The 143496-nt window shown below is 41.2% G+C and overlaps 10 protein-coding genes and 2 long non-coding RNA genes across 27 annotated transcripts; 5 read left to right on the top strand and 7 right to left on the bottom strand.

Annotated features, from left to right (window-relative positions):
- Window positions 1–34172: 34172 nt before the first annotated feature.
- On the top strand, window positions 34173–75749 carry Myo10A (unconventional myosin 10A). 4 transcript variants are annotated; one of them, XM_025302667.1, is made up of 30 exons: window positions 34173–34487; window positions 38954–39038; window positions 45484–45594; window positions 48355–48443; window positions 48528–48591; window positions 48676–48785; window positions 49419–49703; window positions 49801–49978; window positions 50075–50353; window positions 50529–52026; window positions 52264–52732; window positions 52804–53006; window positions 53086–53357; window positions 53481–53657; window positions 53814–54270; window positions 54498–55294; window positions 55786–55890; window positions 56165–56643; window positions 56781–57053; window positions 57143–57354; window positions 57431–57626; window positions 57717–58713; window positions 59141–59383; window positions 69702–70078; window positions 72535–72838; window positions 73061–73641; window positions 74297–74429; window positions 74516–74720; window positions 74928–75064; window positions 75308–75749. In XM_025302667.1, the coding sequence occupies exons 2-30, from the start codon at window positions 39018–39020 to the stop codon at window positions 75536–75538; spliced, it is 9483 nt and encodes a 3160-aa protein (XP_025158452.1). In that variant the 5' UTR covers window positions 34173–34487; window positions 38954–39017; the 3' UTR covers window positions 75539–75749. The 4 variants fall into 4 exon arrangements, with proteins under 4 accessions (XP_025158452.1, XP_011137688.1, XP_011137687.1 ...); XM_011139386.3 differs by lacking the exon at window positions 55786–55890 and having other exon boundaries at window positions 57732–58713; XM_011139385.3 differs by lacking the exon at window positions 55786–55890.
- A 198-nt stretch (window positions 75750–75947) lies between these two features.
- On the bottom strand, window positions 75948–84934 carry LOC105182162 (uncharacterized). 5 transcript variants are annotated; one of them, XM_011139381.3, is made up of 7 exons: window positions 84620–84934; window positions 83900–84167; window positions 82250–82376; window positions 82073–82170; window positions 79949–80168; window positions 77736–78234; window positions 75948–77198 (listed from the first exon to the last, which is right to left on the bottom strand). In XM_011139381.3, the coding sequence occupies exons 2-7, from the start codon at window positions 83936–83938 to the stop codon at window positions 76889–76891; spliced, it is 1293 nt and encodes a 430-aa protein (XP_011137683.1). In that variant the 5' UTR covers window positions 83939–84167; window positions 84620–84934; the 3' UTR covers window positions 75948–76888. The 5 variants fall into 5 exon arrangements, with proteins under 5 accessions (XP_011137683.1, XP_011137682.1, XP_011137684.1 ...); XM_011139380.3 differs by having other exon boundaries at window positions 84806–84934; XM_011139382.3 differs by having other exon boundaries at window positions 84820–84934.
- A 2750-nt stretch (window positions 84935–87684) lies between these two features.
- LOC105182168 (probable RNA-binding protein 46) lies at window positions 87685–95903 on the top strand. 3 transcript variants are annotated; one of them, XM_019840929.2, is made up of 5 exons: window positions 87685–87910; window positions 88211–88438; window positions 89586–90061; window positions 90267–90467; window positions 93796–95903. In XM_019840929.2, exons 2-5 carry the CDS (start codon window positions 88243–88245, stop codon window positions 94915–94917), a joined length of 1995 nt encoding a protein of 664 aa, XP_019696488.1. In that variant the 5' UTR covers window positions 87685–87910; window positions 88211–88242; the 3' UTR covers window positions 94918–95903. The 3 variants fall into 3 exon arrangements, with proteins under 3 accessions (XP_019696488.1, XP_019696487.1, XP_019696489.1); XM_019840928.2 differs by having other exon boundaries at window positions 87685–88055; XM_019840930.2 differs by having other exon boundaries at window positions 87690–88055; window positions 88211–88312.
- On the top strand, window positions 91669–122049 carry Adsl (adenylosuccinate lyase). Of its 2 annotated transcripts, none has more exons than XM_011139375.3 (6): window positions 91669–91925; window positions 119395–119598; window positions 119917–120199; window positions 120304–120455; window positions 120740–121138; window positions 121372–121788. In XM_011139375.3, the coding sequence occupies exons 1-6, from the start codon at window positions 91773–91775 to the stop codon at window positions 121633–121635; spliced, it is 1455 nt and encodes a 484-aa protein (XP_011137677.1). In that variant the 5' UTR covers window positions 91669–91772; the 3' UTR covers window positions 121636–121788. The 2 variants fall into 2 exon arrangements, with proteins under 2 accessions (XP_011137677.1, XP_011137678.1); XM_011139376.3 differs by lacking the exon at window positions 91669–91925 and adding an exon at window positions 119266–119334 and having other exon boundaries at window positions 121372–122049.
- Window positions 96550–98767, bottom strand: LOC112589449 (uncharacterized). Of its 3 annotated transcripts, none has more exons than XR_003113558.1 (4): window positions 98334–98767; window positions 97711–97809; window positions 97097–97571; window positions 96550–96884 (listed from the first exon to the last, which is right to left on the bottom strand). XR_003113558.1 is itself a non-coding variant. In XM_025302746.1 (3 exons), exons 1-3 carry the CDS (start codon window positions 98762–98764, stop codon window positions 97478–97480), a joined length of 624 nt encoding a protein of 207 aa, XP_025158531.1. In that variant the 5' UTR covers window positions 98765–98767; the 3' UTR covers window positions 96550–97477. The 3 variants fall into 3 exon arrangements, 1 of the variants encoding a protein (XP_025158531.1); XR_003113557.1 differs by having other exon boundaries at window positions 96550–97195; window positions 97326–97571; XM_025302746.1 differs by having other exon boundaries at window positions 96550–97571.
- LOC105182157 (uncharacterized) lies at window positions 99408–101453 on the bottom strand. The gene is made up of 3 exons (XM_025302747.1): window positions 100989–101453; window positions 99961–100182; window positions 99408–99681 (listed from the first exon to the last, which is right to left on the bottom strand). The coding sequence occupies exons 2-3, from the start codon at window positions 100108–100110 to the stop codon at window positions 99493–99495; spliced, it is 339 nt and encodes a 112-aa protein (XP_025158532.1). The 5' UTR covers window positions 100111–100182; window positions 100989–101453; the 3' UTR covers window positions 99408–99492.
- On the bottom strand, window positions 105915–110769 carry LOC105182158 (uncharacterized). Of its 4 annotated transcripts, none has more exons than XM_011139371.3 (4): window positions 110346–110769; window positions 109184–109394; window positions 107649–107834; window positions 105915–106339 (listed from the first exon to the last, which is right to left on the bottom strand). In XM_011139371.3, exons 2-4 carry the CDS (start codon window positions 109274–109276, stop codon window positions 106118–106120), a joined length of 501 nt encoding a protein of 166 aa, XP_011137673.1. In that variant the 5' UTR covers window positions 109277–109394; window positions 110346–110769; the 3' UTR covers window positions 105915–106117. The 4 variants fall into 4 exon arrangements, with proteins under 4 accessions (XP_011137673.1, XP_011137672.1, XP_011137675.1 ...); XM_011139370.3 differs by having other exon boundaries at window positions 110506–110767; XM_011139373.3 differs by lacking the exon at window positions 110346–110769 and adding an exon at window positions 110080–110313.
- Window positions 116813–119201, bottom strand: Ssk (smooth septate junction protein snakeskin). The gene is made up of 4 exons (XM_011139374.3): window positions 119043–119201; window positions 117783–117989; window positions 117177–117296; window positions 116813–117073 (listed from the first exon to the last, which is right to left on the bottom strand). Exons 1-4 carry the CDS (start codon window positions 119091–119093, stop codon window positions 116972–116974), a joined length of 480 nt encoding a protein of 159 aa, XP_011137676.1. The 5' UTR covers window positions 119094–119201; the 3' UTR covers window positions 116813–116971.
- Window positions 121921–126518, bottom strand: C1q-VP (C1q-like venom protein). Its single transcript, XM_011139377.3, has 3 exons — window positions 126365–126518; window positions 124325–124490; window positions 121921–124037 (listed from the first exon to the last, which is right to left on the bottom strand). Coding segments are annotated over exons 1-3 (489 nt in total). The 5' UTR covers window positions 126367–126518; the 3' UTR covers window positions 121921–123716.
- On the top strand, window positions 124328–128748 carry LOC112589450 (uncharacterized). Its single transcript, XR_003113559.1, has 3 exons — window positions 124328–124508; window positions 128285–128438; window positions 128603–128748. It is a non-coding gene; the product is annotated as an uncharacterized LOC112589450 (long non-coding RNA).
- On the bottom strand, window positions 127521–138338 carry LOC105182155 (mucin-19). Its single transcript, XM_011139366.3, has 10 exons — window positions 137226–138338; window positions 135544–135687; window positions 134651–134796; window positions 134363–134535; window positions 133924–134194; window positions 133681–133803; window positions 133305–133475; window positions 133057–133217; window positions 132706–132959; window positions 127521–132530 (listed from the first exon to the last, which is right to left on the bottom strand). Exons 1-10 carry the CDS (start codon window positions 137284–137286, stop codon window positions 128125–128127), a joined length of 5910 nt encoding a protein of 1969 aa, XP_011137668.1. The 5' UTR covers window positions 137287–138338; the 3' UTR covers window positions 127521–128124.
- Window positions 133799–134535, top strand: LOC112589451 (uncharacterized). Its single transcript, XR_003113560.1, has 3 exons — window positions 133799–133896; window positions 133986–134140; window positions 134470–134535. It is a non-coding gene; the product is annotated as an uncharacterized LOC112589451 (long non-coding RNA).
- Window positions 138339–143496: the final 5158 nt, after the last annotated feature.

Here is a 143496-nt window from a genome sequence, read left to right as displayed (position 1 = left end):
CTTAGCGCGCCGTCGTGAAAACCCGTCTCGTCATTTAGTATAATAATAACGTTTACCGTGAGAAGATTATAAATATAATGGGGTAATAAATTCGTGGAAAAACTTCCTTCCGACATGTAAAAGAGAAAAATCGCCGCGTGAGTCAAGATAAATTCAGCCAACGCGGTAACAGCGAAACGTAGACATACGCAAATAATGAAACATAACGCAAGAAACACGAGTGCGAACATCTAACGTCAAGGAAAGGCAAGTGAACTCATTCTCGAAACGTCGTAGTCTTCGGCTGAAACGATCGTTTGCAGCTGTTACTCGCGATTTTCGAGTATTCGAATTGTCGCGTTAAATCCTTAAACGCCGCCATGAGCGAAATTTCACACACCTCGTAATCTTGTTCTCGTCTTATTAAAAAACGTTTGTAACCGCAGCAAACAACAAGTTTTCTACCTTTTATCTAACATTCAGCAATAATAAAATATTTAATTGCGTTTGTTTGATTCCTACTTTTTGATTTCTGATATAAAAAAAAGAAATATATACTAGAGTGAAATTTGCTCGTGACAGCATTAACGTGGTTTTCTTCGACGATAACTTTCAAGTGTTAAACGCCATTAAAGCGACCGTGGTCGCGAATGTAGCGCATTGAAGTGGCTGAGAAACGATCAACATGGGATGGAGGCTGGACGGATTCGGAGTGACATTGCAGTAACGGATCTGGATGTAACGATGAATTTCATCAGTGGACCTAGACGGCTGACCGCCGCTGGATACCAACCGCGAAATGGCGTTGGATTTTGCAATTTGATTCATAGAACAAAGCGTCATATTATTTAGCGCACGTCTATGCGCGTGAACCGCATTGACTTTCGACGAGAAGAGATCATCGCGCGAAGATCGAATTCTCGACCCCTTCGACAATTTGAGATGAAAAGAAGATTTACAGATTTTAAAATGTATCCCCGGGACAAATCTACACTCAAAAAAAGTATTCTATTTGTAAAGTGATTTTTTCCATAGTTTCGTATTCTAAGGGAAATCTTTTATAGGAAAAGGATTCTTCTTTCGATAAAGCGGTTAAAGTGAGTCATTTATCTAAAATTTATTAGATATTATTCTGTTTTCCTCTTATTTCAAGAGGATTTCCTCTCATATCAATTAATTTTCTTCTTACATGAAGAGGAATATGTTGATTTGAATGTCCACTTCTTTTGTTCAGTTATGCTCCAGACATGAACGAAAAAATAATCAATATGCTCATGGCTCAGAATATTTGGAACGCTTTTTAAAAAAGATATGTGTGTTACTGTAACATATAACGAAGATAATTTATCCATATTTGATCAAATACAATTTATAATCTATTGCAAGAAGTTGAATAATATATTCTTTCTTTCAACTACACACAATTGTTTCACACAATTGATTATGATAAACATCTTTATAGCTATAAAGTCCATAACAAAACTGATTAGAAATTTATTTGTTATGATAATCTTATTTCATTCGTACTTATTGTAGAATACTCGCTTACTTATTGTAGAATTGAAGCCAGAAGTACATCTATATATATATATATTACTTTTCGCTATACATTATAATAATTTTTTCAAATTTATCTAATGTTATATATGTTTTGTAATATGTAAAGTAATATAAAATATAGAATTTTTCCGGATAGTTTCATAATAATTTTCTCTCCTTTCCCTATAAAGGAACTCATAACCAGTAAGAATAAAGTACAGTAAGAATAAATAATAATTCTCTTAAAAAAAGATGAAATCTGTATATAAGAGGAAATTTATATTGAAATCAATAAGATTTGTATTATACATGTAATATATAATTCCTCTAACTTTAAGAATAACGTGTTTACAATATTTTCCTCTTGATTTTAGAGGAATCCTCTTGAGACCATATATAAGAATAAAATCCTCTAAAATTTAGATGATTCGTTTGTTCTGAAATCACTTTTTTTGGATGTATCTCTTTGAGAATACACGCTGTAGACGAAAGGAAAATGTGTAATAAATGAAAGGAGCGCGTAGTTGATGGTTGATGGCCTTTCGACACTCGGCGATTCTATATTTCGCATAGAGCTGTAGCGATGATCGTCTTAATGGCGACCGACGGAATCCCCCCATCGTTTTCTTTTGTCTGCGTAACAGGCGTCGTAAAGCGGGTAATAAAAAAAAAAAACCACGGAATTTCACTGTGCGCGAGTTCCGCTGGAGGGTGCCGCTCGTCGAAGCATCGCATCGCATCGCATCGCGCAGCGTGGCGGCGCGAGCCCGTCAATTTAAAGTTACAAATTCGGCCGTAAAAGGAGCACCGTGAAAGCCGCCCGTCGATTTTAAGTAACAGAGCGGAGCGAGAGAGGAAGTAGAAGAGAGCAACGAGAAAGAGAGAAAGAACAAAAGAAGCGCGGACAGAAGGTGAAAGAAATGTCCGTCGAGAGAGATTTCTCAGGACAACGAGGTAACAATGTGCACAAATCGGAAACAAAATATATTCAATACGCGTGAGAGTGAACACACATGAGATTGGTCAACATTAAGAATGTGTACAGAACCCAATGGTGTGGAACGAATAACATACAAGTTCAACGTGTCGCGCAGAGATAAGCTCTGCGAAATGGAAACGGCATGCGATAATTACATTTATCATTAGCAGCATTAGCTGCTTAGTTAGCCATTATCACTAACAAGCAGCTGGCGATGACTGTTGCTGAATAAACATTAGTAACAATCGCTGCCTGTGCCGCCGCGGTAACCGATAGCGTATCGGTATACCGAAACATCTTATCAACCCCTTCGCGATAACCGTATCACCGTTTCTTCAAATATCATCTCCTACCTTGGCAAAATTTCGAGCCTGCTGGGCGATACAATTCTGGCGCTCTCGAGCGCGCTCCGCTCATAAAGTAATAATTACAAACTCGGAATTTCACGCGACGAGCAGGCTATTACACCTCGCGAGACCGCCCTCGAACGAACGAACGAACGAACATGTGGCGTCGCTCGGGGTTGTTTCGCGTCCGTGCGCACTCGGGGTGGCGCCGGTCCATTCGGACAGAAGCAACCTCCTGGCGGCGGTGGCGGAGGCGGCGGTGGCGGTGGCGGTGGCGGTGGCGGCGGCGGCGGCGGCGGCGGCGGCGGCGGCGGCGGCGACCAGTGAATCAGTACCCAAGGTAGCCGTAAATCTGTCCCCCCGGAGGCAGCCCGGCAGAGGAAAAGTCAGCTACCACCGCCTGTCGTCTCCCCCGCGACATCCCCCGAGCGTAACCTGCGAGGGTTCGTAACGCGCCGCGGACAAGTGTTATGATATGGCTTATAAGTGAATGCCATCCTCTAATCGGAAAATACGAGCTCGATTGTCGCAGGGATGGAAATTCGGCCGAGCTCCCCTGCGTCGCAAGCGCCTCGCCGAGTTTGTTCGGTTCCTTTTGATTTTTTATGTGCTGCGTTGCTACTTTCCTTTTTTTAAGCCGCCCTGTGTCACCCCAATCTGTTTGTCTTGCTCCCCCCTCTCTCTAGTTCTTTTTTCTTTCCACGTCGCTTTATAAATTCAACTTGTTGTAAATATCGACGGACAGACGTATCTCTCACAGACGGATACAGCGGATGAAAACAGATTAACAAAAATTGACAGATCCCTTTTCATTAATAAAATAAATCTACCCGCTTGTGTTACTTAGATTCGCGCAAGGAGAATCGCGTGCTGAAGAGGCGACGCAAAAATTTGTAAATTGCCCTGAACAGTCCTCCGCGGAGCGGGATCGACTTATCGAGACGGCGGCTGCAATTTATCTGTGTAATGGCACACAGCGAAGTGCGTCGAATCGGAGCTCAAAGACCTGTGATCCGCGTGTAATTCGGCCAAGCGAGTCGGGGAGCGTAGTGCGGCCAGGCGACCAGGGGTTGGAACGCCGCCATCTATCGTTCTATTTGTTAGCGGGCTTAGCAAATCACCCCAACGAGCTTAGCGGGTACTTGGAACGGGGGTGCTAAGCCCTGCCTTTTGTGCGTCGCTCCGCGTGAAACGCCACCTTCATGACATCGACGCTAATTCGGGCTTAAGGCCTGAAGGAATGAGAGAAGTGGAGAGAGGCCGCGTTGCGTTTAATATATAAATACAATAATTTCGATCGTGTAGGTTTTGGCAAACGCGCGTGCGTGTAGCGGCCGAGCACGTTCGATCGTCGGCTCTCGATTTTGAGGTCTGTTCGCGGAACTTGTTGTTGGTTTCGGCTAGCCGCTCTCTGCTCTCTCCTCCCTCAGCCTCCCCTTCCAGCCGGCTTCCTTTTTGTTTCCGCTCGTTATAGATTTTTTTTCCCTCAAGTTTTCAGATGCTCGCGAGAACTTGACGAGAGCTCTCGCGCATGACTGTCCGGAGGCTCGCGTGCTCGTAATTGGCGCCTTGCCGAGCACTCCTCGGGGATGGAAACCGGTAACGAGGCGAGACTTTTTCAGGAAAACGATCCTCTCGACTCCGCTCGCACGACGGACGGATCGCCCGCGATCCGCTCTATTTGCGTTTCAGTACCCGATATTACGCGGGTTGCCGATTATTCACGTGTGTACGCCGGGATAATTTAATGCCGATCACTACCATCATCGCGCGTCACGTGATCCTGAAAACATGAAGATCATAACGTATCGCCCGTGAGAGACTTCTCGTTGCTTAAATAACGGAGCAACGTCGCGTCGGAGCAATTTTATCTTACCAGTCTACGCGGCTTGTTTGCCGTCCAAGAATTTCGCAACTCGCTCGATAGGAACAAAATCTATTTCAGGAGAACGATTTGCGGAATTTTGCTTGAAATTATACGTTGGGTGTAACGTGCAACATAATCAAGTATCAAGTGTAATTCAGACAGATTACTTTGCGACGATAAAGAAGCCCGAGACACCGTCATTATGATGATCGTAATAGCTAATATGCTATATAACTATAAAGTATAATTTATAACGTCAAAGATAAAATATATCGATGCGGACGATATATGGTATCGAAAGCAAATCTATAGAAACGTATCTACGAAGGAGAGAATAGCGGCTCGATTCTTTCTGATTTCCTTCGTCAGAGAGACACGAAAGCGATATCGCGTGTACGTATCCCTCGGGGGTGCGACGGTTATTTTTATTTATGAGGAAACCACCATGAAAAGGGACCAGCCGCAGCTCGACAAACCCCGTAGCAATCTGTTGGGATTTCCACAAGTTGAATTCGCTTGGTCGGCATGCCCAGGGCGTGTCGGGATTTAACGATAATCGCATTTCCTTTTTCATCGGTGACTTTTCTGCTCTATCAATTCTCGCAGCGCGAATTTTTAACAGCGCACACCGCGACGATGTTTGTTGCATCCTCCACGACTCCTCCTTCTCGATCGATGAATTCCTGACGACTCGGCAAGGCAGGAGCTAAATGAATCCTCGTGGAGTTGCAAGCTTCCTTCAGATCGCCTCCTTTCTCCTTCGAAGAATATGACGGAAGCTTCTCCGTCTCTCCCATCAAGCTCTCTCGCTCGAAATCGCCGCAAAAGTCGGAAATCAAAATCATGCGATTTTCCTCTCGCTGGCTCGTCCTGGCTGGAAGATAATTGTCACGGAGAGAGCATGAGTCGCGCGCTGCAGCAAACTCAACCCCGAAGAGCCAGTAATGCGTGTTTCTACGCAACCACGCTGGGGTCGAGCTAGTTGCGTAGCCTGCGGCCGAAGTCCCATGGGTCCCATAACGGAGTTGGGGGATACAAGACCGGGGGGGGGATCCTTTGCTGTTATCGCGTACGGTGCCTCGACGACGCCATATGCACGAGTGGTTACGCGTTAAAGACGTTGTATGTCGGAATGGTGAGGAGACGCGGGCAACCCGATGGCCAGGACGGGATGAACTCCATGGCTGAATAATTAACATGGTCCGAGTTTATGCTCGCGATGATACCTATTATTATAATTCAACAAACAAAAAGCACCGCCTCGAGTGTCAAAGGCGACGAATGTATCGAGCGATACTCTCAATCATGCTTCGAATTTCATAATGGAAGAGAGAGAGAGAAGAGAAAAGAGAGAAAGAAGCGAGAGAGTTATGATCTTATGAAGTATAATCTTGCGGATTGGGTTTCTCCTCGAGGATCCAATTACCGATTTCTCGTTCAACAACCACGAATACGGTTTTCGGCGACTGTATAATTTTCAATTTTTTTTCTAATCAGTCGGTCGCAATTCGGTATAGTCGCGACAAGCGGAAGAAAAACTCGAGGATGATTGCGCAGATAACGAATTACGGATTTACGATTACTCGATCATTCTGCCGAGCAAAAGTTTTGTCAATTGTGAGCCCCTTTCCAGAACTGCTAAAGAAGCTGAAGAACACGCTGGGAGATGAGCCGTTCTGTTGCTGTTTTACGATAATCGTAAAACGAATTCTGCCATTCCGAAAGGGACAGGATCGCGAATCCCAAACATATTTTCGCCAGGTTAGCAAATTCCCCGACTCCTCACAGTATCACCATTGGGGTCGTCGTCTGCGGTCAAAAACGTCCACGGAGATATTATCCTTGCGATTTTCTACGAACTTCAGTCACCAAAAAAAGATACGAAGAAATAAATACAACACAATTGCGGCATCCGAGATGTCCTTTTCACCATCAATTGCGCTGTATTAGCTGAGATGTCATAAAAATTCCTCGTACATCCATATTCCACTTAACAATTAGCAGACTCGATATTTTTTTTTATTTATTTTCAAATTGCCGATCATCTTGATGAGATTTGGTTTTTGACACAATTGAAAACAATAATAATAATAATAATAATTATTATTATTATTATATAATGTATATATAAGGATAATATATATTTTTATATGTATTTTATATATATATATTTTTTTATATATATTTTTTAACGACGCTGAAAATCACGTGCAACATATAACACTGCTTCTCAGCGACGGTCGTCGGTTTCTCACTGTTAAAGAGTTAACGACGCCTTCTAACGATTTCTATGTCCGTTAATTGCTTCCTTTGACTACTTAAAATGGTTTTGCGCAAAAAGAAAGAAGATTCTTCCGTCCGTTTCGGGAAAACTGCGACCACTCGGCGTGGTTGAGGTGAGGGTGTAGGTGTAGCCAATTTAAAAGGCTAATTCCTGGACGGAAGCCAACGGGACTACGAAGGAGGTAGGGGTGAAGGGTGTAACGGGGGTGTAGGAAGAGATGAGGTCTTGAGGGAAGTGTAGGAAATTATGCTGGCTGCTTTTTTGGCCGCCTTGCGAGGGTGGCGTGATTTGAGCGACACCGAGGGGTGGCGAGGAGTCGCGCCGAAAAGTAAACCAATTTCGTGGCTTGTTTAAAGCCGAAGGCAGAAACGCCGTGCGGTCCCCCGAGTTATTTCGCGTAGGTAACGCGCCGTGAAATTACGATGATACGCGAATCAATGGACTTCCACGGTGGCGGCGCGGCTACGCGTGAGAACCGCTCGGAATTTTCAAGATCGATCATACCGAGCCCGTCGTCAATTTGGCGGCTTCATCAATTTTTATCAGCGCCCGTAAAGCCGCATTCAAAGCTCCGGGATCTTTAACGGCATGTCTGCGAGCATGAAACCAGATCTATATACGGTCGTTTTTGCGACACTGCGTATTTCGAACATTTTCTATACCTAATGTCGGCCTTTTGAAGTTTCAGAAAGAAGCTCTCTCCCATTCTTTCCACGCAAAAAAATTCTTCTTAGAAGTAGAAGTATCAAGTATATAATACAAACATATTCAAGTATGTTAAAAATATTTTATATATGAAACATTTTATATGTGAATATAAAATATATTTAATATGGAATATAGTAAATATATATTAATTAACAACAAGTTGAAGTATACTTGTAGACGAATTAAATTCTAGACGATTAAACAGATACGTATATGTATAAGCGATCGTTCGTTGACGGAAACTTCGGGACGATAAGTGAATTTGTAATGCGACGAGCTCAGCCGTGTTTATTGTTTTCGTCCGACGCGAGGCGATCAGACGAGATGATAGGTTACACACCGGATATCAATATACAAGCATTGTCTCCTCGCCTCGGCGACGCTTTCTCGCCTTTGGCCGCGCTGTCGATTTTGCAATCGCTGTCATGACGAAGAGAAGTTGTAAGCGTAAAATTTAAACGAGACCGATCGCTTACAGATACTAAATCCATTTCCTTTCCATTTCGTCCATACAGAATTTCGGTCTAATAACGTTAAGAGTCCTATAACTTCCCCCTGAGGTTCCCGAAGGTGTCAACTGAACGAAGAGTAAGGAAGGCAAATGTAACTGCGATAAAGAGGAGAGCACACGTGAACAAGATTCGGATGAATATGAAACTTGTCCTGTCATCGCCGTGTCATCAACGAGCGATCCTCCCGGCAGGAAATATTCGTGGATCATCGCGCCCCCCGCCCCTTATTTTGCGGCAAGCCGCTCGACATAATGGAAGGTCGAGAGAGCCACTAGGCTTTCCCATTTCCTCGACAAACGAGCGACGTCGCGAAACGCGTAAGGCGACAATGGGTCGTCATCGAGTTCACCGACAATGGAGGCCACTCTGGCAGCCCCGTTCCACCGGAAGTCGAAGTTAATGTGTTTGATCAGAACGACCCGTCGGGACCGACGAGGGCCTCGTTAGCGTGTCGCAGTCGATATCCGCTTAGTTTTCTTCGTGGCGTGAGCGAAAATTCACAGTCGCGAGCGTACGTCGCGAAAACTCACTTTCCGCGACAATTAACGCGTCGATATGAAATAATCGATACGAATAATTTAATTAACGGAACTGATCAATCGTCTTTAAAAATCTTTAAAAGGTACCGTCACATATCAGCTCAAACTAACTTTTCTTGTTATTCTTTGTAGCAAAGTATATGCGAGAATTGATCTGTTTCATCTTAATGTTGTCGATACTGATAGTGTAAATAAATACTTGTAAAATTAATATTAGTATTGGTATAAAAAGTATGGTATAGTATAAAATTGATATAGTCAATGTGGTTACGTTTTTTAATGAAATCAAAAGTTCGCAAGGAATGCAATTTCGCTCATGGTAGCCTTCAAAGACGCTCCAATTTTCAATGGATAATTTGTGATAATGAGAGTTTCACACATTTATTGTTTACCTCCTCAGTTCTTCGGCAAGATATGACAAATCGATCGTTTCTCGCTAGTGCAAAATAAAGACGAACGCAGCTCCCTAAATTTCAGCTTTGAGCGTATTCTATTTCCCACTCGTATATTCGGTATTGGAAATTTATATCAAGCAAACAAGATCTCTCTCAGGAGGATCGTAGAGCCGCGGTGAAGTATGCGTCAAGAGTGCGGCTCGTTCGAGAGGCCGCGGTGAAACCGTATCTACTCGACCTAACGCTTCAACCGCACGGAGGCGTCGTGTAAAAAGTGTCCAGGTCGGATGTTGTGTACGCAAACGTCAGACAATAATACCAGAGCCATATCGTCCACGTGTCACTTATCTCCCATCGGCACCCTCGGCTTGCCGCAGCCCCCGAAGGCTGCAGCTTCGCCAGCGCGCCAGCGGTATTGCCTTGCCGGTAAGAGGCGAGGCAAAAGAGGGGCGGCGAAAGAAAGAGAGAACGGAACTCCATTAATGCTTAAGTCCCGTGCGAAGCGCGATGCGTCATTGAGATACATGAGTATCTGCGTAATAATAATTCGTCGCTTTCGATACGGAAGCCACCCTCGGATGGGGTTGGACCGGGGCGGAGGGAAGAAGGGGTCAACGGAGGCGTATATCTCTGCGGATTACGAAATATGTTCCCCAGTATATAATCCGCAGTCGCACGCCCACCGTGGTCCCACGGGGGCCGGGATTATCATGCGCGATAAGCTAATTTTTCGGCTACGTCGGGGAAAATTTGAAATTGGACGTTGCGCCGCGGCGCCGCGGTGTGGCGGTAGCGCGCCGGTAGCGCTCGCCGAGGCCAATAACGATGGTAATGAGAAGAAGGGCGCGCGGCGGCGTCGCGTGAATCGTCTTCATCCATCGCGAATTACGTCGATATAGCGTGTTCCGCTTAAGGACATACGCAACGCCGTCGTGCCGTTTAAAATGCAGCTACCGTGCGCGCTCACGCACGGGCCCCCGGCGCTCTCTGAGGCGCTTCGAGAGGAGTGTGACGTGTTTTTCTTCTCCAAATTAAATTTTTCGTCTCTGAGGAATCGCCCTTGAATCCCCCGAGAAGAGAATTGCCGTTACTGACAAGTCGGACGGGCGATCGATTCGAGCGTCGCTCTTGCTGGTGTTGCTTAATTTCTTCAGCTTTGCGAGAGAATTTGAGAACACTTTTCGATATCTTCTATTCAGCGCCATGTTGTTTGCAAGAGCGAGCCTATGCACGCTGACCAACACTGATGGCAAATCGAAGAAGCGACCTCCGCGGCCTCACCATTTCTCTTCGCGCCGCATAACTTCGCGTGCTGGCATCTTTATCGCACTCGTGGGAGCACCACACCGGGCATACATCACCGCCGCAATATTCCACAAAACGCACGCATACGTTTCGCCTGACGCTCGTTCTCCTTTCCGCTCGCGCGAGGGTGCTTTGTACGCGCGCTCTTTCGTCCTCCTTCTCTCTCTCTCGCTCCTGGGAGCAGCTACATTCAATGTGCCGGACATATCTCAGCTGCGGGAGACACTTTAATGAAAAATCATACCGCGAATGCACGTACCGCCGGGTATAGAGCTGATATTTCAGCCGGAATTAGATTTTAGACAGGAATAAATAAGGAGCGGCCGAAACGCTGTGCTTGGAATTCGCGGATTATTCGCCTTTTCGAAAATTCCCATCTCTAAAGGCACCCGCGAGCTCTCCTCTGACGCGATTGTAGCCGTAAATCGTGATAGTATTATTGTTCGTTAAATAGTTAAATAAAAAAGGGCGATCGAGTTTTGCGAGAAATAAACATTAAACTGCGATCGTAGGAATCCTCAAATCGTCACCAGATATACCAGTTTCTTTCCACACACAATTTTTTGTATTAATTGTACAGAGAGAGAATGGCAAAAAAGAAACTTTCGGACAATAAAAGTGCACGCATTGTTGTCCAATAGGGAAAAGTCCACTTTATGACAAAGTCGAGAAGGAGAAATTACATCTTGGTCGGCTTTTGACTCAATTTCACGCTATTAATAGCGATATTTGCCTCGTGATTCCTTATGGCCGACGGTATAAATGCGCTGGTAAACGTGTAATAAGAATACCTGCCTTAATTAGCGAGATTTCGTTAAAAATGTGATGGCAATTTCAATCCGGCTAACTTCAGCTCTGAGGGTAATTCTATTAGGCAGTGGCGCAGCGTCGTAAAGGGTTGAGCGAGATAGAAGGAACGCGGGTGGAGGACAAGGAAGGGGAGGGGGCAGAAAGAGACAGTGGAAGCTGTGGGGGGGGGTGTACTGCCCCCTGGGGCACCCTCACGCTAACTGGCTGCGACTGTGGTACGGGCCCCTTTACGATTCCGACTTAATTTATGTATCATCCGAGAGTTAAGTAATTTCTCCTCACGAATTACCTCGGTCCTGCTGACTGAACGAGTTTCCCTTTTCTAAGCCGACCCGACCCGAGATGAAGTTTCGGAAAGAAACGGTGAGATCATAAGAACGCTGCGAAATTGGGGCTTCTTGCGTTAATGTATTAATTATCCCACTGCTCACCATTGCCTTCGTGTTTCTCCGTCAGGGAGGTGGTTTGAAGACATGTGTGAACTCCTTCGGTATCCCAAACTTTACTTACTCGCTAGAAAATCTTTCGCACATACGAATAATAGAATTGATTCCGACTGGACTTGGACTCTGAATGAATGACTCCGCGAGAATAATAATAATTTTTCAATCAGATAAAACTATATCACTCTCTCTTTCTCTCTCTCTCTCTCTCTCTCTCTCTTCCGTAGAATTTTAGGGTTATTTAGGGGCAGAGTTGCATAGAGACGCCCGACATAGCAAGGGGTGTACTTTGCGTAAAACCTTCCGATACTTTTGCCAGCGTTCTGTACTTCGTTTGTGCGCCTTTCTTGTGTCTCTTCATGGTACCAGATTGTAAACTCGTGAGATATCGCTGGACGGCGACAAGATGATGGACTATTTTAAATTGAATCAAGGGAGATTCAGGCAGAATAGCGCGAAGGCTGTAGAAATATGAGCAGAGTGGCGCGGGGTTAAAGCGCGGTCAAAATCTCAGGCGTATTATGGGTCGGTGTGGGTGCGTGGTCGGCTAATTAAAACGCGAGAAACTTTCGTGCCGCATGCGGCAGCGCCGAGGAAACGAGTTTAAATCTGTTTCAGAGCAGCTTCCAACGAGAGCGGCGCCTTAGTGACTCCCTCGTGCACCGTTTCCGCCGTGACTACACCCCCAGCACTTTATTACGAGTCTAATCTGTCTCGGCGCGAGGGCAGGTATTTAACCCCGGAGCTAATTGCCTGCTCTCGAGTTCCTCGGGAAAGCGCGGACGGACCATCTTAAGGATGTTAACGGCAAGCGAACTTCAAAGGCACTCCAGCATCCGCGGATTCAGCTTCGCGCTTAATCGCGTTTCGCGAGTCAAATGCGAAAGAACCCTTCCTTGCGTTCGCCGTCTATGCGCGATCATTAACACATGATAATATCAAAACAAACTTGCATTTACGAAAACAATGTGGTCTGCGCATCTTCATCGCATATCCAGCCACAAAGGATGTAATGGGACATCGTGCGAACGAAGAAGAAGGAGCAGAAATGCGACAAATTATCGAATAAGAGTGCAGAAAACACGATATAATAATACAAAGTATTAATTAAATTATACAATAAGGAGAGAGAAAGAGAAGGTAAGGTAGGATCCAGACGAGAGCCGATCAGACCCAGAAACATTGGCAGCCTTATTTGGAGGCTTAGCCGTATACGGCGAATCTTTCAAATAACGAAACGCCGGCTCGGTTCCGAAACTGAATGCACTCCGTCGGAGGATATCGCTCACCTGCCGGATTAAGTTATTTAGGGCGTGACGCAACGTCCTTAAATGATTTAGGCATCGCGAGATCGGGATCAGAAATTGCTGATCCTGCGGATCCGCGGGACATATGGCGGACGTGGCGCGGCCCGCCGCCCGTTTACGCTCGTAATTGCATCTTGCACCAATGAGCAACGAATTACCAGGTAATATATTACCCCAAATTATAGGTGATAACCGACAGGACATTACGATCGCCACTTTGGCCAGATGGGTTGGTCGGTCGGTCGGTCGATCGGTCCGACGGTCGGTCGGTCGGACGGACGGACGGACGGTCCGTTTTCGGTGGCGATTCGCCGACGCCGTGTCGCGGCATATGGGACCGACTCCATAAATATTCCGCAGCTTTTCCTCCCGATTTCGCGCCGAACGCTGCCTCGGAAGGGCGTGGGACTTCTTATTAGTATTTATCGCACTTCACGCTGCACGCTGCTGAAAAGGCGTTTCCGCGCGTAGCAGCCGCTTAGGAAGGAGACATGAAATTTTTATGCGAGAATAAAGGGGGAAAACACGCGGAAGACGCGTGGGGAGAGTCTTGCGTCGTGAACCCGTCAACATTCCGTCCATTTCGGCGTGACTGTGGATAATTAGGGAAGAACGAGGCTGGATATAATAATTTCACGCGTCTTCGTCTCGAGAATGGAGCAAGCGTGTCGTGTGTCGCGGTGGTTAATGCACAAAAATATCACACATGAAATTTAAAGAGCCACGGAAGAAGAACGGATCGTCGGTCTGAACGCGAATTGCGTTGTTGGCGATTCGCAAAATTACGATCGCCGGCGCGGCTCGGCGAATTTCTCGATGGCGACCGTTCGCCCCCCCCCCTCCACCGCCCGTATCCCCTGCATTTCTTGAAATTTATTTACGCGAGGCGCGAAATAGCGCGTTTATTTCGCGACGATTATAGCGCGCGGCTAATTTCCATCGAGCTCAAACCACCACCACCACCACCACCACCACCACCACCACCAGCACCACAACCACCCCTACTCTGTTTCCCTCTCCACCGCCTGCGCATGGCTAACTTCGTTAATGTATAATCCCGCGCGACTCCCGGGGGCTGCGTCGGCGTGATATAAAATCAGTAAGCTTTAGTAAATTTCGTTTAAACAATCCGGTAAACAATTTTCCGGCGCCGTGCGCGGCTAAGTAACGGCACCCTGGTGGCACCTGCGCGCCTGTAACGCTTTCTACCTCCCGTCGTTTACCGACTATCGTCAACACCTCCTACCTTCTTGCATCCTCATCATCCGCCTCGAAGACGTTGCGGAATTGAGATTGTTGACGCTATCAAAAATATCGTCGCCGCTGTTCTCGGTACTGAGAAGAGATTGGAGAAGTTATTTCGCAAAAAAAATTGGGAATATTAGGTCTAGTAGTTAATTCTTTTCAATTTTTATTTAAAAATCAATGGAACAGAATTAATCAATGAAATATTCCCTGTTGTCATCGATGACCTCACACCATTTATTGGGCAGTTGCCGAGCCCCGAATCATGATAGAAACTTGATAACTTTGAGGTTATAAAGTCATCGATGAAATTTCGAACGTCGTCAACTGTCGAAAAATATGATACGTATGTATCAGATAGTGCGTGTTGCATTGATCGAAACAAGTGAAAATTTGATGGAGCCAAGCCTGGAGAATACGCCGCGTGTGGGAGAATTTCCAAGACCAAGTACAAGATGGTTTCCTTTGTGGCTTCTGCTGTATGCGGTTTAGCATTGTCGTGCAGCAGGATGACTTTACGGCTATCTTGTTCAATAATAATGGCCTTTTTTCTCAATTGCATCGCTTAAATCGATTGCTCTTGGTAAATCTCTGCTTTAATAATCTTACCCGATTTCAACAGCTCATAGTACAGCACACTCTTCTGGTTCCATCATATACAGAGAAGAACTTTTTTTGTCGACGAAATGTTTTGCTGTCGACGTTGTCGATTGGCCAGGGTTTATTCATGATTTTTTGCGTTTAGAATTTTCATGCATAATCCATTTTTCGTCACTAGTTACGATTTTGTGCAAAAAATCTTTTTTTTTTTGTTGTCTGGAGAGCAAGGCACCGCATGTGGATAATCGACAATTTTTGTTGTCAATGGTTAACTCGTATGGAATCCACTTCCCTTCTTTCTCCATCTTTCCCATACGATGTAAACGATCGCAAATAGTTTTCTGGCTTACTCCCAGCTTTTCCGCAAATTCTTGTTGTGTTTGTGCCGTATTTTCATTCAGTGGATTTTGCAACTCCTCGTCTTCAAATTTTTTTGGCTGACCGGGGCGTAGTTAGTCGTGAAGACCAAAATCACTACTTGAAAAACCAATTTCGGCACATGCGATCACACGAGCTACATATGATGAAAATACTTTTCACTATAAGCAGCACAAATCATTTTGGCTGCTTCAGAAGCGCTTTTGTTGATCAAATACGCTTTTTGTCGTGATAGCCATCGTGAAGACTGCTGATTATTTGAGGTTATATGTATCAAACGCTAAACCATACGACATTTCGAAAAGTTAAACGTCAACACTTTAAAACCGCAAACGAGCGGGAGAATATTTCAATTTCAAATTTCGCCCTGAGCTGTGTAAACTTCACCGGAAAGAATTAACTAGACCTAATAACATTTAAAATATCGCCGATGATGCGGCCGATGAGATTGCGCGCTTCAAACGAGACACTCGACCGACGCACAATCGGTAAAATCGAGATGCTCTTGCGCGCGACTGGAAATTTTAATCGTCTGATTAGTTCGATCTCTCGACGATTCGCCGCGATAAAGTATACTTAAAACGCGCGCATGCCGCGATCAGTCTTGGTATAACACGAGAGTTAGCACGCCGTCAAAATACTTCAATCCAACGTTGACAAAATCGACCGGCCGTGAGAGGTGCGGCACATTGCTTCTAATTTTCTTGCTGGCAGATTCGAAGGGAGTGGATTTGTGAGGGGGCGCCCGGGCGCGCGTTTTCAGACTTTTCGATGAAATATCGACGCGTCATCGATACACGTAATATACATCGGCCGCTCACCGATGCAGAGCGCCCGCTGATGCATTTTCGTCATAAATAACGGGCGCAACGGCGAATAAATAAACGCCGGCGTGATCACCGTAACTCACAATTATGGCGGCTCGGTTTTCGCGGTGTGCCGATACGCCGAGAGCGGGCGGTCGCCATGCCCGTCACTTTTAATTTCGCGGCCGGACCGTTTGACACGTTTTGATCTGCAATTTATGGCCGCGTTCGATATCTCCCGGGAGAGCCGCCCCGATGATTTGTGCTCTTTTCTACGGAATTTTAAGCCGCCGCGATGGAACAACGAGCCGCGCTTACGCCGCTTACGCCATAACGATCCCGTTTAGCGACATATGCGTTTAACCTGACCCGCGAGCGTCGCTCGAATAATACCGCCGGCTGAAAAAAAGCCACTCTTTGCCCCGCAATCGTAATCGTAACGGTGTAACGTCTTGCGGCGTGTATGCGCACCTCCGCGGAACAACACAAGTCGGATGATACAATATTGAGGGAAGGATTTCCAGAACGAGAATACGTGTCCATTTGTGCAAGTTTGTCGCGCGAGAGAAGCAGAGAGAGTGAAATATAAAGTTACATACTCGGCAACTTCCAGCGCACAGGCTGACGTTAATGCCGTGTTTCATCCCTCGGCTGCAGAGTCGCCGAAGGGCGGACTCATTGAATTGAACAAGTGTCGCGTCCTTCTTTTCGCGAAACGAACCGACCTCAATTCTAATTCATGCGCGGACCTTTGTACGAAGTAACGCGACTTCCTGTTCTTCTCTCTGTTATCCTCCGCGTCCGGGCTTGCCTTCGATGTCTCGCTCGGCCGAAACACCTGCTTCGAGATCTCCTCGGTCGAGACACTTCGATCGATGATCACGTACGTTCAGTACGTTTCGCGGGGTCCTCGGCTTGAAATTCGCGTTATCTCCCGCTCAGGATCATTGCGATCGCGCGCATGGTGGGCAGATGGTCCCCGGTCCCGGGAAGGACCAATGACAGGTTGGTCCTGGGCACTGGCAGCATTTCGTGGTTCATTTGCGGTACCCAGGGGTGCCATCTATTATCGAGGGTCGAGCCGGCGCGGCCAAAGTCGATTCCCCCGTCCCGAAAGAGGGTGGAAAGAGGAGGCAGGGGCAGAGGGGGAGGGGAGGGAGGTGTTACAGGCGTTGCTCGAAAATCTATACACGGAACGTGAGGGGGTTGTTTACACGGCGGAAGGGCGACTCGATTTAATTCGGTGATGATTTTTTAACGAGTCGAGCTGCGCGCGACACCTCGGAGACCGAGCGTGATTTACGGCGTCGATCCTGCGCCGAGCGGCGGCAGGACGAAGGACGATGGAGGAACGCGTAACGCGGTCGCGTAATAAATAAAGCGCGGATTGGGGGAGTTGAGGTTAATGCGATGGAAAATGATGCATACAGAATGCGCGGGATCTGCCGGAAGACGGTTTTTACGTCGCTGCGAGGAACTCCGTAACCTCATGGTGAGAATTCTCTTTGTTGTTATTTAGCGTCTCTCGTCTCGTCCCGAATGTTGACGTCTCAGCCCGATGTTGACAGTATAGTTTCTTGACACACTGAGCGACGACGTGTTAAATTCACTTATCGAGGCATCGGTTGTTACTGCAAACTGTATCCTCGTATATTTAGCATTGTAAGTACATATGCCATGCATTTATTAACAAGCATAAAGCAAATTGTTTCGTCCCGCAATAGAAATAGAAAATTATGTCGGTGATCAGTCGAAATTTCAGATAGCCTGAAAACGTCCACAACGAACAGCTGGACCGAGCGGGACGTTAGAATGGTCGTGCACTCGGGGACACCGCGATTCTAAACGCGTCAAATGGCGGCGTTGGATAATCGAGCGTGAAATTTGAAAATTTCCATTATTGCCGGACACATTAGCTTCCGCCTGGCTAGCTGCGAAATGGAATTTCGAATACTGCTCGCCGCGCGCAAACGGCCGCAACACGCTCCGTTTAATGAGTTAATGCTGATGATGATAAGTGGCTTGTCTACGTTAAATGATATTTTGTTGTCGGTCGATGTCACCGATATATTTATGCAGCCTCAAAAATTGATAATCTCTGTGCAACAACCGGATGCAATCCTGTCGCGTCGATTTCGTTTATTCGTTGCCTTGAGAAAATTTGTGTCTTTGAGATAACCGTCAACGGTTCGAAATCGATTATTAATATCGACCTCGGGAACGCGTAAATTCAAAGCGGAAAATTACACGAATGATAACGTAAGGATAACTCTCATATGAGAAAATGTAGGAAGTTCAGCCCTGTCTACGGAGCTCGTCGACATTTTGGTGTATAATGAGGATTTTATTTAATTACTTAAATTATCCCAAATATATTAACAAACGTATTAACATTTACAAATATTTTACGATGGAAGCAACGCGGCCAATTTGCGCACACGACACGCCGTCAGTCAAGTTGATAGAGAGTCTTTTTGCTTGTGTCGAACGCCGTCAATAGGTAGGCAGGGTGTGCTACATGGCGAGTCCGATCCCCTGCGCGTTACCTAGCGTTAAATTAGAACGGCCATACCGGCGAAGAGTAGAAAGAGAGAAAGAGGGGGGAGGGAAAAGGGGAACATAGTTTCAAATATTTAAAGCTACCCCCGAAAATTTCCAAGTGGCTCGTTCCGACGAAAGTTTCCTCGTTAAGGGGCTTCGAGATGCTCTCTCGCTTTAGATTTGCTAAGACGTTAAGGTTCATGGACTTCGGAGAGATGGGCACAGGCTAGTGACGATGTTTTGAGTGAAAAATTTATTCGTAGCAGTTTTAAGCGTTCTTTAATGTCCGCTCATAAGTTTATTAAGTCGAGTCTCCAGTGATTAGAACACGGACATGTTTAAGTAATCTTAACCTTCCTTGTCTTTAACCTTCCTTCGCTGACCGTTAGGGACGCTTGCAGCATGCAGAACAGTTGACTGAAAAAAGATTGCGACATGTTTCTCTTTTCTTCAACATGTTTTTCAGAACAGATGAAAACAATCATATGTTTTAAAACTTATTAAGATGAAGAGCGTTGCAACCTTCTTGCCTCTGATGATACAGACCTCAATAAAGCCCGCATCAGAATGCGGATTGGGATTGAGATTGGATTGAAATTTGACCAATTGGAAAAAAGAAAATAATTTCAAATATAGTAAACTTAGCCCTGATTGGTTAAATTTCAATCCAATACTCAATCCCAATCCGTAGTCCGATATGGGTTTAATGTAAACCACAATAATCGAAAGTGTTTTATATAGATACATGTATAGTCAGATAATTTTCAACTGTTACATAAGTGCAATTTGAATACATAACTGATTCGGACGTTTGCACGAGCAGATTAAGGATTAATAACTTTGCGATTATAGGAACGCGCTTGCTTTCTTTTCCGTTGAGCTGTTCAATTAAATTGATTAACGCTAAATAAATTAGACGGAACAGCTGTTCGGAAGCGTACGAAGCTCGCATTAGTAGACTCGCATTGGTCTCTCTCCGTCTGGTTATTGGATCCCTGATCTTTCCCCTCTCTTTCTTCTTCATCCGCTTCTTCCACGGGCCCTTTTTTACACTCCGCCCTTTCGTACTCGCCGCCGCCGGCGGGCGTTTCATTAATCTCGCGTCTCTCAATTTATTTTTGCGTCTTGTTAAGTGCCGGCTCTCCGTTCTCAGGTGGTTACATCTCACTCGAATGGAACGCGCGATCCTGGGCTTGGGCGATAATGGAAAAGGGAGGACGAGAGACTTCAAAGAGTGGAAGCCTTCAAAGAGGATCGCGCGAAGATTCCATTGAAAACCAACATGAATTTCCCCTTCGGACGTCGAGGTGCGAGCTCTGAAACTTTTGCTGAACCAGTTGTCGCTAAGAGCCGATTCGTTCAATCAGGAACAAAAACCGCCGCAATGACTTGACTCACGAGTGACATCATTCACGTGTGTGATCATCGCAGGCGTCGTCGTAACGCGACGCGGCGACTGATCAAAAACAGTCTCCTTATCATTTTCATCGATCTTTCGGCTCGACTGCTCGGAACACGTCCCACAGGATCGCAAAAGGGGATTCCCCACGTGAGCTGACGTGTCCTGAGCCGACAGAACCCCTGCGCACCCTGCGGCTGCCAACTTATTGTTCAACGGACCCTATTTAGGGTCTATTAACTAGTTTTCTTCTTTTTCTTTCAGGTGAGCTCTCCGTGCGTGTTTCTAACCAAGCAAACGTATAACGATACTTTTCAGTAAGCCGAAAAACATTTCCCTAGCTTTTCAGTCAATTCGATGCTGTGCTGCTTATGACACAAAAACCCGATCGTTTCAGCTGTTACGTCGCAGTAATTTTAACAGTAGTAATATAATTCACAATACATTCTGAATCTGTTGGAATGAAATTTTATTCTTGAAGTGAAAATACTTTTCATGAAAAGTAGACTGAACAGATTATTTTTGGCTCGCTCCATGTAATGTTCCAAGTTCTCGTAAGATCTTAGTGGGTCAACACGCAAATGATTCGCATGAACAAAGGATGCCTTTATCGACGTACCGACCAAGCGGAACCAGCCTCCCTCTTTTGTCGGCTGTAACCTCCCAGAAGGCTGACAGGCGCTTGGTGACACCAATCGGTCCTCGAATTCTCCGGGGATCTCGCGCTGACAAAGCGATGTTCTCGCGTCAGCCCTTTGTCGTTTCCGGTAGATCCGACAGAGTTCGTCGCATGGTGGTTTGCGCACTGCGTAATAATTCCAAAGTCCCTAGAGAGACACTCAAGTCTCGGAGTCTGGCCAATCCGTTATTCTCGCTCGGACGAGATCGACAGAAATCTGTTTTCTGCGAACGCGACAAATTAAATATCGCGACGCTGCTTGTTAACAAACGACTGCGCGGTAACCGGGCGCTTCGGCAAAGTAACAATGAAAAAGGGCAAATTCTCCCTCACCGTTGACTCACGAGACAAAAAGAGAGAAACCAATCACACAGCGATGGAACGTGTTACGTGTCACTTTGGACAAGCACTAACTTGAGCGTGTCTGGTCGTCCATCGCCTGAAGAACGAAACGGAGATTAGGTTAGGATAGATTAGTTTAGACACCGCTGAAGAAGTTAATTGAACGATATCGCAGCGATGATGATACCACACGCGGTGGACGCGGATGCAATTAAAGCGGCGTGCACGTCAAAGTTTGCGCGAAAAGTGGGACGTGTTCCTCTCGTGTTTCCTGTGAGTGCACGGATCAGCTGTCTCTCTGGCCGCGGCGAATCCCTTGGCAGGAGGAAAATTAGGTGTGGAATTCTCCAGCCTCGATCGGAGATGCCCGTCACGAATTAGCATTTATATCACCGCAGCACTGCGCAACCAGGTGGAAATGGAATATCCAGAACGCCATGATAGAAGTTCATCCTGTCTTCCCCCGCGGTGAATTAATACGTCCGTTTGCGCGCGCGCACACGCGAGTATCCCCTCGCATGCGATACAGGCGGCGCTTTGTTTTATTAATTCCATCGTTTTTATCTTGTATGTGTACCTGGCCGTTTCGTGCTCGATGCCGCAGATAATGATGTCGTAAACACGCGTGATCCGATTTTCGTAGAAGTACACATGCCCCTTCAAACGTCATTTATTCTTGCTTTCGCACACGCGAAACCCGATGTTTTACATTCGTCGGGCGCGCAATTTCTTTTTATCATTTTTGCAGATTGACATAAACAGCATCTTCTTCTTCTTCTTCTTGCCTCATCCCGATTCCGGCATAATTAAACTACTCCGCTCTTCTAAGAACCTAAAGGATTTTGTGTACTCGTGCTGGCATATGCTGCGGGATCGATTCGTGCTCGACGTGAGTGGTGGGGTTGTCTGTATATCAATATTATTCTCGGGACGATCTTAATATCGAGTGTATCAATGACACCTTGCGCAGGTACTTCAGGTATACCGTGCACGTACCTGCAGGCCTATTACTAAGGTATGGCGCGGTCCGGTTGTATCGCGTGGTATTAATTACAACCATTAGTCACGATGTCCGTGAATTACAGCGAAGCCTGCAATTTGGATCGGTCGATAATCATCATCCAGTCGTCTGACACTTCTTCGATTCACGGTGCAAAAGTTTCTCCCTCCCAGCGAGTCGATCGCTGGCGATAATGTTTACATTGTCGGATTGCAGTCTTGTCGCAGTCAACACGGGTTCAAAGCATCGCAATTCTATAAAATCCAGAAAACTTAACCTTCGAGCAGTCTGATACGATCAAGTTTCCAGACATAAATCATTGCATTAACTAGAAGGCTCAAGAGACCGCAGTTTGCGTGCGTGTCGATTAGAACCGCTGTTAATCTTGATGTTTAAAATTCTACAGCAGCGACGCATGAGGATATTTGTACATATCGAGATCTAAATTTAAAGAAGGTAAAATCTAAATTTAAACAGTGCAATGTTGTTCAACCCTCTCCGGCACAGCTCTCGTGTGGGTATCGCATTTTGTTCATGTTGTTGCCACTGGTTTCATCGCAAATTATATCACGGCAAAACGAACGCCGCTAATTACATCGCTGCCTACTTCCATAAATCACACGTCGGATGGTTTATAGTTCTTGTACCACATTCGCAGGAACGTTCCGGGCTGCTGGTGCGTTTAATTTAATCTAATCCTAATATACGAGATACGGCGAAAAAATGGCAGAATATACAGGATTGTCTTTAGAACTGGTATTGAAGTTGATCTATCGTTCGTCTTGTACAGTGTTACCCGATTAGCACTCGCATTAAAGCTCGCGATAATCACAGATGAATCTATCATGGATCACGTTGTACACAGTTATGCATTAACAATTTGTTTGCCCCACATGATTATATGTTGTAAAGTTTGAATTGCTTAAATTTCCTAATTTTACTCTTTGGCTGTACTATTGCTAAGTATCATTGAAGAGATTCAAAATGGTTTCCTCCAATAAAGAAACATCTGCAACTGGACTCCAATTAGATGGATCTAAAAATGCCGATAATTAAAATAAAGTTGTTTCCTTCTTTAGTTACAAAAATACCATTTTTCTATTTACCAATATGTGTACTTTTACTGTGTGAACGTCTTTTTTCTTAATTCCCTATGACCGATACGAAGTATAGTGTACAGAAAGCGGAAATGGAACTCGGTCGGAACAATTTAAATGACTCTCCAGCTTGCTATAAATTTAATTTTTAATAAACATAAGGCTTTTCCTATGGTAAAATTATAGTTTTTAAATTGGTTCTTGGTCTTGGTCTTATTTAGTCTTGGTTTTATTTATTTATTATAATACAAACAATAAGCCATTCATTACTAAAAATAGGAAAGATCTATTTAAGGGTGTAATAACTAAAGCCCTGTGTTGAAGAGTATACCACTATTGTCGTCGCATATTCAAGATATTGCGTGAGAAGCCTGTCAGTGGCTTGGTTGCATGCGCCAAACTCATTACCGGTTTTGTCCTTGCAAATTAATTACCTTCCATGACATGCTTCAATTTCTAGTGCTGCAGGTGCAATAAACGCTGATGAGTACGATGCTGATCAACTTAGGTTAGAGCCGTCAAAAGTCAACGGACGAGGCACGAGTCTCAAAAAATTTGCGGCGTAAACTCCCGGACCTTTGACGAAAACTCAGAATTTCGGAAGCGACATTATCGTTTTACGGACGCTACGACGTACGTGACCAGGTCCGGCCGAGTTGCTCGGAAGTGGGTCGAGAAGCGGAAGGATACGGAAACTGAAAAATCAGCCAGCCGTGTGGTGGGGGTAATAACGTGAAATTAGCAGCTAATGCGGATCGATGCGCCCCGCCAACGTCGCGCCTGTTTTAAGAGAGGTAATAAAAACGAAACGATTTTGGACAGGCCGGAGCGGCGCGGCGCGGCACGACGCCGCGAACATCCGTGCGAGCGAGCGGAAGAGGCGGATCCTGCGAACGCGAGAACTTCTTGAAGCGACTTTTGCCCCGCCTACACCTCTTCCCCTACCATAACCTCATCAGGTGAGGCGGAGTGAGGATAGAGGCCCCCTTGCCGCCGCTCGGCGGAGGACAGCTTCGATTGCCGGCCGACGAGGAGGCGAGCAGTGGCTCGCGTTGCCATGGGAACCGACGAAAAGCGTCGCCCGGGATTGTTCGAAACAATTATCCGGCGCTCAATTTCGCTCGTAGTCGCGCGCTGCGTATCTCACTCTCTCTCTCTCTCTCTCTCACTCTCTCTCTCTCTCTCTCTCTCTATCTCTCACTCTCTCTCTCTCTCTCTCTCTCTATCTCTCTCTCTCTCTTTCTCTCTCTCTCTCTCCTCTCTCGACGGTGCGGCAGCTCGCAAATCGTTTCCGCGGATAAAAATTCCCCGACGACGACGACGGTGGCGTCGTTGTCGATAGCAAATTGTTTCTAAGACGTTTCCCTCAGGCGATTTATATGCTACACGCTTCGCACATATTTCACTGTGGGATGTAATTAACGTTTCCAAGTTTAAATTGGTGTTAATGTCGAGTTTGGTAGATGAATCACCGAATACGTCAATTAAGCACACTTAAAGTACCTACTTGAAGACTTGAGGCAATTTTAGGATCTCTTGAAAAACCTAATTTTACTTTAGGATTAATTTAGAAATTCTTTTTTCTTGTGCTGCACTTCAAAATAGTCCGTTTGGAAACTGTAATTATCTCATCATTACGAATTCAGGAATTCGCAGTGGTAATCTTTGAATTGTGCATAAATATATGGGGATAAGGAATTCGTAAGGTAAGGGAAAACGTTCCCTGTGAGAGATAGGGAGCCGTCGGTATGCCACGTACATTTCGTTTCATCATTTTTTCGTAGACCAGACTATAGCATGGTATATTTCGTTCGAGCGAAAGGAGGCGGAAGGAAAAGCAGATCCAGGCCGTATGTAACAGCCGCATGGTTAAGGGCACCACGATTCGAGCAAATGTGTTTCACGCTCCGCTAAGCGACGGCTCGATTGGAGATCAGAAAGATGTACGACGCTGCGACTGCCTCTGCGGAATATAAAACCATGCATACAACCGAAATGAAAAATTCCGTACACTCGGGACAGAATTCCTTGGCAAGGATCTTAGTTTCAAAAATACCCCAGATTTCGACATAGTGAGACAATGATAGAAAATAAATACACCTCAAAAACGTCCAGAAAATCCCACATGACATATAACCGTCCTCACTCGTATTCTCAGACACCCGATTCTCGAGGAAATATTTTGATACTTTTGGTATATCCTCGCAAATGCTACATTGTCTTGATTATGTGCCACTTTGGGAATGAGCTTGCGAGAACGGCCGCCGCCTAGCGGCAGTCGTGAAAACTCCGCGTCTTGTCTAGCTAACATCTTCCCTATTTTAAATATTGTCACTTTAATACATAGATATTTTATCTGTACAATTGAACAGTATGTATAATATCGTTCTTTGACGCAAAATTAATTTGGTATTGCACGCAACGCTCGCAACATTCAAATCGAAAACTCTGAGCATCGAATTGTGTTTCAACCGAGGAAACAAGTAAAAATAGCATTCATTATGTAGTCTAGTCACGTATGTAAAATGTGCGTTGGAGTTTCAGGATATCAAATACGCGCATTTAGTCGTAAAATCCAAGGGAAGAAGTGAAGCAGTGGAGGTAACAAGCATACACGGTGTTGAAAACACAAAGCGGAGCTTAGTTTATTTTATTTGTGAAAAGAGCTGAGAGATGGTAATAGCGTGAAATAATTGCACATAAAGTAATGTTTAATAGCTATAAATAAATAAGGAATATATTGTCAAGAACAATATGAACATAAATAACATTTACGATAAAACAGAGTTATGTGCGTCATGGTTCTATTAGCCAGCGGGCGCTACTCTGTAATTATTAAAAATATGCAGACTACATCATGCGACTATATATTACATACCACGAAATATTATTTTCTCCCTTCTCTGAAACGCGGCTCTGGTGGGGGAAAATTTTGCGTACACGACACAGATTTTCTACCGAAGCTGTACGAGGCGAAGCCTCAGTTATTTTCGCGTACATCCAGATATCGTTTCCGCATCACGTCTCTGCTATTCGCTTCGGTTCACCTGGAAATAAATATGTACCCCTTATCGTTTCTGGCCAACCGATCAAAGAGCAACGATCCTGGAAGTATCGCATTGGGTTCGACGAAGGATGGGCGGCAAAAATGTTCGCAGGAGCTACGCCTCCGATTAACGATACGTGAGGAATAAAAGCGAGGCATTTCGAGATATAGGAACAATTTTGTGCACTAAATAGCTTGATATACTCGAGATTATTACGAACAGAATAATATACGTCGGAAATCTTAATAATTACAATATTTGCAAAACAATCGCTACAGTTTTTAGAGAACAAGGGAGCAAATTTAAAAACTGTAAAGACTTTTATTGTAGATTCATATGCCTTTTTGAGTCGTTAAATGTCGTTAAATGATGATTCTCTAAAATTTCGGGAAAGAAGCGAAAAGGAACATATTTTTCAAAATATTTTGAAAATATTTAAAATTTTCATGTGTCTCAACATTGATAACATTTTGTATAAAAGATGAACAACTCGTTTCGTATGTCTCTTTGTTTTTCGCTTTCTTTGAAACTAAATCCTTGGACGATCGATTAATCGGCCGTTTACCAATGTTAAACACTTACGCGAAGCGTTCGTAGCCGATAGCGGGTGGCGATTAATTATTGGTCGACTATAAGCCAACCGAGTTTAAATGTCGAATCGGGGCTTCCCAAATCGCGTGCAGCGCCAGCGCGTGATTTGTGGCGAACGCTTAGAGGACGAAATTGCACCGCGCGACGAAGCAGGATCGACTCCACGCTGAGGTGATTAGACGTTATTGATGCTGCGAGAGCTCGAACGACACGGCCAACATTCCGCCAATGAGGTAACTAAATCATCCCGAATAACACTCCACGCGGAATGGGAAATCCCCGCCGAATCTTTCTCTGCTCGCGAATTGATAACACAATAAAGATTCCGTTTATACTAACGACTGTTCTTTCGTGAAAAGTAATCTAATATGAAAGATAAAATCTTGAGATAACAATCGCATAAATTAATGTTATATTACTGAGTATTGTCAGAAATTATGAAAGGAAATAAAAGAAAGGGAAGTAATAATTTTTCTACGATTGTTGATTTCCTTAATTATCTCATTTTTACTTTCTCCTGATCTTGCATCCTAATGAATTTCTTATTTTCTGTCGTTAAATAATTATTACTTGTATGATTATATGTGTGAAAAAATTGTATATGTATATATAATATATTAATATATGTAATATGTTATTTAGAATTAATATATAATGATATGTTTATGTCAGAATAATAGTATAAAATAAAAGTTATTCAAGATATACAGGGTGTCCAGGATCTTTTGGAAAAGAAAAATTGTGGAGATTAATCAAGCTGAGAAGAAAAGTCATGTATCATTTTGCAAAAATCGTAATGGTTATTAATGATTGAAAATGACCACATTTAGAGGCTCTTTTAATTGACAACTTGAAAATTTGCGTACTTATTTGTAAAATGGCAAAGGACTTTTCTTCTCAGTTTGATCTCAGATCTGATTAATCTTTTCGTTTCCGAAAGATCCCGGACACCCTGTATATATATACACACGTTATAAATCTCTGATTTCCAGTTTATATTTACATGTTTAACGGATTTGCCGAAGATTCTTGAATCGTTAGACTCTCAGATCCACCACTTATTCCTGCATTAAACGGATATTTATCTCGCTGACGCGGTCGCCGATGCTTCCGTCGTTATTTCATCGTTATTTCGTCGTCGTTTCCGGCACATGCTTAAGCGAGAATTACGAGCGACGCGTCACGTTAGCGATCCTCATCCTTCTTTCGCGCTGTAAACCATCCGAATGAAGTTATGAACGGGAATTATAAGTACCTGCCGAGTAATGTATGTTGCTTCTTGAGGAGCGTGAAATATAAAGTAACGCGAACGCGCGTTGCTTTAAATTTCGCATTTGATGATTTACAAGCGACGAACGATATCAGGCAACGATTAAGAGCGCTCAATGCGACTGACAAAAAGTTTCCCTCGTATGCCCTCGTGACAACGAGCCGATTAAATATAGCTTTTTTCAATTTGCTATTCATTTATTTGGAGTTTTAACTCGACACTTATATATCAAACTAGATTACCCGGATCAAACCGGGACCGGTAGAAACGGGAACGTTGGCGTTATAAGAAGAAGGAATGTCAACGCACCTGAAGATACCGCGCTATAAATACGAATGCATTACGCGGGACGAAGGCACGCGAAGCGTGATCCCGATTCAGATTGATCTCGTCGATCTTCCGAATGCAATGATGCCGGAGGGCTCGGAAGGAGATCGAGAGAATCCGCCGTGGCGCGTCATGCCGCCATCGATCGAAATTAATCGAGCTTTCGCGCAGGGGTGCCGCGGGCCGAGATTTCTGACGATTTAATTCCAGGTCGAGTTTCCATCGTCACACCGCGAACAATCGTGGATTCTCTATCTCTCTCTCTCTCTCTCTCTCTCTCTCTCTCTCTCTCTCTCTCTCTCTCTCTCTCTCTCTCTCTCTCTCTCTCTCTCTCTCTCTCTCTCTCGCTCTCTCTCTCTCTCCTTCTCTGCCCTCCCTTCCTTCTCCTCCCTCTCTCTCTCTCTCTCTCTCTCTCGCTCTCTCTCTCTCTCCTTCTCTGCCCTCCCTTCCTTCTCCTCCCTCTCTCTCTCTCTCTCTCTCTCTCTCTCTCTCTCTCTCTCTCACTTTCTCTGATCCGATTCCGTCTGGTCGCTGCTGGGCACGTTCGATCCCGGCAAGTCGAGGACACGCCGCGGCGACCATTAGTAATCGAATTAATTAGGCGAATCGGTAGCGGCACGATGCGCAGTTACAATTAATCCGCGACACACTGTTCCGTGTGTTGTAATTAAGCACGCCTGCGACGCCCGCGGACACCGTTCATCCCTTCGGCCTTTAGTGCGAGAGCCTTTGGCTATTTTGTTTTCTTTTTTATTAATTTCGGACTCACTCTTCAATCGCACTCAATCGTCGAAGGCTGATACACACACGTCTACGCACACATACGCACACACACGCAGGCGGCAGCCTGAGATGAATAGGAATGGCGGAAACGCGGGCCGAGTAACTTGAGGCTGACAAAATTAAAATAACGACTTGATTTACGGACGAACTTTCCCACGGTCTTCGCCGAACGCGAACTTTGAATTTTTCCCCTCTCCTCTCGTCATCGTCGGCAGGACGACAAGGAGGTGGCTCGCCCGTTCGCCCCGGCACCCTCTCTCGGCCGCCGTTCTTTATTCAAAGTTGTAATAACGTTTGGCAGATGTTTCTGATATAGTGGCGCTTTATTCCGCGAACTTTTATCGAGTCAATTTAAGTTGCGGCGAGGGACTACAGTGTTTGCAGAAAGGCCAAGCCGCCCTCCCTCCCGCTTGTCGTCCTTCTCCAATTCCCTTTTCTCTTTCTGTCGGAAGCTCTTCTCCTTTCTCTCTTTCTCTCTCTCTCTCTCTCTCTCTCTCTCCCTCTCTCTCTTTCTCTGTTTTTTTTTTTCTATACCGAACTTGCCGCGCATATTCATTCTACAGGAATTTTGCGAGTCGTGGGACGAAATTGAGATAAAGTGAGAGCGGCCGCGTGGGAGCGCAACGAAAAATAGATAAAACAGACGAGGATGAGTAAATTGGTTAACTTCAAAAGTGGCGCGCTCTCATCGTCCAAGAATTTCGAAATTCTGCGGCTCCCCGCGTGTTTCGCTTAATTTTATTATTTTACTTCTCCGTGAGTTCCCGATAACACGACAAACACAATCCGTATGCGTGAATTTGCGGCCCTCATTAACAACCGATGGTGAACGGCAATGTCGCGAGAGAAGAGTTATACTCCAGAGTGAGGATAATAATTGATGACTAATAAAGCAACGCTTGTTGTAGCGCCGAAAATATCCTCCGATGGAAAGATCGCGACATAAATTCCGGCGTGTATATATGTATATGTTACACGACACGCATAGAAGATTAGCGGTGCGCGATGGTTGTAGCCCGACGATATAAGTTTATTTCAGCTCACGTGCGAATCCAATCCGAGCATGATTTTCCATTTGAAATCGAGCGTATATCAAAAGTCGAGCCGTCTCATCCATATCAATCGAAGGGGAGTATCGTGTCGCCTTGGAATTACAAGAACACTCCCGTAGAAAAATCCTTATTCGATGCCCTGAGCACACATTCAACACCTATCTCCTCGTTCAGCCCCTATAATTTTCGCATTGCCTTCAATGGCTGCGTTTGCGGCCTGATACGCGCCACTAAAGTAGCGTAAATAATTACTATCTCTCATATAATTGCGGGACGTTCCATAATCCTTGCAGCATCGCGCTCTGAAGTAACCGACTCCGCGCTCCGACTAATCTTCCAAAAGCATATCCAAGTGCATCCAATTCAAAAATATGTCAGGGATGGAATTATGTCAAAATTGACAATTTAAATCGATACGAGTTATCTACAAGAGAAGATTCTCTTCGAAGGATTTGAAAAGAAATATAGGAGAATGTCGATGTTCAATTTTGTTTACATAAAATTTTAATCATCTCTCTGCCGAAAGATATTTTTTTTCATAATTTAAGAACAGAATTACGTCAAGTGCAAATCACACGACAATTTTGGAGTCCATTGCGCTCTGGCTGAAATTAAAGTGTTTCATTCATCATGGTAGTTTAAAATATGCGTAAAATATGGTTAGTTTAAAATATGCGAAACATCTTCACCATGAAGATTAAAAGTATATTTCGTCTTTATGCTGAGACAGGATCAAGTTCATGTTGGTTGAGAAATAAAATATTATTAGGTATTTGTTGCCTATGTCGGTTAACTCAGCTCAACGTCTTTAAGTGTAAATCATTTTGTTTGCCGAGTTTATTCATATCATTTGTTGGCTGAGTGTAATTCGGTGTTGATTTTATCGCACACTCGAGTAACATATGCTCGTCCACCGCGACCACTTGGACGCAACACTTGGAAACCGCCGATAAAAAATCATATCTCACCCTTTATCGTGACCGATGATTCTGCCAAGAGTTCGATGACGTTTTACCCCGATTACGTTTACGTAAAATTTTTAATAAAATACGAAACTGTTGAAAAAAAATATTTTATGTTTAGTATTATGTCCAGAGTAACAATTCCAATTGGCAGAACAGAATTAAAAAATATGTCAAGGACGGAATTATGTCAAAATTGATAATTTAAATCGATACAAGTTATTTACAAGAGAAAATTCTCTTCAAAGAATTTGAAAAGAAATATAGGAGAATGTCGATATTCAATTTTGTTTACATAAAATTTCAACATCTCTTTGCCGAAAGAAACTTTTTTTCATAATTTAAGAATAGAATTATTATTATCAAGATTAAAAATTCAAATTGATAAAAGTTACCTCTGTATGAAAAAAATGTGTACATCAAAGCATTTGAAAAGAGATGTAGCAGAATGTCGACGTTTCTTCTTTCTTTCACGTAAAACTTTAACAGACAATTTAACAAAATACATTATATATCGTGGTATATTACATGCACGAAACTCACAGCAATAAGAAACTTAATCCGTTTAATTATAAATAAGGCATGTTCAATCACGCTAACTCGACACACGATGAATTCGATTGATGCAATTTTCAGAAAAGTACACTACCCACTGCACTCTGTGACATCTCGCGGATTCTCAATGATATCACGAAGAAAACCTACCTTCGGATATTATATGCTGTCGTATTATCAACAGTTACTATGAGTTTCCAACAACTCAAGAGGTGCATACCGTGACTGTAGATTACTTATCTTTCGCTGGTAAAGTAACAATATATTACCGCCACCGGAGTTATAGTAATTTCTAACCTCTTTCCTTCTCGTTATGTTCATCCGTACATCTGTTGTTCATCTGTACAATCTGCCTTATCTACTGTACATAACAGCCTTCGCGATATTGCCAATAATAATTTTCCAACATTTCAGAAATTGGGACTAGTATATTATCGCTCAACGTCGTACAGCGACTTTTCTTTCGACAGCAAACGTTACAAATCCCTGTACAAGTAAGTTAAAAGGCGTGCCAAGTCGTTTCTTGCCAAAGAGGGAAACGCATCGCTGATCGCTACCACAGAGGAATTGCTCCGGCTGCTGAAGGCTACCACGTATCCTTCGCTTGTGAAATCGAAGGATGGTGAATGGAAATCTATAGTGCATTGCTCGCATACTTGCGATATTATGGTACGGTCGCATTACTGAGTGGTGGATAAAATCCGCGGGGTCGATCAGTGATCGTCGACTAGATCTTGGAATTATTAATCGACTATCGACTTTAATTACTTTGTAAGCATTTATGTTAATATTTAAGAGGATTTAATATAGAAACAGAAAGGAAATTAATTCAACTAGAATTCATCGCGTCTCTGTTTTCACATATTTTGTTTTCCTCTGTACGTGTGAACAGCCATTACGTCCTATTTAATTTGGGATTTACGGATCCTGTATGTTTACAGTTTGCCTTCTTCATTCTCTTAGTGCTCACAGCGTATGACCCGGACTAAATAAACTTTCGATATTGAAGTAACTGACGTGTATCGTCCTGTGTTTGAAAGCATTAATTATCGTGTTATCAGTTCTCGATTCTGCTATCTAACATCGTAATTTAGCTTCGGATATATTGATCAAAAAATTAAAGTTCATTAAAGCTTGACGCTCTAAATATAAGTATGCAAATAACGCCATCATATTTTTATTATCCTGACGTGATAGAATTAATGGAACGCATGTCCCATTACCGATTTCCCACATTCCCATCACGTCCATGGTAAAGTGGACTCGATTTAATTTAGTCGCCACATGATCAGGAATGTCTCTGTAGAAATAACGGCGCCGCGACTTGCTCGTTACATTTGCCAGATCAGTTAATTAATCTCGGCGATAAATATCTCACGCGTCGAATAATTTCAAATAAGAACTGCGAAGCAAGGGACTCAAAAATTCTCTCCCCCCTTCTCCGCTCTTTTCGTCATCAGATATTTCGTCAGTTTCGCTGCCACGTGGTCGAAACTCGGTTACTCCGAGAGCGACATTGGAGCTTTTGCCAATTATAGAAAGAGGTTCTATATCGAACCCAGGCAACAATAGTCGTCGTCAATAGATGACCTCTTTGAGCGGTTCTGCTGACCGCCTTTCGTGAATTCTATATGCATCGTATTTGGAAAACGAAATGCGCGGGTAAGAAATACGCACCTGCACATACCTGCAACGTGGCGTACACTTGAAACGCGCAACGCGCGCCGACCCAAACGGAGCGTATTTTAAGGAATCCTCAGTGGGCCAAACGTAAGATTTCTCCGCGTCCACTTCTCGGTACTTCCCCCTTGAATACGTTTGTCGACGATTAAATTAACATGTTTCACGTTGATATTGTTATTCAGCGTGTATATCACGTAACCATTTCGTTATTATATTAATATACACAACTATGGCGTCAACATAAATACCGATTCTCGGAACCTTCTTTATATTTTTTATTTACTTGTTGTACGTATTTACACCGGAAAAGGGACGATAGCGATCTCGAATCATTTAATTATATTTATCCACGATATTGTATGTCCCATTTTATTATTACACACAATATATAACATTTAAAAGATACATATCCACAAGGTGCTTTCCCGAGTACATAATAAAATAGCTGCGAAATCTCAGCGGCGACGCGACGTGTCATGTTGCTTATTTATATTTGCAACTAACCTCATGCAATATTGTGTGCAGGATTCTCAGACGGTAGATACGCCGCTGTCTCTCTCCAGCTAATACAGGTTGTTTCACATCGCGAAACTTTCAGCGGCCACGATCGAATCACAAGCGGGCCCCAAGTAGTAGTGGGCTCTGATACCACCTGTACCTCAGCGCGTGTGTAACGGTACACACGCCGCGTACGGTGGCTCCTCATAGTGGCAGTAGGGACTATCTTCCTCTTAGGCGAGGTCGAGCAGCCGCATACCACGATCCGGAATCGCGTCGTGGAAGCAGTTGCTGCTCGATCGTCCGCAACGCTCGAATCGAGAAATTGAAATCGCGCGCACGGAACGGATCCGTAGGCGATTTCGAAGCGGCTCGCGGAACAGCGTGTGACCGCGAAGTGTGATTCCTCGTCTCGTGGACCGCCGCTGCACGATCTTGCTGCTGCTGCTGCTGCTGCTGCTGACCCGCAGCGACCTTGTACCGCGCGCCGAGAGATCTCGTGAACCCCACGTCCCCTGACTGAAGATCCGTCTCTTTCCCGGACGATCGGCTCCAACCGGTTCGTCTTAGGATTCCGGCCGCTCTCAGAATATCGGTGACACGTCCCCGACGTCAGAGGTAAGTCCTGAGCGTGAGAAGCCGCCTGAAAGAAAGTCGTGCCGTGGACGGCGTCGCGATCGATCTCTCCCGCACAAGCGATATCGGAGATTCCACGCGGAGACATCGATGTCCGCACGGGCGATATCGCGTTGCGTAAAGACGTTCTCTCTTCGTGTATTCACGCGTTATTCCGCTCATGACGGATGCGTCGATGCGTGTGACAGTGCAAGATCGGGATTGATTGTTGCGATCGCTCTCCGTCAAATCCGTCGCTTGTAAGAAGTCTTTGCGACAAAGAGAAAGAGAGGGGGAGGGGGAGTTTGAAAAATGCGAGAACTTTCAGTGTTCTTCTCGTACGCGTCGAGTCGGCTCTCGATTGAACGATCGGTGTGTTTGCTGATAAAAATGGCACTGTGCTTGTCTGTCATGCGTATCGCGTCGGGAGCGAGTCTCGTGTCTCGTGTTAAATGTGCAAGATTGAGAAAGTGCAAATCCATTAGACGCTTATAATGGACTCTGTAGCTTTTACCTTTTATTGAGCGAGGTTAATGATGTTATCGGGCGGCTGGTACGCTCTTACACGCCCGGCGGATTTTACATCTCGCTGAGCGGATGTAACATTCAAGTGCTTTTGATCCAAATAAATGCGTGAAACTTGAGCGCCTGGTACCTGTTTTGAGGAATGAACGAAGGTTAAGCCAACACTCTCGACCGGACACTTCTTAGACGTCAGTACCTTACCAAACCAGTCGAGAGTCGGGAAATTTAGCTTGAATTCTAGCCTTGCAGCTCGGAGCTCGTGTCACCGGTGAGCGCTGGTCGCAATGAGAAGCACGAGAAGTAACGAGAAACAGTTAGATTAATGTCATAACAGATACAAATCGAGCTCGCGCCAGAGGGGAAACAAGACAACTCGCGTTCTGAAAATTTCTGCGGAATGTCACGACGCAACGGGATATGAAACCCGATGGGGCTCAAACACCGTGAAGGATCCATCCATTTCGCAAATGTCGAGACAAAGTTCACGCGCGCTCATGCGCGGCCAGCTTTAAAATGGCGCGCAGTGTGTAACGCGCGACACTTGGCCGATGCACGATCGGGCGAAAGTATTCAAGGACAATGCATCCATCTGTGACTGTCACCGCTGGAAGACGACGTCCCCGTTAATCGGCCTCATTCGTGTTCCAGAAATTCCAGCTGAAAACAACGGGCGTAGCGTATCGAATTTGCGCGGCTATAAGAAACCTCGTACGAAAGGTCCCGTTTAGCGATTTTGCTACACTTTTTCCTTGTACAGTAATTTCCGCTAGGGGTTGGGGAGGGGCTGATGATTGCGCAGTAGAACCGTTAGAAATTTTCGACCGCCGTAAACTTCGCACTTTAGAGGCATTGTAGTGTTACTAATATGGAAAATGACGGGGCGGAAATGATTGATCCGGGGAAACGCGGCGCGCGGAATCGCGCACGCGAGCGACTGGCCCCACTCGTGTTGTTGCACGAAAGTCCGATTGTGAATGATACGGAACGGATAATAAAAACTCCTGGAGAAAGTTCTTCCTAAAAGCTGCTTTCCTATCGGAGGGGGCTGGTCGCGCGCTTGCTTTTCGCGCAAAGGCCGCGCCCCGTTCGAAACAGCTACGTCGCCGATCGGACAGTCTCAATCTGGATCGCGGTGACTTTGAAACGAAGCACAAGTGACAGGATGGCGCGTGATTAATCTCCCGGCTAACTCTTATTTCAAAAGGCACGAGAGAGGTGCGATTATGAATTACATAAGATCCTTGTATCACCGCAGTCGGGCTACTGCTTTCTCTGTCTGACCTGGATAACTTGCATCGTGGAGCCTCTATTCTCTCGCTGCCATTAACGCTCGCTGCGGGATTATTGAAGGAGAGAACAAGAGACCGAGAGAGAGAGAGAGAGAGAGAGAGAGAGAGAGAGAGAGAGAGAGAGAATGAGAGAACGAAAATATTTATTGTACCTTGCAATCTTACGTTCCATTCCCTCTATCTGCCTCTCTCTCTCTCTCTCTCTCTCTCTCTCTCTCTCTCTCTTTCTCCCGTCGCGAGTCGCGTAATGAAATAATCTACGTGCATATGTTAACCTTCAGACGTTCAGGAGCTCGTAGCGGACCGAGGGATGAGGCATTGCTAGTTGTATTTCAAAAGCTGCATAAATCACGCGTGATTTTGCCTGACATGCGACTAACTTCTAAAGCAACTCTCTTTCGCAGAATCTTCTATAATTCTATCCTGACACTGCAGTCGAACCGTTTGAAAATTTCTTTTCTTTTTACTAAAGGTCTTGTTCCGAGTAGCTGGTATTGATCGAGTAGTCTAGAGTGCGACGTTGCGATGTTTTCAATTTGAATGTTTTGATCTGACTTAATCCTCGGCATGAGGAACAAGTCAGTATCTCTTGTGCGTGATTCGTGTTTGGTGTTAAATACCTTTCGTTCTGTCAGAAGGCGAGGATGACGCACGGCACGCACAGATAATGCGTCGGCAAAACCGGTCAGCCATTTCTTCGCTTTCCGGTAAGTCGAATCGCCGAGGAAGCCGATGATAGGAGACATCGTTGAAACGGACAATGAACAATCGGTGATGTCGAAAGGCCAAATCGCCCGCCGTCGCCATTGTCTCCTCGTGTTCCTCGTTCTCTGTCAAACGTGGCCTACGCGTTCTCCTAGCTCGTGCTCACGAGCGCGACGCAGATCGAGGGTGACTAACCAAATTAGCATAAAATTGCGAAATGCATTCCGCGGTGAGTACGCGGAGAAGGACGCCGCTTGCTACTTTTACTGGAAGGTTTATCCGCGAGATTTATCCACGCCGAGCACAGCAGTGTTCGATGTGCGCGGGTACACGTCTACTCACACATTGCAATGTGCAGGGCCGGCTTTTAAGTAATGGCTTTATGGAGCTGCTTCTTCAGATTCTGCAGGCATGGAATATAATAATTCTAAAGTCTGGTTTAAATCTGACAATAAATTAAAAAAACGTTTTGGATACTTGAAAAAAATTACAGCGGTTATGATAGAAATATAAAAAGTAACCAACTAATAAAGTAACTGTGTGATACAAACTAATATAAAGTTTGGTTTAGGTCTGGTAATAAATATATTTTAGATGCAATATCTGAAAAAAATTACAGTGGTCATGATAGAAACATAAAAAAGTAACCAATTAATAAAGAAACTGTGTGATATCAACTGATAGAAAATTTGGTTTAGGTCTGGTAATAAATATATTTTAGATGCAATATCTGAAAAAAATTACAATAGTCATGATGGAAACATAAAAAAAGTAACCAATTAATAAAGAGACTATGTGGTACCAACTGATAGAAAATTTGATTTAGGTCTGATAATAAATATATTTTAGATGCAGTATCTGAAAAAAACTACAGTGGTTGTGATAGAAATACAAAAAGTAACCAATTAATAAAGAAATTATATGATACCAACTAATATAAAGTTTGGTTTAAGTCCGAAAATAAATAAATTTTAAACGCAATACCTGAGAAAGATTACAGCAATTAAAGAAATGATAGAATGATAGAAATGTAAAAAAGTAACCAATGAATAAAGAAACCGCGTGTGATGCTAACTGATATCAATAATAATGAAAAAATTATATATGTATATAAATGTGATATTTATAAATTAAGGCTATGCCACATTAATTATTAAGTAATACAAATAACATAAATAATAAGATTCGCGTGATATCCCACAGGGTAACGACGTGTCATTATTTAATCATTGCGCGGTTTATCTTTAGATATGCATTAGAACAAGTACATTTCTTTTCACGTAGTTTAGGACAATAGAATGGTGTCATGGAAAGTATATATCATGTATATAGATATCTCGTACATGTCATAGAAGTATAGATACACGCGTGGTTAAGTGTATATATCGCGATCTTGCGAAGTTAAATAGTTGTTGCGACACTTCCCATATTTCCGAACATGCAATTATGATCGATATCAAAGTACGCTCGCGCGCTAATGTTTCTTCAAATACAGGATAGAATAACAGTATCATATGTGCCAGACATAGTTAGCTGAATTATACTATTAATCTTTGTAATATTTAATATTTCCTCATCTTTGCAATGGAGCTTCGATGTGAGTTTCAATTCGAAGATTTTCTCACTTATGTCACGATTAGGCATAAATAAATAAATATATATGTACAGATATGTGTCGTTATAACGAGAACTTGAGAAGTGAATCATCGATATTCTTCCGACTGTACCGGAAGTCGCGGGACAATCGCGAAGAACAATTGGTTGCGGGTTCCGGTGCTTCCGTTATATGCGATCGGCATATATCTTTTCTTCAGAGACTTCGGCATGAAGAATTGATAAACAATTTATTTTCAATATTGCGCATAAAATAAACTGAAAGTGAAAAGTCGACAGTAATTTCGACGTTTGTCTTATTCGAATGATAGTCAGTCGAACTTCTTTCTGTTTCAGAACAAACCGATTGTACAAAATGCCGGATACTTTCACACGGAAGTCGATTTAACGTCGCTTCAAGATGTATACCGAGTGGCAAAAGGTGAGTTCATGTTACTTCTATCTAAGCTAAGCAGAGCATTCAAGTATATCTATTCAGTATTAAAATTCACGAATATTACTCAGCTACTCGAAGTAACTGGGTATTTTGCTATAAAAAAACTTGCTGGTAATATCCTGCTAATAACATTTATCATTTTTAATTGATTTTCTAGTAATTGAAATGTTCTTTGATGATACCACAAGTGAAAAGAAAATATTTCTGATTCAAAAAAGTTATAGCGAAGAAGTTGGCGTGAAAGAACGAAAATATCATCTCTTCTTAAGCTTCTTTATTGCTTGTTGTTGCTTAACGTTGCGATTTCTCAATACATGGACCACAGGACAATAATTTGTCGATTTTCACGGCGTTACGCAATGTTTACATAGTTATGATCGCGAAGGGATTGTTGCGTGGTCGGAGTCAATGATCTACGCACATGCAATTGCGTTGCTGCCCGTAGCGATCACTTTCGAACGCCTCGTCCGACGTCTTCCGTTGCTAGCCGAAGATCGATCAACGTGCCGATCGATCTTCGTCGACTTTGCGAAACGAGACTAGAAAACACACGGTCAGTTCAATAAACAATCATCACCGTTGAAAAATGCAAAAGAAGCTTTTTACTCTAGTAAAACAGTATTAAATTAAATCAATATTAGGTAGACAATACTGACCATCTAAGCATATAATCATGTACTTTCAACATAACTAAAAACTTAAATGAAAAAAACAAAACTGACTCTTTTACAAATTTAACAAATCCGTTTCCGAAATAATTGAGTCCAAGAACATGCAAATACAAAATCTTTGAAAATCTTTGAAATCTTTGATTTCTTTGAAAAATCAACTTGGCCGTTTTTAATACTTAACATAATATCGATTTTATAAATTAATGTCTCATGGCGGCTCTATGCGGAGTGTTTAAAAAAAGGGTTCAGAACTTTAAGGGCAGATGGTATCCATAAAATGGAGGAAAAGAAAGTTGTTTATAATTCCGGCAATATTAATTTTTCGACCCATGTTTATTAGGAATTTTTTTCTTTCATTTTATGAGCGCTATCTGCCCTTAAAGTCCTGAATCCTCTTTATAAACACCTGTATGTGTATACAGAGTGTCCGGGGTCTTTTGGAAACGAAAAATTGTGAAGATTAATCAGATCAAGCTGAGAGAGGAAAAGTACTATTTTATAAAAATCACTGAAAATGACCACATCTAGAAGTTCTTTTGATAACTTAAAAATTTGAGTACTTATTTGCAAAATGGTAAAGAAAATTTTTGTCAAGAATGACCTAATTATATAACGGCCTAACGACAAGTTCAAGATTTAGGGTTCAAGGTTCAATATACTCATATCTATCGCTAGACATACACATATATATAGGATGTTCGAGATTTTTAGCAAACGAAAAATTGTGAAGATTAATTAGATTAAACTGAAAAGAAACAGAAAAGAAAAGTCATGTACTATTTTGTAAAAATCGCAATAGTTAATAAGTTATTAATTGATTAAAAATGATCACATCTAGAGGATCTTTTAATTGACAACTTAAAAATTTGCGTACTTATTGCGACGAAATGGAAAGAATTTTTTTGCTCAGAATATATATATATATATATATATATGTAAGCAATAAAAGGCACATTGGAAAATTTAATTGAGTGAACGCGTTAGGAATGCAGATGCATTGCGAGCGCTAGACAAGTAGCGGCTTCTCACTTTTACTTTGCTTCCCGTGCATCCAACAGCATATAACGAGCAGCGCAATAATTGAGGAAACATTCGGTGCAAGCGTGGGGTATTAACAAAATGAATATTAAATAACTGATATTATCGAAAATAAAGGTATGAAGCTTACGAATTTAACGAGTGGATCCATTCTTCTCTTGTTGCTCGCGCTCGGGGCTGCCATTTATACTCAACAAAAGAAATATATATAATATATATAAGAAATAATTCATGCACTCTTTTCTGACGAAGAAAAATCACGTCTTCGTATTGGTCGAAGGATTAAGGATTCATTTGGTAAAGAAAATGAGCGATGAAGGGTCAATCTCGTAGGCGAAGAATGTGAAAAATGTGGCCGTCGCAAGCCGATCCAGCCGGGAAGGAATAAAAACGAGAGAGAGAGAGAGAGAGAGAGAGAGAGATAATCGCGCGTCCCATTTCGAGATTGCGCTCATCGCGCGCCACAATCGACAATTTCTATCTCTCTTCTGCAACTCGCCACGGCCGCTAGGCAGAATCGCTTCCCTTCGCTTCTAGCTACTGCTGCCCATATCCAACGTACGTTATGTGCATGTACGCGGGCGTGCGCGCGCGTATTTAGCGCGTAATTTATATAAGAAGAAAGGCACGCTTGGTTCCACCCCAAAGCGTTTCGATCCACTGGCGTCGGTAGTGTATGATTTCATCTTGTTCAGGACTCGCAGGCGAGTACACTGGCAAGTCCGCCTACAAAGTGTTGACAAAGAGGACGTGATGATGACCGGGCAAGGGGACAGCGGTGAAACGCGATCAGGTGATGATCCGTGTGGTACATTTGGTGAAAAATGTGGGCCGCTTTCGTGGCACGGCCTAATTAGTTCGTCTCAATTAAAAACGCATACGCCACTGCATACGCGAGGCAATTGTTGCGGAGAGGAAGGCCCGCAACTTCCAGTGCCGCGTCGAACATCCTAGAGTCCGCATCGCGCTATCATCTTCAGCCTCGAGAAGGAAGGTGCTTTCCCCGTGGAAGAAGCCACCTCGGCGAAAGCGTCGGTTCTTTTTTTTTCGGGAAGGTGGGGGGAGGTGTGAGTTCAAAGATGACGGAGAAAAGTATCGGCGGGACTAGGGACGACAACGTCGTGGTGACCGTTAGCGAATTCCGCATGTGCAGCACGGATTTTTGCCAACTGACCCAATGAGCCCGATGGAAGTTCGTGTGGCCTCCTAACTTCCTTTGGCCGAATTCAGCATGCACGACGACGCGGGTCCCATTCAGCGACTTAGGTCGCGGTCGCGATCGTGACGAAATTCTGCGATAAGACCCACAATCGCGAGCGGCTGCTGCAAATAGATCTGGAACTCGAAGGGAACGTCGAGCGACAAACGCAAGGATGCACATCGGGAGCCGATAGATGTAGAGCAACTGGCAGCTTGGATGAACGAGCGAGAGTCGAGACCGGGATATGCGATGACTCCATCGCGGTACTCAATTACAAACGGAGGAAGAACATGGATTCATCGGCCGCGAATTACGACTTCGTGAGCGGTTACGGAGCCTCGCTGTGTCCGTTTACTTAGTTCAGTCTGGTGCAACAAACGGTGTTGAAGCCGTGTGTATGTGTGTGTGTGTGTGTGTGTGTTGCACGTACAAGAAACTAAGTTTAATTTAATAAACAACACAAATACTCCATGAGACTCGTAAGAGTAAAAATAATCAGTGCAACATCGATATTAATGCAGGGCTGGCTGTATTAATTACTCTCGTGTGTGTTGTGTTGAAAAATTCCGTATAATCATGAGGAACTGTAGGGAGCCCTCATAAAGGGGCACTTAATACTTTTTTCTGTACAGAAAAATCGATGAGCTGGAATTTTCCGCACTTTCCGAGTGGTTAATCGCAGCCTTACGTGAGCGATCGCATCTCGCGACGAGTGAAAGATATGTGTCGCGTGTGTTCAATACTCGGGTGCATCCGAGAGAGTTGTACGGCGGGCATTGACCTGAAACGTTGCATGCATTCGTCTCCCACGAAGAGGCTATTATGTAAATCGAGCGAGCTTGAAAAATGCAATCGAAACACACTCAACATCGCCGTAAACGGAGGAAAGCGCAGTCGCGTTGCGGCCGATATTTATAAAAGGAAAACGGAGAAATATACCTGTGTCACGTGCCGCAGGAGTGATTGCAAGACTGAGGATAAACACACACTCATCCTCGCGTAAAGACCCACACACGAGCGTGCCCCTCTCTCGCATTTCCACGATTATAACCCATAGAAATCGAGATTGTGTGTTCGGGCGCACTCATACACACACACACATACACACACACATCGCCGCGTCGTGTAACGCGCTGCTAATGCCGCGTCATTGATGTACGTATGACGGATGTACGCGAAGATAAACACGTAGGTACTTGTCGCGCCCGTATGGGACACGCTCAAGAGAAACCGATCGTGCTTTTAACCGTAGTCCTCGCCATTGACCCGCGGATCAATCCGATTTTCATCGGCGCCCGGTGACGATCCGAGCTGGCCGAGTGCTGTGCGGCTAACGGAAAGCGAGGACCTCGCTCAGATCGGCACACGATGCGTTAGAGTGTGTGCAGTAAGGCGCGGACATTAACGGCAAGGAGATTCGCCAAGAGAGAAATCACGACGGCCAGGTAAGCGGCGAGCGGCATGCCTTGCAGATGAAGCGCTCGGCCGGTCGCCGATACTCTCGCCAGCGATGGCTCACACGGATCCGGCAGGATCGGCCACGAGGCAGCAGCAACGGCGCTGGTCCGTGGGTCGATCGTCGACCTCGCGGAGTCACTTTTCGCCACGCTCCTCGGAAGCTTTCTACGCGAGCGCGGAACCGTTATCCGGCCGCGGCGGACGAGCGTTGCATAATGCGAGTGGCAGCGGCCCAGACCCAGATTCGAATTCCGCCCCGGATTCCTGCGGCGCGCCGGAAGCAGCCAGGAGCAGCAGGCAATACCGGATTTCCGCCCGACCGCCGCAGGAGCCGAAGGACCGGCGGGCTGCAGCGACCGGCGATCGGGAGCTTTTTCACACGGTGCCGCGCGGCCTGGCGGTCTCCAGGAAAGAGATCCTGCGACGCAGGTGCGTGAAGGACGAGGCTGAGCTCCCGCTCGGACCCGCGAACAGGGAGAGACCGAGGACTCTGCCGTCGGTAAGCAGGAGGAGACCTCGCCAAGACGCCGAGCACACTTCTTCGTTCCTGAAGAGAGTCTCCAGGCAGGATATCCTGCGGCGACGTGCAAGCGCCGAAGCGAATCCGCAGTCGAAGAACGTGACGAGGATGTCTGATAACCTGCAGAATCCGACTCGCTGGACCAAGGAGGATCACGATCTCCAGCGGCCGTCGACCTTGCCGAAAATTGTGCACTCTTCGAGGTCCACTCGGCTGGACGAGTACGCCACTTCGAGGACGAGAGAGCCTGCCAGCAGAGAGGCGCCGATCTACGGCAGGATACGCCGGCGAAAAATGTCGTTGCCAACCGGCGCCACGTCCCTGCGCGAATCCGCGGCTTCCTTCAGCAGCCTAACGAGGTTCTCCAGGACGAGGACGAGTGGCGAGCGCGCGGAGACGTCGAAAGTCGTCAGGCACTTGCGGGATCCTGTTCCTGACCCACTTGGCCGATTCAAGTATCCTAACGATGACGCCAGTGCTGACGACATCATTTACGCGAAGGTCACGCGCAAGGTCTCCAAGCAGGCGTCTCAAGAGCATGAGGAGAAGCAAGAGTCGGCCGATAAAACGATGTCCAGGCGGAGGATAATTGGCAACGTGGCTCATACGGATTCCTTCGAGCGCAGGATGCACCAAGATCGGGACCAAGACGTAGTCCAGGTGAAGCACGACGCCATATTGGTCTGCAAGGCGGACTTCGAGCGAGTGCGTAACTTCAAGGTGCGGAAACACGACTCAGGAAGTACGAATGCGTCTTCTCGAGTGGGTTCACTCGAGCCCAGAGCGCGAAGAGACTCAAGAACGGACTCTTGGTCTCGCAACAAGTATCCCCGGGCGGACTTCACGTCAACGAACAATGAGAAGCAAGTGAGGTGCAGATCGAAGTCGCAGAGTGGATTGATGATGGAGAGTCAAAAGGAAATGCCAAAAGCAGCAGTCAGACCGACGACGCTGCCGAGCTACGTGAAAATAGGCAGGAAGACGTCGACGGTGCTGTCGACCAAGGACGCGAACGAGCCACGAAGAGCTTCGAACGCGGGATTATTGACGAAGCAGACCAAAGAGAGGTCGAATTATGTGAAGAAGACGGCGACGCGCGTCCCGACGCACGTCAGAGCCTTCAGCGACGCTAACAGCGTTCGATCTTGCTCCCCGGCGACGTCATCGTCGATATTCGGCTTCTGTACCGGGAAGAGGAAGGCGCAGGCGTCCTCCGTGTCGCGCAGCTCCCCATCGTGGAACTTGAGAACGGTTTGAATATCCGAAAGTCGCAAACAGTATTGCAATCTACTGGAAAACACATTCGTTCCCCTGAAATTTAGAATCCATAGAAAGACTTGATATCTTCCGAACAAATGTGGGTTAATTTGAAGACACTTGGAAGACTATCTATACCACAATTTTTCCTATGTTATTCGAAACACGAAATATAGAGAATATGCGTTTAGCAATTTTTGTTCCAACAAGTAGCTAAGAAATTGGCCCCGATTGTCAACGTCACTCGACGATCAGTCATTTCAAACACGATCATATTACTTGCAGGGTGAATTGGTGTGGTTCGACCCTGGTGTCGGCCACGTGCTGCCAGGCGAGGTGCTGGAATACCACCGAGCTGCCAATGTACTTTCGGTGCAAGCGGTTATCGCCGGCAAGGTAAGACAGTCTCGATAGAAAGCGTTTAATCGCCTGCAGATTGACCGCGTATAATAAACCGGGCAGCGGGTGAAAAAGCGCTGACCAGAAGAGAGGCGGACAGGCCAGGCGTACGTTTAAACGTAGGTGCAAACGTGGTCCCTTCTATTCGTCAACATACAACTATGTCGAGACCGCGTAGCGGTCAACCGGTTATTCCGCATTTTCTGAGGACGACGACTATGCAGACGACTTGGCTACTTGACACTGTCTTCTTGTCCAAATGTTTGCATAAATGTCGCATTTCTAATTTTAGCTGCTGAAACATTTCGTCCTCTGAATATATTTATCAATTTCTACGTTATATTTTAATGTTCGCATACACACACGCAATGCCAGCGCTTAACCTCGATTTAATTTGGACAATGGCTGTTCGGGTGCTTCATTGCAAACAAAAGTCAAAACAAACAGAAATGGCATGAATACGCGTGATATTTGAGCAATTTGCCGGTTAGTTCTCGACTTTCTAGCGACCTTATACACGGTGTCTCGCAATGACCGCAATGACAAGGTAGATTGTAGAAATTCCGAAGTAAAACGGAACAAGTTTCTTTTCGTAAAAACTTCAATGAGACATCATTTGTTAATTATTCTGCGTTTCAGTGAGCACCAATTAGCCAATGACATTTGATCGCGGAATGTCATGGCGGTCTTTTAGCACTGCTCTGTCTCTGATGGATCAAATCACTTCTCGTTCGCCGAAGACTCGAATAACCGACACACGGTGCGTTGTTCGAATTTTTGCAGGAGGTAAAGGTTATTCCGTTTTGGCGAGGGAAATGTCGCGCTCCACTTTCGAAGCGACCATTAGAGGACACCCGGTGCATTTGAATGATCCATTAAACAAGAACGAGAACCACAACTCTCACGTCGCGCTCGCGTCCGTTTCAATCTGGTTTCCACCTTTTTCGCCTTCTCTCTGTCCTTCGCGTCCGTGCGAATTTCAAGTTCGTGCTCCCGCGCCGTGAATTGTTGCCATTGTTGGTCATCGATCCTCCCGCGGCGCGGGCGTCTCTAGAATTTAAAGAAACCACCACGAACCACGAACATCTCACGGTGAAGTGAGAGACAGGCGATTATTCACACGCATCGTTAACGTAATTTCCATTAATACGAGGCAACCGTGTCATTATGCAACCGACACCTACCGCAGGCCATTTAGCAACGCGGAGTTTTCTTGCCCGTCTGCTTTGTGCTCCCCGTACGTATTGTCGTGCACTAGTTGCAGCACTGCACTTCACCGGTGTCCCATTATAGATGACGGCGCACATTGGCGTAAAACGCAGCGGTCGTTCTTAGAATAACGCCTGAATAATTTAATGCTCAGGGTGATTTTGCGGAATTCTATACATCGACTTATTTTTAGTCCTGTAGCGGGAAAATTAGTTCACACGGATACGCGCTGGTAGTCTTAAAGTTACCCACTCTCCCCTATCTTAAGTAACGTAAAAAAAATTATTTCCTTGAATAACAATTGGTTTAACTTATTTTTTTTCTTTTAGAAGCGATATCCCCCAATCTTTGTAACAATTATCCGTAATAACAATTTTTTAGAGTCAATTACAACAATTCAGATATGTAACTCTTTAAGATACATATGTGCGCAAGTGTACATTTTTTGCTCCCCACATCTTGATTTATAATTGTTTATCACAATTCAAATATTTTAGAGTACGAGTGTATTAGCGATCTTGAGAGAACTGAGAGAAAAGTATATGATACTTGGAACTACAATGATATAGTAATACTAAATTATAGTCCGAAATATCATATTTATAGTAAGTATTACCATAATATCGGTAATAATTACGATATAGGCATAGTATAACCAACCATATAATATTTTCACTAAGTGTTATAGTAAGTTAAACTAAAATTATTGTATGGATACAAATATAAAATGGTAGATAAAGTAACTCTTTTATATAGTCAATATTGTCAGAATATTTGCTAAATGATGACAGATGTAACTATATGAATATTAAATCTCACTATATTTGTGAATGAGAAATTTCCATATATGTGGTAAAAGTAACTAAACAATTATTTCAGACAATCATTGACTATATATTTGTGTTTATTCTACTATATTCTGCAGGTTCCACGAACTATAAAAATATGGTTGACGCCAAAATGAACTATAAAATATAGTGAGATTATAGTTAATTCAACTATATTTTTCTATCAGTGTAGGGTCAGTATTGTATTTATAGATTATATTTATGCAGCTTTCTAGGATTTATCATGACCGTTTTCTCTCTTGTAAGAAGCAATAAAACGGGAAAGAGGTAAAGTAAGAAAATAAATAATAACGAGAAAATAAAGTGTCTCACTAATCCGTCATAAACAACGTATTGTCACCGACGCCAATGGAATTACAGCTGCAAACTCAGACGGTCCGGTATCCGGTTAGGTCTCACGTGAGTGGCTCTCTCGCGCGTCTTATGTGAATTCGCACGAATCCTCCTTTTTTTGTCGGACATTCTCCTCACAGGCCACGTCGAAGAAACGCGGCAAAAATGATCGCGAATTTTATATCGCAGATGGAAAGTTACGTTTTTAAGGGTTCGCCCGTAAATCCTTCTCTGCTGTCAAAAATTGCAAATAGCGAGTGTCGTCGAGCGTGATCGCAGATTCGCAAAAATTACGCGAATGCATATTACTGAGGCAGATCTTCGTGCAGAAACGCGGCGAATAATTGGCTGCAATTATGTATTTAAGCCGCAAGTCTTCACTCTTACCAACCTAAACGGAGTCAAGCCCAGGCAGGACTTGGGTCAAAATGGGGTGGAAGATATGATTCAGTTGACGTGAGTTTCGCCATTACTGCCCATCAAATCCAGTGATTATGACCGGTATTTCTTTTTTTCTAACAGTCCGATTAAATTTTCTAGGGACTTGAACGAGGCATCGTTATTGTGGAACTTGAAGATTCGTTACGACAAAGAATTAATTTATGTACGTCTCTTCCGCGTTATCTTATTTGACACTATTTAGTCATTAACAACTGATACCTATTAATTACTTATGATGCATTCGCAGACATACACAGGAAGTATCCTGGTCGCGGTGAATCCGTACAAAATGTTCGATATTTACGGATTGGATCAAGTGAAGCTCTACGAAGGGCGGATCCTTGGGACACTTCCACCGTCAGTACCAACTCTTTCATGTTTTAATAATTCATATTTTATGTAACTTAAGCAAAGCCCGCAAAGATCAGCTTGCATTGTGATCACTTTGTGTCTACACGCAAAAAAAGGATTAGCCGAAGGAGCTAAAATATAGCTGCGATAGCTAAGACGTATCTTTGAAATAGGGACAGCTGATGTCGTTGCTATCGAACCTAAATTTATTAGCTCTTCAAACTTATTCGTTGCAGCAAGAAATATTAGCTGCTAGAAACAAATGACATGTAGCTGAATCCACTATGCTACCATATTCTTCGCAATAGAATATAATAATATTTGCAGTATAAAGCTAAGAATTTTAACCAAAATTATATATTCTTCGTTATTCGTGTTTAGCAGTTTTAGCTACTTTAACCATCAATTTTAGGTAACCAATAGCTGCAACTTTCTTAACTACTCATGCTAAGGTGCGCTTTCGATTTTAAATAATAAAGTTGTACTTTGTAATGAATACATTTTACCTTCGATAACCAATTTTTAGCAATGACAGTAAAACAGCTAAATTCGAACTAGCTACCGACATTTAGCTAATATCGCTAAATCATTTTTTTGCGTGTAAATCCGGATATAATTTCATGTGCAAATCTTCCGCAGGCATTTATTCGCCGTGGGCTCATCCGCGTACAGCCAGGTGACTGCGGCCAACAATTCCAGTGCCAATCAGGTGGTCGTCATTTCCGGCGAGTCTGGCTCGGGAAAGACGGAATCTACGAAACTAGTGATGCAATATCTCGCGGCGGTCAATCGCGCGCCGAATAATCTGGTCACCGAGCAAATACTGGAAGCGACGCCGCTCCTCGAGAGCTTCGGGAACGCTAAAACGCCGCGGAACGACAACAGCAGCCGCTTTGGAAAGTACTTGGAGGTTCACTTCAGAGAGTAAGTAACGTTAAGAGGGAAAAAGCGAACGTTCACACGTCACAGTTTCGCTCGTCACGATTATGGAAACTTCAAGTAATTTTTCTTTATTTACTAGCGGTGCGATCATAGGTGGTAGGATAACGCAATATCTGCTAGAAAAGAGTAGAATAGTAACTCAAGCTTCGGAGGAGAGGAACTACCACGTGTTCTATGAACTTCTAGCTGGGCTTGACCAACAACTCAGGGATAAATACGGTCTTCTTACGCCGGACAAGTATTTTTATCTGAATCAGGTATGCAAAGACCATGTATCTTCGCTGTTCAGAAAAGGAGGAAAATGCTCGATCACGTAATTACATTGACAAGAATGTTTCGTGTTCGTTTCTCAGGGTGGAAACTGCGAGATCGACGGCAAAAGCGACGTTCAGGATTTCAAGGCGCTACTATCGGCCATGCAAGTCCTAGGCTTCACGTCCGAGGAGCAGGACACCATCTTTAAGATTCTAGCCAGTGTACTGCACTTGGGTAACGTGTACTTTCACCGGAAGCAAATGAGGCACGGTCAGGAAGGAGTGGAAGTCGGTTCCGACGCTGAAATACGCTGGGCGGCGCACCTCCTTCAAGTAAATTCCGATGGCATCATCCGAGCGCTAACTACGAAGACAACGGTGAGTTTCCATCCAGTCAGCGCGAGGAACATCGTAGAGGTTGTTAAGAGAAGAACGTTTTACGTCATACGTCTTCTGAATGTTTGTCGGATTCCTCTATTGGATATTGGATTCTTAGGCTCTCGTGGCTTAAATTAACAGCACGAGACATAAATTCTCTTGCTTATTGCCGCAGGAAGCGAGGAACGAGCGAGTCTTTACAGCTTTGAACATTGACCAGGCTCTCGACGCCAGAGACGCCTTCGCGAAAGCTCTGTACAGCTCGCTATTTTCGTGGCTGGTAGCGCGCGTCAACCACATCGTCTACAAGGGCACGAAGCAGACAGCGGCCATCTCGATCCTCGACATCTTCGGCTTCGAGAATTTCACGGAGAACAGTTTCGAGCAGCTGTGCATCAACTACGCGAACGAGAACCTGCAGTTCTACTTCAACAAGCACATCTTCAAGCTGGAGCAGCAGGAATACGCCAAGGAGAAGATCGACTGGACCACCATCAATTACACGGACAATTTGCCGGTTATTCACTTGATAGCGAAGAAACCGGTGGGCATTCTTCATCTGCTGGACGACGAGAGCAACTTCCCCAAGGCGACGGATCTTTCCTTCCTGGAGAAGTGCCATTACAATCACGCGCTAAGCGAACTCTATTCGAGGCCTAGAATGAGCTCGGCGGAGTTTGCAATCCGACATTACGCTGGCCAGGTCTGGTACAACGTGGAGGGCTTTTTGGATAAGAACAGGGACACCTTGAGGCCGGATGTTGTCGAGTTGCTGATCAGCAGCAAGATCTCGATGGTCAGTAAGATGTTCCAGCACGTGAGAACTACTCATGAGGCTAATAAGACGATGAACAAGCCGAATGGCAGATTCGTCACGATGAAGCCGAGGACACCGACCGTTTCGGCACGGTTTCATGACAGTCTCCAGCAGCTCCTAGATTCCATGTCCCAGTGCAACCCGTGGTTTGTCCGCTGCATCAAGCCGAACACGGAGAAAGCTCCGATGAAGTTCGACATGCCGTGCGTGCTTGAGCAACTGAGATATACGGGAATGTTGGAGACGATCCGCATCAGGAAAACCGGCTACCCGGTACGTCTTTTGTTCGGACATTTTGTGGACCGGTACCGATACCTTGTCTCGACGCATTTGCCGAGGGGGGCGCCTAACAAGGAGCTCTGCAGGATTATTTTGAGTAAAGCGGCGCCAAAGGAGGCTCAATCGCAGTATCAGCTCGGGCTCACCAGGGTATTCCTACGGGAGTCGTTGGAGAGAGCCTTGGAGTACAACAGAGCGTTGATTCTGGAGAGAGCAGCCATCACGGTTCAAAGATATACGAGAGGCTTCTTGGCACGCAGAAGATTCCTCAACATCTCCCGCAGCACGGTGCTGATACAAGCTGTGTATCGTGGCTATCGCGAGCGGAAGCAGTTCCGCGCGATGAAAAAGGGTGTCCTGATGGCGCAGAAGTTGTACCGCGGTAGGAAGCAGCGAGACAGATTCAAGGTGTTGAAGGAAGAGATGACGAAGAGAGCGGAAATCGAACGAGCCAGTAAGGAGCGCGCGAAGGCAAAACAGCAACGAGAGGAGCAAGAGAGAACGTCGCGAGCTGTTGCTGGTGTAAACCACTTGGAAATTCCCGCAGAATTAGCCTTTATCTACAGTAAACTCGATGGTATGTTTTTATCGAACGGACGCGGAGATGCTTAAAAGATACGAAGACGTTGCAAATTCTAATGTTGGAATTTTTGATTCTCATATCTGTTTCTCTCTCTCTCTCTCTCTCTCTCTCTCTCTCTCTCTGTCTCTCTCTGTCTTTCTCTCTCTCTCTCTCTCTCTCTCTCTCTCTCTCTCTCTCTCTTAGTTTTGTAGATAGCATTCAACATCCATTGGACTTACTTGTAACTTTCAGATTGGCAGCCTACGCACTCTGAACGAAACCTCCTTAAGGTCGTCGGTCAAGTCGTCCCGATGAATTACAATTACAACTTGCCATCTGACATCGACCAGTATCAGTTCTCAAAGTTTACGAACATTTACTTCAAGAGTCACATCTTCGGGATGAAGCGGGAGCCAATTAAGACGCCTTTCCTAGCAAAGGCTCGTGATCAGGATTACACGGACTCCCTGATGATTTTCAAGATGATCTTACGCTTCATGAACGAGAACAATCTCAGCGGTAAGCGAGAGCAGGCATTGGGCGACTATATTGTTAACAAGGGCATCGTGAATGAGAAGCTGAGGGACGAGATATTGTGCCAATTAGCAAATCAGACCTGGAAAAACGAGAACGACGCTAACAAGGAAAGAGGATGGCTGCTGCTGTCCAATTGCTTGTCAGCCTTCCAGCCTAGTGCTACCCTCTTCAAGTATCTTCTCAAGTAAGTGTCCTCGTTTATCGGACGCGAATGCGTCACCGCGAGATTGTTTCTAATTAAAATTCTGCAATCAGGTACGTCTCGGATCACGCCTACGACGGCTACAAAGCGTACTGCCAACGCAAGTTGCTGCAAGGTGAAAGAACGGTGTACCGTGTGATGAATAATAATCAGCAAACAGTGCACCAAGTACCCAGGAATTACCCACCGTGTGTGCTAGAATGGCGAGCCAACAGGAATCGTGTAAATATAGCGTTGAATGTTGGCTTCTACGACGGTAAGGTTTTCCCGAATTCCCAATGACAAAGTACCCCATAACGAAAAGTCCAATGTAACGGTTGTTCTTGACTTTACAGGCGAGACAACTACCTGCGCGATTGATTCTTGGACGACATGCGAAGAATTGGCTAATCTCGCGATACAGAATCACGGGGTGGAAAACAACGGCTGGACGATCACGCTCTGGAATCAACTGGACGGTCCAGACGCCATCGTGACGGAGACCAATGGCTTCGATTACGTTCTAGATTTGATCTCGGAGATGGAATTGGCGCCGGCTTTCCCAGCTGCTAAGCACATGTTTTTGGAGCAACGCAAGAACAGCCTGCCGCCTATAAAGAAACGAGAAGTGAGACAATTTCGATGTTAACTTTGAATGATAAAAGAGTCTTGTGGAAGACATTAATTTCAAGAATCAGAAAATGCAGTAGAGAAAAAATATACAATATAATGAAGACACATCTTTCTTCAGCACGCCCAGGTAATTCGGGAATTGGAACAAGAGATGGAAATCCCTGTCCTAAAGACCTTCCAACCTCTGGAAAGAAAATCAGTGCCAAAAGTAGTCGATAAGCCTGTTGAACCAGAAATTCAGACACCTAGGCGACCGATTGTCCCTCCGCCACAACCACCTGTTGCAAAACCACCCGTATGTATTAGTCTGATGAATTGATGAAATTTCTATGTTTTAATTCTTTTTCTCATAGATGAAAGCCAATTGACCAACAATTAACGCGTGTTAACCTCATATCTACTATTTTCTTATATCAGGTTTGTTTAAAAATGTAATATTCTCCACATGTAGGTACGAAAGCAATCGCACGAGGTTATTTTAGAGACCACAATGGAGACAGGGTTGTCGAGGAAATCCGCCTTGAACGACCGATACTTTGAAAAGGAGAAGCAGCGCAGCCGAAGCTTGGACAACTTACTTCAACCGGAAGTCGTACCTTCGCCAGTGAAGCTCGCTAATCTTGGGCTGTCCTCGTCCAAACTGAACGAGCGGTATCATAGCCTGGAGAGGATTGGTGAGACTTCGGCGGTCAGTAATGTCGAATACATGACTCGCAATGAGATCGCGCAAGAGAGAAAGTACAGCAGGATTACAAGGACAACGGAGCCCAATATCGTCGAAGAGGAGGACCTCACACTCGACTTTGAGTATCCAGACATCCAGTCCGTCAGTCAAACCGGCAGATCGGAAGACGACAAGAGCAGCTACATCAGATCGCAAACCAGATTCATCAAATCGCAATATCCCGGTAAGCAGATAACAATGAGCATTACCTTCATTATCTGTCGCAAGGTTCGGATGGTTGATACGTGTTATAAGCACCAATGGCACTGAGCTTGTCTCACTTTCATTACTTAACTTGCTCTTGCGCAACGTTACTCCCAGAATTTCCGCGGCAGTGAAAGTCGCGGTGATTACGCAACTAAATTTTTCCGTATCACCTTCGTGCAGATCGATCACTTCTCTTGCTTTCAGGCAAACGTGCACTGCCGGGAAGCCAGTCTAGTCGCGCGTACATCGAAAAGAGTGAATATGGTGTGAAATCATCAGCCATGTCCGACACCAGCGAGGCACCGTCTTTGGCATCACACGTACGCCGCGTTAGAGTGCCCAGTCAAGCTTCCGATGTGGACCAGTTTCTGGACGAGCTTTTTATGCCAGTTCTAGACGGTAATCTTGACGAACTGTCGGATGCCCGCAGTTTGGCCGCTTCGATAAAAGGTTCACGGGACACTAGACCGTCTGGCAGCCAAATAGTGCTTGAGGATGTGCAGGAAATCGATCGTCGAACTATCGAACCAGCTACTACCGATGACTTCGTCGAAAGTATGATGGCAGGCGATAGTGCTGAAGACATCAGCGCGGCTGAATTATCGAAGAGAATCAAGGGAGGCGGCAATATGGACATTCCCAATCAAAATGCAGCCTTCAACTTCAGTCCTATCGCTCAGAGTATGATGTCTCCACCCATGATGATGCCGATGTTCAGTCCTGCTCAACAAGTCCCAGCCACTCAGAATACCAGCATGAGCATGGGCGCAGGCTTCATGCCTATCCCGATCTACAGCATGCAGGGTCTCAGTCTGCCACAATATCCCAATTCACCGCCCAGCCAAAACAACGACATGATGGCGTACCAGCAGAACCTCCAGCGAGCTTTCCTGCAGAGCGCAATGGCGCAAAACATTCAAATACAGCAGCAGCTATTGGCACAGAATCAAGCTCTGCAACAGTTGTTGGTCCAGAGCCCGCAGAATTCAACACAGCAACCGGTGAGAAATTAATAAGAAGAGCGATAAGAGAGAAATCTGTACAAAGTCCAATATCCCAGGTTTACGTAATTGACCCGCAGTAGATTGGTCTGTTTATCGTGCTTCGAATTGATTGGATTAGTTTCGTCAGCCCCAACACAGTTATCCAGAAGAATTTGAATCTTTTGGATGTACAATCCGTCGGAAAAATTTGTTGGGTGCCTGATTGAATCGCTCATTGAATAATTCACAAATTCCTCGGGATTGAACCACGATAAGAAGATCAAAGGTGCGAACATTGCATGTCAAGGACTATCACAAAAAGGTTCACCGCTGTCGTCGCGGCTCTCATTGTCACGTTTCACGATCACTTAACTGTCATTAACTCGGTGATCCGTAATTGACGGTTAATGTCCGCGTTTAATGAAAGCTAACTCTTAACTATGGAAATATGGTTCTGGACGATCCTATGGGTTTCTGAGCCGCGTCGCGGCACGGGTGTGTGTTTCCAGAGCACGGTGTTACCCGCTGGCCCCTCAAGCATGAATCTTGTCCCCCCAGCCCCCCCAATCGGTGCCCAAACGGGGCCCAATGATTCTATCGGACGCTACTCCAAGGTATCTACCGATTTTAACTAACCTACGCTCTCTATCGCGGCTTCCCAACTACGACTACAGAAGTATCGTGTACATATCGGCTAGCAGAATCCGCGGGAGAGATGTTCGGTGTGTTAGGGCTAACCAGAACAATGTCTCATTCACCGGATCATCATAGCCCTACCCAGTAAACGTTGTAATCTCGAGTCGACCCGCGTGCAATTATCACTGCAAATGACCTTTAGTCGGAAGCATTTTTGAACACAGACCTCATCACCGATCTTTCTTCGATTAGGTCTCATTTAGAGAACCCGATGATGGTGAATTATGGTCGACAGAGAAAAGGGGGACACCATTGCAATCCACGCCAACGAGTCAACGACAAGAAACAATGACGGTGAAGGCGCAAATTCACAGATCCCAAAGTCCACTTAGAAAGAATTCCGAGGCTACACGGAAGACGAGCGTTGATTATGCACGGAAGATCAGTGTGGATCGCAAGACAACGGACAGAAAGACGTCCTCGGGACAAACGGAACTCAAGAGAACCAGCTCAAGTAAGAGTAACGTGCAGAGCAACTTTACTAACGTGCTCAGCGAGCTGAAGAACAGGAAAAGCAGCGTGGACAGCAATTTCTCCAGTTCAAGCAACAACAAAGGTGTCCCACCACCCCCACCGATGCCTCCGCCTTTAGAATCTCACGATCCTTCGGAGTCCAGGCCGTTCCTCGATCCGTACGGAAGGGCGAAAACTGTGCGCATTGGAAAATGGAGGTAAATCCAAGCTCCGTCAAATTAATAGCGTGAATTTCTTCAAGATTCCTTAAACATTTGGAGTCTATTAGATTCTCTAGTTTTTTTACAATCAAGTCTTAATTTTTCGATTGTTCGATTATTTTGAAATTGTTTAGGTGGCCGCCGCCCAGCGACTCTAATGAGAATCAAGGACAAGACAGTTTTATAGAATTCAAAATGCGTCAGCAGCAACAACAGCGTAAGATAACTCCGCAATATCAGGAATACGATCAAGGGGAAGGCGAACCAGCGACAGAGGGCGGCGTCGAATGGGAAGAATTCGAGATCGAGAATATAGTTACCAACGATGTCGCTCATCCACCAGCGAGTACGACCAAGCATGAAAACGGATACAAGGAAGAAGGAGAAAAGAAGAAGAAGAAATCAAAGTAACAGATATTAGACTTTTCTTCATGCTCATACACTCATATTGCTTTTGAAAGAACGTGTTGATTCAAATAGTTAAATTTCTTCGTAGATCGGCCTTGGAAGTAGGTGCACAGAGGCCATCACCGGGAAGCATAGGCAAATTGAAGCTCAGCTCGGAGATGAGGCAAAGATTGGAAAAGGTGACAGCAAATCATAGTGTGAGATCCACGAAGACGGCTGAGAAGCCAGCTCTTCCGCGAGAGGACGGGAAGGTTAAACGCTTAGAGGATAACAGAAAGCTCCTGTTAGAGCAGCAATTGGGTAATTGGATTTTTGCTCGCTCACTAAAAGACCGCGAGGATTCCAAATATTGAAAGAAACGAAATATTCTCTCCAGGTGGTAGATGGGACGATTATTCTTCTACTGTCGACGACACCCAAAGCGTCACTTCCAAAGGCACAACTGATATGATGACACAAGCTCAGGTTGTGAGGACACAAATCGAGAGAATGGAACGACCTGTACCGCCTCCACCACCCGTTACTCCGCCACAACCTCCGAGTCCAAGAGGTGGAAGTGTTTACAGCAACAGGTAGTGATGTCAATCGGTTTAATTTGTACTGGAAAGCACATGTGTTTGCACATAAAAAGAGAGGAAACTTTTTCCCTTGTTTGAAAACAGTTCACTCGTTTGCAGTCAATCCGGTGTGCCTCAGCCGCGATCACCACCAACGCCGATCGAGCCGAAAAGCCGTGATTCCTTCCGTACGTCCCCTGACTCCGAGGCTTTCGATCACTTTCCGAAGAACCAAATGTTCAGCCAAAGCCGCGATATCTTTGCTTCGCAGCAGCATCTGCGCGACAACCATGATTACCGAAGCGACTTCGAGAAAGCTCGCGCTCAGGACGCTAAGTCTAAGGACTTCTACGGGAAGGACAGTACCGACCTAGCGAGCTCGACGCGCGATCGTAATTCCGACTTCGATTCGCGTCGCGACTTGAATTCCGAAATCTTCGATTCCAAATACGCGTTCGATGGCTCAAATGGTAAACGCGATCCCTTCAGCATGACCCGAGATGTGTCTCCCAAATCACGAGACAGCTTCGGCATGCCGTCGCCGCGAGACTTTGGTGTCGTCCCGAATACGAGGGAATCCTTTACTGTCGCGCGACAAAGCTTCAAGAAGCTAGATCGGGAAGCGGACAGACGATCGAGCGTGGCCTCGACCCACCGTACCGACAAGATGGAAAGAATTGAGATCGAAGAGTGGCCGGAATTTCTCAAGCCGGTGTTACCACCTGCTGATAAGCCGGAGATCGAGAAAGTCCAGGAAGTAGTGAACACTAAACTCTACCCGCAGACTTCGAACGCGCATTTCACGTACAACAGAGTCACGTGGACGTTGAGGGTGAAGAAGGAGGTGTTTGCACCTAATGAAACATTGAACAGTCCTTTGGCGTTGCACTTGGTGTTTTGCCAAGTCGCGTACGATGTATTGGCGACCTCCAGTATACGGATTACCAAGGAAGATCGACAAAACATGTTGAAGATGTTGGATAACTACGGTGTTACGCTGGACAATCTCCAAAGCACGCAACATAAGATCACAATCAAGAAGAACATTGTGGACATGGCGAAGCAGTGGCCGTTGTACTTTGCCAGGATATTTCCCGTGTCGGTAAGTTCACTTTTACACCCCGCTTAACGTTCCGGCTAATCGTGCAAGAAATTTGTTTCGGAAACATTAGTTTTAGTTTCAGTTATAAAGTTGGTAGTCTTCAAACTAACACGTTCCGATTGATCAGTTGATTCATGCGATCGACTTTACGATCGGCAGATTTGGTAATCAAGAATAATAAGTAATAAAAAAGCTGTCTAATATTATAAAATCGGTGACTAAAACCAAGTTTGTAAACAGAAATAGCTCACGGTATTGTAAACGTCCGAGCGTGACCAGTTGATCGATCCCAAATCAAAATTTCCGAAACCGATCTCGAAATAGACCTAAAATTGTTCCGATTCTCTGGCATCTCGATCGAGTGAGAACAATGGCGCCGACATTATTTTACTTCCGCCTCATTCGAATCTCACTAATTCCTCCACAGATCGGCCCGCAACACCCAGAAACGCAGCACGTGGCGGTGTCGCATCACGGACTCCGACTGATCAAACGCACATCCAACGGGGATCTAATAATCCTGGAGACCCTGCCGCTGGAGGACATCGTCTCCGTGAATTCCTCCAGGGCGGGCGTGTGCGTATTGCAGATCGCGTCGGGAGTCAGGCTGCCTCTGCACACCAATCGCGCCCCGCAGTTGGCAGAGATGATCGGCAGATACATCAAACTGGTGAGTAAAACGTCCGCTCGTCCTCGCCGGAGGTGGTCTCGAACCGCGCGCGCTCGTCCACGACCAATTAACGATCAGTGTAGGAATTATAACGGCATGAGGTACTTCATAAGCCGTAACCGAGGCAACCGCAGGCAACGCCTAGTGTAAATTACGTTTCCAGTGAGTGGTCATATGTGCTGGCCAATGCCTTCTGCACACACACACTTCGTCTCTTTTTCTTCTCCCTTGATCTCTCCCCTTTTCCGCCGTTAGTGAACGTCGGAATTAGCGATCCATTACCGACGCCGCACTCGCCGTCCTCGAAGATTACACCACATTGGCTCGATTTTCGTCGCGAGCATATTCGCGGGCGCCTTCTTTTCGTTTCTGAAATTCTCCCGTCGTCATAATTTTCACAGAGGAGACCATTTTGGATGCGTGCTTTGGATTGGTGCGATCCTCATTGCCTTGTTGTAATTCTACCGAGACGCACAGAGCCGTGGCTGAAAATAACGTTCCTCCTCCGTGTGTTTTATCCCAAGAACCTTGATCGCGCCTATTCTAAGTGAATCATTACGGCCGCGGAACAGCGGAGTTTTTTTGCGCGGGGGGTGGAGGGGGACATAGAAAGACAGAGGGAAGGAGAGGGAGGGAGAAATCCGTCCCGAGCGTCTTGTGCAAGCGGAGAGATCGGATTTCTCATAACATGCGCTGTGCACGTCCGACAGATGCACCTGCATGCATCGTCGCCGCACGCGATTCGAGAAGCGGATTGTTCAGCGTGACGGACGTTCGCCCGTCCGTCCGACAGATCGATGGCTAGGTGCAAAAGAGTTGTTACTGGGAACGCTCAGTTTTTCTCAATACGGTCGTTAAAGATTTCACCTTGATGGCGCGGATCAAGTGCGTCTATGACGACGCCAATTTTTTTCCTCGGAAGGGGAGAGGGGGAGAGAGAGAGTTGGATATACGATCAATAACGCGGATCAAAATACTCGCGCGAGTCAAGACAATGTCGCAGAAGCGAATCCTTAACATCAGAAGGACCGGATTTGACGACTCCCCTAGAAGAACCGTAGGAGTCAATTTGGCTCCAAGCATATCTTTTCGTAAATAACAAACAGAAAGAAACGAAACGTATAGGTAATTGTGAAATTTAACGTTTTAACAATAATATCGTTAATTTATTGAACAAAAAAAGAACTGTTAGTTATATTACATTAAATTCGTTTTAGTCTTGTTGAAAGTGAAATACAACACCGTTATGTACTACAGGAAACGCATTTGTACATAATTTTCTTTGTACATTTATCACACACAATTTTTTACACGAACGACATTTTCCAACTTTATGATTTTTTTGCAGTTTTTTTTTTTTTCATTTGACAAAATGGTCGTTTGCCCGAAGCATCGTCGGATTCAGTTTCTTCTCCGGTTGAATCAAAATTTTGGGACTTTCGTCTTTGGACAACATATGGTGCATTCAACTCTTCCGCGAGATTTTGTAAAAAGATTCTTCTTGATATTTTTTTACATGTAACTTCTTTGTATATAATCCATGCATTTATAGCAGCAAAAGCCAAAATATTATAAAAAGTATGAACTAGCCAACGGCGAGATGCTATACACATGCATATATGTATGTATATCCACGTGTACATATGTATGTATATAATTGTTTTTCAAGCGAACAAATAGATAGATACACATAAAAATATTTATTTATCTATTTAAAGTCATAAAACTTGTAAAATAAACCTGTAAAACATATGAAAATGCAATATCAGATATAAGGGAAATTGGCTCCAACGGTTCTTCTAGGCAGATAATTAAATAAAAATTCGACCATCTTATATAATTGAAAAAGTTTTCTACCAAACTTAAGCACATGAGAAATGATGAAAAGTCACAAAAGAATATCACGCGGAGGCAAAGTTGAGAAAAGTTATAGCAGTTTACATTTTGTGAGGAGCCAAATTGGCTACCTCGGTCTCTCCAGTGTTAACACGTATACGTTCAATAATGTTACCAATGTTTGCCACAGATAAGACGTGCTCGGCCGGATAGCGATAATTGTGAAAACAATCTGTATCACTCGATAGCGACGGTAATTTGAAGCTCATGCCTTCCTGTGCAATCGCGCTGCATAGAATCTTTCATTCCATCTTTACTTTCACTTTGCGACTATTGGCAGTTACACGTGCAATTCGCTCCATGTCGCATATCGGCATTACACTTGATTAGGGTGATTATTAGTCGAGGTCGCGTAAGCGGTCATTGATAAAGCATGCACGCAATTTCAAATTCCATCGCGGGTTATGTAACAGCAAGAAAACCCGCGTTACGTGATCGTGCGAGCGAGTGCGTGCTGTGTTCCTCGAGTGGCGGTAAAAACACGAACAAATGTCGCTTCGTGGCAGCTACAGTCTGCAGGATGATGTCAAAAGATCGGCACGGAGGTATGCGACGCAACGTGCGCCACGCACACTGCGCACCTCGTCGCTCGTTTCGAGTACGGTCTATCGTAAAAATACGCGACTCAGTATGACATGAGAACATTAACTCGCGGGAAGAAATCATCGGCGGAGTGAAAATATCAAGTGGCAGCCACCCATAGGAAACCGGTTTAATTAGTCGCGTAGCACCATTGTGTCTGTCACACACGTCTCGTGGAAGAAGTCTCCGCGATGAAGAGTGTAATGTAACATCCTGCTATTTCTTTTTCTTTTTAATATCATTTGGCGGAGGCATCACGGAGAATGATGCGGTAAAAGGGAAGTCGAGTGAGAGGTATTCGGATTTCTTTCGAGTGATTCCGAGTTCAAGTAACTCGCATTTACCGTAGGTGGTACCTCCTCGCATTAGCACGAAAGCACCGGAAGCGGTTTGAATTGCTAATGCGAGACCGCCGGTGTTCATTATCTCTTTCTGCCACGTTGGCCCAAATTCCCTTTATCTTTATGCCCTTCGTTCTTCCGTCTACTTCACACATACACACACACACACACACACACACACACACACACACACACACACACACACACACACACACATACACACACACACACATACACACACACACGCACGCACGCACGCACGCACGCACGCACACAGCTGTAGAGTAAAATTGGAGAATTTTCCAAACGTTCCACAGACAAATTTTCATCTCGCACAAAGTCACTCTTTGAGACCTTTCAAGAATGCCTTGAACGAATGCTCAACAAACGGCAGGAACTACATGCCATGGCTATAGAAAGCGTGTTTCATAATATATTTTCCAGGTTTTACGTGCGCCATTCTGCAAGGTAAGCGTTCCTATCCCGTATTAATAGTTCATTTGCTAGAAATGTACATCTCATAAAAATGTGCATACTTCTTCGGTGAGGATATTGTTAATTTATTGCACATTATTACTCAAATGAGGAAGTTACTCTTTTACGGAATTATAATGGTAATTTTTCGAAGCCAAGAAATTAATTATAATTACTTGTTAGGGATGAATGATAATTATGATTCTGGCGCAGGATGATGGCAAGGAGATAAACGGAGATGTAGCTCCTAATTAAATTTCTACGGAGCGATACGAATTTCAAAATAGTTTTTTCATCTTCTTCGTGTAAGAAACATTGCTTGCGGCTCAGAAAATTATTGGTTTAAAAAAGAATTTTAAAAGACTTAAAATCATATTATGAAGCTAAGCCGCATGCTGGATTCTGACGAGACGTTCTAAATTGAAACGTAATATTATTGTTTTATTTTCGTCGAGTTAACCTTCGGACCAAGTACACTTAAAATATACTCTTCGTTAACGTAATGCAAGTGTTGCAAGAAGACAGAATGTATAATAATAAGTGGCATTAAATTTTATGGCGTTTGCACTTTGTGCATCCTCACGTGATGCCTCGGCGACTAAAATTGCGGAACGAAAGAGCATAGAAATGGAAAATGTCAGGTAGAGGGGGAGGAGAAAGAGAGACAGAGAGAGAGAGAGAGAGAGAGAGAGAGAGAGAGAGAGAGAGAGAGAGAGAGAGAGAGAGAGAGAGAAAGAGAGTTTTCCCGCATACACATGCATTCGCTGTCGTTCAACCAGTCTTTCTAAAAGTGAGCAAAAAATGTCTCGAGCAATCCGGATCGCGGAAAATATTTTGTTCCCCGAACCGGTAGGAGAAAAATGTCGAAGCGAAACCATGGAAAGAACGCGAAGCGAGAAAGTATCACTGATGTAAAGACGGAAACCGACCCGAGTTTCTCGCCATCGTGAATGAAACGCTCCGAAAAGTGAGACTCTCATGAAACGGAAATTGCTTCTGCGGTAAATTCATGAAGAAGGAAATTTTTTTCTTTTTTTAGCAACTTTTAGTATATAGAGATAAAAAATTGCGCGCGTTTCCGCGCGGTCCAAGACAATGAAAATTATGCGTACGTTTATATACATATCGAGTTACGTGTTGGGTAATTAAGGGTGATGGATTTTAAGGGTCACGCAGGTAACGGCTTTTAAGGGTCTCACAGGTAACGAGTTTCTCACAGGAAACGTTAGCGGCAGGTGCATCACCTGCACAACCGTGTGAACTCCGAAACTTGCTCTTCCGCGGTCTCCTAAACCCTGAAAAGGAACGAAAAGGGAAACCGAATGACGGCGCCTTCGGAATTTTCCGGTTTTGCTCTTCAATAGACGAGAACGCAGGAAAATTGAAGTCCCATCGCGCATGACGGGCGTGGGATTGGAGATTTTGCGCACTGCTCTCATCGAGCCTGAATCACAATAATCTAGCATAATGAGCTATCGCTTCCGACTCTTTCCTCCGCTTTCCGGTTCCGATTTCTATTTCATTGCTGTGCTCGTGATGTGTATTGTCGTGCCGTGAATCAGGCGTGTATCGCGCAGAAGACTGTAGTTTTCTACGTTTGACCAAAACTCGAGATCCAACTTTTTACGTTCTAAATAATTGAGAAAAAAAAGTTCTTCGCCTGATCGGACTTGGAAAGTACGGATATGTATGCGTAAAAATGTCCCACTTTTCGTTCAACTTAATTGATGATGTTTGTATCAACGCGTATTCAACGTTTATTTATTATTCGGAAAGTTAATTAGAGAGACGCGGGACGCTGAATATTGAGGAGCCGAAAGAAATCCAGATAAAAACAGGTCCCATGAATCTGGGACAATCCGCGTATGTGGGCAACTGTTTTCACTTTATCGTTACATTTTAATTTCGGCCTAATCGGCTGGAAGCGGCAAGGTTGAGGCGTCAGAACAGTTATAACCTCACTCCATTTTCGACGACTCCGCTTTTCATTGCGGGTGTCTTCCTGCCGGGCGAAGAAAACATTCCTGCGGTAATGCTCCTCGACATGCATCTCATTGGACATTCCGGAACGTGCGTTCCGATCGAACAAGATCGAGCGGCGCGAGAAGAGCATCCTCTTCTTCGGTAAGAGCGGCGCGCAGCATGATTTTCCATACTAGCGTATGCCACGCATACCGCGAAGAGCACCGATGGTGGGGCCCGACCCAGATATCCGTCTTCCGAAGGCATCAGCTAACAGAATACAGCCGGTAGGGAACGACGGTGCCTATCAGAAGCTTTGCGGCCGCGGCTCCTCAGTTCATCGACTGCCGTCGTGCCGTGTGCTGCAACGCGCCGCACACTCGCGCTGAACCTTCCCTTCCGGTGTAGGAGACCTCGAAAAGAGCTGACATTTGGCGAGAGAGCTCGTCGACTGAAATTCGCCCGTGAGGAAAGGAACTCAATACTGCGCAGTAGCCAACAAGAAACAGCGATAACGTTGCTGGATCGGGAATTAAATTAAAGTTTTCGGAGAAGAAATTATATCAAGCGAGAAACTTGTGTCTTTCTCTCTTCGTGACATGCAACTTCGCTAAATTGGAAAATACTTGTAAGGCAAATTATAGGACTTTATTTTTTGGTGAAGCTAAGGAAATTGGAAGAAGAGACCGACGAGAGGGACGGTAACAGCAAGAAGGAAAGAATGTCTCCAAATAAAATTATTGCTGGACTTCTGGCTGGTTAGGGGATCGAGAAAGTTAGGTCTGACTAGCTTCTACGCAAATCTTTAAAAGTGACGAGATTCCTGGAGAAGTGTCGGCCACCATTAAATGGAACCTTTGGCGGCAAAGCGCGAGTTAACGGCAGTGGAAGAAAATTCTGACGATCGTGTTGTTTACAAATCCGTTGAGAGACAGAAGCTAGTAGGAAAACTCGGCATGGCGTCATGCAGCCGTGTATAGCTGCAAGGTTAATACAATGATAATGACGGCCTATCATTAGTTTTTAAGGCTCTCCGCCTCGAATGTATGGTTAATCAACAGCCATTATTCTCTCACAGACGAGATCGATATCTACCTTTCACGCTCCGTGTAAAAACGGCGATGTGTACTACGCAACGATGAACGGAACGCGAAGGCGGTTGCACGATCGTTAACGATCTTGCGCGAGTAAGGTCGAAAGGGTCCGTACTTACGTAAGCAAAACCATGATAAATCCTTTGTTATCTTCGTCCCTCCCGTCTCTCGCGACACGTCTCGACGATCATCAGGATGACGAGCGCCTGTCGGTGAATCTTCGCACCGATTTTATTGTCGATCGGTGATCAGCGGCACTTCCTTGCGATTAGCATTCGATCTGTTCGAACGAACCAGTGCAACTTGAAAACGAGCAAGATTGCGTGCTGGATCGTCACGTGACGATAGACGTTTCTAAGAAAGCTCTTTGAAGGCTTTCTCGCTCGCCGTGATAGGGGAGAGTTTGTTGGTGCGAGGTAATTATAATTAAAAGTGCATTGTTCGGCCGGTCTCACGAGAGTCTCCTCTGTCGTTTCTCACGACGTGCCGCGGAAGGTCCTTCTTCCGCGATCTACATCCTTCGGAAGATCCGAGTGAAATTACAATTGTTCGGAATTAGTAGGGCTCCGCTGCCTCGTGCGTATAGATCTTACCAGCCGAATGACACCGACAAGTGCATGAGACAAGGTTACGAATACATCATCAACGGCAATTCTAGGCAGCCGATTCTAGCGGCGCACACCAGCAATGGGATATTAAGGTTTCCCTTATCGGAATTGTCGAAAGACACACGCGTGAGTTTCCGAAGTGAAACGACTTCGACTCTCCGAGCGATTAACACATGCCTTCCATTAAGAGTCCTCGAACACCGCTCAGCTGTATCACTATGGAGAGAGAAGTGTCCGATACGGAAGGAGTGTTCTCCAGGAGACTCATTAGCAACTGGGCCGAGTTACCAACGACGTTGAGACGTCGGCAAAAACACCGTCCGGATATTCTAAACCAATTCACCGACTACTCCGAGTCCTCGGAGAACGAGCTCCACAGCTTTGAGCCAAAGACTTTCAGCAACGTACAGCGAATCGTGCGCCGTTCCGAATTCCTGCGAAAATGGGACTCCAGTGACCATATCCGGAAAGAAGACGTCTCGGATCTTCGGAAGGATATGATGAGGGATCGCAAGTCGACGCCCGAGAATCTCTTCAGCCACCTGGACGACGATTATCGGAAGCACTACGTAAATCAGGACTCTAAGTTGGGCTATCGTAAGAAGAGTCACTTCATAAGCAGGCAAGAAGCGAAAAGCTTCTCCGACGAGGACCGTAAGACCAATTCCCCCGATAGTCTGCTGATGAAATCGTCCGAATCCGAATTAAGTAGTGATGAGTATGGACATACCGACGATTCTGGAGCGTTTTTGGAGCAAGCTTCGCACTTGGACATGACGCCAAAACCGGAGAGAAACAGCTTCATCAAGTTTTTCGCGAAAGACGGCAGGAAAAAGAAGAAGATGGAGCAGGATCACTTGGACGTGAACAAAAATATCAAACAGGGATCGGAACTTTTCAGAAAGGAGTCCTTCGGCCAACAAAAGTTCGAGTATGAAAATATCCCCAGGATAGACATGTCCAGGTTGGATCAAAAATCTTTCCTGAACCCGATCGTACGAACGAGTCAACGTCAACCGACCATCGAGCAGCTCAGAATGGAGGAAGGTTGTGAATTGAGAAGTTCCAAGAACGCGGCAGCCTTGAAGAGTACTCGGGAGAAGAAGTCGACTCAGCAGAAGCTGAAGGACGAGGAACCAAAGACGAACGATATGATTCAGGAGTTCTACGATGGCGAGCAGATCATCATGCGAGCTAACGGTGAACGCAAGATGGCGAAGATGGAGACCATCACCGAGGAAAAGGCGGACGGAAGCAAGCTGAGCGTCCGGGAGATCCTGAAGAGGTTCGAGGAGCTCAGAACGCAAAACGAAATGCAAGCTGAAGAAAAGACGAACGATAAGACGCTCAACACCATACAGGAGACCTTGAAGAAGCTAGACGAAAAAGTCAAGAGCTATCAGGTCACGATTTTATTTGTCATGTTTATTATCATTATTATTGCTATTATTATTGGTGGACGTAGGAATATCTCAGCATTTTCAACATTCAAAGCCGAGATAAGTATAATCAAATAGACTGCGTTAAATGGACCGCGAATATCTCGTGTCGTAATTGATAGACCCGGATACAAGCGAGAGATCTCGAATGAACCAGGTGACATAATTTATTGGATTTTTATTATCGCACACTAATTCTTCACGGCTTAACGACCAGCTCTCTGTCTAGATAATTCTAATTTCCAGTAAATCTTGCAAGGACATCCTTCAGATTTATATGTTGTTTATGCATCAAGTGGAACAGCTGCCAACCAATAGATCAATCTCCAATTATTAAAAGATAAAAGTTACTCATAATATAATATAATATATAAGCGCTGAATTATTAATTGACTCAATCACCGTTAAACGACTTCTGTTTCTTAATATAGTTTCGTAGTTTCACGCAGCGCTCGTTTTTCGCAGTGTTTGTCTTTTGTGTCTCTCTGTACGCGACCCTGTCGCGTTTATACAATTCGCACTTCTTTACATCACAGTTTACTTCCACACTTCCAGTCTTCTTTACGTCACGCCTCGATAATAGCTACGGAAATCGTTAGACCGTTGCGCGCCTTGTTATCTGTCGCAATATGGCTTCGTGGACGCTCAGCAACCGCATCCACATCTTACGTCGCGTCTCGATGCATTAATGATTATGTGGGTCAGGGTCGACATCTGCTTATCCTGCTCGCTCGTGCGCATTCTCGTATCCTCGGCCGATTCCAAGGTATCGGCGCACTCGCGACGTAAACGCATACCGCGTCTTATCTAACGGAATGACGACTACTTCTCTCACAGGGTGTTTGAAAATGGGGTGAGATTAAATGACTGTCAAATCCCACAGCCATTTATTTTCTCGGAGATGAGAGCCGCAATTATCGAACGTCAGTATATTTTAAGTGTACAGCATTCCAGCATTTCAAGCTTTCATTACACCAAAGATATTGGGTATATAATGGAAGAATACTTGTAATTATCGAGAAACACAGCTATCGACGAGCATAATTAATCGATTTTTCTTATCTACGAGAGCAGAGCCGCTCCCTAGGTAGGTTTCCTTGCCAGGTTGCCAACAGATTGCTCTGCATACTGTTAATGTCATTAATAAATAGGCAGGATGCAATCACCTACTTTTATCAAAAATCTCGGTGATTGGTGAAAAGAGAGAGGAGTGTCCCATCGGAAAGACGAGACACTCCTCTTCCCGGCTCTCTCGCTAAGATGTTGATATCCGGCTGCCATGACGGCGGGAGCAGTCGAGAAATCGCGCGTAGCGCGGAAGCGCCGCCGCTAATTTACGCGATACGCGCTTTCTTCCTTTTTGTTTCTTTGCCGCTTAAACTGAAAAAAAAAGCCCCAACACTCGATGGTCATATTGTGCTGCATTCCTATATCAAGCTGCGGTGCCTCGGCGGCCGGGGAAAACCCGTTTTCTCGCGTGCCAAGATCGATGCGTCGGTACCGCGCGATAGCGTCGGGGAAAAGGAGGAAATGCAAGCAGCACATACGCGGAAATAAAGAAACAGAGAAGCCGCGCGGAAAATGGATTCGCTTACTAGCTCATAAATAAGATCGCTTATCACGATACTCCGCAAGAGGGTGAATTGCTCCTCTATAGATCTCTAGGAAAAGAATCATGATAAGAGAGCCTCTGTAATTTTATATGAGTCAAGTATTCTTTGTGAAATAATTTATATTATCTTAACGTTGAACATACATACATGTATCGAAGATACATTTATTTTTTGTACAATCTAAACTCTCAGTAAATAATAATATATGTTATATTTATTAATTATTAAAGAAATCAATTATGATTTCTTTAATAATAAAATCTTAATAAAATTAATGTCACTAATGCGAATTATTTGTTCGACTTATAGATCGATCAGAAACCACCCCAGAAGGCTAACCATCACGAAAATCATGTATCTCAAATCACGAAAACTATCCAATCGCAGGCGAATCACGCCTCCGCGAACCACATCCAGCCTCACAATCATTCTAATCACGTAATTCCCGAGCACGAGAACCATGTGCCGCTCGGTCGCGTGCCCAACCATGTGTCAGCTGTCAATCAGGCGAACCATCAGAAAAACCAGCAAAACCAGCGACTTAGCCCGAGCCAAGAGTGGCGGCAGCAGGATGACAACGTCAGACTCCAGGAGGATAGCATTTACGAGACCGGAACGGTAGTCAACGATGGCAAACACTCCCTGTTGCAGTACGCCATGTTGAATTTTCGTCAGAGCACAGAAAAGTAAGTTAAAGGGATCGAAGTAATAATCTAGGATCTTTTCGGAAGTAATAATAGTGTTTCTTTTTTTCATAAAATAATGTTTCGATTGAGAGGATACAGCTAGATAAAATCGTGTTGCTCTTAGGAAATGTTGCTCATAAAATAATATATATACAGGATGATTCAAAACAACCTTATTATAAAGTATAAAATAAAAAAAAAAAAAAAAAAAAAAAAAAAAAAAAATCCTGATAAAATTCTAAAACAACTTTTCCTCTTGCAAAATTTTGGCAAAAGCTTAGATTTTAAATTATTAACAAAAATAGTAGACCTATTGCGGGTCGGGTACGGGAGATAGACAGGTGCGGCGCAACTCACCGTCAGACGTGGGCGCTAACGCGGAGTACCCTCAGCAATCAGCTGATCACACTACACATGTTATACACTAGCTACGTTCCAATATTCATTGCCAGCATAAAAATCTGTATTTTGTATCTGTAACGTGATGCGACGGATGTCTTGCTCGGTTGGGGTACAGCTCGGCGTATCTTCGAGCAGCAGCGGCGACCTGGCCGTGACAGGCTCCGAGTGTCATAATAGCATGTCATAATATTCTTCGTTCATGTATGCTGCCATATCGTCTTGACGTAAACGCTTCCAATAACCGCAGGATTATTGATTAACGCATCGATTGTTTCAACGCATTTATACGATCGTCGCGGGATGTCCATTGGTCCATCCCCCACCACGCACGACCGCCGCTTCGCATTGGTCGTGCAATGAATACGAGTGAATGAGTGAGAAAGAGACAGAAAGACTCGGAGAGACCGAGAACGTGCTTGCATGTGTGTGCGCGTACAATCCTGGCTGTTTTCCAAAATTTTTGCCAGTTATAACAATCACCTAACGTCACAGAAAATACAGATTTTTATGCTGGCAATGAATATTGGAACGTAGCTAGTGTATAACATGTGTAGTGTGATCAGCTGATTGCTGCGGGTACTCCGCGTTAGCGCTCACGTTTGACGGTGAGTTGCGCCGCACCTGTCTACCTCCCGTACCCGACCCGCAATAGGTCTACTATTTTTGTTAATAATTTAAAATCTAAGCTTTTGCCAAAATTTTGCAAGAGGAAAAGTTGTTTTAGAATTTTATCAGGATTTTATACTTTTAATAATGGAAGGTTGTTTTGAATCACCCTGTATATATATTATATATATATATATATAGAATGTATAAAAAGTACCGGGACGACGAAATATCTCGGAAACTAAGCATTTTAGAAAAAACTGTTTCAGATAAAAGTTGTATGGGAGACAATTCAAGGGGGAAAACAACTATATCATTTTGTTTACAGATGGCGCTATTTTCAAAATGTTCATTGATTCACTGATCGTTACTTTTCTTAAATGGAAACTCCACTTTTTTAATATATCATTTTTTTCTACCAATTAATTTGAACAACTTTTGTCTGAAACATTTTTTTATTTGTCTAATATTTTTTGAAATATTTAAGGAAAACTTGATTATTTGAAATATTTAAGGAAACTTGATAACTTTTCTAATATCTCGCTATTTATCGGAAGAAAAAATAGTACGAGACTTTTTTACTCTATTTGGTCTCAAGAATATATTGTTACAATAGCGCCCTGACTTTTTAATTTGATGATTTTGAAATTTTCAAAAGTCAGTAAGTTAATAGAATAAATAAAAGTCAGGGCGCTATTATAACAATGTATTCTTGAAATTAAATAGAGCAAAAAAGTCTAGTATCACTTTTTCTTTCGACAAATAGTTAGCAAGATATCGTAAGTTAAATATTGAAAAAGTTATCAAGTTTTTCTTAAATATCTTAAAAAATATTAGGCAAATAAAAAATGTTTCACACAAAAGTTCATATTAATTGCTAGAAAAAGATGATGTGATAAAAAATTGGAGTTTCCATTTAAGAAAAGTAATGATCAGTGAATTTCTCGAAAGTGGCGTCATTTGTAAACAAACTGATATAGTTGGTTTATGTCCCCTTTGAAACCATACAACTTTTGTCTGAAATGTTTCTTAGTATCTTTCATATTTTTCGAGATTTTTGCTTGACTCATTTAAAATGGGACACCCTGTATGTATTATATATTATATATATATATATATAATTTGGAAAAGTCAAAGGTCCTTAAGGTGTCTAATCAAATGAAACCGCTCCTTTCTAAATTCCGGTTGGTACCAGGAGCACAAACTTGTCGATTACATGGAAATTAATGCGAAGCAACTATTGGAGCTGCGTTATGCAAGCGAGTCGTTGGAAAAGCATAGCGCAGCCTTGCGAGTTACCGATTAGACCTGTGTGCGTATCGTGGTGTCCTTTTCCTGCATCAGTCCTTGCTTCGTATTCACGTGGAGAACGACAGTCTTCGACTTGTCACTCGCGACGCGATGCAGATAAACGGAAAGATTAACGGGCGTTTTTACGCATCTGACAGATTCGAGATGTTGAAGACCGCGGACGGGTCAATCAGCGGCTCTCTTAAAGTGATCGAGTCGCTGAAGAACAAGAAGAAGAACAAGAAAGGCAAAGGCCAGCAAGATGGCACCGAATGGACCTGGAAGGAGCAGGTGGACCTTGTCAAGTACTCCACTATCCCCATCGAGCAGAGTCTACTCAGGCTAGACGCGGACCTGAGCGCCTTAGCCGTGGAATGTTTTTTGTGTCTGATGAGATACATGGGAGACCAGCCATTGCCGCCCGAAACCAGTGAAGTGAAATGTGTCTACACTATCCTGATGGTAAGGCCATATTGTAAGAGAAACGACAAATACGTATTTCTGACTTTGTCGTTTCCTTCTTTCCCCGAACGTGTTCAACGTTCCGTCTTTTTTGTGGATTGCGCGATTCCGTTGCTATTGCTATTATATCATAGTCGCTCGTTATTTCTCCACTTCGCGCGCTTTTAACGGAGGTGAGCGTCCCGATATAGCTGACGAAACCGTATCCTCGAATATTCGCAGCACTGTCACAAGTACGAGCAGCTGCGCGACGAGGTTTACTGCCAGTTGATGAAGCAGACTACCAATAACAAAAGTCCGAATCCAGAGAGCTGCCAGCGGGGCTGGCGAATCTTCAGCATTGTCGCGGCCTATTTCACGTGCAGCGAGGGTCTGAGGCCTTACCTGACGAAATACCTGGAGACGGCGGCGTACGACAAGCGCCGCGCCTATCACGGCACCGCGACGGTCTGTCTGCAAAATCTCCGGAAGACTGTGAAATACGGCGGACGTAAAAACGTGCCCAGCGTCGAGGAGATCATGGCGATCAGCGCGGGCAGAAACGCGAAGAGGCAGATTTATCGGCTACCTGGCGGTACCGAGAGAGTCATTAACACGAAATGCACGACCGTCGTGCAGGACGTTATTGAGGAGATGTGCAACGTCATCTCTGTGAGAAATCCCCACGAGATGGATGAGTTCTCATTATACTGCATCGTTGATGGTGACGCGTTTACCATGCCGTTAGCCAGAGACGAGTATGTCTTGGATGTGACCACGGAACTTCACAAAAATCACCAAGTGTTCTATTTAATATTTTGCAGGTACGATGAGATTTACCGTATTCCTCATCTCTCGCTGTGAGCTTCAAACTATTACATATACTCTTCATCGAGTTTTAAACGAGTTTTTTTATATTCCACTGAAAAATTTCTACTGAAATCTAAAATGAGATTTCCGAAAAATTTCCTACGCGTGATTTTAATTATTTTATATTATATTTTAATTGAGATTGCATGAAAAATAGAGAAACTTTTTTTTTCCAAATTTTTAAATTTTGTTATAAATATCAAGTTACCATAATATAATATTTATAATATAATCTAAAAATTTAAAAAAAAGGAAAGCTTTCCATTTTTCATACGATATTTCAATTAAGATATCGTATTACTTTTTTATATAATATCTCAATTGAGATGTCGTATAGGAAATTTTTCGGAAATTTCATTTTAGATCTCAATAGAAATTTTTCATTGGGGTATGAATTATAATATATAATATAATTTATATGAATTATAATATATATTCCAAGTATAAAATTTCATTATTAAGACTTCTTTTTCTTATGTATATATGAAAATTTATCTTTAACAAAATCACTACTGTAGGGATGAATTTAACGTAACCCAATGGTATAATTTCGAGATACAAAATTATAAATTTCGACGAAAATGACGTTCCCCCAAAAAAACCTTTTAGGTCTGTTTGGTATTATCCCTTGCGACTGGACGCAGCGTTGTACATAGAAGTTGTATTCAATCAAATTGCTCCTGATTACCTAGAAGGACTTCTACTTGTCCTACCAGGAGAACACTTACCTCAAGAAGTAATCGTGAGTACTAACATCTGCCCAAGAGAGTTTCGCTGAAGTGACAAATGATAAATGATCGATCAATTAATGCCGAGCGTGTCTTGTAGTATGACATGGCGCAAATCGCGGCGTTACTGCATAGAGCAGCTGACATGACACATGAGCCTGCGACAAAGGAGATTAAATACTTACTGCCAAAACCAGCGCTCAGCTTGAGAGAACCGAGGCCACAGCAATGGTCCAATATGGTTCAACAAGCTTGGAGTAACGTTCAGCATTCCTCGGCGGCTGTTTGCAAGGCGCAAGTGCTCGGTGAGTCGAACATTATCTTCAATCCATCATGTTTCGAGATTACCTTCCACTGAGAAAGTTTCGTCCCGTTAAATCGGCTTTTAATTTGACGATAATTTATTGCATAACTTTACCATAACTTGTATATTCCTGTAACTTTATCAACATGAGGAAAAACTCTTACATAACAAACAGGCTGATTAACATTTATTTTTTCTTGTTGTTTAGAAATATTATCCAAGTGGCCACTTTTCGGCTCGAGTTTCTTCGCGGTAAAGAGAGTACCCGAAGGCAAGGAGAAGGGTGCTGATCATATTCTGGCTCTCAATCGACATGGAGTACACTTCATAGATCTAATAACGCATGTAAGTAGTCCGAGATACTTCATCTTTTCCCTGCGACGACATTCTTTGCTTTTAACGAGTGCCTAAGTATTCGGCTACCTTTTTTCTTTTTTGTTCACGATGGGGAAATCCTCATGGATACCCTCGCCCCTTGGGTTAGGCGAGGGTTATGTCGGACTCTTACCGGCTAAAACTCCATCGGGCTCTTCGACGTATTCGGCTACCTAGATATTACCGTCATTGATGTAAATATTTCAATTCCAGGAGACACTGTATCATTACCCCTATTCCGAGGTAATTTCTACCAGAAAAGTCAAGTCGGAGGAGGGCACGCTTTATCTCGACATGAAGTGCGGCAATCTGATGCAACAGCGTATCACCAGATTGCAGACGGAGCAGGCCCATGAAATATCCCGTCTAATCAGACAGTACATAACTATGGAACAAAGAACGTCCAATACTCAAGGTGCCGGTATCGGTCTCGGCATGAGATAAGCTTCTTCGTTACGCGACGTCCTTCCTTCACGACCGACATCTGCTTCGGATTAACTAATTCGCAGGGTCGTAACAAGTAGATTAAGTCCAACGGCCAAATGTTAATGTTGAGGAAGCCCTGAAGACCCTGCGTGGAATCTGCCCGATAGCTTACATTACGTGACGATCTTAACATGTGTAGAAGTATCGGCTTTAATGTGTGTTTATACTACATAAGGTACTTCGTAGTACACACCCCATAGTATACTCCACAGTATACCCCATAGATAAGGCCTCCTGCAGCATGCTGACCCGAAATCCAAAGGATACCGCCGTCGGTACTACTAATCCGTTGTCAGGGATATTTGTAAGACTCGTTGGAAGGAAGGATTGTGGAAGAACGAATGCTCAAGTATCTAAGCCGTCCGTATTGATCATGACGTAAAACAATGGACTTGTATAGCATTTATTTATATTAGAGGTTTCATAAAAAAAACACACACACACACACGTACAAGCGTCGGAACAGGCAAACGGAGATTACATCCATCGTGGCGGTGTAACGCTGATATTAATACATGTCTGATGAGTGTCAAGCAGAAGACTAACCACGTAGCGATTATATATTATCAACAGAGAATTATTAATAATAATTGTACGTATGCATATAGAAGTACGATGTGAACGAAGATCTTAACTTTATATTGAAATTTGTACTTGTAAAAAGATGTTTTTGTTGTATTCTGATTTTTCCTCGTTATCTCCCGGACTACCACAAGTCTGCAAAATAATACTTTCACGAGCGATAAATTAATGATGCGTGAACGAGGGTGACTGAAAGATGCTTTGAATCAAATGTCGAAACTATTGCAGTCCTGTGGTAGTTATCCTTCTAATGTATTTTACTGTTACAAGTATTATTTAAGTATAAATGTTGTGGCACTTTGCATTTGTGTTCGATAGGCAGTATAGATTCTAGTTTTATTCCTCCGATATAGATATTCGTTTTTTCTTCTGAAATATCATGAATTTTATTCTTTTCCTTGATGAGATCTGCGTATTTCTGGATATTAACCTATTTTTTTAATCATCAAGTTTTTATTATATGTAATAGTTTTGTCAGGCGACAATTCTCACGTCACTTTGATTACGTTATAGTTAAATTATTTGTAAAATCAGTTCGACGAGCTTTATATGCAGATAGCGAAGTAAGTGCTGTCTATAAAAGTAACGAAGTAACTTCGTAGAATTTCGGCCAATTATCCCGCATGAAAAGTGACAAACTTCCACTAAACTGACAATTATGATTTACAGTAAGTTTATGATCACGAATAAATGCAACCGAAAGTTCTCTCGTTGGTCATGGAAAAGTTAAATTCTGTCATGATCAGGACTGGCTTGCGATTTAGCATCCTGCGGCCAATTACTTGCGGTATGTCGCACATATCCCGGATCGTTCGGCGAAGACGGAATCTTTGCGGTTTGCGTCCCGGTAGTCCTCAACACTCCGAAACATTCCTCCAGCATCTCAATCTCGTCCTTGGATCTTTCTCGTCCTCTGGACTCGTAACCTGGTGGAGCAGGCATATTGAAGGATATGTCGCGATGACCCTTCAAGATCCCAGACGAAGGACTGCGTATCCTGACAGGTACGTTGTCGTACTGGCTGTTGTCCGAATATCTGCTCGCGTTTAAACGACATTATATTTAGGTATCGGCATTACATGCGTCAAGTATTTTAGTCATAATATTAGAAGCAAAGGAATTTATAACAGCGATTTTTACATTTTTATATTTAATTTCAAAGAAGGTAATTTCTTTAGTTTCTAATCACTCGAGGTGAATATACGATCATTCACCTTGAAAAATATAATTCTTTTTCTTTTTTTTTTTAATTAAAGAGATACAGAGAAAGAGAGGGAGAAAAATCGAAGACGAAATTTCAAACTGCTTCTTGATTTCCAAGACATAATTCAAATTTTGTGACTGATTTATAACTTGCGAAATATACTCCTGTTAATTTCATTATTCGTAATATCTAAATTAAATCTTTCCCTGGTGATCATTGAAGCGGATTCGGCAATCATTTGGATACAAGATTTCCTCGCTTCTAATATCATAATCTAAAACGACTGACGTAGGCGATGCTGACGCTTGAAGAGAATTCCCGAGCCGAGGACGCGATGACATCCGATTCAATCTGGACTCAACAAATCACCTGTAACTGTCTAGTGCTTCTTCGACATCTCGCTCGACTCTCATAATCTTCACGCTTGGATTGACGATCTTCGCGAAAGTCGAGTTTCTCTTCGTATATTCTGTCGGAAACCGCGGCGTGTCGATTTCGTCGATCGGTCGCTGGTAGATGTCATGACTTTTGTACATAATCCTGGACTCCTCAATCTTGCGATCAGGATCGTACGCACTCGATCGCTGTGAGTCGACCTCGCGGTATCTCTGTGCGTCGCGCATGGCACGGCCATTTTGGAAATTCTGCGCATATTCTTTTGGATCCTGAGAGCTACGAGATTCTCGATATTCCCGATCATCCCGAGAGTCAGATAAGCGCATCGCGGGCAAACCTTGTTGGGATTCGTCTGTCTTTTCGAACGCGTCATTCGGACGGCCATCTTCGTCCTCCGGAAGTTTAACGGTAATCTGTTTTGATTTCGACTTCGTGTCTTTTTCAGCAGTCACCATTGGCACTACTCGCTTTCCTATAACATTTAGAAACGTGTCCTTTTAGAGAAATAAATAAATATAAAGAATTATTAATAAGTTATTTATTGATTTATTATATTTATTATGGTAATAAGTGCGTTTGCACGCGCGTTGTGCTGGAATAAAATCCTTCTTCTTAGTTCTATTATGATCTTGTCAAAAAGTAGTGATTCTTTCTTTATACTTGCAAAACGTGCAGATTATACAAGATTATAAATAGCTACTTTGTATATCAAATTTTACAGTCAAATTTCTTTACAGTGTTTAAATATCATATATCTTTATATTTTTGCCGTTGTCTTTATTATTAAGGATACGCAAAAATTTCCATCGTTCACATATAGATGGCATTGTGAATTATTTACATGAAAGTTGCGATGCATTTTTGTTAGATTATGTCGATATTGGTCAACCTGCATAAAAATTGATGCATAATAAGTCATATTTTATTTAGCAACACCAACATTTTTAATTCGTATGAAGACGGAAGGCGATAAGACGCGTATTCGTCATTGTATGCTTTTTTTTATTTCATCAGCGCAGAAATAGCTGTCGAAGCAATCAGAATCATTTGTGAAACTGATGATGAGGGAACAATAGCTGAAAGTTCATGTCGTGAGTGGTTTCGGCGCTTTAAAAGTGGCGATTTTAACTTGAAAGACAAGGAGCGTGCCGGGCGACCGCAAGAGATAAGTTCGGATGACTTGGAAGCGTTATTGCAAGAAGATTCGACTCAATCAAGTGTAGAACTTGCGAAGAGATTACATGTTAATCAGAGCACTGTAATTCGACGCTTGCGTGAGGTGGAGAAAATTCTGAAGGTAGGAAAATGGATTCCCTCCATGAATTATCCGAGAACGCTATTGTCAGCCGAGTCATCATTTGCCTTTTGCTGCTCAATAGACACAAACACAAGTCTTTTTCGTATCGAATTGTGGCCGGAGACGAAAAATGAATATATTATGACCCATAATCCCAATCGCAAAAGATCGTAGGTAAATTCCGGAAAACTCTCTACATCACAGCCAAAACGAAATATCCATGGTCATAAGGTCCTTCTACGAGTATGTATCTGGTAGGGCATGCAAGGAGCGCTGTATTATGAGCTGTTAAAACCATCTCAGACTATCACCGTGGAATTATGCAGTCGACAATCGAGGCAGTTGAATGAGCAATTGATCGAAAAACGGCCATATTTTGCGACAAAGCAAAGCAAAGTGATTCTTCTGCACGATAATGGCAGGCCCCATGTTGCGTCGACGACGCGGGAAACTTTAATGGAATTACAATGGAAAGTCCTACCATACCGGCATATTCTCCAGATATTGCCTCATCGGATTTTCACTTATTTCATTGTATACAGCACAGTCTTTTCAGTACATGTTTTCGCAATGTTGAGAAAGTGCAACAATTCATCGATAACTTCATTCATTCTAAAAGCAAAGACTTCTTTTATTTCGTGGTATCCATTTTTTACCTGAGAGGTGATAAAAAATAGATAACGCCGGAAAATTTTGATTAAGGATACTATGTCATTAATAATAATATTAATAAAAAGCATTGCCTTAAAAACGATGGGAACTTTTGCACACCCCTAATATCTTTACACTTGGTTAATAACATACCTTTATTTTTGTATTATATATTTGAATGTAACGTGCATAACGAACAAAATATTTTCCTAAAATTTCTGGAAACGATTTATTTTACCTAAATCTTTTTCGATGATTCGTGCTTCATCCTGCTTATCCTTTTTACGGGGCGGACTCATCAGCAAATCTCCGATGAAAACCAATGCTGTGACCAAGCACAGAGCTCCCAAAACCGCAGCATTGTCGACCAGATCCTCGGGAACGCTGTCGATAGACGCCAATGACAAGGCGCCGACTATCCCAAAAAGAATCACTCCCAGCCCAAGCAGAAAGAATTCCTGTGAATTTTAACCGCATCCATTACATTTTTGCGCGAGCTTGGATATGATCTACCTATGCTGCGCATAGCCGCTCAATTATGCGTAGACTATTACACAACGATCTTCAGATGAAACGAGTTCTTGTAGCGACAAGCGCGACTATAGTACGCAAAAGCGGCTAAGAAGTTATTCAGGCTCATGGCTAAGATTTTTCCTGAAGGAATTAACAATTTTTCATAACGACTTTTTCGAAGTTTTCTTTTCTACATGTTCCTTGACATGAATAGTTTTTTGTTCAGCCTACACTACCTACATTAACAAGAAAACTAAATTCTTGCGCTTTCTGCGAGATTTAGTCACTCGTTTAGAATATTAATGTTTGAAATTAAAAAAATGTACGATACATTAAAAAAATATCCTGTGTACGAGAAATCTAATTCTTCTATTCGTTTTCTATTCGTCTTGGAAATTTAAAAAGATACTGCATGTCATCTACACGTGATTTATCTTCGTGAGTAAATACTTTATCAGGAACTGACGTGGAAATATAGGAAACTCATGCATTCCTGCAGTTCATTCGACATCAGCCTAGCCCCATTTATGAGTCATTAAATAGCTTACGTTACGTGTCTCAATTGACCAAGGATGCGATTATACGCACGACGGTGCACGAGACGCTCGGCATCAAGAATATTCTTATCCTTGGCCCCTCAATGACATCTTCGCACGTCGCGCTCCCGATTTTCTCACGCTGCCGCTATCGCGGATAGTCGAGAGTTGCACGGTATATTTTCATTCGCGACCAGCCTCGGAATAAATTAAACATGCCTGGGAAGTAACTCGATGAAACGAAACAAGTCCAACTCTTGCCGTCGTGTCGCTCTTGCGTGGAAACTCCGGCAGATGTTTTACGAGGGGAAAGTCGAGGTGATCCCGTATAACTCATGTGTATGTTACCTCTCATAAAAATCACGATGAGGAAGAAAACAAAGTCTTTTCGCTTTCTCTTCAAGATTGATCTCGAACGCTACACGAAATGTTTAAACGCGTGAGAATTTTATCCTTGTAAAAAAAAGGTGTGCGTAGGAGAGACAACGGTTGTACGAACGGATGAATCTGATATTGAAAGAATAATAATATGCGAAGCAGGAGTTCCCAATCGGGGATGCTCGCACTCCCTGGAGGTGCGAAAAAACATTCTTGGGAGTGCGAGGAAAAGTGATTGTAATTAATAATGATTAAAATGAATTCTGGAATAATCCGGCATTTTTATCATCAAATTAAAAAAATGTTATTAAAATTATATATTTTTTACGTATCTGTACGTATATATTCATTACGTATCACCATGTAAAGCTTGATACCATGAATAATAATTTTATAATATTAAAATGATAGTTAATTTCTATAAAAGAATACTATGTAATAATAAATTATTATAAATTAACTTCTTACCTTAAAACTCTAACAACTAATTTTTATCACAAAACATATGAATAATTGCTTCTTTTGTAGAAGATACGAAGGTTCGTTAATAAATTTTTAGGGGTGCGAAATACAAAAAAGGTTGGGAAATCCTGATGTAAACGGACACGCTTGATTCAAATTCTTTTGATTTTACAAGACTTTGCAGGTACATATCGACATGTAGTATCCGCATGATCGAAGACGAAGCAACTTCATTCCAATTTGATTCAATCCTAGTTGAAACTCATCTGCGAAATACGCTTTCTTAATGCGCGCAAATTAATTTTTAGTCAAGATTAATCTTCAGCTTAAAAGCGAGTCTTTGAGTCGGCCAGAATAATGACGATTTTACTGTCGTGTCGTTATCGGGCTACCGCAGCGGCTGGCAATATTACGAAACGCATAGACAGAGTCGCGACTTATTTCTCTTTGCATGAGAAAAAGAAAGCAATTACCGTCTTTCGGCCTCGGAGTTCTCCGGTCGCAGCGGCGATCAACAGTCCCGTCGTTATTATGATGTATCCGCCGCAGGTAGCCGTTGCGAGAGCAGCGCCTAAATACGCGGAAATGAATAGTATGAATCGTACTTCTTGGTATATCGAGGACTCGAAGAGTCCGTGAATCACAAGTACCTATGCTGCCCCATGTCACGTTGTTCAACAATGACCACTCCCTGCTACGATTCCTCAGGTAATGGAACACCCTTCGACTCTCATCATCCGTCACCCTGAGCGCCACGACGCAAGCGACGCATAAGAGCTGCAATGTATTTTGCCCAATTTTGTCTATTTAGCCGTTAACTTCAGCAATAACTTCATAAACGATATCGAAATATTAATAAGATTAATTAATAAAATTATATTTTACTGGAATGTTTGATCACAATGTTTGAGATGTCGTAAATACAGAGGGAAACATTTTATACGTTTTTATTTTTGTGTTAATGGCTCTTCATGTCATCATTAAACACGTTGCAATATATCGTGAACCGATTATATTTTGCCACTGTTATTATTATTACAGATTGTTGGGTTTTCACGAATTTATAAGCGCGGATGATATTTAACACTAAAAAGACCGAGGCAGCCAATTTGACTCTTTACGAAATTCAAACTGTTATAATTTTTTCAACTTTGCCTCCACATGATATCCTTTTGTGACTTCTTATCATTTTTTCATGTTCTTAATTTTGGTAAAAACATTTTTCAATTATATAAAATGATTGAATTTTTATTTAATTGTCTACCTAGAAGGACCGTTGCGTTGGAGCCAATTTGGCTCCCTTATATCTGATATTGCATTTATTTACAAATTTTATGACTATGACTTTAAATAGATAAATAAATATTTTTATGTGTATCTATCCATTTGTTTGCTTGAAAAACAATTATATACATACATATGTACACATAGATATGTATATATAGCATCTCGCCGTTGGCCATACTTTTTATAATATTTTGGATTTTGCTGCTATAAATGCATGCATGGATTATATACAAGAAAGTTATGCGTAAGAAAAAATATCAAGAAGAATCTTTTTATAAAATCTCGCGGGAGAATTGAATGCCCCATATGTTGCCCAAAGACGAAAGTTTCAAAATTTTTATTCAACCGGAGAAGAAACTGAATCTGACGATGCTTCAGGCAAACGACTATTTTATCAAATAAAAAAAAATTGCAAGAAAAACCACAAAGTTGAAAAATGTCACTCGTGTGCGGTAAATGTACAAAGAAAATGACATATAAATGCATTTTCTGCAGTACATATCGGTATTGTATTTACTTCACGTTTTGTTTTTCACCAAAGACGAAAAAAAGTTCAATATAACTAACAGTTTTTTTGTTCAATAAATTAGTGGTTTTATTGTTAAAACGTTAAATTTTATAATTACTTATACGTTTCGTCTTTTTTCTATTTGTTATTATTTACAAAAAGATATGCTCGGAGCCAAATTGGCTCTTACGGTCCCTCTAAGGGAGTCGTCAAATCCGGTCCTTCTAGTGTTAAAGATGGAACTATAAGATAGATAGATCATGATTCTTAAGTCTCGATCAGTTTTATCGGATGTTTAACGTCAAAACTCACTGTGAAATTATCCTGATCTTAACTTTTCTTGAACTTTTCTTGAACGACACCAACTATAGATCAAAAGTCTCGGCGTGCGTTACAGTTATATAATGTCATACATATTGATAGTTTTGCTAATCTTAGCGTAACAGAGAGTATACTTTTTAACGAGAACGAATATGAGAGAGAGAGAATTTGCGCTCACACGTACCACTTCGATTATTCGAATGAACACTTTGCGATTCCACATGATGAGACCAACGTCGAGGCAATGCCGAGTGAACAACTACCACGGCGAGGAGAGACGAACGACCGTTTGCGTAAATATCTCTTTTCGGCGAAGCATTACATGAATTCTCAGGCTATTAACAAACTGTTTTCATTTGTCTTTGAAACGCTGCTCCTCGCATCGGTAACTAGCTTTTTGTCGTGTACGGCGCAGTAACGTGAGGTCTGCAAGAACCTTCTCGTTTCTTACTCTAGAATTAAAAATCACAGCCATTGATTTCAGCCTGAGTGGCAGAAGTGAAAGTTTTTGTTATGGGAAACGTTCTTCTGTGATCGAGAGAGATAAAATCATTTCAAAGCTTTACTGTGAAAAGCTTCTGCGCAAAATATACATTCAAAGATACAAAATATACATTCCTGAAGATTAGTATATTCGAACGTATACACCTTTATCAATTTAGTAAACCATGTTTACACTACCTATAATGTACAGCACTACTTTACAGCACTATTAATTTGAAAACACTTGTAGAAATCAAGATTTTTCACAAAAAGAACGTGACCCCCACGTGATTCAACCACATTTTCCATGTATTGACTAAATGCTTCGTTCACGTCGATCGCTTTGTTAAAAAATGTAGCATACAAAATATGCGATAATTTATGCAAGCAACGTTTTTTTATCAAAAAATTAATTTCTTACAGATATCGACTACTCAATAGCTGGAATACACAGTATAAATATCAGCGCGAAATTTAGTTTTATTTTCTCGAGGCAAATAGTGAATGACTTCCCGAAAGAAACTAATTGTACGTCGCTTCGAACGCACTCACTATCACCGAACGTTCTATAGCGACCGCTTGATGATAGGGACTGGTGCGTTATCACCTGCGTATAATTACAACAAAACGAAATCGCAAAACGGAGCTTCGTGTCGCGACGTGTTCGGACGACGACTGAGAAAATATAGCGAAGGTGGAGTTGCTAAAGTTGGCGGCGCCGTGTGTCACGTAATAAGGACTGTCCGCATGCGACTGACAGGTAACAATGCTATTATCACACAGTGCAATGGCGCAGGACGGTGCGAACTTGCGGATTTATGTCACGGAGAAGCTCATTGCGTTCTTAGTACCTTGAACCCGTTCGCAACAAAAATCCCGTCGTTACTTTTGTTTTCCTTATGCTTCGCAACTTTCAACTTTCTTCCTCTTTTTTTCATTTCTTTTTATTGTTTTATACGGAGATATTTACCTTCTTAGGTAATTTAATTGTTATTCCTATCACGGTTAAATTATAGTAAGGTGAATGTCTCGATCTCAGTCGGACTTTTAACGGCGCAACGCTAATTTTTGCGAATTTTATAAAGTGAATTTTATAACTTGAAATTTAATGATACAAATATACAATCAATGGAAAGCTGAAATGTCAAAATTTATTATTAAGAAAAGAAAGATGTAGAAAGTTTCAAAATTAATTCAAAAACAACCAACATTTTAAAGAGCACAAATGTACCAATTTGTCCAAAATCCGAATTTGTCCAAAATTTGTCCAATTGTCCCGAATTGCTAAATTCTATCGGCTCAATATTCGGACATAATTATTATGCAAATAAAATCTTCATTTTTATCGAGTTTTTTTTTACTATTTGAAACTATTCTATGTTAGTCATTATTTTGTTTATAAACATAAACTATATGTTTTGTATAAGATAATAATTATATACTTTATTTTGAATTATCGGCTGTTTAATTAAGTTTCTTACTTTTTGCGCCTTTATTTTTTTTATCAAATCTCTTTATTTTCTAATAAGTTCAGTGCCAGAGGTTGAAAATATCACTATTAGATAGAGCGTGCCCGATTTAGTTATGAAAATTTTTGAGATTTTTGCTAAAAACTATTCCTCTTCATTTCAAAAGGGTGGACCGGCAGTCCGAAACATCCCTTATGATACGAGTAGATATTATAAAGGTTATGATAGAAGTGATCAAAACGTTCACTTAACGCATAGAATATCTATTTATTTTTTTAACTAATCTTGACAATACTATTATATAGCCTTATTTATAAAAGTACTTATGAAAATAATTTTAATATCAGTTATTCCTCAGTTTGTTTATTGGTAATCGTAAGTACATGTGTCATCAAAATGAGTTGCATCGCTAATTAAACATGTGGTCGATTACTAGGCATTTATGAAATTACTGTAGCTAGACTTATAAAATTTAGTTATAAATAACTTTTTTTTATTAACAAAATGCATTCTTATAATTATTCTTCATTTTCTGATTGAATCCTCTAATATTCATAAGATAAAAACAATAAAATAAATAAGAAATATCTTAACAAATATGTCAAACATCTTAACAAAATGTTAGAAACGTCGTCAAAACATGTTTCGTATCTAATCACGTTATAATTTTCTTTTTCGTTGGATACTAATTTTTACGATATTTGAAATCATTCATCATGCAATTATTTTTCTATATTAATAGATTTCAATTAAATGTTAATGTTACACCAGAGAAAATATTTGAGATCGATGATATTAAGTTTCTGTATATATAGGGTGTTCCAAAATAATTTGCGTGAGAATTCGTGGCAGCGTAGAACGGATTAAGGTGAACAAGAAAAAGAGTCCCATATCGTTTTACGATATTCGCAATAATTATCGAGTTATTAATTATAGAAATCTGATGAATGAACGCGCGCCGAGATGGATGATTGGAGGAGCATTGCAGTCACTCAGGCAAGAGCGCGGCCCAATTGATCTAGCAATTGTTATCGACGCACGGCGAGATAAGACTAGCGACTAGCATTATCCTTTCCCTCTCCGCGCGCTGGCAACAGTTGGTAAATTGATTGGACCCATAGACATGATATATCTGGACTGCGCGTTCGAGGAGTGAAGATAAAGCCACGTAGAAAAGGATGCACTCTGTTTTATCTGTGCGTTTTCTCCCCCACTCCTATTCTCGATGGAAGAGGAATAGACAGTTGTTAACTTGTACGACAGTGCAGCCGCCGTTTTTTATTTTTTTCCGATATAATGATCAACTTAGATCACTGTGCCTTCAGCTCACCCCGAGGTGTACAGCTGCTGTCATACAGAAGTGTGCGAGAGAGAACGCACAGACGAAACAAAGGGCATCCTTTTCTACACGGGGGTCTACCCCCGTCTTTGAATGCTCGTCCAATACCATTTCAGCGCGCGCTCCCATTCATCAGATTTCTATAATTAATAACTCGACAATTATTGCGAACATCGCAAAACGGTGTGAGATTTTTTTGTGCGCTTTAATCTGTTCTATCTGCCTCCACGAGTTTTGATATAATTGTTTTGTATAAATGTCCGGATATAAGGATATGCTTGACAATTGGTACTTTTACCTGATAAGAGTGTTCATAGAAATGATTTCTTTTTTTAATCATCATCGAACGTTTATTTCGAAACTCAAATCCGATGTTAGGGTCAGTTTAATTACTGCAAGTAAATCAATATGCTAATTGAAGTTTTACCTGTAAAATTTAAACGAGATGACGATGACATTTTATAAATTGGTGTAACCAGGGGCTAAAAGATAAAATTAATCAGATTGCAGGAAAAAAAGTTCCATTCAAATTCAAAAAAGAATTTCAAAAAGGTTCTGTTGAATTGATCGTAATATTCCATGTGGATAATTAACAATCTTTTGTTTCAAATGGAGGTTTTTTATATAAGAAGTGAGTTTGAAGAAATTATAATTACAAGAGAGAAAACTAATATGCAAAGAGTTTCCAGGACAAAGTTTGTACATTTCGGAATATTCGTATCCGTCTGTTGGAACCGCGCACACTTGTGCGCAATGAACGTATCGACCGCGAGCACAATGCGTGATCGGATCCATTGTCAGTCGCCGCGATCAATCGACACGCGTAGGAGTTCAGCCGGCGGGAAAGCAACAGATGAAAAGCGTGCCAACATGTGCGGTTCGCTCGTTCCCTGAAAGCTAAAGAGTAAGAGAAATGTCATACTCATAAGAAGAAAGACAAACAGTTATCCCTTCCACGTTGAAATATCGGCCAATCCTGATAGATCCGCCTTCAACGTCCTTTGTCGAGGACAACAGAGTACCTGTGTTCTTTGTGATAGTGGGATCAGGTTCGTTCTTTACGTGTTCTGTCAATAAATCGTTTGTTGAATGTTGCAACATTATGCATGCATGCATGCATACATACACACACACACTCACATATATATATATATACATATATATATATTCTTATATTTATAACTTATAATTATTCTGGTAACAGTCAGATGATTTGTTGATTGGAAACGTGTCGCGATGGATAACAGCAAATCGAAGGAGAGTCGTAGGAGAGGTCGGAGAAGAAATAGCAAGAAGGAAGAAAATCGTGAGTTTGATCAGACAAGTGACGAGTTTTTATTGTGGTCAGATTATTCTACCATCGAAAATGAAGATACTGTGGGCACTGATACTGTGGAAAAAGGATCGTCTCCTTTGGGAAACGTTAATAAGGGTGATGGTGTACTAGATATATTCTTCCTTTTGCTTATATACTTTGTAGTGAAAATTCATTTCTTGATAATTTGTAAACTGTGCAAATGTAGTTTTGCAAATATAAAAATTAAACAAATGTTTTTGGATACAGGTACAAATATGTCAAGTTATTAATTATTACATATCATATTTATAAATATATAAATTTTCATATAGCACAGATAGTATGCAATATATATATATATATAATAATATAATAAAAAATATGCATATATATATATTGGATAAACATATATATATGTGTACATATATGTATATACATATATATTGGACAAAAAATATATATGCAATGTTATAACGCTGTAGCAATGTTGCTACAACTATCCTTGCTGTATGAGCTATAACTTGGCAACATTTCTTTTGTCTCTAACAAGCAGTGGTATTAATAATAGAAACAAGAGTAATAGAAAATGAGTAATAGAAAAATAGTAATAGTAATAGAGATAGTAATAGTAATAGTAAGAGTAATAGAGAATAGAAAAAGAGTAATAAAAAATGTAAGAATAATGAATATAGTTAATTAATTTGTAATTTTGTTAAACGCACGAAACATTTTGTATTCTTTGTAATTATATTGTTGATTTATATCTTTTCTATCAAAATGTTTTTCACTTCTTCACTTCTTCTTCAAATGTCCAAATTTAAATTTCTATGAATTGAAATATATCATCTGAAATAATATTATATAATATGAATATAATGATATAAATAATATGAATGAAGTAATTGTAAAATCTGGTCAATTCTTTTATAGATACTGTAATGTAATGTTTGTCATTAATGTTTTATGTTAGATAAGGAACTCTTGTATTATATTTATTGTTATTTTCATAAATAGTTTTATACTTCTGACTTGAAGTTACGTTCATAATTAAAATTTCTAGTTAAAAATTATACATTTGAGAATATTATTATTCTGTTATGTTGATATATGTTGTGTGTGTTTATATATATGTGTATATATATATATATATAATTAATTTAGAAATATATGTATATATATTTCTAAATTATTAAAATTCATAAATTATAATATTGATGTATTTGATTTAGTATATCTGAATATATGATAATATTTGTAACATTATATCTTTAATATTACATAGGTGATGAAAACAAACCAACATTCTCACTGATGTCTCCTGCTTTACGTCGTCAATTACAAACACACAAAAATATTCTTCGGCTTCTACATGAGAATAACCTTCTCTCTACTCAAATTAATGGCCAAAGAATTCTCAGCATTCAACCAATCCGATGGAGTGGTCCAACACCAGGAATTGATTGCGAGATCTTTGTTGGTCGGATTCCTAAGACAATTTTTGAAGATACCTTATATCCATTGTTCAAAATAGTAGGCGAGATCTTCCAAATCCGGTTAATGGTGGACATGGCTGAATTAACAAGAGGATATTGTTTCATTATGTATACAAATCCAGAGAATGCAGCAAAGGCCATTGCACAGTTAGATCAATATGAAATTTTGCCAGGCAAAAAAATACGTGTTTTAGCGAGTGTGAATAATTGCAAACTCTATGTTGGTCCTCTGCCATGGCATATTACATCAGAGGAGGTTGTTAGGGTAAGTTTTTTTGTTTATATCTTTATATTTATATTTTAATTATGCTCCTTTTATAATTATATATTATAGTGCTATGCGGTAGTAGATAATGCTAAAATAAATAAACTTGTTAACAGCAACTACATGAATATATTATATAGATATTTTATTTATTTTATTTTTATTTTTTATTATATCTGTTTATCTTTCTTTATTGCATGTGTAGGTGATCTATGCATCAGCATGGGATATTGAGTTTGTATCAATTTATCGATTCCTCAATCATAATGCAGCATATGCTATAGTATCATTTAAGTCTCATCGTAATGCGGCTTTAGCAAGACGTAAATTAAGACCAGAAAGACTTTTTAAATGCAATGAAGTGCATGTAGAATGGGCACATGTTGATTGGGATCCTTCTAATGTGGTAAGTAGGAAATTATCTTGAACTTAACAAGTTCTTTAACAAGTTTATGAATAAACGAGATTTCAATTGATATTGAAGCATTAAGATCTTATATAGTTATTCAAATTTCCACTTTTGGATTTGATTATTTTTATAGAATTTAATAATAGTGGCATTTCTTAGGATTATTGAAAATGTTTAACATAAATTCTCTTGTATCTTTTTGCTTCAATTAGAATTGGAAATAAATGCAGAGAAGAGATTTCAAACTATAACTTTGTTCTTTATTTATAAAAAATCAAATTTTATAAGAATGTAATACATTGTTTATAATTCGTATAATGTTTATAGATAATTGTAGAAAAAAGACTAAGATGTTCATTGAACACACATGTCATATTAGAATGTGTATGTTTATTTGATCAGACAGTTGAACACTATGAATTTATGTAACAAAGCGCAATTAACAGAAGATGACAAATTAGGATTGAGAATTCAAATTAAAATACTTATTATTATGATATAGTAAACTATTTGAGTCAAAGAATCAACATTTGAAGTGACATCTAATAAGTTGATTTATTTCTGGATCATCGGCGGAGCAAGATAGCAACTGTTTGAAATAGTTTTCCTTCTTTTCCACTATGAGGCGCTTGCGTGCTTTTAATCCATTCTCCAGGCTCAGTCAGCCGCATAGTTGCTAGATGCAATATATTGCGACGCTATGCAGCGCATGCGTGAGATGACGTAAGCACGCTGCTTGAGTAAAAGTCTCAGTATCGTATCTCTTTTAAGGTATTATAGCGCATATATTATACTATGCATTGAGAATTGCAATCGAGTAAATTAGATAATCTAAATCGTGGTTATTTTAATTGGTTCGATAGTAATTCTCAATCTACATTACAATTTTTCACTTAACAATGTCATTGTTACATTGTTTACATAATACAAGTATTATGTAACAGTGACATGGTCGAGTGAGAAATTATAATGTTAATGTAACGTAACTGTATTTAGTATCCACTGGACAACATAACCTGAGATAAGGCACTCGCGCAAGAAATGCGGGAAGACAGCTGATCGGATAGCGTGGGTCCCTCCATGGACCCTGCGATGCGCTTTATTGCCGTCATTGGCATATGCTTTCGTAGAGCTCCTACGTCTCTCACGCATGCGCTGTAGCGTCGCAATATATTGCACCTAGCAACTATACAGTTAAGTTTGACTGAACTTGACAAGATTGCCAGCTGGCGCTGATTGTTTGTGTGGGTAGTTTCATTCACGCGGTCATCTCAGACGTTTGCGCGAGTTTTTTTCTCAACAATGAGCGTTTCTAAAGTGCAAAACGAGTACTGCGATTATCGTAGTCCTCTGTCGACTCGATATGCCTCTAAGGAAATGCGATACAACTTCAGCGACCAAAATAAATTCAGCACGTGGCGCAAACTCTGGATCTATCTAGCTAAGGCTGAAATGGTATGTGATTATGATATTTAGGGTTAGTTGGTAATTTTTTATTAGAGATGTTTAGTAATTCTCTAAATTATGTAGTTGAATTTCAAGATAAAGTAATCGTATCAATTCTTACATCATACTCTGTGAGTAGGTTTCCCACATATGATTATATATGTGCTAATAATGTATTTCACTTGTTTTCACATTTTTAACATTGTAATTAGTTTTCTTTATCTGGTAAGTATTTAAAATTGTTCTCAAATCTTGCAATGATATAAGATGTAAAGTTGAGTTAGCAATGTTTCAAAAGAACATAATTTGCTCGTGCTCTTAAAGTTGTGGATTTAATTCTACAGCAAATGTTCTGTAGTGAATCTTAGACACATACTACAAAGAATCTTTGATTGATTTTGATCAGGTAATGAAGTGCTAATTTTGTCTTTAAGAAATTGTCTGGGATCTCGAAGGGAATGAGAGTCTGAAGAAGTATCTTCTTTTCTTTGTATAGATTAGATAACATAGAAACTTTTTTCTTACAAATTGTTGATTACTCATTTTTTAATTTAAAGCAATATTAAAATCTGACATGTTGGCAGCAATTTCGCCAATATTTCTTTGTGATTAGATATTTATAAGCAACACTTATTTTAATTAGAGTTATTTGACAACAAATTTTTTGTTAGCTTATGTAATTGAATATATTTGTATCTACTTATATACATATATACAATAGATTATGTGTCACTATGTTTTATAAAATTTCAAATACAAATATAATATTCCTTGCATTCACACTAAAAGTCTCAGAAGATGAGAATATTTTCGATACAGATTTGAAGTCACTCGACGGATTGGGATATGTTGGTTATCTGTAACAAGCAGAGATTGTTTGTTCTATAAGTTAATCACGTAACTGTTTTTGACGTTGGTATTGCAACATCTTATCGGTTTACACTCAACATTTCGAAAGCATATCATCTTAGTTCCTAAAGGTTTCCAAAGGTTATCCAAACCATCTTTAATGTAAGAAACTTCAGTTACAGTTACAGTTAAAGTTACAGAAGAGAAATAATTATTAGTTATAATCCAATGAACAACATAAGAATTCATCTGATATTGACGATGTTTATCGTCGATGAATTAAGGGAAGTCTGACCCGAGAACTTAGCTTAGTGTCGTTTCTGAATTTTCTAATTTCGTTTTTTAGACGAATATAACAATGAAGTATACATTCTAATATGACAGTAGTTTATTGTTAATAATAAAGTTCTTTCGCAATGAAAAGAAAATGAAATGTATTTTACAAACGACTTACAGCGTAAGTTTGAATTCTCTTCATATTCTGGTAATCACTCCTTATAATGGCTAAATTATATCGACACATATCAATTACAATTCAAAATTAACGATTCTGCTTTCTAACTCACTTTATTATAGCTACTTGCATAACAAACGCGAAAGTTTTGTCAAGATGTTCACATCAATACATCTTATCAAAATGTCTAAAAGATTACAATTCCCTTTTAATGCTGACATTGCAACATCTTATTGTTCTCAAAACATTTCGAAAGAATATCTTCTATCATCTTATGAGTATCTTATACATACTATATATTTGACTATTCATAGTTTAGGAAGAACAATCAAGAACAATATCAGAAAAGTTAATGAAGAACAGTACATAGTGCTTAATAGATACGCGACAAAAGAAATCTTGAAAAATTAAAATGTCCATTAAACTTATACATCTTTTGGAATTGATATCTACGTCGTTATAGTTAAGCCTATATTATTGTTTCAACTAGTATTGTTAATATAAACTGAATATTGACAACGCTAGTTACAACAAAATCTAACTTCCTCTTTGTAAATCACGTCTTGATGTCATCAGTACGAAGACCGTGGCACAGTAGACTGTAAAGGCGATGTGCAGATTACTCGAAAGCATCTGCAATACAATAAGAAGTCTACGCATTTATCAACTTCAAAGTCAATTTCACCGATCTGTCCACCCGATGACATGGAAATCAATCGCTCTAAGAATACCCACGGTTCCAATAACACGCGTTACTCCAATATGTTAACCATGTCAGCTGCACTGAACGACTCTCTACTTGAGTCATGTAATAAAACAGCGGATGTAACAGAGGATGTAAATACACATGCCAACGAGGCGCAACTAGATGGACATTGCGATGTTGCAAAGAATAAGATATCCCTGAAGGATTCTAACAAGGATAACTTTCGCAACTTTGATATGTGGAACTCTAGCTTGGTCTCTCAGTTACCCCGCTCGCCTGTGAGATCTACCAGCCCGAAGAAGCATGGATTGTCCACGAAAATGTTAGATATACCAAGATGTAGTTGGGAGAACAACATAGAACATACGTCGTTAAATATATATAACCCCAAGACATATCAGTGTACGAACAATACTAATGTCTTAAATTATCACGACAAGTATCACTATCATTTGGCCAACGAAAGAGCTGATCCTGGTTACCCGATTGTCACTGACGTTGTTCCGCATCAGGTTCCGTTGTACCAGAATTGTTCTGTACCTGAAACGTCATATTTCATGCCGCAATCGCCTGCGTCACCCGCGGCTCAGCATCCACAAGATGCATCCTATGAGCAGTATTTAATATTCAACTATTTCCGCAACATTCCTCAGATGAGTACGTCTGTGCCAAGTTATCAACATAATTATTCGCAAACAGACGGTGAATCGCTCGCGATAGATCGAGTTTTTATCTCAGGTAGAAAGAAGAACGATCGCAAAATGCGGCCTGCGAAGACTCCAATAAAGACGGAGAATAACGCCGCGGTCTCGTTCTCGTACACTGGTAATGCTCAGTCGGCGAAAATTCAGAATATGCCGAAATTTGCGCAAAGACACGCGCGAAGAGTCTTACTGGAGAACACATCTAGCAATGTATTATCTAATGATGCTAATGACGGAAGACATCCAAGACCGATCTTGAAACAAACACCCGATCGCGTTTTGCCATGATGATTGGGATCTTTTTTTCTTTTTGACACTTTACGGGTATTTTAGAAAATGGCTGCGTTTGAATACCAAAGAGACGGTTTTTATGTTTATTTTACGTACTACAATACAGCAATCATTAGAATATTACTTTCCTTTTTTTACGTTAAAACGATCTCCAAAAGTTGTTGTAGCAGTTGTAAGTAGAATAAGATTTTTTTTTTTTTTTAATGCATGTCCCGTTAAACTCGTTACAGTTTCTTTAATCTATAATTCGTTTTATATTTTACGACATTTTAACAGTAACAATATAGCTATTATATGTTATTATCTTCGAAGCTACGTATCATCGTAGGCATCTGTAGACATATGTCTCTTTTTCGTTTTTTTTTGCGCAATCGCGGTTCGTTTACGAAAAGGCGTTTACGAAATTGCAGATTTACATCGGATTAAGTTTCATCGAATCCAATATATATCTGTTTTTTGTTTGGTATTATATACTATATATATTGGTATCTGTTATATTTAAAAGCGAGATGTATCATCTACGGGCTATCGATATAACTTTTAAAAATATTAGATTTTTTATCGTTATGTTTTTATCATTAATACATGTTATGTTTTTACCATCAGTACATGTTTTGAGCAACAGGAAAGTTTCAAAAAACACATCATCAGTAATTACGTAAGATCATATTTATCATGCTATATCTCACGAGTACAAGACTGAACTGGAGAATCGTATAAATGACATTAAGTAGTATTGCAGCGATAAGCGGATTACGAATAATACATAAGAACAATCGTGTTTTGAAGAATATTACCAAAGTATGGAATCATGTTCTCTTCTAGCAACATTGTTACACAGTTACGATCCATAATCAACAACACACAATCAGTGCTGCTATTCTTCTATATATTTTCGCGCGCATACTACGAAAAGACAAACTGTATTCCTCATCTCTGTTTGTAACGAAAATTATTGTAGGAATAAATTTTTAAGAAATCGATTTGCACAATTTTTCCTTTCACGTCTCACACAATACATACCTCATGACGTGAGAAGTCTCATTAGTCACACCAAAATCATGATGCTTCACATGGAGTAACGAGAATCTGCATATTTTTGCGATCGGCTGCACTTCGGGCAGGCCTTTGATTTCAATGGATTTCTCTGTGAGTAAAAGAATATTTACGTTCCTTAAGGTTCTTGGATCTCACCGCAGTCATCAACGAGATAGTTAAAAAGGAGAAAATGCACGCGCAAAATTTCTGCAAAGTACGTCGAAATAAAGAAATATACCAAAAAATGCAACCGACGCTTGCGACTAATCACCTACAAAATATTCCGAACACTCCTATTATTTTAACGCACACACATACAACCGATAAGCTATCGCAAAATTAACATGATAAAATTATAAGAAAAGATAAGCTGAAAAGGTCAGTTAAGCGTTAATTTTACAATAATTTATTGATTGTTGACTTGGAAGGAAAGTTCGGAATATTTTTACATACACATCTCTTTTCTATTTTTCATATATAATTTTTATATCTTTCACTTTTTTGACATATATTGCTAAGATCATAGTTCTCTTAATTTTCACAGGATTTTTAACAACTTTTGTTAAGCTTTTTAATAAACAATAAGCTTTCGAGTGTTGTTCAGAGTGATGACTTTGACAACGCACGTCAGAGTCAATCTCGTATCTCGTTCCGTTAAATGAAATATTTGCCCTTTTTGCAACTAATTGACTGCAAGTATCATTTTTTGGAACGTCATTCTTTTATTTTAACGCATTAGGCGGGATTTTGAGCATGTATTTTCTCGCTTCTAACGTCATAAATCAAGATGAACGCAGCAAGTATCCAGGAAACCTAATTTCGATGATCATTACTGGGTCACTGTTTCAACTTACATCAACGACTTGAAGAGAGACTCCACAATTACTACACCGCAGTCCCTTTGCGACGTTAATCTTGCGTGTCACCTAAAGTGCACAAAAATATTTTTCTGTCAGCAAATTGATTTTTTAAATTAACGAAAATTGTTTTCAACGGCGAATTTAAGAGATTTCCGATGTATCATTGATGAGCTCTGCGCAATTACAGAACGAATTTTTTAACCGAACGTATGGGATGATAATTTCTTTTTTCCTTCAGTAAACAAGCATATTCGCGTTGGACGAGTTTGCGCCATTACCTTTTTACAACTTAACGGTGCACACAATTCGCACAAGTATCTCCTTTTGTCCATATAAACAGTATAATATCTATAATTATCTGAGGTGGGTGTGAGATCCTAGAAAGCATATAATCGTTAATTTTTTAATTTTAGATCGAAATCTCGTTAATCTCAGACATAACGAGACTTTGACCTAAAAACTAAATTTCGGACTGACAAGATAAGTGATATCAATTGCCGTTCACACCTTCTGTCGCTCGCAAGAGGGGCAAGCATCTGTCATTTGACGATCCACAGGGCTCGACAATTCAGTGAATTCGTCCTGAAATACGAACAGATATGGCAAAGATGTTGGAATTGCGATTTTCCAGAACTTGATCATTTAACAACGTGAACGTCTCATACTCCTCTAGCAGTTCGATTAACGTGCGTTGTTTCGTGTGATATTTCGTGCCTTGGTCTTCCACTGACATGATCCTCTTCAGATATACTTCTAAATAAATAAAATTGTATTCAATTACTAAATGATACACTAAATGATACTCCTGACGAGACGATTAGCTCGTATTGCAGCTTTGTCTATTTATCATACTCGATTTATTGTAATTTGCGAGAGCTTTTGTTTGCCTTACATAGTCATTGCCTCAACAGGGTCCACTTTGTTCAACTTCAAATGGGGGAACGTTTTAGATCTCGCTCTACCGGTCGGCGATGTGATGCGCGTGGTGTTCCTAAAATACGATCATTGTTCGTATTGAATTATCCATTTTTTCAGACAATCCCAGTGAGCAAATTGCGCGCTAATTTACAGCAAATTCAAAAACCCATATTAAAATTATAGCCATCCGTGTCCGCATTCAGCTCGTGTTTTGGCATCAAGGCCTGCTGCCGGATAACTTGCATTAAATTTGCAGCAAAAACCGCGCAAACCTTGCTGCGCATAACTTAACCTAACCTAACCTAACCTAACCTTGCCTTGCTAAGTTATGCGCAGCAAAGTTTGCGCGGTTTTTGCTGCAAGTTTCCCAGCGGCAAGCTCTGTTGCATATTTGGCGGCAGTTGGCGCAACAGAATTTGATGACACAGACCTGCATCAAATGTATTACCTATCTGCCATCAAAAATTAATAGCAAACTGCTCGAAATTTGTTCGCGCAAGTTTGGCTGTCTGGGATGTGATATTGAGAATCAATTTAACGTCTATAAGATATAAATAAAAAATTCATTCATCATACCGTAAGATAATATACACTTACAGTTGTGTGGAAACTGAAGGTCCCGGCGACTGTTTGACCTTCGCCATGTTTCCCTGTTCCGATGTGCACGCAAACTGTCTCCAAATTTTGGTTTGACCTTCGCCTCCTCCTCTTCCTCTGTTCACTCCACTAAAGTAGACGTTATATTTCGCTTCCTCGACTAATTCTTCTACTTCCTTTTCGATTCTCTCTTTATCAATCAACGATGTGTCTTCGTCTTTTGCAGTATTCTTCTCTCGACTGTTCTCCTGCAAGGTCACGAAGGTTTTCTCTTTCACCTGTTCCGTCACAGGCTCAACGGTCGTCGAGTCTCTATTGGACTTCTCATCTTTCGCAATCGTCGCGATTGTTCCTTTCGCGAGAACCCGGCCGACGTCTCGCATTGACGCATCGTCGTCTGTTTGTCTCGTCCTTCCTCTTGCCTCTGTCATTTCGATTTTTCCTTTGTAGCTAAGATTAATTGAACATGGATAAATTGTAATTTCCAATTTTTTTTTATTTTTCGCAATTCCCTCTCAAACGCTTCCGATTGCTTTGCATCGTTACACAGATTATTAAGAGTAACAACATACACAGGGTCTACATGGCGATTTGGTGGAGTTTGATATCTTTTGGTCGCTGTCATGTAGAAAACGGGAGTGACAGATTCCGTCGTTTCCGCGGAAGTCTCATGTTTTTTGCTATCGTTCTTACTCACGGAACCTTTAATGAGAATTGTCGTTTAACAGCATAGCGACGACACATTAATACCGCGAGATTCAGGGTCAGGCTTGTACTTTTCAAGAACGCGAGCGAAACGATTGAAAAGTAGTCTGAGAAGTTGACGCGGCAAGCGTCAAAAGCCTCGTGTGACAAAAATTGAACTGTGAAACGGCCTTTTTGCTCGCGCCACGACAAGTCCTTCATCCTGAATTATTGAAGGACTTTGATCTAATTATTATGTCAGATTTACTCGCAACCTGCTCTGTTCTTTCACTCGTATCATCTTTATGTGAAGAAGCCGGTACTTGTTGTTGCTGCTGTTTCGTGCTCTTTTTCGCAGACTGCTGCGGCGGCTGCGTTTGCGTAGCATCACTTGGACACTTGCACCTGTGGAAGAGTTCTGTGTATTGTGTCCCAAGTTCTCGATACAACAGTCAGAAGGGCGTTTGTGCACAAATTACTTGGGACAACACATGCCGATTCCGCGAATGACTTGCAAAATGGCGGGATAAGCGGTCCATTGCGATGGGTCCTGCGAGCATAACGGTCCGCATGTGGATTCCTCGCTAGGTGGCATCAGTCGCTGGCAAAATTCGCATTTGCTCAATGTCTGTATCGGTGTCTCCCTTGTGATGGCCGTCGGGGTCTGTTCACATACGTAGACATTGATATGGCGGTATAATATGAAGAGTGAAAAATTGGCCCGAAAGATTACAACGTCCTAGGTTCGTGTCCACTTTGTCAATCTCACTCGTTTAACCATTAGATCCTCTAACCCGAAAGATCAATTGGACTTTTCTTTTCGTTGAAATATGAAAAATGCCCGGAGGAAGATATTCTCTCAAACTGAATAAATTAAAACACGAAGGAGATTGGTTTACAGTCGATTAGTGACACTTGGCCGATCGAATCGAATATAACTCACTTGAATCTCCACCGCAGAAGTGTCCTTTGGTTCTGTCTGGATCTGAGCGACGCCGAGATTACATAACGACGGCACGCAGGTTGGACAATCGACGTATTGTCGGCGCCGAATATTCTGCACTTTCCGATAATAATGTTCCGGTAACGACATCTCTTTCGCAACACTTTCAAACTCACTCGGCAGTCGGATGTCACTTATGCTGGTCGTTGTGTCTTGCTTGGCCTACATTTATTCGAGAAAAATGCCATTTAAAACGAAACAGATATCAAATAAAATTACTAGAATCGAATAGATTTAATTGATAAAGATTAAATTATTTCTTAAGGTATTTATGCACAATTAATAAATATTCACCTACACCTATGTAGGACATTAAAAAAAAAGGATTCAGGACTTTAAGAGCACATAGTATCCACAAAATAGAGGAAAAAAATCTTAATAAACATGGATCGAAAAAGTAATATTGTTGGAGTTATGAACAGTTATTTATTTTAATTAGCAAATGACTTACTCGCTTCTGGTGCTTTTGTATTCTCTGATGCAATTTGTCCTTATCATTCATCGGTGAAGAAAATACTATGTTCTAAAGGAGTCCCTAAAACAATCTCTTCGCTCTTGTTTGAAATGTAAACAAATATATATTTTCTTCTCATTTTTACACACGTTTCACCAAACGATTGTAAGTCACATATTCTCATAAACAGTGAACAGTTGCAGAGAGCTTTTCACGTGTAAGAATGACATCGTGTTATTCTAATCAAGAAATGGCAGTAATGCGTTTCATGTATGGCCGTGCATCAGAGGCGAGTAAGTCACTTGCTCTAATTAAAACAAATAATTGTTCATAACTCTGACGATATTAATTTTTCGAGCCATGTTTATCTGGATTTTATCCTCCATTTTGTGAATACTGTCTGCTCTTAAGATCCCGAACCTTCTTTTTTTTAGACACTCACATATGGAATACGAATTACACCCATTTATTATGCGTTTTTCGTCAAATAAAAATTTTCTCCGTGAATACTCACCTCGACAATGGTGACATGTGGTTCTTCGCTTTTGCGAATCAAACCTTCTGTTGCTTCAATGCAACATCGTCTGCAGTGTGAGCATTTCCTCTTCCAAAATCTATGAAGGTATAAAAAAGATTATTCGATCAACCCCGAGTCTTTCGTTTCCAGGATATATATAATTAGTTGATAAATAAAGACTCACGCGAGCACCATGGTGATATCAATGAGAAAGATTATCGCTGTCAGTAAGCATAATGCTATAGCTACTATCTGTTCCGCGTGCTCCGTATAGGCGTTCAAAAATAGCATAATTCCGGCAATCGTGAAGAGGAAAGCACCAAGTAAGGAAAACGCAAGCATCTGTAACAATACAATAACTGCTCTTACCGTAATGTTTGCAATTAATTTTACAGTTGTATTAGTGACACAATAGGAACATGCAATAATTGCCAGATATTATCTTCCAGCCTGTCAATTTTTATTACACATTGATTTTCTCGGAAGAGACATAATTATATAATTTCCGAGGTAAAAAAATATATGTTGTTTAAGATGAATCTTTTTATAAAATGGTCTCCTCTAAATTGAGTGACAAGAATGGTGGATAGAGTACAAGTACGTTACCGGAAAAACGTGAGAGCCATTCTTGGAAAATTGTCCGATCAACTCGATGGCTAAAATGAAGACGTAGATGCCTGATAGGACGATTAATAGAATGCAGGCCAGAGCGCTTATCGGCGTAGGATCCAAGGTAACCATGTAGACTGTACACGCGAATAGCAACAACACCACGAGCTACCCCGAAAGAAGATGTAATCATTAATAATAATTTTATACGATGATTTTATATTGATCCATAAATATTCCGATAACATATCGGATAGAGTAAGGAGAAATCCGGTACGCACGAATTGAAATATCCTCAACGGCTTTATCATAGTCAACACACATTTCGTCATCTTGTGTTGCGACAGCTTCATTATTCAAGCGACTTCTTCGAATATTAACGCAAAGTTGCGGTAAATAACACAGGGAAATGTCACTTTGAAAGTTCGCGGACATATTGCATATACTTTTGTTTCTCCAATCAATGCCGTTTCCATAATATCATTCTAACGGCCAACTTCGCGCGCGTTTGCGGAATTTTCATGAGGAAATGTTTTAAGGGAAACGATACTCCATATATTTCTGCATTTTTCTTCATAAATAAATAACTAAATAAATAAATAAATATATTAGGAAACATACATATATATTATATAACTTAGAATATATATAAATATATTAGGAAACATACATACATATAATGGTTTGTTAAATAAAGGAGAAGATATTATTATGGCTCTTATAAGTATAATAAGCTCTTTTAATTAGGGACTACTTATGGAATCATTAATCAGTTTAGCCCATTGTTACACAATGGCGGTAATATGCTATTAGAATGTTTAAACAGACCGCGCGCGAAGTTGGCCGTTGTATCAGCGTTGCGTCATTAATCTACATACATACATTATCCTAGAAATTGATTTTTTTCTTTTTCTTTCTTTTATTTTATGATCTTGTTATGCAAAATTTCAATCATTGTTAAGTGTAAATTTTTATGACCTACCTCCGAAAACCGGTATCCATTCTTTTTTGTATGTTTATGTAGATAATTTTCTTATTTTTTCTTTTTCTTAGTAAAATTTATAAAAAGTAAAAAAGGGATTTACCTCGTGAATAAAATAAATAAATATATACGCCAATATACAATAACCAACATTTATTATAACAAAGTTTTAGCTTTCGAGCGTATCGGAACATTTTCAAGATACATTTTAGCATTTAATTACATCTGCTTCCTCATTTTTTAAATTTGGACGTATTATCACATGAATATATTTACGCTTAGGCGTTTTGTTAATTATTTAACAGTTTACTCGGTTGTACACTTTCTAAGTTATGCAAAATTAAACAGTAGCATGATATTTTGTTAATACGGCTCCTTAAACAGTATTTAATCTCCTTTCAGAGGTTTTTATATCGAAATAGTCTCTCGAAAAATCGATTGAGTATGTAGCTTTACTGCTAATCTATAATTTACGTTGCGTACTAAGTTTATTTTGCGTAAATATAAAAATTTATATATAAATATAAAATATATGAATTTAATATAAATGCCACGAAACATTGTACTTTTTTAAATAAAACCAATTTGTTAAACCTATTTTAGTAGAGAGTCATATTGCCACTTTTTTCTTTTTCGCTCATTATGCAACCCTAAGTAATATATAGAAAAAAACATTACACAGCTCTACAATTGATTAAACAACAATTTAACAAATACAAAATTGTGTTGTTTTCCATTTAAAATATAATTTATTAGCAAAATTATATATTGTACAAACTGGTAGGCCATAATATCACCTTTTCCTCTATATTTAGTTATATATTTCCAGGAAAGTATATAGGTGTGTGTGCATATATATATTTATTTAATAGCCATATAAATAGATTAGAAGAACATCCAACAGATACAATAAACTGCAAACACTTGATAACGCTATACTCGTCATCAATCGCCATATTTGAGTCACACCCGCTCTGTTTGTGACGAAGAAAATGCCGAACGCTGCCATCAGGAATAAAACTGTACCCACCACTCCAAACAGAAACATCTATGCATAAATAACTCGTATTAATATTAAACATCTCCCTTATGGAAATTAACGGACGCAGGAATTAATGGAGTTTCTCTCGAAACTCTTTGTCAATATTTGCTCATATTGATAAAACGAAGTAATAACCGCAAGAACTAATACTGACCGGTGTGTCTGTTATCGGCTCGCCGCTAAGTTGACTGATCATATCTATCACAGCAATAAAGAGGAAAGTTGTGTAAAGCGACGTTAAAAGTAATTCTTCGATTTTCTCGTACGGGCTACTGCTGGAGATCGTGTACACGGTTAATGCGAAAATCGCCGCCACCAGTAGCTAGATTTTAATGCAAATTGCTCCAATTATAAGTACAACGAACCGAGACGTTTAGTATCGTTTATGTTAAGTCAAACAATACGGAATTTATCCTTTCTTCCTCAGAATAAGTCGATTAATCGGCAATTAATTATTTTCGTCTAGAATAGATTCGCTACTAAACAAGTGTTTGAATTAATTTCGCTCGGGGTAAATCAAACGAAAAGAGTTCGGATAATTTCATCTGTAGTACGTATAATCTGCTAACAAACTGGATGACACGTATCGGTTTCGCCACAGGTGGAATGTCCTCGCAGGCTACAGGTGTAATGTAACTCTGTGTAAAATCGTGCGGCTGTCCGATCATGACGGAATTCTTGTGCAACGCATCCGATAAGTGGTTTCGCGCAGCTTTTTACAATAACCTCGGTCGACCGTGAAAAACATCGTGGCAGGTTAATCGGATTTCTCTCTGACAATCGGTCAGAGCGAAGTTAGCCATAATAAATGTTTAGACAAGAGATATGTTTATTTTTCTCTCATACTTATTCTCTCTACAATTCGTATTCTTGTTAATGTGTAAATGTGTACATATTTGTAACATATTTTACTACAGACAGAGAGATAAACTGAAAATAGATAAGGCAGTGAGAGAGATACGAAGAAGATAAATGTAAATGAATCTCTCCCATCAACAATATCTTAAAAATAGTCTAAAACCTTTCTTATTTGAACATTCTACACTCTACAGAAATAAATGCCTTTTAAATACAAAAAGTGGACGGATTCGTTCGCGAATAAATATTTCGCCGTTATAGCAAAGAATTATTCCAAATTGCGGCGATTACGCGCGATGATTGCGATTTCGCATATTCTATCTTATTACACTGCATAACTATACTAATATATAAGATTAGTACAACTATATCGGTTGTTATTGCGAACTGTCCTGATAATAATTACACGCATATACATGTACGATGTTACTTACACGTTATTTAATTACCATATATAATCATTGCGACAAAAATACAAATATAATTACTATTATTATACTACTATTATCATACCTATAATACGTAGATAAATTTCGATTACGTTGCTTATTTATGTCAGTTGATTTACAAAATTAATACTTGTCAAAGATTTATGATAGATTTACACTATCTTCATTCGGGGTAGATGTGTTACATCTCTTCCTAACAATTTCTTAAATGCAATCCATTTGGTTCTACAAATCGTTAAAATCTCTATCACGTAGAATTTATAAAATATTGGTATATGTCGATTTAACATTTGGTCACTCGTAAATTTTAAAATGCTTAGTAAAATTGGTCTCAACGAGTTAATAATAAATTTTCAATATATGTATATATATATTTTTTTTATACTATACAGGGTGTCCGGAATGTGATCATTAATATTTTGTGTACTGGTAGATTGGGTGTAGCCGAGAAAAAAAGTCATGTACCACAATGTCAAATTGGCAATAGTTATCGAGTTATTAATTGAAACATGTGAGCCAATGAGCGCGTAGAGAGCGCTGGGCGGCCGCCTCTTGTCGCTTGCGCTCGCTCGCTCGCTCGCTCCTCGTCGCGCGCGCACGCCTCTTGTCGCTTACGGTTGCCTCTCGCCGCGCGAGGTAAGCTATCTTCTTATACACATAGCCCGTCCTGTCGCTTTCTCGTGCGCTCATTCGTTTACACATTTTAATTAATTACGGAATAACTATTGAAAAAATTGTAAAATGGCACAGGACTTTTTTAATTGTTTTAACGAGTTCTACCAGTACACAAAATATTAATGATCACATTCCGGACACCCTGTATATAACCAGGAAATTTCGTGCAGCTTTGATAGAAATCGTAAGAATGTCCTCTGCATTTCTAAGAATTGTTTTTTACATTGTTCTATATTTTATATAATAAGTAGCAACTTATATATTATATTAAAACTGTCTCTTCGTCTTCGATGAATTAATGCATGTTACCTTCGTACACGGTCCAGGTTTGATTAATGTTTTATTTTCTCTCTCTCTCTCTCTCTCTCTCTCTCTCTCTCTCTCTTTGCTGTCAAAAATCGAACTTTCCTGGTTATCTGGTTCATTTTAAAGAGATTATTCATAACTTTGGCGATACTCGTACACGCTTTAACTTCTTTGGATCGTCGTATCTTTCATAAAAATGTGCAATTCACGAGTATCTCAATATGGCGATAATCTCCGCGATAAATACTGCCGCATTCACGAACGTAAACACTGCTGCGGATATGAGCATGTCCATGTACTGCTTGCTGGGATGAATCTCATTGTTGTACACATAAAAATAACGACCACTGATGTTGCGCCAATTATGGACCATCAAACTTCCGGCTACGACGTGCATTAGTGCACCCACGGACGCAAACATTAACAACTGCAACAGTCAATCAATTGGCAATTGAATACGCGGCTTTTGCCGTTAGAAGTACAACCTGCAATAATCCCGGTAATTTCTCATTTTTAATAACCAAACGAAAAGTTTGGTGAGACCTTTGCAACTTGTGCAACTTGTGCCTTTTAAAATTTAACTCTCTGGCAGGATTAAACTGTATCTTTGTGCGATTGAGCTCCTAAAGCTGTTGTTTGCTGTAAATTCTTTTTCGACGTTTGTTTTTCTAATTAAGGCAATAAATGCGTTATCGCAACAATTAATCGCACTAGAAAATAAAATTTTATCACTTGTGTGTGCGGTGTGTGTACGTGTATGTGTACGTATGTTTCGTCGCGTTTACACAACTAGGAAGTCGAGATGCATTCCTGTTGTTTGTCAAGGTCTGCCGCGAATGCTATCGATTGTCCCTCGTAATAAAACATCGGTGCGTACGTGGGATTTATGCAACTGGGAAGTTTTGGGTCGAGTGACTCATGCTAAATTGCTCCGATATTTCGATATCTGCTCTGATCGCTCGCGTCGCGCGATCGGCAAACATCGCATGAATTTTATTCGGAGACACACTTTTAAACGCGCGCGTAGTACGCGCGACGTCGGAGTTACAGCGTATCTCTCTCATAACGAGGCCTTGATGCCTTCGCTAATTAACGCATACGCAGTCGCTGCCTGCGTAATGACTCAGCTGTACAAATGGACTAGACGTATCGTAGTTGTAGTCAATGGTGCCTTACGGACACACGGATAAAGTATAGCAGAGATGTGTACAGCGAAACGTATTCACAGCATCGGCTTTAGGAATCTGCACGCGATCCGTGGAAAATCAATAAACGATCTCTCGACAAGTGATCGTCAATTTCCTCATATTTACGTGACTTTCTGAATTAGAAATTAATTAACATTTAATATTTATTAATATTTAAAAATTAACATCTGTTTCGTCACCCGGGGGAGGGGTGCGAAGTGACTTCTATGAAAATTTATCTCGGTGAAAGAAAAGAGAGAAAAATGTCATATAAATAATACACAATAAACTATTCATTACACGACCAGACAAACAGCTTTAGAGATTATAGTTCCTTGCGACTTTGCAAACTTTTATCTTATAGACTGTATAAGCAAGAGTATGCAAAGTATAGAAGCTTTCTTTCTTTCTGTGTAGAAAAAAAGAAGTAGACCACAGAAACTGCGCAGAAAGAACGTAAGCAAGCCGCGAGGCAAGAAGTAACTTCGAGAAGTGATTTTCATTTATAAAATATTAGCCCGCAATGTATTATAACAGAAAAGACATTACCGTTCTTTTCGGCACGCGATCGCCCAGCATGTGGCCGAGGATGAAGAGCGTATTGATGAGGATATAGCCGGCGACCGTGATGTAAATAGTAGCGGCATCGTCTAGCTTGAATCGCGGCTTGTTGAAAATCCGCTGGAACGAGTTCATCGGATCGACCGCCAGACCGATCGCAAAAATGGCCACTATCTGCACTGAGGTTAAACGCTTCGTCAAGAGCGACGCATACGAGATGAAGAGGATGTCAAAGTCGAACAGTGCAAATAAAAAAATTAAAAGATGAACGATAACAACATGCATTGCGCAACGCTTTGACTTTTTCGTACGTATGATGACAGAGGAGAAGGTGGTATTATGGCCTTCCATTCACACTTTGTACAATAACTTTGTCAATAATCAATATTTTCAAGTGAGAACTGAACGCTTACATTTGTCACAGTGTTGTTTCATCGAATATAGACTCAAACTTACGTAATGTTTATTACTTAGGATGTTATTTATAAAAATGTGTGGCAACACAGCGTAATGAGTCGACGAGAAAATGGGGTGGTATAATGTGGCCTCCCACTAAAACTGATACAAAAAATTGATCTTGTTTAAAATAATAAGTGTCTACTTATGAAATTATTCAAATTAATTTTATTCAAATTAAACTCTTAGAAGGGAAATAATAATAATGAATATAACTGCGAAATTTTTATGTGAATATCGACTCACTTGTTAGGAAATACAATCTGCCAGAAAGACAGCAATGTAATGCAAACGTAAGTGCAACGGTGGAGTACTGATTAGAATCGACTTATCGAATAATTACTTTGGTATAAAAACCTCGAAAAAGAGATGGTATTTATCAGCGGTCTTATGGGACCGCATTAGCAAAATGTTATGTTGTTTCATTTATCTTTGCATAACATGAAAGATGTACAGCCGAATAAAATGTCGAGTAACAAACAAAATACCCAATTATACATATATTCGTATGACAATTTTAATAATAACGAGTTTAATAATAACGAGGAAACATGTCTAATTAAATGCTAAAATGTACCTTGAAAAACATTTCGAAATGCTCGAAAGTAAGAATGCGTTATAAAAAGTGCTGGCTGTTGTGTATTGGTATATTAACGTCACTGCGCTAACGGCAAACTGCTAAACAAATGATTTCATAAGTGATAACTGGAATTCGCGACTTAATAACGGAGATATAAAGAGTGGCCATAATAATACCTTCTCGTCTACAGCTTTTGTTTCTCGCTCCTCCTCTTTTCTTTCGCCCTCCTTCCTCTTGCCTTTCAAAATCATCAAACCAAGCCTGAGTTTCCGTATCACTTAGATAATTTGATTATCATCTTCCAATTAGCAAGATCTCTTGCTCCCGCAATGTAATAATTTGCAATGCTTGGATAACAATTATATCGTGTCGTGTGTTACGGTGTATTTTAAGCCCCGTTTGCAGGATAAGTAAATTTAGACACGTCCCAAATTTCCCCTACTCTAACTCCTACTTTAACGAAAAGAACTGAAGACTGAATACTCGCCACTTCGAGCACTTTGATGGCGATCGGCAGATGGCTCAAAATCCGGTGGCCCTTCGCAACAGGCTGTTGACTCTGTTGACTTTCGTCCGCCATTCTGACTCTTCGATGTTTTCCCTTCCCGTCGCCCAGTTTGGAGGATTTTCAGTCCAATTCGATAGCGATCGATCTTTTCTTCCCGACGCGTTCGCCCCTCAGTGCAGTCTCAGCGACCCTAGAACGAAAAACGCGCGATAGACATCGCGCGCGTAGGGGTGGCACGTGCAAATCGAGGGGTTGAAATCGCAGAAAGCGGGTTTGCGCGCGGCGCGAGTGAAGAATTATAGAACGCGTCACTCCAGAAACACAAGACATACAGAGGACCTTCCTGCGCGTTTCTTTCAATTTAAACGTCATTCCCCTCCGTTACGAATATCCGATATGGAGCTAATAGCGTCTCATTAATCACACACAACTCTCCAAATTGCCGTCCAATTTCTCTGATATAGCCGGCAGGAATTTCAACGACAACGGATTCGGCACTCGGCAGTCATGAAAAATGTCTACATATTTGTGTGACTATGTACGACCTCAATCGATCCTTACAACTTTGCGACTGTTTCCGACTTGCGGTAGCAAACACGACGTACATGTGTACGTCAACAGTAGAGACGGCAGATGTTACCGTAACAATAACGTAACATGATTTCAAGTCGCAAGTCGTGAAAACACCTCGGAATCGTGAATACGGTTTGCCGCCGAATAATATACCGATCGAATGAAAACCGCTCGAACAAAGTGGCTGACAACAATTGCGTGCACGCAATTGCGTAAACGCGGCAAACAGAGACGCATGTTGACGTAACATTTTTGAAATGTAATTAATCGACGTTACAGTTTCCCCTGAAGAGCATACGCACCTCCGAGCGAACGTAATCAAGCCGCGACTGCGCTGGTTGCAATTAATTACAATTTACACGAGTACGAAGCAAACGGGCCGCGCCGCTTCTTGGACTGAACGCGCGCGCTTATTACAGGAATGAGCACAAGTTACGTCACGAGAGTCCGCGACCGGCGACGAAATACATTGTAAAGTAAATAAAGCCGCCAAGCGGTACGCCGTGAATAACAAGCACTCCCCGTCGGCTCACTTGACACACGCTCGTCCACGTGTCCACCGTCTCACCTGCGGCCGCGAATTAAATGGAATTCTAAGCAGCGCACCACTGCACCCTGCACATCTCGCGATTCGAAGGCGCAGCTTGCGAGAGAAGCACCGAGAGGAACGACTGGTCGCGCGATCGCGCCCGGACATGTCGTGTGCTCGGGACGTAATTTATTCGTACTTTCAGCAGGGCGGCACTCCTCGAGGGGACAATTTGCTGCGCTTTTCCTCCGACACGATCGATCTCCGCAGGAGCGAGTCGCGTCGCCGTCCGTCGCGATGTACGATGCAGCCGAACGAGCGTGCCGTACTATGCCGCGGTGCAGCTCGGACTGACACGCAGAACGTGCACGATACGCGATACTTGCGCGATTCTTGCGCAGGCGAAGTATCACGCTCATATCCCACGCGCGAGCGAGTCACACCTAAGCTTGCGGTGTCGAAGGCAAAAGTATCGACTGCGATATTATCCTAGACACGGATAACGATATTTATACACTCCGCGTCTCTCATGATCGCTTGTACGAGGCTGCACCGACGACTGCCCGAAGTCCGCCCGAAGACCGCCTTCAGCGGAAGTGACACCTGCGCCGTATCGATAATCGAAAGACAGCCAAAGGCTGTCGGCTCGGATCGTGTTTTCGCCTGGAAAAACTTTATTCTTTTTTTTTTTTATTTTTCTCCTTCCTCGACATCAGCTGGATTAACATCGAAGTCAACGTCGCTGCGAATATCCCGCGGCCGGCACTCGCGATGGCGGGAAGAAAAACGGAAAAGCGTCGCACCTTGAAGGTGCGTCGAGCAAAAAGTGTATCGGAGCGACGAATTCCTTCCTCCGAGGTCGAATTCTTTCACGCATGGCGGCGTTCGGCTTCGCCAGATTTCCGGTCGGCTTTTTGTTCATCTAAATATTTGTCCTGTACCACTGACGTGTCACGGACACACGAGGTGTCTTTTTGTCGCGTGAGCACGCCCTGATACTGCGTCATCAATTGAACACGCGCAATGACGATGCGTCACAAGTCAGTTGTACATCGAGAATCAGCCGCTGCGGCTTCCTCGTAAATAAACTGAGCGAATCGAAAGGAAGAGGAGAGGCTCCCTGAAGTGTTATTTAGGGCCGATCTTTCAATCGTGGTTTAAACTAAAGATCATCTGATCCTTTCTTGATCCATATACCTAGTTTTGCATCTTGTGTGTTTTTCAAGCATACGCTGAAGACAGTTTAGATAAACCTTTGTTATCCTTAAGTTGGCAACGAAAAGTCATCGCTGCGCGGGTCACTTTTAGGCACGTGGAAATTTAATTTGCAGTCTAGGACACCTACACAACGTGGAAGTCTTGCAATATAATACAGGTCTAAGTTGAGCAATTGCCCTTGAAATTTCATTAATTACTTTACTTGCTGTGCTTTTATGAACACCAGCAAAATTATCTACACTTATCAAGAAGGATCTACTAGCATAAAATTTTAATGTTACTAATATCATTTCGTACATACTGAAACAGCCTGATTTCTGGGAAAAATAAGAAAGACACAATATAAGTAAATTTTATACTATTCGTATAATATTTATTATTAGTAAACACCATATTTTGCAACTAGTCAATTAGTTAAAACTAATATAATTGAAAAATATTTTATATATGTCATTTAATTTATATGACATATTAATACCTTTCAATTGCTGATTGAACAGTGTCTTGAGTTTTTTCTATTAACATATGAACTGTAGCTTTGGATAGGCGAAATCTTTGAAGAAATTCTTTTTCATTCCAAATTTCCAAATGATTTGATCTTCGCCTCACAACACGATTTTTTCTCATGTTGATATGTTTTATATATCCTAAAATATCCTCATCTTCACTATTCTCTTCATAATATTTTTCATCATACATCGTAACAAATATTTTATACTTTTATAAATATTTAACAATATGATTTTAAATATAATAGAAACATTGTATTGTAACGACGTTCATTAATCCATTAAACGACGTTTAAACGGTCATCATCCACAGTTTAGTTAAACTATACTTTAAACTACGTTTTATTCTGATTTATTCTGATGAAAAACAATCGAATGCTTTTGAGCAGAGTTTAAACTTCGATCTAAGTTTAAACCATTATTGAAAAACCGGCCCTCACATATCGATATTAACATCGCCCGATTTTTAATTTTTAATTTAGGTTACCAGAATTTTTTCCAGACAATTGCGAGGGATAAACGCGGTATGAGAGAAACGCAAGACGACAGGATGATATAAATCACCGCTAATCGTTCAATCCTTATTTGGCTTTTTTGTCAATTACGCACGCAAAAGATAAAAAACGCGGAGCAAATTGTAAAACTCTTAAAACATTTCTGCAGAAATCACCTCTCCGGCCGGAAACATATCCGATCTCGTTTCGTGACGGTATTTTGACGTTGCGGTAGAGCAAGGACACGTCGTAATTCCGCGGCCAGCCTGGCGCGCGTATTGAAAAGGCGCACACGATCGTATTACACGCGAGCTCGCGCTTATTTACGCTTCGTGTAATTGTATGGCAGCGCGATTATTTTTAACCCAGGATTACTAAACATTCGTTCGCCGGACTGCCGTATGATTTACAGATCCAATGTTTTTGTTTGGAACGCGCCTGTGTGGGATTGCATAGCAAAACTGTTCGAAGCGTACTGCGCTGAAGGTAATTGAACTCTGAAGAAACAGAGTTGAGGAAACAAACTCGGGGGAAGAGAATTCATCTAGATTTCATTTCTGAATTAACGTCCTCGTTATATACATTTTGAGTTGGGCTCTGTATACTTTTGTTCCTCCTGTTTTTTCTTCTGAATCAGATTTCGCGCGGTTAATAATTAGTTTCTGGAGCAGGAAAAAATTTCATACAGAGTTTATGCGAATCTGCGCTTTTTACAGACAATGTACTCGCCTCTTGGCCGACTTGACCGGAAAACGGATAGTCGCGGTATCGATCCACATGTTGTATGACGAAAGCTTGCCAGTACCTTTTATCATCTATATCGCGATTATTACGGATCTACGTCAACTCGTCCTCAATGAAACATTTATAAAGCGCATGTAATCGCAATCATGTATGTTTCGTTGGGGCTATACAAATGCGCATATAGAGCAGCAGCTTGGCTCTGTCGACGGTACGCAAAATATTATTTTTTTGTTATATTGAGTTAACCTTTAGCAACGTAAGAATACGGCGGCATAGAGCATGCGAGTCTAAAGAGACAAAAGAGGGCAACGCTTATAGGCATACAGCTCGTGTCAAAGCTCAGGGCTCACCGTATTTTACAGTCAGCCTCTTCATCCGGCCGTCTATTAGTTGCCGAGCATAAAAAATCCAATTTATACGGAATTATTATTAGGGGTATGTAAAAGTTTCCGTGGTTTTTAAGGCAATGTTTTTTTATTAATATTATCATAAATGACATTCTTAATCAAAAAGTATCCTTAATCCAAAAATGTTCCGGCGTTATCTACTATTTTCTGCCACTTTTCAGGCAACAGATGGATACCACGATGAAAGAAGTCTTTGCTCTTAGAATGAATGAAATTATCGATGAATTGTTACACTTTCTCAACATCGCGAAATCATGTACCAGAAAGACTGTGCTGCATAGAATGAAATAAGTGAAAATCCGATGGGGCAATATCTGGAGAATATGCCGGATGTGGTGGGACTTTCCATTGCAATTCCATTAAAGTTTCCCGGGTCGTCAACGCAACATGGGGCCCGGTATTGTTGTGCAGAAGAATCACTTTGTTTTGCTTCGTCGCAAAATATGGCCGTTTCTCGATCAATTGCTCATTTAACTGCCTCGATTGTCGACTGCATAATTCCACGGTGATAGTCTGAGATGGTTTTAACAGCTCATAATACAGCGCTCCTTGCATGCCCTACCGGATACATAGAAGGACCTTATGACCATGGATATTTCGTTTTGGCTGTGATGTAGAGAGTTTTCCGGAATTTACCCACGATCTTTTGCGATTGGGATTATGGATCATAATATATTCATTTTTCGTCTCCGGCCACAATTCGATACGAAAAAGACTTGTGTTCGTGTCTATTGAGCAGCGAAAGGCAAATGATGACTCGGTTAGCAATAGCGTGCTCGGATAATTCATGGAGGGAATCCATTTTCCTACCTTCAGAATTTTCTCCACCTCACGCAAGCGTCGAATTACAGTACTCTGATTAACATGTAATCTCTTCGCAAGTTCTACACCTGATTGAGTCGAATCTTCTTGCAATAACGCTTCCAAGTCATCCGAACTTATCTCTTGCGGTCGCCCGGCACGCTCCTTGTCTTTCAAGTTAAAATCGCCATTTTTAAAGCGCCGAAACCACTCACGACATGAACTTTCAGCTATTGTTCCCTCATCATCAGTTTCACAAATGATTCTGATTGCTTCGACAGCTATTTCTGCGCTGATGAAATAAAAAAAAGCATACAATGACGAATACGCGTCTTATCGCCTTCCGTCTTCATACGAATTAAAAATGTTGGTGTTGCTAAATAAAATATGACTTATTATGCATCAATTTTTATGCAGGTTGACCAATACCGACATAATCTAACAAAAATGCATCGCAACTTTCATGTAAATAATTCACAATGCCATCTATATGTGAACGATGGAAATTTTTGCGTATCCTTAATAACAAAGACAACGGCAAAAATATAATGATATATTATACTTAAACATTATAAAGAAATTTGACTGTAAAATTTGATACATAAACTACCTATTTGTATGATCTACACGTTTTGCAAATATAAGAAAAGAATCACTATTTTTTGACAAGGCCAATAATAGAAATACATGTAAGAAGAAGGATTTTATTCCAGCACAACGCGCGCACAAACGCACTTATTATCATAATTACAATAATTATAATAAGTCAATACGATAAATAACTTATTAATAATTCTTTATATTTATTTATTTCTCTAAATGTTATAGGAAAGCAAATAGTGCTAGTGGTGACTATTGAAAAAGACACAATGCCTATACGTGAACGACAGAAACTTTTGCATTTCCCTAACATTATTTCTCAGCCACTAGTAAGCGGCTGAGTAGAGACTGGTTTACAATTTTGTAGATTAGATTTTAGATAATTTCGTAAATTTTGTAAATTAGAAAGTTTACAATTTTTCTAAACTTTCGTTTTAAACGACGTTTCAACGAAATTTCGCTCCCGCTATATTCGATATAACAAGTATTTGATTCGAAGCATATGTCAAGGAATGAAGTATAAGAGAAGAAAGAAACATTGCTCGAAATTACGATTGATTTTACGAATACATACAAGTCTTCCCTTTTAAATTTTGCCCAAATAAGCGAATATTTGGCCCTGTTATATTCTTACGTCCACCAGTTAAACAAATTAGACGCGATCCCGTAATTAACGTGATTACGTATCCGGCTTGTGGGTGGGTGTGCAATCGTACGGTCATCTGCGACGATCGTCAGGTCAAGTAGATTAATTGGTGCGTACAATGGCATGTTATGGCTTATGATGGTATCATCCGGCGGAGTGTCACGCAGCAAATGAGTGTTTCTTTTGAAAAGGACGAGGTGAGTTTCGATTGTCGCCATATTTTTTCCTTCACTTTCCTACTTCCTTTCGTTCTTCGCTGCGTTTCTTCGGTTTCCACAATGACGATTGGACAAAGAGGTCACTTGCATAATTATTACACGATATGCATTATCGCTTGCTGGACGAGTTGAAGATAAAAGTCGCACAGGTCTCAGGCGTATGAGAGGAAAATAAATTTTCATAGTTACACTGTGTGTGCGAACGATATTTGAACATGGTGATTTATTCACGATACATAAGCATAATTATTTGCAATATATAAGTGCATTGTGCAAGGTGTAACTAGGTCGCATTATAGCTGATTGAAAAAAAATATGATCCTTTTGCGAGTACATCAATATACCTGCAAAAAGAATTGTTTCACAGCAGTATAAAGTTTATTAAATTATATGACATTTCTCTCTCTTTCTCTCTCTCTCTCTCTCTCTCTCTCTCTCTCTCTCTCTCTATTATTTTTTTTTCGATTTCAATTAAAAGAAAACTATTGCTCAATCTAATTACTACAATTATTCTATATCAATTAGGTACGTTATTCCTAATGCATAATAGTAAAACTATTTGGCAACATATATTGGCAGCAATATATGAAAAATATCGTTAGGACAACTAATATATGTACTAAAGAATGTAATAAGAAAATATTTAAGTTATCTCATTATGTATACCTATATATTATCATTTACTATCTATACATTACTATTGTTTTATTATATACTTATATATTCTATTGTATCCTATATGAACGTTTTGCTATGAAAATATACTTTATGAATAAATACATGTATACAGAGGTATAAAAATGTAAAAACGCTTTTTTCGTCGTTTATGAAACAAAAAGAACAAAATTAGTCACGATTGATACAACTATATATTTCGAAGTACTGAAAGTGCCTAACCGCGTCCCTGCAATGAAATTTTTACGTTACTTACATAATCGCTATGACATGAATGAATTTTGGAAAATGAAATGACAGTTCTTTGTAAATTTTATCAAACTCTATTACATTGTGATATTTTTTCTGCTAAATTAATTGAACTCGTCTTTTGCGTAATGGAGGAAACTCATTATCAAGTCCAATAAATATGCTGCTCCTTCCAAGACACACAATGAGCCCACGGCCAAACCGATCTGAAATCGTTAAATTGTTTTAATTTGATTTGAAATTGAGTTTTGGTCTTTTAATTTTTGAGCAATTTCTCATTGTTCTACTTTATGCGATAACGTAACTTACCTGTCTCTCTGACGAGTCATATTGGTATTTATGCTCAGGTTGGTAACCGTGCCAGTAATGTAGAGCTGTTCCACCCACAGCCACAAACATAAAAGTCCCGACGAAATTCATGATGATTTCCTTCGTTAAGAAATGTAGAGATGTAATACATATATTTCAAATATATTAACTTGAGATTTTTCCAGTTTAACATAATATAATTTAATAAAGCTGCATAATGTAACGTGTTCTCGTTTTATCAAAAAGAGCACTTGGAATTTATTAGAGATATTACATATCAGAGAATAAATATATTTATAATTACGATCAAAGAAAGCACTACTTGGGCAACTTTTGTGTTAGATACAATTCTCTGATGAATAATGTTACTACCACTTTTGCTACATGTTATATGAGTTATAGTTGATTAAAGTTTTTCATACCAACATACCCAGCAAACACAATACTACAAGTAATGTGGATGTTAGTTGTAATTTCCTACTCAACTCAACTGTTATATTGTTGAGTAGGAAATTACAACTGACATGCACGTTACATGTAATATTGTGTTTACTGGGTAGAATTAAATCGCACACATACGCACATGTAAAAGAAACGAGTACTTACGACGAGAGATCTTTTATGCTCGGTATTTCCGAAACAGAAACTGATGAGCACGACGCTCGTGTACACGAAGAATCCGACGAAGACACCTGAAGCCACGATCTCGGCATCAGGATTCTTGTCTTCGTTTAGGTTCCAAGTCCCACCGACACCTAAAAACTCACCGCCGTATCCTGTACGGTACAGGATCAAAATTATGAGGTTGAGAACCTGCAAATCGATAAATCATAAGAATATATTTGCAAATATGCACATAGAGGCTTGAAAATTTTGTGTAACAATAAGTGAGGCAACATTTCTGGCTTCTAGGAAGAATTTCCTTCACAAATTATTCAATTATAAGTCTCTTTTTAACTATACAAGCTCCAGGAAATTAAACTTCACTTAATCTCAACGGACATGTGTGGGAACGAAAGTTTCATTTAGAGCCGGACTATTGATTTCATGTTGAGAATTTTAAATATGTAAGAAATAGCGATCGAAGGGAGGAAAATATTTAGACGCGACATATATCGTAGATATCGTTTTCGTCTTATCATGATGGAAGGTTTCTGGAGCATGCTAGAGTCCCATGCATCGAAAAGAACGGTAATACGGCGTATCGCTTTCCAAACAACTCGCTTTATCACAAACCACCGATAAGACCAGGAGTGATTCATACGCCTCGTAAGAACGCCCTTTGAATGAGTACATTTACAACGATTTCTCAAGCTCCGATCTTTCGCGATCTCACGTCATCGGCCGCGAAATCACGCTTATTGTGCAACTTACTAATTACAATACGTCACGCGTCAAATCCTCATGACGGCTTTCCCACAACAATGGGTTATTAACTGGGTTATTAACATTATCCGATGCCGACATTTTATTCAATCCACAACGAATCGAACAAATTATATCGTACCCAGCGTGCACATTCATCACAAGACGAAAGATACACATCTTTATATTTTAAAAATTGTCAAGGGAAAATATTATCAAGAGAGCTTTGACCTTTCCTCCAGCATATTTCTACAGGATGTCCCAAATGGCCAAGTATGCTGAGAATGTGTTTGTCGCGATCGTACACAATTAACACAATTTAATATTGCTCTTTGACAGAAATCTCAATTTCGCTTTATCATTATCTCTCGCGGTTCTCGAGAGGCGCTATTTATTAAACAGTTCTTAAATGTCGAAGGCCTGGGACATTTTGCAGAATTCTCTCGACAAGTGTACACCTCACAAGCTCATAACACAGAAATTAAAATACTATCTTCTCACCAATTTTAGCACTTTAATCACTATACTCGCGATAGTCTGCAAAGACACCATGTTTGCCAATTTTTCAACAGCGATCCATTCACGTGAAAACGAACGTACGAAATGAAATCCCGTAGTGCTTTCGATCTTCCTAGCAGAACCCAGCCCTCTTTATCTAATCAGATGATACAGCGAGCACGCAGAAAGGGGGATAAGAAATGAAGATAGCTCTACGTGATGCGTGATATTATGAAGCGATAGTTGAAACCGGTTACATTATACAATCTGATTTCCTCAATCCTCAAAGTAAAATGTCAGTGCTAATTGTAGAGCGAATGTTAGTCAAAGATGCTCATCAGCAATATTTTGTCAGGAACTCGGCCTGGCCATCAAGCCGGAACAAATCGCTGAAATGGAGGCTCATGTTGACGACATCGATTTCGAAGCTGCTGCCAAAGAAGAAAAAGCGACCAGGCACGATGTGATGGCACATGTCCATGTCTTTGGGAAACAATGCCCGCAAGCTGCACCTATTATTCATCTCGGCGCGACCAGTTGCTACGTAGGCGATAACACAGTATGTACCGTTAATTTTCTAGCACCTCGAGGTGTTAAAATTGACAATGCGTCAACAGTACCGTTATGTCATTAGTTACTATCATACTACTGGCATATTAAAGCATTCTGTTATATTATACATTCTCTATTGTACATCTCTATTGTACACATTTCGTTTATTTCGGCAACGAAAGGCGATTATAATTTTGCTATTAATAATTGCTGGTCTAGTGAACTCTTCTTCCAGTGAACATGTTGACGAAATTAACTTAGCTAATCGAGAGATCGCGAAATTGGTCAATTTCTTAACATTGTTTCTTTTTTTTTTTTTTGGAAGGACCTTCTAATTCTCCGCCAAGGATTCGATATACTGCTTCCAAAATTAGCCAGCGTGCTTCAGCGTCTTGCAAAGTTCGCTCTTGAAAACCGTAATTTGCCCACTTTAGGCTTTACTCATCTTCAACCCGCTCAGTTAACAACAGTCGGCAAAAGGGCGACTCTATGGCTGCAGGACCTCATAATGGACGAAAGAGCGATTCGTCGCGCGAGAAATGATCTTAAATTCCGAGGTGTCAAAGGTACCACCGGTACCCAGGCATCTTTCCTTCAACTTTTTAACGGTTAGTCTACTTGGTTTTTTAATTTGCTATTATTTGCTACACGAAACGCTTTAATTTCGCTTATAAAATATAGTACACTGCATTAAATGTTTAAATATCAACAGGCGATGCTGAAAAAGTTAAACGATTGGACGTTCTTGTTACCAAAATGGCTGGTTTCGAAAAATATTACGGTGTTACCGGACAAACCTACAGTAGAAAAGTCGACATAGAGTGCTTGAACGTCCTAAGTTCACTTGGGGCGACTGTTCACAAGGTGAACTCAATTTAGCATTCTTAACATATTTTATATATTTCACTGCGTCCACAATTGTTAAAGCATAAATGCCAGAGAATCAATATCTATCTTCCTCTCCCATTGAGATTCATTGAAACTCATTCTCAAATTTCTTATCAGAAATTGTCCCATCTTGTCATTCTTTTACATAATCTCTCAAAGTTAATTAACTATTTTTCCCTTATCTTTTACGATATCTTTACTCGAAGTTGATTTTGTTTCTTCTAATTTCCATTAATTTCAGTTCTCTTTTGATTTTTTAGATTTGCTCAGACATTCGTCTTCTCGCTAACATGAAGGAAATCGAAGAGCCCTTCGAGAGTACACAAATAGGCTCCAGCGCGATGCCGTACAAGCGCAACCCCATGCGTTCTGAGAGATGCTGTAGCGTAGCACGTCACTTGATGACGTTGGTGAACAATACTCTTCAGACTGCGGCGACTCAGTGGATGGAACGAACATTAGACGATTCAGCGAATCGTCGGCTTACTCTGGCTGAAGCCTTCCTGTCAGCTGATACGATCCTAATGACTCTTCAAAATATCTCAGAGGGATTAGTTGTTTACCCAAAGGTTATTGCCAGACACGTTGCTCAAGAGCTGCCCTTCATGTCCGCAGAAAACATCATAATGGCCATGGTGAAGGCCGGTGGCGATAGACAGGTACGAGTAGCTCTTTCAATATTTACATTTATGCAGAAATCTGAAATTTCTCGCTATTGCATTTTCCCTCGCAGTGTATAGAACTTGAAACTCTTTTTTGATTTCGTTTTTACGTAGCAACTAAATTTTAGAGGACGTCATTTTTTAAATACCGAGTTTAAAGAATATACGTTACATATACGAATGCCAGACAAATGACGTTGTATGTATTATTTTTATGTTTCGGGATTCAGGTTTGTCACGAAAAAATTCGCGTATTGTCACACGAGGCCGGAGCACAAGTAAAGCAACATGGCTTGGATAATGACCTAGTTGACAGGATCAAGAAAGATCCGTATTTCGCACCGATTTTACTTCAATTGGATGCTCTGTTAGATCCTTCGACATTCGTTGGCAGAGCACCCGAGCAAGTCGTCGAGTTTCTCGAAGAGGAGGTATATCCTGTGCTTAAGAATTATAAAGGCTTGGAAAGCAGTACTGTCGAGCTCGATATTTGATCCTGAAAGAAAAGGCTTAAGGACGTTACCGAAATCTTTTCATGTCTTTTCCAAAGAAGTTTGTGTGTGATGTTAGATTGCTACTTAAAATTACAATGATAATTGGCTCTTTTAAACGGAACTCTTTGCGGAATAAAAGGATGTGCACAATTATTTGTTGTTAACGTTTCTTATATTTTAATAAAGATATTACAGAAAAATAAATCGCACTGTTCGTAGCAAATGCGCGCACGCGTTCTCCATTGTCGCTTATCGAACTGCTCCTTTTTCTTTTTTATAATTGTCTTTTTTTTGTTCTGTTTATCGCTGACTTTATGTCTTCTCTTCGACGTAACTGCTGTGATAGCGGGCAATTGTAACATGTATTATAATAAAATTTAGAAAAAGATATAAATACAGGTATATGGAATGATAGAAAGATATGTAGATAGACAGTAAATAGATAGAAAAAGGAGAACAGATGAAAATAAAGACAAAGACAAATAAATGATATAAACAAGAAGTATAGCAATAAAAGTTAAAAGTGAGAAAAGGAAAATTCATTTAAAGAAAAGAAAATGTAGATGTAGAAGAGAAAGATAAGTAGAATAGCAAAGAAATATTAAAGTTTAGTAAGAAAACGAAGGGATACGAAAAAGAAACGTAAAATAATTGTGAAATAATAAGTTGAAATAATAATGAAAACATGAGTATTTATAGAAACAATAGAGATAGATTTTGCTTAAATTTGACGAATGGGAAGCAAAGAAAAGCGTATAGAAAAGATGTAACGATGAAAAGAGGAAAGTTTAAGATATCATAGAAGAATGACTAAAAAAGATAATAAAGGTAAATGAAACAGTAACGTAAAATTAAGGAAAATAAAAGTTGGATAGAAATGATAGAATTTCTAGGAAGAATAGAAAAAATGAAAAGTAAAGGGCATAGAAAATAAGCAAAGAAAATACATGTGAGAGGTATGAGTCGAAGATTTTAGCAGAAGCAGAGAATTGATAAAGGCAACGTAGATTGGCATATTTTATCTTGAAGGAAGACATCGAAGATGATATGCTTAGAGAAAGAAGAACGAAATATGAATATAATAAAAGAATATAATAAAAGAGCTAATAGTAGAAATAGCAAAAGGGAGAAATGAGAAAGACCAATAAAAATTAGAAATGTAAGTAATCGGAAGAAATGTGAAAATAAGAATATATAGAGTTTCGAGCGGAAAAAATTGGTTTTTAATTAATTGTGTTAAGTTGATTGCGCCACCGTAATGAAGAAAAGAAAGAGATAAGAAAAATATTGAATAAAATGAAATGATAAAGCGGGAAGTTAATGCAAACAAAAATTCAAAGGAACGAGAAAGGAATGCAAAGCGAAAGATGGAGACTGAGAGAAAAATCATGCTAGCTTATAAAACTTGTTGAAGTTTTTCTTACAAATTGATAATATCGAGTACCGTATAAATGGTACATGATTGACACGATTTAACGTGCGACACTGCGAAACGAGTTAAACATTTATTTTATCTACCGAGAAAAATTAATTAATCGATAAAATAAAATCTCAAGTGAACAAATGACCGTGGAAAGAAAAATAGCTATCACAGAACGTTAGATGCGTTGAGAAGTTTTAGTACTACGAATTAGGAACTCTGATTTCTTCAGCATATAAGAAAGAGCCTTTGAGCAACAATGAAATGTATCTTAGACATTTGTCTCAACAATATTTTTGGATTTTATAAAGGGATTTCCATCTTTCTTTTCATGTTTCTCACTTGTTTTTTGAACAGCTAATAATTCGACGTAATTTTGCTACCATATCTTTAAAAATTCAAATACTTGTAAGATTACAAATCTTTATAATCAATCCGTGAAATTCCAAATTTTAATTCGTTTTTATTTTATATGTATATAATATATTTTTTTTCGTCGTATTATTAATACAAGAAAGAACACTTTTAAAACTAGAGATGGAAATCTCCGAAATTTAGTTGAATATTCCAATTGTTATTCAGTTTCAGTTGGTAACATTTTAATTTTGCCCTTCCAATAACGACGCCGAAATCGTTGAAGGCTCTCGTCCATTAGATCAGCCTATCTTTTATAAACGCGGTGACCAGTGAAGGTAGCTCCATCAGTTATTTTTCCGGATTCAACATAAACGGCAAGCTGATCACCGGCTTCGACGTCTAATAGAACAAGATTGCTTCCTCCGCCTGGACCGACACTGACAATCGGTCTCCAGCTGTCGGATTGGTTCAATTTACGTTTCAGCGTCAGCCGTAGGTCCGTGCTACCGTATCCGGCGAAACTGAATTGGTAGAGACCTGGACAATGCGTGGTGAAGATCCCTGTCTGAGCGGCGTAACCGACTCCTTTATCCACTAAAGTCTCGGATAGGACGAGTTTAGCTTCCTGTACAATTAGATGTTTCTAGTATATTCATCTCCACGTGTATAAATAATTCCGAAATGTAAGTTTACTTTAGTTAGAAATTATGAGCGGAACATGTTAATTTTGACTCTTTATTGCATCAACCAGATTTATCATCAAAATAATTGACGAGTCGTTTCATTCTGTGAATCAGTTGAGATAATTCGTCATCAATTGTTGACGACTGAAGAAATCGTTCTGCAAATTTTCTTCGTTACAATTGACTAAAATTTTAAGACTTTAAATTATTGATTGTAGCATCTACTTACAACTACCGAGCCTTGGGTGGCAGAAAAGGCGACTAGTCCGGCACAATCAGCAGCAGTCGCCAGTTTCTTGGAGCCAATTGTAGTAATGCCGGGATTTTCCGGTGGATCTGGTACCGCTGCATCGGTCAACGTGGCCGCTGCCAATATCAGCATCGCCCACACCACCCTGCGTTCGTGAAAAAAAGTAAGTCTTCATTAGTCGGCTTGAATTTCCACACATCTGAGTGCGTAATAAAAAGCTCGCACTTTATAACTCCAGCAATTTTCATTTTAAAATATTTTTATAAAAATTACGAAAGAATATAAACAATAATATAAAATAAAATAAAAACACGCTACAGTTAAGTATTTGAAAAAAAAATAAAATTCGACTTGAAATTAAGTAAATTAAATAATGTGATGACAATAAAATTTTTATATTTTTTATTAACAATAGCTGCAGTTTGGTTTGTTCAAGCTTTTAAAACGAAGTTGTATTCATAGATATACTCGGAACGAGGAAAATCCAACATGCACTATGCAGAAAATTAATATTTGAAATTAGCATAATAGTCTGAGGCGTAAATGCAGCCGAGTTGACGTTCACAACTCGTTCTTGCGTAACGTGTCACGTGGGTGTGTAAGAAATTTTTTTGCGCTCGTATCGCGCTCGCTTCTTTTTGCTCTCCGCTGACTTTAATCGCTAATGCGACTATCCCGGTAAAGTTCAGCTGGTTCGAGATACTTTCACTGCTCGCGGCTGTACCACCTGGCCGAGCCTACAGGCTCTCGTCTTTCACCTCCCCCTTTCGGCCCTTCATAAAATCATCGCAAACCTTTCATCTTTCATTTTTTTCGTAACGCTCTCTCCTTTCTACTGATATTATTCAAGAAGATGGTTATTAGCAACGTTTAAACGCACGTTTAAACGCACGTTTAAACAAGTACATGTTAACACAAAGGATTTCAAATGATGCTTCTAGAATTTCTTTCACTTATATCTATTTTAATCGTCGTATTATTACATATGACATTGGACAAAAATTTATCTTGTAAAGTATTTTGATAATTAGAAATATATATAATAAATCGTATTTTGGAAATACAATTTCTGCGATGAATTCCTATAATATTTGATCTTTTAATGTAAATATCTCTCCACGGATTACTTTTTGGGACATTATATTAAAACATAATGATATAATTATTTTTTATTCTCTTTCTTGTATGTTATCTATATCTAGGAATTGAATTCGCATCTTTTAAAGAGTCCACAAATGTAGCGGCGATGAAATAATTCCAATGCAACTTCGAATATTAGAGTATACAATTTATTCAAGACACGGGACGCAATTAAACTTTCGCCACTAGAGAAAAGCAGAATGCTTCGATGGGATACGCTCGATTAAAGCTAAAAGTCTAATTGCTAATTATTAGAGCGTAGTCTACTGCGCAGTCACTTCTTGAACTCGTTTCTTAAACATAAACTATATAGAGTTATGACGGAAAGTTCTAAAATATAAATATTATTAACGTAATCGCACTCGACTTGTCAGCAATCTATTTATTTTTCTACTTTGCTAGGTTTATAACGTACTGAGAAAAGAACTTAGAATTTTAAGAATAGTAGATTACTGTTGCATCAATCAATTAGTAGCAACCGGAATCGCGATAAAATCAGCTGCAAGGTCAAGGATTTTTGCATTTTTACGATTGCACTTTTGCGTAGTATTACGCAAGTCGTTTAACATACTGTTTCTGCAAGCCTCACTTTAAGTATATTTTTATGAAAGTAAAAATCGCGCCAATTGAGTAAAATCCATGTAAATTTCTCACATAAATAAATTATCACGCGAATAAATTAGAGAATACAGAAATAAATTATGCATAAAAGTAAGTAAGTAAAATAAATTAATAAATATATTCAAACAAATGTATTATACAATGTCAATTCTATCGAAAGACAGAAAGGAGACGTCACGAGCGAGTTGAAATTAAATACGATGCGCTGAACAACATTGAAATAATCGACTGTTAATTGTATAACAAAAAGGAACTTACATGATGGTAAAAAGTGGTGTGGCAGCGACGGGCTTCCCGCTGTCAGGCTGTTCCTTCCGTGTTATAGTCAAGTCAGATCAAGCCGGAGCCCTCGTGCGCCTTTATATCACCTTCTAGTCCGGACTAGTGAATCGCACGCCAGCACCAGCTTTTTCTTTCATTTTGCATCTCGCTCCATTCGCGGTGAGTGCTCTCTTTCTCGCTGATTGGTGACTGCAACTCCCCACCAGTTGACGATTGGCAAGTTTGCCGGCTAGGTAGTGACAGAATGACAGCTTTCCACCCCTCCAGCATCGCGAAGAAAGCCAATTTCGAGAATAATCAAGAGAGTGCTCACGTTCTTTCAGATACGAACATTTAAATATAAAAACATAATTGATGAATTTCGAAGGTATAAGTAAATGTATAAAGATACTTCATATCTCCGCTTTTCGAAAAGTTCCTTCGAAATTGTGATATTTTTTTCTTTCTTTTTCTTTTTTTAATGGGGCAGGAGTCAGCATATTAACAAACAGACGCTTTGAAAGTTTCGCTGGTCGCGCGAATTTATTCCTCATTAAAATCACCAGCAGTATGTGATTAACTGCTCGACAGATGGCACGTTAATTGAAGCTCTGTCAAAGTCGCAGGAAGGAATACTATTGATGATCTAGCTCTTCTTAACGCAAGAAACGAATAAATAATACTTTTCGGGAACACGGAGGGAAAGATCGGGACGGAAAACCAATGGAAGCATATAGTATGTAGAATCGAGTAATTATTTCAAGAGGATACCAGGAAGTTGTGTTGATACCCGGAAAGAAAAGCGCACGCAATCAGGAAGAATATCAATGATGCAAAACACATTATCGACATTGTTATGCCAAACGGAACAGCGAAAGGTGGCGTACACGGATTCTTGCGATAGAAAACACTCGTCACGTATGTATCGCAGATTTTAATTTCAAATTGTGATTTGAAATTATATGAATAATAGATTCTGTTACTTATTCATATCTTGAAAATTTGATTTTTCACGATGATACCGATGATTTAAAAAAGAAATATAAATTTCAACAGCTCGGCAGCTACAAATGCGCGATGCCTCGAAATTCTTTCAATGTTATTGACTTCATTTTCATGTATTACTGATAATTATATAATTGTGACTCGCATATCGATATAAAACGATGATTTTAGACAGTTTATTCAATATTTACATTAATTTGGAACGTAGAAGTACAAATTATATACATTGTAGCCGATGACTTTTCGCGATTTGGATCGACGAGCACGGACTACTTTCACTTTGACGACGCTTTCCCGCAGCCAGTATCTCGATCGCCTTGAATTTAGCCTCCTCCTTTTGTCTCAACCTATCTATCCACGACTCCGCTCTCCGGCGTTAAGAGATTCACTCGGACGCGATATTTATCGAAGCCATTCAATGCAAACGTTTAGGAATCTAGGTGTCTATGAGCTCGAAACAAAATAATCAATCAATCCGAGGCCGAGAGACCAACCTGTGAAAGCAGCAATCATTCATTGTTCAATGACTTGTTGCTCGCATACATACAGACTCGCAACATTTCATCACTCGAGTGATGAATGGATCCTTCCAAATTGATTAAATGATACAAAGATTAACTCGAACACTTACAACTTTTTAAACATTAAATCTTCTTATTTATTATGTACATAGAAAAAGTGGGAAAGCGTTCCCTGGGACTGTAGAAAAGTCACCGAGATATTGGCCGCGCAATAGTGTCCAATAATGGAACTTACACTAACAGATTATCAGCCTGGCAAGCTGGGCCCTTGCTCGGCCAATTGCAAGCGCCAGCGTGTGAGTCGAATGTCAGATGAATCGGACAATTGAAAATGTGAAGCGTGAACTTCTTCTTCCACTGATCCCAGTAACAAGCGTAAAATTTGTTGCAGAGATTAGGATGTCTGAAGAGGCCTGGTCTGGCGCAGTCAGTGGCACCATCGATGACTTGGTCGGGATCGTCTTCTTGGTCGGAAATGATCGCGTTTGGTGATGGAGCAATCTCCAATTTTTTGCCGACTCGAAGGCCACCTCGGAATCTATCAGGTTCGCCCAAAACATCATTTTTCGGGAATGCTCCGTTGTGAATATTTGTCGCAGGAGTGAAGCCTCTCACGTTAATTGCTGAAGACACAGGCAAATAAGAGGATGATGGTAAATTGGACGTCAGCGTCGAGACGCTCGTTGTTTCATGTGGACTAATCTTGTAGGGCTGTGGTGAATGGTCATCATAATTGGTAACGTAGTCGCCCTCTTCAGAAGAGTCGTCGTTCTCAAGATCGACGTAGATGTCGGACTCATCATAATTAGCCAGATCCACCTTGCCTCTAGAAGAAGCTATCAACTTTTTCTTCCCCGGGCCGCGAAGATTAGCGAAAGGATCAGCCTTGCATGTGCAGTCTGCTCCGAGCTTACCGAGAAGAAGTGGATGAAGATCGCTCCACTTGACGATGACTTTGCCCTTACCTTCAGCAGATTTCGTGGTAACCTCATAAGAAGCTGTGGGACCTGATGTGACAGCGAAAGTACTGCCGGTCCTTGTGGACGACGACGAGAACTTCTTGCTTGACGTTAAATCAAATCCTGAGCTTGTAGAGCCGTCGTACGCGCTTGGTGTGTATTTAATAGTGCCTCTGTAGTTGGTAATTAGTTTGTCGATCTCATCTCTTGAGATATCCAGATTTGTTGGTGAACCGCCGCCAACAGTCGTTCCTGAAGAAGACGGGGTCGAAAATTCTTGGCCAGGATAGTACGTGTCAGTGGGTCTGAACGTAGTCGGAGATATGACGGAAGATGGACTCTTGTATGTAACGCCGTAGCTTGGCGAAGGTTTCTTGTAAGTTACCCCTACGAATTCTGGTCGTCTAGTTACCGGTACGTCGTAGTTCACGGTAGATGCAATTAAACCAGGTTTGCTTGGCTTTCCAGGAAGATATTCTAAGACCGGAGACGGTGAAGTAAAGGCACTGTAGTCTTTTGGACTTGACTCGGTCCGTGGATGGAAAGGCACCCCTGGACCGAAACTAGATGTAGATACTCCTCCAGTTTGGAAACCACCGGTTCGTTGGGTAAACCTGTCTTCAGTCAATATCGATACCGGAATATTGGTAGGGGCAATCATCGTCTTGTAACCAGTATCGATGATGGGTCTGGCAGTGAAAACTCCTGGGATCTTAGCTGCTTCAAACATGGTCGTTTTGTAAGTCTCGGGTTGTTTGGTAGTGTAAATTATCGGTGTGACTGTTGGTGTTAATAAGCCGCTCGATACAGTAGGTATCTTCGATCCAAACGCACTAGTTCTATCAGGCAATTTATTATGCAGTTCGACGCTCAAGAATGGTATTGGTGTTGTAACTGGCAGATTACCTTTGGTCGATAAAATAGGTGATACGGAAGAAGTACCGCCAGTTTCAAATTTTACGGATGGCTTAGGATACGAATATCCGGAAGTAGCTGATGGTGAAGTGACGCGACCACCCGGTACAAATGTCGAGGGATAGACAGGCGGAGTAAAGGTGGAAGATAAGCCGCCGATGGGTGATGTCTTGGAATAATCGTCAACATTTCCTTCGAATGCTTTCTCGCCGATATTTTCGGGATGCAAAATAGGTCGACGTTCGCTTGTGCTTACTGAGTAGCTACCACCACCGCCTAAAATGGCAGTGGTTATACCTGTTTTAGTTGGACCAGTTTTTGTGAATCCGCTTGGCGTGAAGACCGATGGTTTGATTGAGGCATATCCTGGAGCAACAGTGCTCGAGTCATGGATTCCGAATGAAGTAGAGTGCAGCACAACACCTCCGGTGCTCTCTATCTTGCCTCCAGATACGATAGAATCAGGAAGCGTGGCACTGGTTGGTCTATAGTCTGGAAGATCATTTTCTGGATATTTGCCGATATCGTAAGGAGCGTTAAACGTGACGGTAGCGCGCCCTGCGTCAGGTTTATAATCATGAGCACTTGGAGGCGTTGATCCTCCAGTTAAAGTGCCGCTTAAATAACTCGATCCTCTTGTTGAAGCACTGCCGCCTTGATAACTTATGCCCGTCTGTGAGATATACGGTTTTCCGGTTGCACTTACGATAGTTCCTGGCTGAGTGGAACCTCCTAGAGATACTCCAAAAGCAGTTTGTCCGGAAACAGCGACATTCGGAGTGATGTCACCTTTCAGAGCGACACCGGGAATCGAAGGGCTGGTCAGTGAAATTCCAGGTGATGATGTTCCGTATATTACCGTTCCATCACTAGCCGATCCAACGTCAACTTTCTTCACTCCGTCCGTGATTACATATCCTGGTGTTCCAGAAGAAGTAGTTACATAGCCAGGTCGAGCTCCTCCAGTCAAAATAGTACCTTGGTCACTGATACCAGTTGATATTGCTCCAGGAATGTCTCCGTGACCAAGTATGGTTCCTGACAAAGAGTCACCGGTAACAATACCTCCCTCTACGCTACCTCCGGTCAGAATTGCACCAGTAGTGCCTGCGTGGACGTTATAGCCAGTAGGAATTCTAGTATTGAAAATGCTAACATTCAAATGAGGTCTCGCTAAGTCCGGTTGCGTGTAGCCACCTGTTACTCTAACTCCATATGTCTCAGTTGTTTCGCTATGGTCTCTGACTCCGTATGTCTCACCTGTTGCGCCATAAGGCCCAACTCCAGTTCTCGTTGTTCCAATCGAAGGATAGATCGGTTCCACTGGTTGTATGAATACAGGAACTGTATACCCATCCTCACTATTGTATCTTACACCTGAAGAAGTACCTGTTGCTCCAGAAAATTGCGTACTACCTCTTATTAAATGGTCACTATCAGCAGCCGTAACACCAGGACGTTCGGAAATGAAAGAAGGCACAACTTCTGGTTTTGAGACACCGCTAACAAAATTAGTTCCTGTGACACGTCCTGTCGTCGAGTGCAAACTTGAATCTATTCCAGAACTGCTCGGTAAATTCACACCAATTTCAACAGAACCGACGTCGGTCTGATCAGTGGTTTTCGAATATGCTGTAGCAGACGAATCCCGATATACTTCTGTACTTGATCCTGTATATCCTCTGTTAATTGATCCAGTGATATCGACACCGCTGGTAGCTTCAGGATAAGAGGTCTTGGGTACTGATCCATATAATCCTTCTATACTGGACGATGGTTGACCTCTAGTTGCTCCTGAATAGACATTGGTAGAAGCTGAGTAACCATCGACGTTAAATATATTCGATCCTGTGTATAGACTTGTTGATCCATCATGTTTAGGTCCATTAAGGTCTGCACGAATGCCTGTGGACGGTCCAAACGCCTCTGTGGAGCCGAAATAGCTCGTTTCCGGCTTAGAATAACTTACTCCCGCTACCGGATGACTGCCACTGACGCCTCCAGTATGTACACCTAACGTAGAAGAATAACCAACTCCAGGTGTTCCTGAGTAAGTCACACCTTGCCCTGTTAAATGGTCTCTACCAAAGGTTCCCGAATATCCTCCCACTGTGGATCCAGAAATACCTGTAGCAATACCGCTCGATTCAGTTTTTGCATATCCACTGCTATATTTAGTATATCCAACTCCTCCACTGGACATTGTATGCCCAGTACTGCCAATTCCACTACTTGCTGTGGGGTATCCTGCGCTGCCCCCAACGCTTATACCAGGAGATACTGAAGCAACGTGTATGCCGGGTGATCCAGAATACGATGAAACAGGTACTGATCCTCCGTATTGTCCAGTTGATCCAGAATAACCAACCGCAAATGGGCTAGATGATCCGTGTCCAGAAATCCTTCCATCGTCAGAAGTTGAAATACTAGCATGTTCACCGACGTGTCCTGTGGTGAATCCAAAGTAACTCGGCCCGCTGGTTCCATGGATACCAGCACCGGCTGTTTTAGAATAATCCGCGCCGGAATAACCCATTCCAGTTGTGGAGTATCTAGGTATACTACCGGTAACGTAACCTCCAGTACCGAGTCCAGCCGAGGTCTCCATAGAGTATCCCCTGTAATCGTACTCTGTTCTGGTATAAGCTGATCCGGATTCTGAGCAAGCTGGCACCAGCCAGGGCCACTCGCACACCAATTTTTGCTCGTCGAACACCAAGCCGTATGGACAACGGAACTCGAACGCCATTATTTCCGGTCCACCTGTCGGCACGATTTGTATGTAAATCAAGATCCTTTCGCAACCAACATAAAAATATCGTACAACAAATAAAAAAGAGGATAATGCGTATGGCATATTATAGAATTATTTTCTTTTAGTTGAGGAATTTTGGAAATCGTACTTATTGGGTTGGTACATCAGTAAATCGTAACTTACCCAAGTCCATGCAAGCAAAGAACCAACGACAGTTCTGTGGATCTGCATAATAGCCGGATCGAGATGGGCATTCGAATCTTTTCGGTGCTACAGGAGCAATTTCGCTGCTACCAGGACACGGTGAACCTTGTGGCAAAGAGCCTGGCCAAACGCAAACTTCCGTACGCTCGTCGAACGATAGGCCAGCTGGGCAATCGAATTCAAAGACCGAATAATTTTCAATCTCTTGATTAAATTTAACGCAGCGATAAAATCTGTGGGAAAGGCGATATACATATTTATTACGCACATGCCAGAGATTGTTTAAAATCCGATCTCTCGATTCGATTTAATCCACTATTATGTCATTACCTGTTGCAACTCTTGGGATGCACGAAGTAACCCTGTCGCCTGCAAACGAATTCTGTTTGCGTGTTTTCACGTACAGCTCTGATGTGTCCCTCAGTATCTACTATGCGAACCACTCGGAAGTTGGACGTTTTCGCTTGATTCGGGTACGAAAACTGAGCTTGCTGAAATAATAGATTATCTTAGAAGGTATAACAAGCAGAGTAGTATATTGCTCGTAGGTGTGAAGTTAAGTGAAAAAAGAAATATACATGAAGCTCGTCTTCCAGCGCGTTGAGCACGGCATATCTCGATTTCCTCTTGAATTCCGTGAAGGACTGGTAAATTTCGTGCGTAATTGGTTTCTCGCACTCGGTCTTCATGTCGCTTTCTATGTTTCGCACCGCCAATCCCGCCAGGTCGCGCAGAAACGCATATTTCCCCTGAAATCAAGTATAAACTAAGAAGACGGTTTTTCCCTTAACCTTACGAGAAACCTTTCAGATAGATCTTAACCTTATAGAGATTAACACGAATAAAGACAAATTAAACGAAATACGAATTATTTAATATCTTTCGGAATTATTTAATATCCTCAACGGAAAATCCTTTGTCTATAGCACTTAACCGAAGAGTCCGCATACACACCTTTATTCCAACTGAAATCTTATCTTCAAAGGAGATCCACGTCTTGTTTCGAAATGCGTACGGTGCCGTGAGATCCTCATCTCGTTCCACGGTCCATTCTCCGCTAGTTATAGCTTCGCAGAGCTACGATACCAAACGAGTTGGTTTGAGAATACAATCGTTAGCGTACATTGGCTCCTCTTAACCACCAATTACTCTTCAAGGTGTAAGAAAACGGTACGTTGAACAAATGCCATATCGTACCTGTTTGCGATCAATCGGACTAGGTTCTTTTTCGGTAGTTTCTGATCTAGGAACGTTTTCAGACTCGTCCTTCAAAGTAAATTTATACGCGTTAGCCGGCAAGGACACTAAGATCTTTCGTTTCGGAGCTCCTAGTCCGATTATCAAGTCTACTAAGCTGTCCGTGTTCAGTATATCGAAGAGTCCCATTAGACGCGAGGGATGGAAGGTAACAAAGGTACTATCTTCGTCCGTCAAGTAGTCCGTTGGCAGCGTAAATAGATCAACGTACCTGATGAAGAAGACAGTAAGAAGCAAAACATGCATGCAGTTCAATAAGAAACTCACTCGAGAAAATTCGAGAGATTCATCGCTCGACTGCTGAAAATCTTTGCTATACGTTTAGTCAACTCGAGCGAGTAATCTTATGTCGTTTTACTTGAGAAAAGGGGAGTCTTACTTGGCGAGTTCCTTGAGATCGAATTGCTTGCCGAGATCCTCGGATTTGCTGGGTAAGGTCATGAAAATCCTTTTATCGTAGGACTTTCTGATCATTTCATCTTTCAGACTTTTGACGAAATTATAAAGACGCTCCTTAGAACCAGCCGTCACATTCAACTCCACGCCGTCCACCTTGAGAAGAAACGGAAAGTTCTCTCATAGTAACTCGTCATTTTTCTAACTCGTCGAATTATGGCAGAGGAGAAAATCTTGTTCTGCAAGAGTTAAACAACAGCAAGCACTATACCTCTTTCATGACAGCAATGATTCGAGCGATCGCTTCTTGCCGTAACATGGCGGAAGTTTTAAACGTTTTCTCAGCGTCATTGATAGAAATTACAAATTGAAGAGGCGGATGCATCTCTCTCAAGGACTCCCGTAAATCGACGATATCTGAAACCACATTACTTACTCGTCGCTTGTTCCATGTAATTGTCTCAATTAATCCAATATGGTTGCTACATAGGGATAAATTAGTGTAAGTCTGAATAAATGTAAATCAGATGCGTGAGATAAAAGTTTTTCAGGTCATTAATTACAAATTTCATGTCAGATTTACAAAATTCATTCAAGAGTAATTTGTTTATAAGAAGAATCTAGCGTGGGAAAAATTTTGGAAAAAAAAATATATTATGTTTCGACATGTGAGGAATATTCAATAAAATTTTCAGCCTCTAATCTTAAGTAGTAATTTTCAAGTTCAATTCTTTTTCAAATATTCAACTTTCAAGTACTTTCCAATTTGTAAATTTCTTTTTAAAAATCGCCTTTTCAACCTTATTTGTTTACATATAATAATAAATATATAATAATACATTTCAATGATATATAATATATAATATAATAGTAAATATATAATAATAATAATAATTAAAAATAAACAATCGGACAAGTAAAAACCGTGGGAATCGTGTAAAGTAAGTATTAATGTATCAGAAAAATGTGAGATTATACTTATTTTTATTAAACTTTCAATAAACACTTCACTTTCAGTAAACGGTATCTCATAGAAATGAAAGAGGAAAGTGTGGCAAATATACTTACCACTGCCACACAAAGGGGGGTTTATCTATATCTTTAGGATTCGCAATGATCGCAAAGTTGACGCTATGCTTTCTCGTCGAGGTATTTGCAGCTTACCGGAAATTGAGAGATTCCGCACGTCATGATTCTGATGCACCAAAGTGGTGCAGCTGCACACGGAGTCGGCGAGCAGCTGTGCGTCGAAAGTGGAAGTATAGCAGAGAATTTCTCGGACGGGCGAGGTTTTCCTCTTCGGGCATTCTGCAACAGATTAGAACGTGTACTCGATTTCGCGCATTGCGCGCGAGAAGCGCATGCCGACGGGGAGAAGAAGAAGATATGTCCATAGTGGGAGTTTCAACGGTTGACATCATCGACCGGTCACTCAGTGCGTTATATGCGATTGTTGCTATAATAGTCGTTTGCATAGTCGCGCAAACTTGCTGTTCACTTTCCATAAAAGAAAGAACCGCGCTGCGGATGATTCGCGGGAGATTCAGCTGCGGTTTATACGAGGCTTATTAATAATCAGCGGTCCCGGATACATTGAACGCGATAGTAACTTTGTGCAATTATTGCGCGCGCGCGCGCGCTAACGATTGAGCCTAACATTGCGTAAAATTGCTTACGGCTTCTGTTGTACATAAATACTACAAATGTCATTCAGGGAAATATCGCTAGGCATTAAGTCACATGGAGGAGAGGAAACACGTGTTATTGGATAATAATAATAAAAGTGAAAGTTTGCATTTCTCTGTTTTAAGGTATGTGAAATCAAAATTATTATCATTATTTAATATTTACGTTACAGCGATATGCTGTACAGTAAACAAATAAGAGCAAGGACACTTGTTTAATCTTGTTTGGTTTTAGTTCCTTTTTTGTTGAGACGTCAAATAAATACGGGAATGCCCAGAATTGTAAAACGAAATTTCTGGGCTATATCGTCATCTATTCTCCGACACTTCAAGAGCTATCAAAGGTGTGCGATTGCGAGCGTTCGATGATGTAAATGGTATTGTCCTTGTGAGGATGATCGCGCATGGCGTAACTCAACCTTAAAGGACGCGCGGCGTATCCGATACGCAAGTATAACGCAACAGACAGATGATCTCTTTTTGCGTTACACGCTGATGCATAAAGAGAGAGAGAGAGAGAGAGAGAGAGAGAGAGAGAGAGATGCAGAAAGAGAGCCACGCTATTTAACCCTCCGATGTGCATTTCAATTTTTTAGCTTTTCACCTTGTCTTAAAGGAGACGAGGAGTTAAATGCGACACAATTTAAAACCTATTTATATATGAGAGATATCCCGATTGCTGAAATATACGTTTTTTTATTTTGTACAATTCAATCTGCAGCGGGTCTTTACTCGACAAAAATGTCTCACGACCTCTTGGCGTTACGTATAATTGTAAACAAAGAATATTTTGCAAATAAAGCGAAGAGACCAATAGATCACAAATTATTCCTCGCGCAAATAAAATTTTACTAATTTTATTAATTAATTAAATGAGATTTTATTTCTAAACTAAATAGTGAACAACTCAACATTGAATTTTATTTTATTGTCAAAACGGAAAGATATGTAAGACATTTTGAATTTACATGTAAATATATATAAATAAGTTGTAAAATGTATGTGCAGCTACTAATAGTGTAAGTAATCCCAAGAAATGCACAGAATATATCAGATTAATCGCAAGTTATACCAGCAAATTAATCACGGGGACTGTTTAGGTGTGTTTTCATCAACTTCACACTGCGAAAGAGCAGAGTCGCTTAAACCAATCACACTTACTTGTCGTGGATCCGAGCGCGATGAGCGCGAACGACACTAGGAGGACCCCGCGAGCCCACATTGCGATTTCCACGCGATCGAGCACCGAAATCGCGACAGGTCGCCGGTGGATGCTGAACAGGCAGGGAAATCACACACGGTCGAGCCTATCAGCCTAGTCTCATCGAGATCCTGGCGCGAGGGTCGAGCAGGTCCTGTCTTTCTCGTCTCTCTGTCGAGCGGAGGATCCAAGGATCCTTTGAGTCTGAGCGCGCGTTTTGTACTGAACCTTCGGAGGACGCGTGCTCTCTTAGTAAAGCTTACCACCTCGACCGGATGGCAGCAAGGACCAAAGTTCGAAAGGGAAGGCACCGAGAGAACGAGCCGAGGAGAAGCGAGAAAAGAGGGAGCGGAGGCCACCGGGAACGATGGATCGCTGAATCACGGGTGGGGTACCTGGACTGTCCCAGATCGGGACACTTTCCGCGTTACGCGCGTGATGCACGGCACGAAACGAGCCGACGCATGCTTGCAAGCGTGCGGGTCTTTCTCTCGACGGACGACTTGCCGCCAGCGGTTCGACGTTAGGCAGAACACGTTAGATGTTTTTATTATTTTTCTTTTTTTTTTTGTTTTTCAGCCAGGTGTGGCACTTGATCAGCCACACTTTTTCTGTACAAGTCCGTCCCTTCGTAACCGAACGTCTCGATCTTGCCGGCAGACGAGTCTTCACGGCTTAACAATGTCGGGTGATCTTGCTCACGACGAGCTTGCGACTGTCAGGAACGCTCGCTACGATCGTTCGATTCGAACTACCACCGCCGCCGGCAGCTTGGCTTCGTTCTTCCGATGTAACGCGAGTCTATTTGTCCGTGCATATTTATCCGATGTGGTATCCGCGTTGCTGTATTGATCACCGACGTATGCAAATCGATTGGTGAATCCGTCTTCAACGCAGGCGATTGCGTCACCGAGTCTCCTGTACGCTGTTGTCAGAAACAGGTGGACTCGGCGTTTGTTTCGCGTTCCTGTGTTGCCAGCACTGATTGAATGAAACTTCGTTAAACTTTTTGGCGACTTTTGTCAGAGGGAGAATAGAGATTGTACCATGCAGGCTTTTGTTTACCGAATTCTTATCGCATTGGTGGAAGAGATCTCGCAAAAAATTTGGAAATAAAATTTTTTACGTTAATAATATAAAAATTATGTATAAAAACATTTACATTGATGCGTTATATATAAAATCAATGTGTAAAAATATTTATATTAGTAATATAAGAAATCCTCTGGAATTTAATGTAACACTCTTCATCTCTGATGAAACCCTCATTGATATCGATCTTCACCACCGTCGTTCGATCGTGAGAAACTTGCGGTAAAGGCGACCGATTCCGAAATTGTACGATCCTTTCTCAATGAAGTTCGCAAGACTTATAGTCTGATAAACGTCTGGCAAACGAGCGGACGTCGAATGGACCGCCGAATGAACCAACGACGATCTCGATCATCCGCGGCTGTGCCTGGTTACAGCTGTTTCTGAGCTCATTGCGTCATTTTTGTCAGTGAACGAAACGGTGTTACAATGACGATAATAAATTACTTTAATTCGAGCTACACAAGCAGCTCGGTGCCGCAGCGCGCTTCTATTTCAACGCTTTCGCTGATATCTAATTTATTGATCGCATCCTTTATTATTTTTATCTCCGCGATTCGAGATATTCGCGTTAATCCGTCTGGAATAATTTGCGGCGTTATCAACGATTAAGCAGTTTACATAATCGACACTAGCGCACGCACGCACGAGCTACCTCGTGCATGGTCTCTCGTGTAATCGTTCAAGGAATCATCCACTCATTTATTCGTCACGAGTCATCGAACGAATCGATTATTCTCTCTCTAAAGATCCATTTAACCTTTTAGGTACAGCACAGGAAGGCGAGACAACAGCTACCGGCGAGCAATTTGCACCGAATTTACAATTGAGAGAATACGGATGCTATTCTCCCTTTCTTTCTCTCGCTTTGGTGCGAAATTGTGTATACAAATACAAAATAAACCGATTATAAATTTAAAAAGTTCAACGTTATGTCCATGAGTAAAACTTTCTCTGTCATCGCGGATATAAATGATCTCAAAAAAGAAATCGTTTAAAGCGAAAAGATAACTTCTTCTACGACTGTGATGTTGATGACCGTTTCTGTCAATTTTGATTTTAACCTAACCTCGATTTAGTGAAACTTCGGTTAAAATTAACTCTCAATTTAATATTGACTTATTTCTATATATACGAACACTTGGCTAAATTTACAACCTATATGATGTAACTCAAGTACAGAAATGTAGAACGTTGATTGGTCCAATGCGATTGTCTTGAGAATAGTGATATAGGTTAGGTATCGTATCTTCCGCAAGTGGCTTTTTAATATCGAAATTGTTTCGACCAAAAAATGAACTGAGAACAATCGAGTACGCAACGAAAACATTCCCAAAATTTCTCAGGAATGGAGAAACTAATTTTAACGCGGACTTGGCATTAAAATATAAAAATGTAAAATATAAAATATGAAAAAAAAAAACAAAGAATAAAAAGACCGACGGAATAATCTCTAAAGACAGTAAAATTGACTCTAAGGATATTCCGACTATCCTGAAATATTTGTCACTCTACTGTATCAACTTATTGCATAACAGATACAGGTTGTACAATTTGTCAAACGAGCTAGTTATATTTTTTAATTGCAGTTTAACAGTACTAAACGGTCAATACTGGTCGTTTAAATTAAATTTGCTTGATTTACGTACGTGTAAACGCGAGTTATATTACAGACAGAGAGCAATATTTAGGTTGACTCTTCTTAGCCGGATGTTATTAGCGATAAAATTTTTCAACGTCATTGATAGAAACGGGCGTGAGTCAGATCAAATCGCCGTGACGCGCGAAGAACGCCGAAGCGCGACAATAAGCGAGCGCACTTCGTTAAATCCGGCGCTCCGGGCGATCTGGTGCAACTGCAACCGCTCACGCATTCTCTACAGCGCGTGGACCGACGATGAGGGAAAGGGACCTTTTAGAAAATTACAGCACACATACGTGAAAAAGGCAGCAGCCGCACTTGAAAAGGAAACCGTCGCCTCATAGTGGGCGTACGGATGCCTTTTGCAAAGAGCGACTAACGTGTTGACAGAATTTGCGCGTGACGCACGTATTACGTTGTTGTTTAGATAGATGTAGGTTAGATCGGGTTAGCCCGTCGTGTGTGTGACATGAAAATTCATTCGCCGTCGTCCCTCGCGGACGAGTTCTCTCTTATCGGTCTTCCCATCGTTACCCATCGAATCCGAAGGACCGGGTCGGAACAATCGAGTCACACGACTCGTGCGAAATACATAACCTCGTAAAATGTGGACGCGCCGAGAGGCCTTCGAGGTACCCACCGAGCGACAAACGCCGAATTTGTTCTGGGAAAGAAGATAGATGCAAAGTATACGCAAGGTCGTACACTTACTCAAATAACCGTCATTAAAAGAACATCACAGGTGACGGGAAAGACGATACTTATTTCTATTTTGGTTGCTAGGAAGAGATATGCGCATACTTGAGCGCTTTGAATGTTTCACGAAGGAAAATGATAAATGTGCGCAGCAAGGAAGTATAATTTCTACGTCGGAAATCCGATTACCCTTTCGTTCGAGAAAATCCTTGCTCGACTTGTAGCAGGAAAGGGATAAAGTTTGTGTCGTATATTATTCACTGCAGGGCACACTCTGCATATTCTTCTCACCCTGCATATCCAAGGATATGAAAGCCTGCGCTATTAAATTAGGCTAGGAGGTGAGCGCACGTGGCATTTAAGTTATAAATACATAATAATTATCTGCGAGAGGACAGAAATGACCGGGAACGCGTATTTTATGGTTGGCAATATGTCTTTGCCTCCTTTTACGTAAGTAGCTTTATGGCGGCTTTGGCGAAGCCTGCGGGTATAACCGCGGGCGTGGTTCTTTTGTCGAGGCTAGTTGCCGTTATCGAGAGACCGTTGAATCGATCGATTTGCAAGTATGCAGGACGGTGCTGTGAAGTCCTCGTGAGAACAATCCGGCAATACTCCTTTGTTGGAAAAATCGGCCGAAGCGACAACGCGTTGCGCAAACGCGATTTATAATCGACATCTGTCGTCCATTCCTTCGTTCCGCCAGCGTGTCACCGCGGATTCCTTCGAAATTCCTAACTTCAGTTTCTACACACAGAGACTACACAATACACAAGAGAAACTGATCAAATTGCGCGTTCCCACGATATATTCTCTTTTAAATTTCGATATAAACGAAAAGACCAGAGTGCGAGTATATAAAACGAGAAAAATGTTACTTGAAAATATTCGATTCCGACACCAGAATGAATTTTACATATTTGCTCTCTTTTATTTTTCCCTCGGAAATAACATGCTGGGATAGAACTAATAGATGGTTTAATCCATAAAAGCCATTATCAAAGAAAATCATGTTAATGCTATCATGGTTTTACTCTGTGTGTATATATACAGAGTGTATATCGAGACGGCGAAATATCTCGAAAACTAAGCATTTTAGAAAAAAATGTTTCAGACAAAAGTTGTGTGGTCTCAAAGGGGACATAAAACAACTATATCACTTTGTTCATGATGGCGCCAATTTCGAGATATTCACTGATCATTACTTTTCTGGAAATGGAATAGGCAAATATTTTATTTGCCTAATATTTTTTGAGATATTTAAGGGAAATTTGATAACTTTTTCAACATTTAACTTACGATATCTCGCTAACTATTTGTCGAGAGATAAAATAGTGCTAGACTTTTTTATTCCATTTAATTTCCAGAATATATTGTTACAATAGTGTCCTAACTTTTGTTAACTTATCGACCTTTGGAAATTTCAAAATTATCAAATTAACAAAAGTCAGGGTGCTGTTATAACAATATATTCTTGAGACTAAATAGAGTAAAAAAGTCTAGTAGTCATTTTTTCTTCTAATAAACAGTTAGTGAGATATCGTAAATTAAATATTGAAAAAGTTTTCCTTAAATACCTCAATAAATATCTTAAAAAAATATTAAGCAAATAAAAATATATTTTAAACAAAAGTTGTTAAAATTAATTGGTAGAAAAAGATGATATAATAAAAAATTAGGATTTTCATTTAAGAAAAGGAATGATCAATGAATATGTTGAAAGTGACGCCATCTGTAAACAAAATTATATAGTTTTGTGTCTCTCTTGAAATCATACAACTTTTGTCTGAAACGTTTCTTGGTGTTTTTCATATTTTTCAAAATTTTTGCTTGGCTCATTTAAAATGGGATGCCCTCTATATATATATATATATTTTTTTTTTTATTTTAGAAATCAAAACAGTCAAACTGATAGATGAATTAGATGTTTTATTATTATTGAGTGTTAGATGAAAAGTAAAGAAGTTATTGTTTGCAGCGGATAATTTAAGATTCAATAAGATCAAAACAAAATTGTCTTGCATGGAGTGAATTTTCACCTGTGATAGCGTCAAGGTTCACATTAATTGGAGCTTCTAAATTCCCTTCCCGAAACATTTGTATTCATTCTGGATTAGATGACTCAATAATAAATAAGATCGCGCTACGGCGCGTCCCACGCGATAATAAGCGAACGCTAATAAGATTATAACGGCCATTAATCAGCGGCGTCGCACGTTTTGTAGTAGGGAACAAAATAGCGCCAATTTTTGCAGATAGTCCGCGGATTCCTTGGCGGATCACGACGGATCTCCTCGACCCCGACTTTTACTACGCGGAAGTCATCGAGGATAACATTGCTGCATTTCGCTGGCTCTTCTTCACGTTGCCGTTAAAAGTGATCGCCGATGACAATTTCGCGATTTTGATCGGCCTTCAAGCACCGTTGCGCAAAGTAACCTAATCAATGAACCTTTCCTCAATGATATGCCGGTCATCCGACTGTCAACAAGACAATCGGCGAAGAACGTAAGCAAAGTGGTTGGCATAAAAATCGGTACAAAAGTGAGAGACAGAAAGGAATTTCACATACATTGCTTAACACTTTGTATATGAGCAACGGAAAATTCTGTCTGTCTTTGCTTCGTCTCTGTATGTTTTTCTTTTGTAATGCCTCCACAACTGGAGGATCGTGTTTCAGACTGAAAGATAGTATTGTCAATCTGCGAAGCAGATTTATCATCGGAATCTGAATCATGATTGTAAAAATAAATATGGAATATTCCGTCGGCCGCGTATAAAGTGTCAAGTTCCAATCGGAT

This window comes from Harpegnathos saltator, unplaced genomic scaffold, assembly GCF_003227715.2.
Source record: "Harpegnathos saltator strain DR-91 unplaced genomic scaffold, Hsal_v8.6 scaffold51, whole genome shotgun sequence".
NCBI lineage: Eukaryota > Metazoa > Arthropoda > Insecta > Hymenoptera > Formicidae > Harpegnathos > Harpegnathos saltator.
This window is presented reverse-complemented; position numbering and strand designations above follow the sequence as displayed.

Coding starts and splice junctions, on each gene's coding strand:
- Myo10A (XM_025302667.1), top strand. CDS start 39,018: ATGTATACCGAGTGGCAAAAG. Junction 50,354..50,528: donor CGCTAACTACGAAGACAACG/GTGAGTTTCCAT, acceptor TTATTGCCGCAG/GAAGCGAGGAACGAGCGAGT. Junction 52,027..52,263: donor TATCTACAGTAAACTCGATG/GTATGTTTTTAT, acceptor TGTAACTTTCAG/ATTGGCAGCCTACGCACTCT.
- LOC105182162 (XM_011139381.3), bottom strand. CDS start 83,938: ATGTGGAATCGCAAAGTGTTCATTCGAATAATCGAAGTG. Junction 82,377..83,899: donor TCATTCGAATAATCGAAGTG/GTACGTGTGAGC, acceptor AATACATTGCAG/CTCTTATGCGTCGCTTGCGT. Junction 78,235..79,948: donor AATCATCGAAAAAGATTTAG/GTAAAATAAATC, acceptor TAAATGTTATAG/GAAAGCGAGTAGTGCCAATG.
- LOC105182168 (XM_019840929.2), top strand. CDS start 88,243: ATGGATAACAGCAAATCGAAGGAGAGTCGTAGGAGAGGTCGGAGAAGA. Junction 90,062..90,266: donor CATCAGAGGAGGTTGTTAGG/GTAAGTTTTTTT, acceptor TTGCATGTGTAG/GTGATCTATGCATCAGCATG. Junction 90,468..93,795: donor ATTGGGATCCTTCTAATGTG/GTAAGTAGGAAA, acceptor TGATGTCATCAG/TACGAAGACCGTGGCACAGT.
- Adsl (XM_011139375.3), top strand. CDS start 91,773: ATGAGCGTTTCTAAAGTGCAAAACGAGTACTGCGATTATCGTAGTCCT. Junction 120,456..120,739: donor TTGGGGCGACTGTTCACAAG/GTGAACTCAATT, acceptor TTGATTTTTTAG/ATTTGCTCAGACATTCGTCT. Junction 121,139..121,371: donor AGGCCGGTGGCGATAGACAG/GTACGAGTAGCT, acceptor TTCGGGATTCAG/GTTTGTCACGAAAAAATTCG.
- LOC112589449 (XM_025302746.1), bottom strand. CDS start 98,764: ATGACAGAGGCAAGAGGAAGGACGAGACAAACAGACGACGATGCGTCA. Junction 97,810..98,333: donor CCTTCAGTTTCCACACAACT/GTAAGTGTATAT, acceptor ATCGTATTTTAG/GAACACCACGCGCATCACAT. Junction 97,572..97,710: donor CCTGTTGAGGCAATGACTAT/GTAAGGCAAACA, acceptor TTATTTATTTAG/AAGTATATCTGAAGAGGATC.
- LOC105182157 (XM_025302747.1), bottom strand. CDS start 100,110: ATGTCGTTACCGGAACATTATTATCGGAAAGTGCAGAATATTCGGCGC. Junction 99,682..99,960: donor CTTCTGCGGTGGAGATTCAA/GTGAGTTATATT, acceptor GTATGTGAACAG/ACCCCGACGGCCATCACAAG.
- LOC105182158 (XM_011139371.3), bottom strand. CDS start 109,276: ATGGCGGACGAAAGTCAACAGAGTCAACAGCCTGTTGCGAAGGGCCAC. Junction 107,835..109,183: donor CCATCAAAGTGCTCGAAGTG/GCGAGTATTCAG, acceptor ACCTCAGTGCAG/ATAGTGGCCATTTTTGCGAT. Junction 106,340..107,648: donor ATCGCGTGCCGAAAAGAACG/GTAATGTCTTTT, acceptor TGACTGTTGCAG/TTGTTAATGTTTGCGTCCGT.
- Ssk (XM_011139374.3), bottom strand. CDS start 119,093: ATGGTGTCTTTGCAGACTATCGCGAGTATAGTGATTAAAGTGCTAAAA. Junction 117,990..119,042: donor TGATTAAAGTGCTAAAATTG/GTGAGAAGATAG, acceptor ATCGATTTGCAG/GTTCTCAACCTCATAATTTT. Junction 117,297..117,782: donor AGCATAAAAGATCTCTCGTC/GTAAGTACTCGT, acceptor TTCTTAACGAAG/GAAATCATCATGAATTTCGT.
- C1q-VP (XM_011139377.3), bottom strand. Junction 124,038..124,324: donor CCACCCAAGGCTCGGTAGTT/GTAAGTAGATGC, acceptor CTAATTGTACAG/GAAGCTAAACTCGTCCTATC.
- LOC105182155 (XM_011139366.3), bottom strand. CDS start 137,286: ATGTGGGCTCGCGGGGTCCTCCTAGTGTCGTTCGCGCTCATCGCGCTC. Junction 135,688..137,225: donor CGCGCTCGGATCCACGACAA/GTAAGTGTGATT, acceptor AATCTGTTGCAG/AATGCCCGAAGAGGAAAACC. Junction 133,218..133,304: donor CGCTGGAAGACGAGCTTCAT/GTATATTTCTTT, acceptor CTATTATTTCAG/CAAGCTCAGTTTTCGTACCC.